The 144179-nt window shown below is 36.8% G+C and overlaps 1 protein-coding gene across 4 annotated transcripts; it reads right to left on the bottom strand.

Moving 5' to 3' along the window:
* Positions 1–46335: 46335 nt before the first annotated feature.
* On the bottom strand, positions 46336–139014 carry LOC131063575 (pterin-4-alpha-carbinolamine dehydratase 2, mitochondrial). Of its 4 annotated transcripts, none has more exons than XM_057997432.2 (5): positions 138871–139014; positions 119212–119303; positions 118952–119075; positions 75480–75548; positions 46336–46693 (listed from the first exon to the last, which is right to left on the bottom strand). In XM_057997432.2, exons 1-5 carry the CDS (start codon positions 138893–138895, stop codon positions 46668–46670), a joined length of 336 nt encoding a protein of 111 aa, XP_057853415.1. In that variant the 5' UTR covers positions 138896–139014; the 3' UTR covers positions 46336–46667. The 4 variants fall into 4 exon arrangements, with proteins under 4 accessions (XP_057853415.1, XP_057853414.1, XP_057853412.1 ...); XM_057997431.2 differs by lacking the exon at positions 46336–46693 and adding an exon at positions 46949–47445; XM_057997429.2 differs by lacking the exon at positions 46336–46693 and adding an exon at positions 46949–47478 and having other exon boundaries at positions 138871–139013.
* Between the last annotated feature and the right edge of the window lie 5165 nt (positions 139015–144179).

The raw sequence follows: 144179 nt of genomic DNA, 5'->3' as shown, positions 1-144179 counted from the left end.
GGCATCACCAGTGCAATAGATAAAGGGGATAAGGGAGAGAAGAAAGATGCTGAGACAACAGAGGTTAAGGTTGTTGAGGCTGATAAAGGCAAAGGCATAATTGATATGACAATTGCCACTCCTCCAGTCATAGGGACCTCGACTCAAATTCTGATTAATCTTGATGGTTCTATTGATCTTGGGAAGATGTCCCCTACTAAGAAGCTTATGCTCGCAGCTTCTGTGCAAGCCCAAGCTAGCCAAGTTCTGGTGAAATCATAGATGGAAGATAAAAAGATAATTTTGATGTCTATAGATGTTTTGCAGAAGGTGGCTCCTAGTGTACAAATAGATTCAAATAGCAGCCCCTTCGGTATATTATTGCAATTAATTAACTGTGTAAATACCAGTTTTGATCCTTTGGAGAAGACGACTACACAAAAAGTTTTGGATAAGTTTAACGAGGTTAAAAAACAAACATTCTGGAAGATGATTGAAAATGATAGGGTGACACTGAATAAGAGATTACCAATTATTTCTGACACATTGTCAGAAGCCAGTAAATTCTATAAATCTTGTCTCATTTTGCCTAAGTTCATTGTTGGTATTGATAAGCAGATAGGTGTTTGCCAGGGAAAGCTTGTTGGCATCTCTCAGTCCTTTGATCCTAATGTAACATTAACCAGAAGTACTGAAAGATAGATTATAGCCTTAAATTATTAGATCTCAAGCCTTCAAGCAGATATGGAGCAAATTTTGAGGAAAGTAGGTGAACTCTAGAACCTGATTGCCACCCGGTTAGACACTATGCTAAGTAATAAGGTGGATTGTATGAAGGAGATGGCTTGACCTATATCATCATATTTGAGAGAACTAGAAATTCATGCTACTGTATTTAATGCATTTATCACAATTTTGGACAACTTGAAGGGTGGGTGAGATACTCACCTAGGATTTTTTAAGTCTATTTATGCTGACCTCTTCAAGTATTTGTCATTTGTATATAAATTTCGGACTGCACCCCATCTTTGGCATTGCTGTCAAAGGGGGAGAGGAAAGGTGAATAATGTATAATATTAGAGAGTGGAATTCTTTGTCTAAGGGGGGGCCTTAGAGATTCTTATGATTCTTTTGAACCGGTGTTCAATTCTCAACACTTAGTCATTTTTTCATGAGTGTTGCCATCAATGCCAAGGGGGGAGATTGTTGGAAATTGACACTCATCTGATGATTTATGGTGGTTTTTGTTGACTGATTTTTGGTTTAGGGTTGTCATTGATGGAAACTCTTCATGGAGATTCATTTCGATGGTCGTGATTCTTCCTATCCACAAGTATGTGTTAACCGGTATTCTAGGAAGAATAGAGCATTTTTGGGTCCCGATGCTTTCCGGTGATTGTGGTGCATTGAATCATGTTCTTGTTAATTGGGTCAATTTAGATACATCATTTTATCATCATTTTGGTGATCCACATTTATCTTTTTGGATTTGGTCAAGCCGACATGTATCTACATGTTACACCTTTAGGCCGATATGATGTATGAGCTATTTTTGGGTGCTGGTATATAAGTTTGGTGTGGGTGATCTTTTTGGTGTATAATGCAAATATATGCGAGCAAGAGGTGATACAGAGTCGGTTTTGGTAGCTGACTAAGACAATGTACAGGGCATTACAGAGCATAACAAAGAAGGTGATCCAGTTTGTCAAATTGTGCTTAACCAGAACTCATCCAAGATTAATAGTTGCTATTTCAGAGTTCATACATTGTAATTCATCATTGTAACAACTATGTAAGTCAATGATACTTCCCTGAGGGTTGTAGCCTTGCGAGTTATTGTAATTGAGCAGTGAGCTCTAAGCAGTGTGCCTGAATGCCTGTGCATTCCCATTTGTAATATTGTTTTGCTACTGGCCATAGTGAAATAATATTGTGGGTTCAAATCCCACTATGGTTTTTCCCATTTGGGTTTCCATGTAAAAATACCAAAGTTATGATCTTGTAGTTGTTTGTTATTTGTTTCTACATTTTAGTTTTAAGTGTATGCTTCTGGTGGTTAAAAGTTAAGTTTGAAAATCTGTCAACCGATAGATCATTGATTCACCCCCCCTCTCAGTGATCCTTGATTCCAACAGCTCAAACCCTAGCAATAGCTTGGTTTGACTATTGTACTTTTTCATTGCTAACATGATCACACATATTCCCATTGATTATTCATAGAAGCCCCACCCTAAATACAAGTTCCCTTATAAAGAAATGGAGGTCAATTTGGGTAATGCATTCACTAAGGTACCCAAAGACATTATATACATAGATGATATCAAGGGGTATATTCATGCTCAAGTTGAATTGATCACACAAAGTTTTAAGAGCTCCAATTACCTTGTTGCAGCTTAGCGCATGCCACTATTTACCACAACACAAACAAATAACAGAGAGGAAGTTGGACATATAAAGGGAGTTTGCAAACTTTGTATCACATGAGGACTGGGTCTACATGGTCTTGATTTGGCTCCATGATGAATATCTATACCTAGGAAAACCCTACAGGATCAACAAGAAATCCTTTCAAGGGGTCACCCGACTATAGACATAAGGGGAGGTACCACCAAACAAAATGAAAAATTCACAAATCTTACTAAAGCAATGTATGATGGGAGAAGTCTTGATGTGCCTAAAATCATGAATTTGACAGTGAACTATACAATGATGGGGATATCATATTTGGTTTATTACACTAACAGAGAGGGTTCTACAAGGTCACTTCTATACACACTCCATACCAAATTATGATAGTAGGGGAAGGCATAGGCCTTTGCAAGGTCTCACAAATGGAGTTTTTAGATAGCACAACTTGCACCAAACAATCACACTATCACTTCTGGTATGGAACCCTAATTATTTGTTTAACATTCTACTTTATTAAAAATTACTAGATGTTGCAGGAAAAGTATGGGACACCACTAGGTTGATTGCGACACAAATCCAAGACCATGTGAAGAATTTCAAAGATGCCACCTCCTTTATAGGCACATATTGAGGGTTATTTAAATATTTTAAAAAGAAAATGCAAAAAAGGGAGAGAATTTTCAAATGATATAGTATAGAAGTATATAGATAACTTAATATTTCTCTTGTGGACAAGGTCTGTACTATGATGGAGGCAATAGAACCCTGAACATCACAAATAGCACAATTGCCATATGAGGTAACTGATATAGAAATAGAGTCCTATACAACCACCCTACTAATCCTCACTGAGGACTCCACAACAGAGAGACAACCCATATACCATGAATTCATGGATTCAATAAGAAGGAGAAAATGAAGGAGCACATGGATAAAAAATAAGATAAACACATGCAAAATGGGGCTTTCCTAAGAAATATCTAGAAGAAGAAAGTGAATATACCCCCAAAGGTTTCGAAGACATATGGGTGTTGGGAAAATGGTGTCTCAACCTTGCATTTATATGAGGTTACTATTTGTATTAAGTTTTCGTTTGAGGATGAAATGGTGTGAAATTGTCCTCGAAGCTTTTGGTTTGCTAGGTAAGCATGTTGGTAAATTTTCGTTGCAAGATCATAGCTAGCTTTGAAGATATTAAAGTTTCAAGTTTTGGAGGGTACGATGAAAAGTTTAAATTTAATTTTGAGGAATTTAGAGGCTCCAAAATGCCCTAAAAAGTGGGCGTAAATGGCATAGGGTTTACGAGGTTATAAAGAACTTTGTGAGCTTTTCGACGCTTCAGACGGTTCATCAATTGAACATACGGTTCACAAGTTATGGCCTTCAAAAGTTTGGACTTTTGAAATAGGAAATATAAAATGCATCAGACACATAAATGAGCTTTAAAAGGGAGGAACACATGTTGATGTGTGTTTTGACATGTCATAGGGCATCTAGAATGAAGATAAGGTTAGCTCTACTTTATTGGGTTGTTTTAGCCCATGGTTTTGTAATATTGTTTGACGGTTTCTTGTGTTGTATCTCATATATATGAGGTGTGTGAGATAGAGGTTATGTGTAAGAGCCTTATGGTGACTGAGTTACCTCTAAGTCTCTAATTAGTGGTACTCCTATGAAGATGTTTTTTTGCAAGTATATTGTAATTCGTTATTGATTGCTAAATAATATATTGAGCTTCTTTTGGAGTGTGGGTTTTTTTCTCACGAAAGGGTTTTCCCCACGTAAATCACCGTGTTATTGTGTTGTGGTATACATGATATTTGTTTCTTTTTGTTAGGTTTCTGTAACTGCTGTAATGATGTGTAAAAGTTTTTGCATTACCCTCCTCTCAAGGTTAGTCTAGGAAGTTCTTCCGCTACTTAACTTCCTTACAAGTGGTATCAGAGCCTAATCACCTTTTGTTTTAGTTGTGGGTTGTTGGTTTTTTTGAACTAATCCAATTTTGAGTGCGAGCTTGTGCAGAAGACACTTTTTGATCTTTTTGAAGGAATTTTCAGATGGCAAGTTCGTCAAGGAGAATAGAGGTGGATAAATTTAATGAAAGTAATTTTGAGATGCGGAAGTTGAAGATGGAAGATTTGCTAATAGATCGAGACCTCTGTGATGTTGTTGATGTGAATGTCTTAAAACCTACAGATCCTACTTTGGCTGCTCAGTATGATGTTATGGACTTAAAAGCTAAGGGTCTAATTAGATTGTTCTTGGAAGACCCTGTTTTGATCAATGTTCATGAAAAGAACACTACAAAGAAGTTATGGACTAAGCTTGGTGAGAAGTATCAAGCCAAATCTTTATTAAATTAGATTTTCTTGAGGAATAAGTTGTATTCCTTGAAAATGGAAGAGGGTGGATGAATTGTAGAACACCTGGAAGAATTTAATATGTTGGTGGCTTGATTGGTATCTATTGGTGTTAAAATGGACAAAGTGGAGAAATGCGAGATCTTGCTTTGTTCTTTTCCTGATTTGTGGGATTCTCTTGTTATGACTATTGGTAGTAATTTTATTATTTTGAAATATGAAGATGTGGTGGGTGCCCTGCTTGGTGAAGAGATGCGAATGAAGGTATCCATCAGTTTGAAGGAAGCCCTAACTATTTGTGGAAGACCTAAGGAAAAAGGCAAGAAGAATGAGAAGTGCAATAAGTCCAAATCCAAAGGGAGATCAAAATCTTCTAGAAAGCCCAAAGTCATTTGTTGGAATTGTGGTAATTCAGGTCACATTCATAAGGATTGCAAAGAACAAAAGAAGAAGAAAAATAAGAAGTTTGACTCTAATTCTGAGTCCGAGAAGGAAGGTGGTGATGCAGTTATTGCAACTTTGGCTACTCATGCAGGTAATGATGTATGGTTAATTGTCTCAGGTACATCTTTTCATATGAATTCCAATTAAGATTAGTTTTCTGAATATGAATAATTTAATGGAGGTAAGGTGTAGTTGGGTGATGATTCACATTTAGACATTGTTGGTTGAGGTAAAGTTAGAATCAAGTTTCTTAATGGTAGAATAAAAAGGATTAGTGGTGTGTTGCATATCCCTGATTTACAATGACATTTATTATCTATGAGCAAACTAATAGATGTAGGTGTGTAGGTAATCTTTTCTGATGCAAGATGTAAGATGATTAAGGGTGCTATGGTGATTTCTACAGGTGTTAGGTTTGGCACTTTGTATAAGCTAGAGGTATATAATATCGAGTGTAATAGAACTTCTGTAAAATGTAAATTTGTGGATACTCTGTCAGAAGATTTGAGGGTTTCACCTTCAGCAAATGGACATAGCTTTTGGGTACTTAAGGGTGCTCTTTCTTCTGAAGAAAATTTACCTATAGAGAAGACCATGTTATGGTACCAGAGGCTTGGCCACATTGGAGAAAAGGATCTAAGGACGTTGAAAAATAAAAACCTTGTTGAAGGTTTGAATGATTGTAATCTTGACTTTGATTTTTGTGAGCATTGCATTCATGGAAAACAAAACCGCATTTAGTTTTACTCGATTTCTCATAAATCTTGTGGTGTTTTGGATCTTATTCATTCTGATGTGTTTGGTCTTGTAGATGTTCCTTCAATTGGAAAATCCACATATAATGTTTCATTTATTGATGACTTTAGTAGAAGGACATGGGTATACTTTGTAAAAAGTAAATATGAAATTTTTAGTCATTTTAAAGAATTTAAAGCAATGGTTGAATTGCAGATTGGAAAAAAAATTAAATGTTTGAGGACTAATAATGGTGGTGAATTTTGCTCTAATTATTTTGATAGATTTTGTAAAGACTTTGGCATTAACAGACAAAAGACAACTTTGTATTCTCCACAATAGAATGGAGTTGCAAAAATAATGAACAAGGTACTGATGGAGAAGGCTAGGAGTATGCTGAGTAGTGCTAGTCTAGAAAAAAACTTTTGGGTTGAAGCTATTGCCACTACTTGCTACCTGGTTAATAGGTCTCCTACATCAACTCTTGTTGATAAAATGCCTATGGAAGCATGGTCAGGCCACAAGCCTTCATTTATACATCTTAGAGTTTTTGGTTGTGAGGCATATGAACATGTGCCAAAGGAGAAGCGAACAAAGTTGGAGAACAAGGTTGTGAAATGTATCTTCATCGGTTACAATTTTTGTGTGGAATAATACAATATTTGAGACCCTGTTGCACAAAAGGTAATTCATAGTAAAAGTGTTATTTTTAAAGAAATTGAGTCTCCTTCTATTACATTGCAACTATAATGAACCAAATAGGAAGATATGATTCAATTCCGTTCTATGCCTGAAAGAGTTGAATGGAGACCACTTGATAGGCAAGAAATTGAGGAGAGCTCATCTAGCTCTGAATCTCTAGAAGAGGAGGAAGAACCTCCAACTCAGCTTGTTTGAAGCTCTACAAGACATAGACGACCACTTGAAAGGTATTCACCTGATGATTGGAGATGTATTTTTTCTTTGAATACTAATATGGATGGACCTAGATCTATAGAAGATGCATTAGGTATGAATGATGTAGAATCCCGGAAGATTGCTATGGAAGAAGAAATGACATCTTTGAAAAACAATGATACATGGGATCTTGTACCTTTGTTTGAAAGACGAAAGCATGTAGGTTGTAAATGGGTGTTCAAGAAAAATATTGGTTCAGATGGAAGCATTGATAAGTATAAAGCAAGGTTTATTGCGAAAGGCTACTCTTAGGTTGAGGGTGTTGATTATGGTAAGATATTTTCTCTTGTTGCAAAAATGAAATCCATTAGATTTTTGTTTTCTATTGTTGCTACTTATGATTTAGAGGTTGAGCAAATAGATGTGAAAACTACTTTCCTTCATGGTGATTCAGAGGAGGATATTTATAAAATACAACCAAAGAACTATGTGGTGAAAGGTAAAAGTAATTTGGTTTGTAAATTGAAGAAATCTTTGTATGACCTCAAACAGAGTCCTAAGATGTGGCACTAGAAATTTGATACATATGTGTTGAGTTTGGGATTTGAACGTTCGGAATCAGATCACTATGTTTATTATAAATTTGATGGTGATCATTTCATGTACATTGAATTATATGTTGATGATATGTTATTCATTGGTAAAGAAAAAGGTATGGTTTCAGAACTAAAGTCTCAGTTTGCTACTAAATTTGAAATGAAAGATCTTGGTGCATCGAAACACATTCTTGGATGGAAATTAGAAGAGATGGAGTGAATAGAAAGTTATGGCTAGGCCAAAGTAAGTATGTGAATTTAGTATTATAAAGGTTCAACATGCAGGATTGTAGACCATTATGTGTTCTTTTCATAGTTGGAACAAAATTATATGTTTCATATCGTCCTGCATCTCTATCAGAGATGAAAGACATGAGTAGAGTGCTTTACCAGAGTATGGTTGGAAGTTTGATGTATGCTATGGTGTGTATTAGACCAAACATTTCCTAAGCAGTGGGAGTTCTTTCCAGATATATGTCTAATCCTGGTAGAGTTCGTTGGGACGTAGCCAAAAGAGTCTTTAGATATTTGAAGGGTACCTCAGAGTATTATTTGTGTTATCATGGTAATTTGGTTGGATACATGACTTCCCTTGATATTCATTGTTATGTGGATTCAGATTGGGGAGGTGAAAATGATAGCACAAGATCCACCAATGCTTATGTGTTTACTTTATTTGGTGGTGCAATTAGTTGGATGAGTAAGTGGCAGGTTGTGGTTGCTTTGTCTATTATAGAAGTAGGGTATATGGAAGATACTCATTCTTATAAAGAATCCATTTGGCTTAAGATACTGTGTTCAGATATTGGAATAAAACAATGTGTAGTGACAGTTAGAGTGTGATCTGCCTAGCTAAGAACCCAACATTTCATGTCCGGACCAAGTACATTGATGTTCAGTATCATTTTTTCAGAGATATGGTTGAAGATGACATGGTGAAGCTGGTTAAGGTGGAGACTTTGATGAATATTCTAGATTATTTAACTAAGGCTATGAGCACAGAGAAGTTCATATGTTGTTTGGAGTCTATGGGCGTCATGGCCCCTAGAAATTAATTTATAGTGTTGATACTCCCTTTTCTCTTGCAAGGTGTTTGACAAGTGGGAGAATGTTGGGAAAATGGTGTCTGAACATTGCATTTATATGAGGTTACTATTTATAGTAATTTTTCTTTTGAGCACAAAATGGTGCAAAATTCCCCTTGAAGCTTCTGTTGGCTAGATAAGCATGCCGGTAAATTTTTTGTCACAAGATCATAGCTAGTTTTGAAGATATTGAAGTTTCTATTTTTGAAGGGTGCGATGAAAGGTTTAAATTTAATTTTGAGGACTTTATAGGCTCCAAATTACCATGAAAAGTGGGTATAGATGATGTAGCATTTACGAGGTGATAAAACACTTCACGATCTTTCCGACACTTCAAATGATTCGTCAATCGGACACACGGTTCACACGTTATGACCTCTAAAAGTTTATACTCTTGAAATAGGAAATATAAAATACATCAAACACATAAATGAGTTGTAAAAGGGAGGAACATGTGTTGATGTGTGTTTCGACACATCATAAGGCATCCAAAATGGAGATAAGGTTGACTCTACTTTATTAAGTGGTTTTAGCCCATGGTTTTATAATACTGTTTGACAGTTTCTTGTATTGTATCTCCTATATATGAGGTGCATGAGATAGAGGTTGTGTGTAAGAGTCTTATGGAGATTGAGTTACCTCTGAGTCTTTGATTAGTGGTACTCATATGAAGAGATTGCTTTGCAAGTATATTGTAATCTATTATTGATTGTTGAATAATATATTGAGCTGCTTTTAGAGATGGGTTTTTCTCTTGAAAGGGTTTTCCCCATGTAAATTACTGTGTTGTTGCGTTGTAGTATGCAAGATATTTTTCTTATAAATCTATTAAGTTTTTGTAACTGTTGTAACGATCGGTAAATTTTTTTGCATTACCCTCCTCTCAAGGTTAGTGTAGGAAGTTGTTCTGCGACTTAACTTCCTTACAATGGGAATAACTTCTGGAGAAACTACACAAGATAAAAGTAGCCAACATAGAGAGATCTCACTTCCTACTACACTTTCATGAAGGATCCCATTGAGGAGGAAGATTTGGAGGCTCTCTTAAATATTAGTGCAAAAAAGAGGCACAAAAGTAGAGAAAATAAATCACAAAGAAAGGTCTCTTTGCAAACAATTGAAATTAGGGAAGATGTAGAACAAGGCCCAAAGAATACCTTTGCCTCAAAGTAAACATAAGCATCAAAATAACCCAAATTGATTGATGAGGAGAACTTATAAAATGGACTATTCAATTGAGATACCATGGAGAAAACAATAAAAATATACCCAAAGTTAACATTAGAAAATAATTTCCTCACTAAGAGACCACTAATTAGATATATGGTTGCTTTGATCAAAACTTCAGAAAATTCAATGAAACAGTACCTGGAGTCCCTAAACACTACACTCAAGTTGCAAAGAAAAAAGTAGTAGAGGAAGAAAATTTGAAGGCGTTAGCAATTGGACAGGTGGCACTTGACATTACACCACCGCAAAAGAAAGGAGTAATATAAATACATACAAAAGACTATGATCCAAGCAAACATTGAAAAAAATGGTGTTGCAAAAGTCAAAGGTTACATAGGCAATTAAGGTAGACATACAGGAATCAACTACTAAAGCTTATCAAAATTTGCACAAGGAAGAAGAAAAATATATAGAAACATCTTTAGAATAAACCTCTAAGTAACCATGGTCTGACACACCCTCATCCTCTACAACATCTCCTATGCACTCCATTAAGGACTTTTTGGCCAAGCAAAAGTAGATACAATTAGTGGCCTCTCTGTAATTCTTCTAGTTACCTCTAGTTGGCTCACAAGTTGATTTAGGTAGCATCTCACAATTGCACAAATTTTAGTTGGGACACCAAACAACCTAGGAGGAAATCTTAAAGCAACATGGAGAGAGCTTAGATCAACTAGAAGATTTGGTGAAGGAAATATAGAACAAGTTCCCTCACATCAAAGGGGAATCATAACAACCACTACTAGTCTAGTTGATAAATTTTGAAGGATGAAGTAGCTAAAGACACCATACTATAGAAAGCTATTATGAGACGACAAATTGCCACAAAGCTTCAAAAAGAAAAAATAGATGAAGAAAGCAAGAAATTTGTTGTTGCCCACTCTACGTTAAAGAACCAATTCAATATGATGAAGAGTGTCGAGAGATATTTGAACACCATGTATCAATTTTTCTTACAATGGTTGATTATAGTTGCACCATAAAAAGCCGAGATGGATCAATTGGAACTTCAGATAATCCAACGATCAACTAACTATAATGAATTACAAGATTTAGATGGCCAAGATCAAGTAGGCATAGAAGCATTACATGGCTAATAATAGTAGCTACAAGATCAAAGGGACATAAATCGACATTGATTTTATTAGTTGAGAGAAGTTGTCTATCCAAGGCTGGTCCATATTATTGGCATCCTTCATCAGGCACAATACTTAACTCAAAATATCCAACTACCCACTACAATTAGAAAACAAAAATATTGTCGTTGTTGATCAAAGTCCACATACAAAAACATATGTTGGCAAAAAATCAATAGGAAAACAATTTTGAGGTCCTTAAAGAGATATATAAGGACATCCGTCCAACACAATAGAATTGAAATGAGGATAAGTCAAGGTTATGAAGGGGGGATGATGTTGGCAGGGAAAAGAGTAGGCAAATAGAGTTCTAGAAAATGTAGCACATCTTGCAGCATCAAGCCATCAAAGCCTCATTTAAAAAAAATAGCATATAGACTAGGGATACAATGTATGAGTCACATCCCATCTCCTACATATAGATATATTGTAAGATGTAATCACCAGTATGAGGATGTATAGAGAGAGATAGAATAGAATAATAATGCAATAGAAAATTGATTTGATATGAATTTATAAAAGGATATAAGGATCTATAAGGATGTATATGATGTATTAAATAAATAAAAATGCTACAAATACTTTTGGGTTCTAATATAATGTGTTATGTATATTCCTGATATTTTTTTGAGTTAATCTCTCTTCTAAATTCAATTCCCTATTCCCTTAATAGGACTAAGTCCAGGGTATAAACTACAACACTAAGAAATTCATTGATGTTTAGAACTTTGATTTGTGTCCCCCAAATTTCTTGCTAACACAACTAATGATAGGTCTTCATCTATATCGACCAGCTCATAATTTATTAGTTTTCTAAGTGAGGAAATTAATGAAAAATGTTTTGAGTGATGAACTTTATTTATCCTCCTTTTCACATAATATTGTTATGAAACATTATTCCATGATGGATTTTGATTTAGCACCATAAGCAATTTACTTGAATAATAGTTATGCATACACGTATAGTCACAATAAAAACATCTAATCACAACATATAGGATTAAAAAACATTTAAATTATAATTAGTCTCCTAAATAAAACATTGGTTTCACATGAAATTAGTTGAAGTAGGTTCTTTCCTATTAGAGGCATCATCTTTTATAGAATGATAAAATATTTAACGAGAAAAGAGCATGGATTCTCATTGATAGCCCAAAATGGTAACAAGTAAAAGCTTAGATAGAAAAAAGAGCACATTATTGAAACATAATACTAATAACAGATAAGTAAATGGGACATTAGCATGGAAGAATATATAAATGCTAATGAGGAAATCAAAACATATGTGAGAGAAAGGGATAAGACAACCATGTGGACATAGTAACTTAGGTGAAAGAGAGAACAATATGTTTGACAATTCAATCCAACTTTGAGATCACAAGAAAAAACATATATGAGAGAATGAATAAGATGGAAAGTAAAAAATGTTGAAAACTTGGTAAGGATTAGCACAATTTTTTTTAGGTGTAAGATTGCAAACTAGACAAAGAGTAAACAATTTTTATTTTTGAGAATATTAAATATGCCATTTTATATTTAATAATTATGGAAGTGAATTTACAACACATAATGTAAATTTATTATGAGAGTTCATCTAAATCAAATACAATGGTATCTTAAAGGTTTCCTCCTTGATTACCCTATTTCAATAGAAGAGATTAACAAAAGTAACATTTTTTAAATCAAGATTCATAGCAAAAGATTCAAGACTAAAAATAAAATGGATATCATTCAAGCATGATTTGGGAAGCATGCATCAAGGATTTTTCATGCAAAGAAATTTATTATCGTTGAGCCCCATAGATTTTTTGGTCTTTTGGATATTATCAAAAGCATCATCCATTCATTCAATATAATCATATTTATTAGGATTAATAGAGTGAATTATTGTTGATGAGAGAAACACATCCTTGATATTCAAATATATGTTTTCAAAAGTCAGAGCAACTAAAATAATTATTATCCTCAAAATTTTGATTGACAAAGTGGGGTAGATTGCACGTGGGATATTTTCTTCAATATATGGCCATTTTTTTACTTATTTTTTTCATTTTTTAATTGAAAGACACATATCTATTAATAAGATATTATTTCTCTTTTTCTAAAAAGATTATAAATAAAATATTTATTAAAATATATAGTCATAATCCTTTAAACGCACACAAAAGGTGAATATGCATGCTCAAATTCTTGCAAGAACCACTAGTTTTTATGGATCTTATGGCAATATTATTTTAGTCTCTAAATTTTTATTTTTGCATACACGTTTGAGTGCTACATACATTGTGGGGACAAACTTCAATGGTAAAATTTTGCATATCCATGACATGTTCTATTTAATTTTGTGTCTATTTTGAGGTAATATCTTAATGCATATATAATATTAAATAACATGATATTGTGTGAAGTTGGGCTTGTTCCGCTAGCCTCATTATTCAATTACACATATGCATATATCCCTATATAATTAGACCTATCATATGATTTGCACACAAACTCTTATACATTCTTCTCATTTTCTTACGTATCACATTTATCTATGCACCTACCTCTATTTAGTAATTCACATCTAGATCTTACCATTATTCCATTCCATAACAAGTCTATACATGTAGGGGTAACCTTGTGGTCATAGACTTGTCCTTTTTCAATTTAAAATGAAGTTCAAATTTGGATAATCAGACCCATTTACACTTCTCCCTTAGATGAGATAAACACACTTTTGGTGTGATTTGGCTTATGTGCTAGAAATTATAGAACTAAATGCATTAATTCTAATCATAGACAAATCATCCAATAGTACAAATATTTCTAGAAATAAAATCAATAGAGACACTTTATTTAGGTGTGACCAAAGAGTAAATTTTCAGCATCATATGTGCTCGGATATTGTTTTCAATATTATTCAATTTTAAGGGGTTGATCAAGGTGCATTTGCCTCATAAAATAGTTGTTCAACAACCTTACCAAGGTATCTACAATCTTTTTAAAAAGGTAAAGCAAAAGACTGTATCAAGTGAAACTTTACAACATAGAATCTTGTAAATCACTATGACAAATTAAGAGCATACTTATTATTTACTCCAACTATAACTCATCACTTCCATCAATAAGTTGAAGGTGGAGAGCATATGTATTAAGCACATGTGGCTATGCATAAAGAAAGTGGAAGACTACCTTCCTCATGAGGGAAATGTGCCTTGAATGTGGTAATGATATTTGTTGGAGGGACTGTTATTACATTTGGTATTATGTGGACTCCTATAATGGTGGCTTGTATGGTGGTAAGTTCTTGACTAGCATTCTTTAGGAAGTTATTAAGGCAAATATATTTTATCTCAAATAAATGCTCTAAGATATGCTAGTTTAATATCAAGTAAATGGTCATTCTATTTGCTGTCCTAATGTATAGATCATGCTTGTTCCTCCTCATTAAGTTCAAGGAAGACTTATTCTCTTAATTCCTCCAATATTCCTTGTGTGCTTAGAGATAAGGTGTGAAATGCTAGGTGTAAGAATGAGATAAGAGATGTGAATACTTGAATACTCTAGAGGTTATTTTTTTCAATGTTTCATATTAATTTAAATGCATGATTGACCTTTCAATTAAATATTTGCTTGTGTTTGTTTTGATTTGGTTGATTGTTGTATAGTTGGTGGAAATCTATGTTTTAGATCATTTGGCTCAAATTAAAAGGACTTAAAATTCACATATTCCTTTGAATGAATTGAATGCTCATGAAGTGGAATGTATAAACTTGGCTAAATTCCAAACAAAAAAAGTTGAAGTAAAGAGATTGCAACTAATTATGTTATTTTATTTTATAGATTCCTATACCTTAAAATAAATCCTCCAAAAACCCAACAAAATACTATTTTTTAAGTTTATTTTAGTTTTCTTTATTCTAAATGCCTTTGATGCAACTACAAAAATTTATGTCTAACTCATGTATAAATTAATCTTAAAAAAGAAGAAGATAAATTTGAGGATGAAACAAAATAAGATTACATTGATTTCTAATTTGAGCTCTTGAGAGGCAATTTTTTTTCAAAACAACAAGAAATGAAATAAGATTAAATTGATTTCTAATTTCTCATTCGAAATCGACAAATATTTTAATAAAATTGTAGTTGGTAGCATACATTTATAGTAAATTAGTTGCGAGTACTACACTAGGATTCTCCAATATGATGCAACCCTTGGAATAGATACAATATGGCAATAACCCCATTGCTCATACTATTCCTCTAGCTCACCTTAACCATCTTGTTAATATTCTCATTCTCTGTTGCAGTTGTTTGTTCATAAGTGTTTTTAGGAGTCACACACAACATTCAAATACGAGTGATACATCTTTATGCAGTTGATAAAAATACATTTCATAAGCTAAGATGGTTGTTGGATGAATGTAATGAGTATATTCAAGAGGATGAGCTTGAAGAAGTCACCCAATTGAGTGTGTGAATGTGCAAGAATCCAAACATAGTAAAGAGAAAAAAATATCTTTCCATGGTGATAGTGTATATTTGACAATTAATTCTCACACACTATAAGATGGTATTATTTGTCCCCTAGGTAATAAATAAATTATGGGAAGGTTGATTCTTTGTGGCAGTTGGTTGCCTTTATTTAAGGAAAGGAAGAACAATAGATAAATTACCAAATTATTGCTAAATATAACATCAACTTTTTCTCATGACATAACACCACATATTTTACTTCATTATGGAATTATATGAGGACCCTAATAACAACGAAATCATGAAGGTCTTAAAATATGACTTTGGAGCAACATGATTGATGCAGAGCCACGCAACAACTAGGTGAAAAACTTCTCTCACCCACAACTACTATGTCCAAACCAAGTAATGTTATTTGTTCAAGGTGTAAACAACACACCTATCAAATAATCAACTCACACAACAATTTGTGTGACCGAATCCATACCGGTTTAGTATCTTTCGATACTGGTAGGATGAAAACACTCTACCCTTGTGTGAATGATATACAATCTTCCGATACTCGTGGGATGGAAACCTATTGGATTTGTCTATTGGTGGTCCAACAAACGCAAAACACCCATAAGATCTGACTATCAAATGTGTTAGGGGATACTTGTCTCACAACTGTCCTATTTGTCTAGTAGCCCTACTGGTAGCTTAGTAGCCCTACCAGTTGAGTTCTCCAAATACAACTTAACAAAATTCCAAAGGACAATACAAACTAATGGTAGATTCAGACACCCTTTATCAAGTTACACAATTCCCCAAAGGCTTAGACTCTAACCACAAGTTGAAAGGTCTATACCCTTACTGTCCTTTCCGAACTAATTAAGCCACTTAGGCCTAATTCACAAAGCAAGTACCCCTTGTATTAGTCTCCCGACTAAACCAACACTTCTGTAAGGTGGGGTAAGGTGTAAAACCACCAAATATGAGGTTTCAGGACTTGATCACATCTTCTTTGTTTTCTGCAAGTGATTTCCACTTCTTCAATTCAGGTGGTCACATAGAGATGCCCGCCTAGGGTCAATTCAATCTCTTCGGTCTTGGAGCCTCCTTGCAAACAAAAACCAAAATTTTATGGAACAATGACGACTCTAAAATTTTCCCATAGGTTATTTGGTTCTCTAGTAAAAATGTCAGATTAAGGACATCTTTACGGTGATTTACCCTAGGTATTGGTAGGGTTTGTGACTAGTTCGGTTAGTTTTTGATGGATCTCTACAACCTGATTGTTACAAGACCTAAAAATTGATTCAAATAAAAGGTAAGAGACTTTCCTAACTCATCCAATTTGTTTTAGGCATCCACCAATCCATACTGGTAAAAAATGAATAGCAAAAACACAGGATTTCAAAAAACTCCAAATATATTGTATTGCTCCAAACTCCAAAACATCATCAATTTCAACAACTTTAACAACAACATCAACAAAAAACTTGGAATTGATCCAAGTGGGCATAATATAGCCTTGCTAACGGTTTCCAACCACTTTTCAAACTTTGGAATTGTTGGAGGATTAGTTATCCCTTTTTACAACATTTTGCAATGACAACAAAAGTTGTCAACTTGCACTTTTCAAATTTGGCGACTCCAAGGTGTATTAGACCTATTCCAAGGATTGTTCTGATGTTTCTAAGACCAATATTTATTTTCCTGACTCATTCCTAGAATCCTACTGACCCACATGGTCATTTGTCCATGGTGGCTTATAAAATGCAACCATGACAATGCCTTACATCAATTGGGTCTTATTGACTCACAAACCTATAAACCTATTACAAATGATCATTTTCCCCTCATGGGTAATATTAGGCTCTTTTAGGCTTCATTTTGTGTCTTCATTTATGTCTTTGGGTGCTCCTGCACTATACTCCCGGGTGATTGAATCTCAAGTCCATTTGAAATGAGTTCCTATAATGTAGTCCCATGTTTATTCATTTGGTCTTCATCCATCCATACTGCATCTGCCTCAGGGTGTCCTTGCCACTTGACAAGGTGTTGTTTGTAGACCTTATTCCTATTTTTCTTCACAATCTTGGTTTCCAATATCATTTCAAGTTTTGGTGGCCCTTGACTTGGAAAGTCTTTCAATATGTCTACAACATCTTCCACTGGGAATGTACCATCTTCTTGCACTATACCTTTGAATGATGTTAGATCTGCAACATGAAAGATTGGGGATATACCTATATCTAAAGGAAATTGGATTTCATATGCATTATTCCCAAACTTCTTGAGTATTTGACAAGGTCCAGCCTTTCTCATCATGAGCTTTGCGTGTTTCCCTTTTGGCGATCTCTCCTTTTTCAGATTTGTCCATACCATGTCTCCAACTTGGAACTGCACACCTCTCTTTCTTCTGTCAACCTGCTCCTTGTACTTCTCTATACTTCAATTGCATCGTGAATTGGTCATGAATCTCCTTTATCCCTCCAGCAGATTCTTCTCCACAAGCATTGATATGTTCATTTGAGGGTAGATATCTCAATTCCAGCACCCCTCTTGGATTCAATCCATAGACAATTTGGAAAGGGCTTCTTCCAGTACTCCTATTGACAGAATCATTATAAGTATATCCTGCTTGGGAGATGATGGAACCCACTTTTCACCATGCTTCTTGGTGAGGCACCTTAACAACTTTCCGAGTGACTTATTGACCACTTCTATTTGGCCATCCATTTGGGGATGATAAGTTGAACTAAAAGACAAGTTTGTGCCTAACTTCCTCGATAAAGTCCTCCAAAAATTTCCTACAAATTTCACATCTCTGTCGGACACAATGTTCAAGGGTAAACCATGTATTCTCACAACTTCATTAAAGAAAAGGTTTGTAACATATGTAGCATCACTTGTGCTCTTGCATGGAAAGAAATGTGCCATCTTGCTAAACCTATCAACAACGAGAAAAACAATGTCAAAACCTTTTTGAGTTCTTGGAAAACCCATCACAAAGTCCATGCTCACACTTTCTCAAGGTCTTGAAGGAATGGGCAATGGCTGGTATAGTCATGCGTTTGTTGTTGTCCCTTTGGCCTTTTGACACACCACACATGAATCCACAAATTTTCTAACATCTGTTTGCAATTTAGGCCAGTGATATAATCTTCTCACCAACTCAAGAGTTTTGTCTAATCCAAATCCAAAGTGTCCCCCCATACAACCACTATGCTTCTCCTTAATTGTGTTATCCCTCATTGAACAATTAGGAATGCATAATTGGCATCCTTTGAAAAGATGACCATCTTGAATCAAATAATCAGAATACTCTAAATGACACTGGCTACCAAACTCAGTGCATACCTTGTAGATGTCTTTGAAATCTTCATTTGCAACATACATACCATTGAGGGAATCAACTCCTACACTCTCCAACTGGGTTTCTAAAATTATTAGTGCCCTCCTGCTAAGAGCATCTGCAACTTTGTTTGAGAGACCTTTCTTGTTTTTTATTGTAAAGCTGTAGGCCTGAATGAACTCAACCCACTTCATATGCCTATGGTTCAATTTCTCCTGACTATTTAGGAAGCTTAGTGCCTAATTATCTGTATACACAACAAACTCTTTGGGAAGAAAATAATTCCTCCACTTCTTTAGTGCTTGAACTAATGCATACATCTCCAAATCATAGGAAGAATATTTTTTTTTAGCATCATTCAATTTTTCACTAAAAAATGCAATTGGTCTACCTTCCTGGCTAAGTACTGCACCTATTGCCGAATGACTTGCATCACATTCAATCTAAAAGATTTTGTCAAAATTAGGTAAGGTAATAATCGGTTGATGTGATACCTTTTTCTTCAACATTTTAAATGCTTCATTCGCCTCCTTAGTCCATGAAAATTTGCACTTCTGTCCACCCCTGATGGTCTCTAACATGGGAGCACAAATCTGGCTAAAATTCCTAATAAAATTCCTATAAAAGGTAGCTAGGCCATGAAAACTCCTTACATCACCAATTGTTCTAGGAGTTGGCCATGTGAGAATGACATTCACTTTATTAGCATCCATTTTTCAGATTTCCTCTAGAAATCACAAACCCAAGGTAAGTCAGTTCTTCTTGCAAAAACACACACTTTTCCATGTTTATCATTAGTTTCTCTTCATTCAACCTTCTCAAAACCATATCCAAATTTTTTAGGTGCTCCTTTGTCTTGCTAAACACTAGGATGCCATCTAGATACACTATGACAAACTTACCAATGAACTCCTTCAACACCTCATTCATGAGTCTCATGAAAGTGCTAGGGGCATTTGACAACCCAAATGGCATCACCCTCCATTCATACAATCCTTTGTTTGTTTTAAAAGCAATTTTCCATTCATCACTAGCTCTAATCCTTATTTGGTGATAACCACTTTTTAAATCAATCTTGGAATAATATCTTGCATCTCCTAAACAATTAAGCAAATCTTCTATTCTAGGCATAGAGAATATATGCCCGATGGTTATCTTGTTAATGGCTTGGGAATCAGTGCATAATCTCCATGTTCCCTCCTTATTTGGTGCTAAGACAACTGGGACTGCACAAGGGCTCAAGCTCTTCCCTATCAAACATTTATCAAGCAACTCTTGGATCTGCCTTGCAACTTCCTCATTTTGTTGGGGAGTCATTTTGTAGGCTAGCTTGTTTGGTAAGGTAGCACTACCAGGAATGAAGTCAATGCAATGACTTATCTCCCTTATTGGTGGTAGGGTTCTTGGAAACTCTTCAACAACTCTGTCCTTGTATTTGCTCAACATTTCCTTCACCTCCTCAGGGACTATCACCCTTTTCTTTTCTACCTTGCCATATGCAATGGGCTCTTCTTCTGGCCTTGGTACTGACATCACTACAAAACAAGGTGTTCCCTCTTCCTTGATTGCCTTGAGGAACTCTTTTCCTTTCATGATCATGATCTTGGCTTCCTTCTCCTTCTGATCCTCACTGTTATTAGGAAGGGGTATCAATTCAATCACCTTTTCATCTTTGGTGATGGAGTAGGTGTTCTTGTGTCCATCATGACGGGCCTTGAGGTCATATTGCCATGGTCTCCCAAAAAGAAGATGTCAGGCATCCATCTCAATAATATCAAACAATATTTTACTCCCATGTCTATTCAAACTAGGATTGCTCATATTTGTAGATTCCAGATTGGTACTCTTCATCTGGTGTATCTTGGTATCCTTATTTCTATGGCACTTTACCAAGAAGGTTTTGGTAGGAATTCTTAGATAAATTTCATACAAAGGTCACTCATTGGACCTACAGGTGGCTTTCCGCTATTGGAAGGAAGATTCTTCTTAAGTCAGTGATCCAGGCTCTTCCTTTATACAAGTGTTTTGTGGAGGTGGCTCCTTCTAACTTCATTCAAGAGTTTATAAAGGAATTTAAATCTACATTAAATAGTTTATATTTTGATCATTGCTTTAGATTTTATTTCAATACATATATTTTTTTTATTTAAGGGGTAAACACTTTTGACTTGGAGCTATGAATCAGTGAGGCCACAATCGGGGGACCTCATCCCCACACTTCACTTGTTCAAATCCGTGAGCACAACGGCCCAGCGAAGGCACAAGGCCTTGCAAGTACAAAGACCTAACAGGGATTTGAACCTTGGTGGTCGCTTCACCAAGGAAGTGTTTTAACTGCAACACTACATGTCTGAAGACTATTTCAATACATATATTAATTCTTTAATCATAATTTATTAATTTGATTCTTGATTTCAATATAGAGTATAATTAAAATTAATTTTTAATTTTCTAATTAATATCTTTTGATTATTAAAATATAATATTATTTAATTTTATATAAGATTTTAAAATTAAATACAAGAGAGTTTCTGATAAATACATAACACTTGCACAAAATCAACTTAAATCTATTTCATTAATCTTTTGAGTTACAAATTTACAAGAAGGCTTTTAAATAAAATTATAATTTTATAATATTGGAAAATTAAAATGTTATTTAGAAATAAGGTACTTAACTTTTAGAATTATATTCAACTCGCATAATTAATGAGTATAAAAACTATAATAATAAGATAATACTAGCAAGGCTCGTTAATAGGCTATCAAGGGTTAATCCTTTACCAATAAAAGATAAGATAATTTGGTCTCCTCTTGAACCAAATTGAATCAAGATAAATTTTGATGATGCAGCGCGTGGTAACCCTGGACCTGAAGTGCGGGTTGCATTGCACAGGATGAGAAAGACGACATATTGGCTTTAAAAACATCGACCAAAATACAAACAATATGGCAGAGGTAAAAGCCGCACTCTTCGCACTCTATTGACAGTGGGTTACCATTGAACTGGTTCCCACCTGGAGGATCTCAGCGTGGCTAGTAAGGACAAACAATTTATCTGTTTTCTTTGAAAAAGTTGTTTTAGGATGGCTCAACTCACTACTGAAGAAGTCGTCCACAGAGTGACTCAGGTGGTTAAGACTCACGAAGACCTCTAGCAGGCCCATCAGCAGTTATGCATTCAACTTGCAGAGATCACATCTGATATAGACTTGTAGGTACAAGCAAGGTAGCATGCAAAAAATGAGCTAGAGATGGTTAGGGTTCATCTGGAGAATCTTTAGCCTTAATTGAAGTAGGTTGATTCAGAGCTAGCAGATTTTGCCCATGCTTATCTACCTACCACAACATTAGACACCATCTACTTGGGTTGGAGATAGCTGCACTAGCATGCCATTTCATAGCAATTAGAGTTGGATTCGGGGTACAGTCAGGAAGAGAAACATCTGAAGGAGCTCATGGATAATGTCCATGTTGTCCTGGTTCAAGGTCGGGATATTCGAGCATGATTGAAGAAGGCTGTGGAGGAGAGCCAACTAATCTATACTATGGTCTAGGATTGGATGGGGCTTCTGAATAAGTGCGAGTGACCAATTAAAGAGTGGTGGGATAAGATTCAACAAATTAATGTTGAGGCACGTGCAATCCCCAACCCTCTTGATCGGATAAGTTTAAGGAGATCCTGGTTGCAGATGATAAGCTTGCTGCTATGCATGATGAGACACTCGTGGATAAAATGACCTTCAAGCACTTTCAGCCTACTAAAGAAAAACATATTTTTAGTTCATGCAGTTGGAATATTTTTCAGATGCGGAATGGTAATTAGTATCAAAATGTAGCCCCCCAAACCAGACAATGATCAGGCACAAACCTTCCTTTCCTAGGCATCAATTTTTTTTAGGGAAATGGACTAAGGAGCTTTACACCTTCAGTCAATTTAACACTCATGCATTGGCGTTAGTTCTAGATTTGGCCTCTTCATTTTCGGGGTAGGAAGAGAGAAAGATGCTACAAAGTAGCGGAGTTTACTCGAAGGTGAGTCAACAGCTGTGGTCGGGGCTTGTTGGCCCCTTCATTTTTGGGATTACGCATAAGGATGATAACACGACACATGGATAGCATGCTCCGGTAACATCAGCTTGTCCTCTCGAGAAGTTGCAATGCTCAAAGAACTATAATCGAGCTATTATTTGGTAAGTAAGGAGTGAAACCGGTGGGGTGGTAACGGAACAACCCTGCAACACGGAAAGGAGTTCAACCCTGCCTGCTTCAAGAACAATGCTCGTTAACAAAAACAAGGCTCCCAACTTCGTTATAGGGTTCTATAATGCCGAGTGACAGAAGGAACTTCTCGCTGCTGGTCGGAGGGAGGATCAATCCTTTGTTTCTGGTGTCTGGAAGGTCTTACCGAGGGATTGAAGCTGTAAGGTACAAAGGATGGAGGCCCCGGTTGGAAAAGAATATGGAGACAGAGTAGAGATTCACCCCCGGTTCGTGGTCGCATGAGGAGAGTGATGCCATGCATTTGACAAACTGCTTCAACTGAGAAACTGAATACAGTTTGAGCGAGAAATCGTAACTACTTTAGCTCACTATCTTCTATTTTGTTTGGACCTTCCGACCGATTGAAACAACTATTATAATTGTATGGGAACTCGAGGACGAAGCAGTTGATTCCGTTGAGCACCCGCTGGAACTAGGCAACCTGAACGTTTCTTTGGCCCCCCGGATAGCCTAACGTTGGGCCCCTACTATGCTAAAATTACTATGGGGTCGGTTTTCCAGTCATACGTTCAGAATGTTTTCAGCATGGGAGGCAATAAGCTGTTGTGGGAAGGTACCCCTCTAGCATATGTTGTATTGCTCCTCGTCGGGGAAGGAAGGGAGTTAAAGAAAGTCGACATTAGGAAGGTTAACTGAAAATCCGAGGGTGGGTGTATTAGCTGGCCATCCAATGAAATGTAGTTGCCTTTTTGCTTTGTTTGATACTGAGGTTAGCATGCCCTGGAGCATAGTGGCTCAACATGGAGGTTTCAGGGTAGAGAGGCCTAACCCGGTATAGTGATTTAACAGCTTAAACCTGGAAGATTTTCGTTATCGAAAACTTATCGCAGCTTGCCAAGCAAAGGCTAATAAAAAAAAGAACAGAGGGATAACTGGCATTACATTAACAATTAGATCGAAAATCGCATAAGCTTCAGGCAATTTGGCAAAAAGGGATTATTCAAATGAAAAGCGGCATCTTCTAGACAAATATGGAGGTTGAGGATAACTGACTAACGGGTTAAATGTTGTTAATCTTCATTTGCAAGGTGACTCCCAAATCATTGTTCACTCACTAGCTAAGGGTAGTGCAGACAATTGGAAAATAGAACAAGATATCCAAATCATTAGGTGGCTTCTCTCGTCCTTTCAAAACTTCAAAGTATCTCACATCAAAAGAGAGGGAAACAAAGAAGCAGATGAATGTGCCAATTATGCCTTCGGTCTACAAGTAGGAATTACACAAGTTCAAATTTTTGGCTCCAACGGTCAGTAGATAGATCAAATTGTCAACTATATAGAAAGAAGGAGATGTAATTGGACTAACAAGTTAAACGGTTCACTCTTTGAAATGACAATTGGGGATGGAAAGGGACGGCTTCATAAATGCAGAGTAGGTGGCAGACGTTTTTTAAGAAGAGTATATCTCCTCCAAACTGACGATATACGTGCAAAGAAGAGGAGCTTCATTTGGCTACGGTTATTTTGGCTTCAAAAAGGGTTTTTCGTATAGCGCGATACCGATGTGTTAGTCAATTGTAATCGTTTATTACAAAATGAACAGTGTAAAACGCGCATGCATGTTAGTCAATCCGTACTACCGTTTTGAAGGTAAAATAAACGGGTCCACCTCATTTTTCAAGCAACCAGAGTGGTACAATCTTCGGGCATGGTACTGAGTAGCTAGTGTCATGGATACATGGAAGTCCAGCGTGAAGAATGAATGCCATGGGATGTCATTTTAATTTATTAGACTTGGCAAGCTGGAATTTTGGAGAAACACCAAGATGGATTTTAATCGTAACACGCTTGGCATTGAATGCCTTAATAGGTGAGTAGGCGAAACTTGGCATACTCAAGAAGCGGACTTCAATGTCGGCTTCCGTTTGTAACACCAAACAATCTGGGTTGCACTTGAGAGCAGGTGCAGCTCATCACAAGGGAACATGGAGGCGAACTTCTCATTAATTATCGCGAAGCCAATGATGTCTTTTTGGGGTGGGATTTCAGACGAGAGGTTGGCCAACGTTTTCAACTTTGAAACAAAAGATTTCTTGACCCGCGTCAACATAGTTCTTGGCGAAGAGTTTATGAACGTTCCCTTCAAATACAGATGCAATGCAGATATTGCATCTATGTTCACCGCATGGTGTTTTGAGCTCGAGACAAAGGTGAACATCAGATGGTTGGTGGAAAGCTATATCAAGGAGAAATGGCGAGGTGGTTTCGAATCCCTCATGGCTGTGGCCCTAGAAATGAAAGGCTTTGTAAGCCCGGGTGGTGCATGGCTCCAAGTGAGCGAATTCACACCCCCATTACGCCCCATTCTCATTTGGAACGCAACAAGAGATAAGGAGGCCCACAAGATTTTAGCTCGGATTGGAATGACAAGAGTTAAGTTCTATCTGAAGAGTTTGGAGGCACGGTCTCTTCGTTGGGAGGTGCAGAGGTGGGGGCCATACAGAGAACACTCTCCAATGGCACTAGAGGCATCTACTTCTCGACGGGAACTTGGAAGACCAAAGGGTTCGAAGAAAAAGGCTAGGATCTTGTGGATTTGCTTCCCCCAGGATCACCATGCGGCTGCTGGAAATTCTCAAGCTGGCGAGCAAGCTACCTCTTTTCAGAACAGACGCAAGGAGATGGTGATAGCGGAAAGACAAATAGTTGGATTTCTTGTTTATCATCTTTTAATGTCAACTGTGTAGATATTTTCTTTTGATACATATTATGTACATAGGTATGGGGTGGCAAGATAGATAAAATGGACGGGGAAGCTAGGTTTAGAAACTTCCTTTTAAGGTCGTTTGAATTTCAAACTTTAATCTTTTGCAGTAATATGTAATACTTGTTTTGATGAATCAATATAATAGAACATTTATCGAACAAAAAAAAAGAAAAGATAATACTAGCAACTGCACCTTAGTGTGTAATGAGTATGCTGATAAGGCATGGATAAGGAAATTTTTTGGTCTATTTCTTGCATACATTTGTGTAGTACATGAGATAAATCAATAGGGCATTTAGTAAGTGATGTTGTCTATGCAACAAAGGTCGAAATGGATAAGTGATGTTGTCAACTATGCATTCATGTATAGGAGTCCAAACATGATTGAAAGAAAACCTCTAAATTGGGAAGATAATAAGCCTCCATTACCAATAGGAATAGAAAACCTCTAAATTAGGAAGATAATAAGCCTCATTAACAATAGGAATAGGGAGAGAGAGAGGGGCGGGAGTGGGGGGAGAGGATCAAGAGTTTGAGAAGAAATATGGAGAGAGGAAGATATATAGAGAGAGAAAGGAAGAAATAGATAGAGAGAGGTATTGGGAGAGATAAATCTAGGGAGATAGGGAGAGAAGTAGAGAAGGCAAATAGAGATTGAGAGAGGGAAAGATAGAAAGAGAGAAAAATAGGGAGATAGAAAGAGAGAGAAATAGGGAGAGATAGAGAGGGAGAGAGAAATAGGAAGAGATAGAGATATATGGGAAAAGAGGGAGAGAGATAAAGATATATTAGAAAAGAGAGATTGAGAGAGGAATAGATGTGGAGAGAGAGAGAGAGAGAGAGAGAGAGAGAGAGAGAGAGATAAATAATTAATTTATTTAAAAATTAAAATTATATGTATAAATTTCATATCAATTATTTTGTAGATATTGATGTGATCCAATGGAAACATTAATATCAAGTTTCATTAACTGGCTAAGTTTAATGAAAAATTATTCAATTAAAAAAATTGAAATAATTATTAATTAAGACAATAATATAATAATTGATTAAAATATTTATAAGTAGATAAGTAGGAGGTATTTTTCACAGCAAGTCAAACTATTATATTGCTATCAGGGTTCAACTGTGTAGTTTTTGAGTCAAACTCATTGACCCATGTTTCATGAGTAGTGGTTCACAAGAACCCATCTCTCATGAGAATGAATGGTCCACTTAGCACTCATTGCATCTAGGTGATGATGCTCATAGGGGTGAAGCATTGGGACTTCCCGGGAGGTCACTCATCCCAGTACTACTCCAACTCAAGCACACTTAACCACAAAGTTCCCTCCAAGGTTAAACCCACTTAGCTTGCTACCCCATTTTTAGCAAATGTTTTGAATTATTTTGTAATTATTTTGAATTTAGAAATAAAAACTGATAAAATTAAATCTTACTTAAAGTAATTAGACATATTCTAAAATTAATTCTTGCTTAAAGTAATTAAACATATTCTAATTAATTCTAATCTAACTAAAAAATTATACAAAAATAACTTAATCTACATATTCTAATGTATTTTTTTGGATGGGAAAAAAATACACACAATCGAATCCAGAAAAATACATTAGAATACAAAATAGATTAGGGAAATCTCATAGCTTTAATCTACATAATTAAAATTTTAGTAATAAAATATAATGAAAATTTAATTTTAAATCTAATTCTTTACTATTATTATCTTTAAATTATATTATTTTAATTAAATTTATATGATATTAGTTATAACTCACCATTAAATTTATTGTAAATATAATATTATTTTAAACTTAAATTAAATTTATCAATTTTAAACAAAATAATTATAATAATATAAATAATTATAATTTATTTTATTTTAATATTTTTTATAAATATTTAATTAATTATAATTTTAATTATATAAAATATTAATATAAAATAAAATTTAAAAAATAAACTTGAATTTTGATATAATTCTAATAAATGGAGACAAGATGAAAGGGTGAACTGAAGTAATTAATAACGACAAAATGACACATATACATTCCAAACTAAACAATCATTTGATTGTTATTCTTCTGGATTCGACCGTGTGCGTATTTTTACAAATCCAAAAGAATAACAATCGTATCATTATGGACTATGGAAACTTCATGAATTCAATTAAACAATTATTTTTACAAATCTTTAATTAATAGCAGGCCATTCCATTTGTGGTGCTTGAAAAAGAGGCAAACATGACTTAAACTTGAAATGCATTTGTTAATGGAACACAATTGTCATTCATTTAAAATCATATTTCAAACGATGCCATAGTATTATTTCTATTAAATGCAATTATCGCGAATCATGAATCATGGCAAGAAGAAAAATCGAAAGTGGGAAATGATGGGAAATACTATGAAGAGAAACAACAAAATTGATCGATGGTTGCAGTCTTCTCAATCGTCTTGCATTGACAAAGGTGTCCTGTCAGCGGTGGATGCGTTTTTAAAGGTCGTCCATTTCATATAAGAGACACCTTCGACGTAATTAGCTATAATAAAATTATCTCATCATCATAATACTATAAAAAAAATATTAATAATATATCATGATATAATAATAATGTAATATAAATTAAAATATAATAATATCATAACAATAATATAATAGTACTGTTCAAATATAATATGTAATTGGTAGATATGCATTATAATATTTTTAATTGTCTTGCTATTTGTTGTAATTCTATTGTAATGAACTTTGTCTAATTTTAAATTTTGATTCAATTATATTTTGTAAGATATTATATTATTTGTTGTCAATTTAGAAAAAAATATATTTAATAATATTATCATATTATAATAATTATCAAAGCCTTTAAATTTTTTGAAAATTTAAATGATATTTATAAAATTATTTTTATTACAAATGTAGATTACCATCTTTTGTGATTTGAATTACAATCGTTAATCTAATGTAAATATTAAATAATATATACCAAAATTAAATAATGTATACCATCTTTTAGTTGTAGTTAGGGCTAAGGTTAACCTTAGCTTAAGGTCACAGTTAGAGGTTGGTTAAAATTAAGGTTTCCATTCAAAGATAAAGCTTGGGTTAGAGTTAGTATTATGGTTCGATTTGAGTTAGAGTTAGTGTTGTTCAAATTTAAATTAACTAATATAATTAAAATATAAAAAACAATAATTTTTTAGTTTTCATTATTATAACAATGGCTTACTAATTTTCCATCTAAAATTAATAATAATGTACAAATATTTTATATTTTAAAAATATATAATGTTTTTTTTCAATACAATTATTTTATGTTCATCTTTACGATATTTGAATTGTCTTACTATTTTATTTTTTATAAATAATGATTTAGATTATTTCCTCTTGACATAAACAACAAAATTCAATTAAAATAAATAAATATAAATAGTAGTTACAATTCTATTGTGTATTTAATAATATTATAACATTAAAAATGAATTATTACAAATTTTTAAAATATTGAAAATTTAATTGATTAAAAAAATTATTTTGCAATACAAATTGATGAAAAAAACTATGAAATCATTTTATTACAATATGTAGACTACTATCTTTTATGAAATGAATTACAATCCTCAATCTAATGTCAATATTAAGTAATATATACCAAAATTAAATAATATGTATCATCTTTTAATTTTAGTTAGGTTTAGGATTAAGGTTAGTTTAAAGTTAGTGTTAAGGGTTGTTAAAAATTAAGTTTCCATTTTAAAATAAAACTTAGGTTAGAGTTATAGTTGAATTTGGGTTAGGGTAGCATTAGGGATCAATTAAGATTGGAGTTGGTGTTCCTATGATTTTAATTAGGGTCAGAGATAGTATTAGGGTTAGTATTATGATTAGAGTTAATGTGTATTACATTAGAGTTAAGATGTAATTATTTTATGTATAGCTTACTTTTAGTGTAGCCATTGCACCTCCTTTTGGTGGAAGTGCAATTCTCACTTGTTAACCATTTTCACTTCCCTCCAACAAGAGGAAATTGAAATGTACGTCACATAATCGAAAATGTTGTTTGCATCCAATGTTTATTTTTGGTCTAGATAAGGATTGTCATGTGCAATTTTGATTTACAACTCATCAAAAATTTGCAACTTTGGATTGAATGGCATGAAAATTTATAGCTTTGGTGTGCATGGCGTGAAAATTTACAGGTTCTATTTACATAATGCATACAGTTATCCAAATTTTTAACAATTATCTATAGTCTTTTAGTGCTCTCAATTGTGTGCAACGTTGAATTAGATTGCAAGAGGAAGTGTATACATTAATAATTAAGGTATGTTTCTCCAATCTCTACCACATCAACTCATTGCCCTAAATTTGTTATTAGGGATTCTATTGAAGCAACTAACAAGCAAGGCAATGAATTATAGTTATTATAGTTATGCATCATGGGGCATCATGGATGGATGGGTGCATCTTGGGTGTTGGATAGCCAGTTCCATCTTAAAGTGATGCATCATGTAGCATCATGAATAGATGGGTTAATCTTGGGTATTAGATAGCAAGTTCCATCTTGAAGTGAGAACTAAAGCATGCTTTGAAGCATACCTTGTGTTGCATATATGTTTTTTGTTTACTTGTTAGTTAAAGAATGTTTTATTTAATTATAATATTTTAATGTTTTTTAAAAGGGGCATCCCTGAAAAAACCAACCATCTAGCATTTTTAAAAATTTGGAAATATATCTCTACTAAAATCACCATTTGTTATCATTGTACAAATAAATACCTTTTGAATTATATGCCTTTCCATGTTTGTAAGTTGAATCCCAAACCTTGTTAGGTTAAATTGTCATTGATGTCAAAGGTTTTCTATTTGGACCAACTTCCTTAAGCAATCAAATAAACTATTTAAGAGTAGATATTTTTGTCAATGAATGTCAACCTCCTTAAAAAGACTTACAATTGGTAAATGAAAATTTATATTAATGCATTTATTTTGGTGACCCTCCTTGGTTCCAGCACCCACTTTGGACAAGGAAATTAATTAATAAAAACGAAGGTTTATTACTACAAGGGCTGACCTCATGAATTATAGTGCCCATTTTGGGAGGAATAATTTTAAATTAAATATTTATCATATGCTCTTTTGGCTGACCTCGTTAAAGGGATATGTCTTTTGGTTGAAGAGGCAAATTGAAGGTATAAATAAGAGATATTGGAGGACTTGTAAAACAACCATTCATTTTCTATTAAGAGCGCATCATAAGAGCAGAGAATTAGAATTTTAAGAGCAGATTAAAGAGCAGAAAATTAGAAAGATGAGATCTATGAGTAAAAATCAGATATTTTGAGACTAGAAATAAGAGATAATTGGAATAGACATTGTGCGGATTTGTGAGCACAATTTGAAGACCATATAGCAGATTTGAGTGGAGTTTCAAGATAAAAATTTCAAGGCAGATTTGTGGGCAGATCTAGTTGAAGTCTTTAAAGGGATCTAGATAAAATCCAACAATATAACAATCATTTTTATTTTCAGAAGTCGGTGCCTTCTAATTTACATGTTCAAGAGGTTGGAGCCTCTCACTCAAAAACATCAGTGTCTCTTGCTGAATTGGTGCTCATTCTCCTATTATTTAGTTCCTAGAAAGCTAAAAGCTGAATTGGTGCTCATTCTCCTATTATTTAGTTCCTAGAAAGCTAAAAGGAGTTTTCCATAAAAGCAATATTTTGCAGTGGTTTTCTTCCATACAGGTTTCCACATGAAATCATGTGTGCATCTTGTATTCTCTACTGTTAAGATCTTACTTGTGTCGGTGCTTTGATTATTTCTTGTTGATTGCCAAAGTTATAAATTGAAAAAGCTGATCTTATACTGATTCACCACCCGCATGAGTTATGGTGACCATTTTGGAAGAAATAACTTTAAATTAAATATTTATCATATCCTCCTTTGGCTGACCTTGTTGAAGGGATGTCTTTTGGTTGAAGAGGCACATTGAAAGTATAAATAAGAGTTTTATGACTTAAGACAACCATTCATTGAATATCATTTTCTATTAAGAGCAGAGAATCAGCTTTTTAAGAGCAGAAAATAAAAAATATGCAAACAGATCTATGAGTAAAAATCAGGTATTTTGAGAGTAGAAATCAGAGATAATTGGGGCAGACATTGTGCAAATTTATGAGCACATTTTGAAGATTATATAGCAGATTTGAGTGGGAATTCGAGAGAAAAAGTTCAAGGTAGATTTGAGGGCAGATCTTGTTGAAGTCCTTAAAGGGATTTAAGGAAAATTCAAGAACATTACAATCACTTTTCTTTTCAAAGGTCGGTGCCTTCTATTTTGCAAGTTCAAGAGGTTGGAGCTTCTCACTCAAAGAGATCGGTGGCTCTTGCTAAATTGGTGCGCAATAGAGGGGATTGGTGTCTCCTATGGTTGGTGCCAACAAAGTTATAAGGAGTTTTCTATAAAAGCAATATTTTGTTGTTGTTTTCTCCTGCAAGGGTTTCCACATTAAATTCTGTGTGCATCTTGTACTCTCTATTGTTAAGATCTTACTTGTGTCGATGCTTTGATTTTTTTTTGTTTATTACTAAAGTTATAAATTGAAAAAGTTGATCTTATATTGATTCACCACCAACATCCTCTTCCTCCCACCTCGCAACCCCTGCCCTCCCTCAGTATGTGTGTGTGTGTTTTCTTCAAATTTAATCCTCTCAAACTCCACAACAAACATCTCTTTACCCATCTTGTCATAATCTACTAATGTGAAGGGTTTATGCTCCCTTTGAATAAGTAAAACATGAATACATGAGATTTAGAATGAGGTTCTCACTTCATGATAAAATTTCAATCAACATCCAACACTCTTAGAGATCAAATTTTGTATCTTCACTCATCTTTTGTGAACATTTCATTTTAGCAGTAATTATCATGTTGGTAATATACTATTAATTAATCATGTGTGAACTTTTTAGTACCTCGGGGCTTCTCAATATATAACCTCGTCTAAAAACTAATGCAAATCAATAACGAAATATTGTGTGGTCCAAGGCGTGGTATGCCAAGGACATTTGCTCAGTTGGCAATATAGGAAGAAGGTAGAAAGTAAGGTGAGATCACAACCATGTTCGCTTCCACTCTATCACCAGGAAATTGCATAAATAAGATAAGAATACTCTAACATAATCGTTGTCTAAAACAAAGGAACACAACCTACATTAGTCAACTAACTAATGATGAGTTAGGTTGTACGGACGAGGCACGAATGAGCAGTTATTGTAAGGGTTGTGGAAAGAGACACCACCGCTCACCTCATACCCCATCACAGCATATTTAAAGGTTGTCACACACTCTTTCAAAGGCATCGGAGTGAGTTTATTTTATACACCTCACATTGGTAGCGCTCAAGGAGCCTCAATGCCGAGTAAGCAGGGGGTATCTACCCACCCATTACAAGGTGAAAACGCAGGAGATAAGAGCAGATATATCAAACATAGCGTTTAAGATTGCATATTCCAAAAGAATGAAAATAGAGACAACAATCAAAATTCTGATGTCAGATCAGAACTTTAGTATATATCGCTGTAACCAAGAATATTTGAAGCACAAAAACATTTTGAATAACAGATCAAAGACATCATACATACATACATTTATATTCAGGCCTTTATGTCCCCAGATTATATTTGAATCCATAACTGAATTTCCTTTGAACATTATATTATAATTTACATTAGATCATCGCTATAATTGTCTCATTGAATTGCACAATTAGGAAAGATCTTACAAGGGAAATTACAAGTGTTATCAAAGCTAGTAAAACCTACCAGCCTGTAGGAAATTTATGAGTGAGAGAGAAAGCAGATACTACAATGCGGAGATAAGAAGACATGGGCAGTGGCAGCTTGACCAAGTACCGGAGGGTGACTCAATCTCATATATTTTGGGTATCCACCAAGCATCAACATTGAACAACAGCCCAGAACATTCAACATACAAACAAAGAAGCTTAAACATGGAAGAATGAGGAGATATCACCAACCGTATGGGTCAATTCATGGCTGAACAAAGAACAACTCAACAAAGAATGGCACAATTAATAGGCATGTTAACTCAAACCATGATTAATACCAATAACAATCACAATAACTACCAAGGTGGTAACAAAGGGGGCAATGATGGACATGAAGAAAACTCAATCTGCAATAGAACTCCAACCCACGGGTGCCTAAAACAAGTTCTAGACCAATGATACCTACTTTCCCTCCAAGAGTAGAGCACCAAGAAAGCAATGAACCTACGTTGGTAGACTTATAAGAACAATTCCATCAAGATTGGATAGATGGGGGATTGCAAACTGATATGTCCCTTAGGGACTATATGGACTTAAGAATGAAAAATTTGCCCAACAGGGGTGATAGAGACAATCATTTGATTTAAGGAGAAAGATCAGCAAGCTTAATTTGCCATACAATGACGGTTCAGGGAAGACTACGGCTTGTGCTTGGGTTCAAAAGGTTGACACATACTTCCAACTCAATCCAATTGCAGAGGAAGATGCAATCAAGTATGGTGCCCTACACCTCGATGAGGTAGCTTGTGAATGGTGGCGCCATGGCATGATCACTATGGGCCATGCACAAATCACTTGATATGTGGAATTCATAGAGAAGCTAATAGAACGATTCGACAACAAGGATCCCAAGCTCCATTTCAAGGACTTAGTATAACTAAAGCAAGGAGGATCAATTGATGACTATATCATGGAATTCCAAAGAATTTCCATATTGGTAACCGACATTTCGAAGAGAAGGTTGGTTGTCTTGTTTATGGATGGCTTAATGGAGCCGTTAAGAGGTTGGGTCAAAGCTCTCAACCCAAGTACTCTTCAAGAAGCAATTAAGAAAGCAAGGGATATGGGCTCAAGTGCAACCAAGAACAAAGGACACTCAAAGGAGCCATCATTTCAAAAGGAAAAAAACAAAATTGCATTCCCAAAATTGTGGCCAAAAAGGAACAAAACAGATGAAGAAACTAGGGAAGAATTAAAAATGAAGAATCTTTGCTTTATATGCAAAGAACCTTGGGAGCCAAGGCAAAGGGAAGGTCTATTATATTGAGGTAGTACCCGACAATGATGAAGAAGATAAATCTGATCAAGGGAGTGAGCAAAATGAAACCAACGAAGAACCATTGTTAGAAAAGAAATCTCCACATCAAGAAAAGAAGGGTGGTGTAATTCCAATCATGTTTGGAACTCCAAGATTCAATTCTCTTTAAGGTCTGAGGTATATTGCAAGACAAAAGATAATGATACTAATCAATAGCGGAGCCACTCAAAACTTCATTGATTCAGCCTTCGTCGCCAAAAAGGGACTCCAAACAATGGAGCATGAAGGATTTAGTGTGATGGTGGCAGATGGCTACCAAATGGCTTGTTCAACCAAGGTGCCAAACTTGAAAATCACAATCGGTGATTACATGGTTATCGATTACTTCTATGTTGTGGAGTTGGGTGAAACCATTACTATACTTGGTATCCAATATATGATGTCCATTGGTAAGTACTCACAAAGTTTTCAAACTATGGAATTCAAGTGCAAAGCAGATGTCAAGAAAGTGATATTTAGGGGACTATCCAATGGAGCTCTTCAAGTTGTATCGGCCAAAAGGATGGAGAGCATATTTAGACATGCAGACATTGCTTAGGTCCCTCAAAGTCTTTCTCTCCACAAAATATTCAAGCCACATGACCAAGAACTATCATGATGACTTACAACCAATTTTTGAAAAAACATAGTCTAATATTTAAGGACATACCACTGAGAAGGCCACCAAATAGAGGATTTGGACATACCATTGAATTGGAAGGTGGTGCAAAGCTAGTTATCACAACAACATATAGGCATCCTAAAAGATTTAAGGATGAAAGTGATAAGGCTATTAAAGAGCTGCTTGGAATGGGACACATAAGACCTAGCTCAAAGTCCATTCGTGTCATCTGTGGTGTTAGTGAAGAAAAAGGATGGGACTCTCCAAATGTGTATTGACTATTGATCATTAAACTAAAAAAAACAATTAAGAATAGATATCCAATTCCTAGGATCAATGAACTTTTGGATGAGTTACATGTTATCTAAGGTCAGGATACTACCAAATTAGAGTTTGAGAATAGGATATTCACAAAACCACTTTCAGATGTCATTTCGGTCATTATGAGTTTTTGGTTATGCCCTTCAGCTTAACCAATGCACCAACCACATTTCAAACATGTATGAATAATATATTCACAATTGAGGAAATTTTTGCTTGTATTATTTGATAATATTCTCATATATAGTAAGACATGGGAAGAGCATTTAAGGCAAACAAAGTCTTGGGAATCCTAGAAGCACGATCCCTATATGCAAAAGCATCTACATGTGAATTTGGCATGACCGAAGTTCTATACTTGGGCCACATCATTAGTGCACAAGGAGTTCAAGTACATTATGAAAATATTTAAGCCATTCTAGATTATCCCCCACCAAAGAGCCTTACCGAATTACGTGGTTTCTATGGTTTGTGTAGCTACTATAGAAGGCTTAAGGACTTTCCCAACTTGGGGCTCCCTTAACAAGTCTAACCAAGAAAGGATCATTCAAATGGACAAGATAAGCACAACGGGTATTTAACAAGATGAAAGAGACCATGAGTACTTGTCCAATTTGGCCCTACCAAATTTCAATAAGCTCTTTGTACTAGAATATGATGCATCAAGAGAAGGAATTTGGGGCAATTTTGATGCAAAATGGGCACCCTATCACTTAGGAAAGTAGGAAGCTGAAAGAAAATGAAAGATTGTACTCCACATATGACAAGGGGATGCTTGCTACAATGCATGCTTTGATCAAATTTCGACAATATCTAGTTGGAGTGAAGTTTGCAGTAAGAATGAACCACAATAATTTGAAATACTTCTTGGAACAAAAGTACCTTAATGCAAGACATCAAAAATGGGTTAGTAAGATTCAAGCATACGATTTTGTTATTGAATATATAAAAGAAAAGTGGAATGTGGTAGCTGATGCCCTATCCCAGAAACCAACTATTTGATCATTATCAACTATCTCAACCAATTGGAAGGTACGCCTTTGCAAGTGAACTAATGGAAGGTCTAGTGCAAGATGGTCAATACAAAGTAGTGGAAGAAATCATTTATTACAAAGACTAGATCTACTTAGTACCTAAATCAAAACTCAAGGAAAAAATCTTGAGAGTTGTTCATGAGACACCATTGGTGGGGCACCCAGGGTACTTTAAGACATGAAAAAACAAGTTAGAGAGAGGTTCTCTTGGAAGGGCTTCAAAGATGACGTCCTTCACTTTGTTAAGGAATGCTCTACTTGTCAACAAAATAAAGAGGATCATACTTTTCCAGCAGGTCTATTACAACCTCTTCCCATTCTAGGGCAAGAATGGGAAAGTATCTCAATGGACTTTATCACCAAACTTCACAAGGTCCATGGTAAAAATTGTATGTTTGTGGTTGTTGACCAAATAACCAACTATGCTCACTTGTTTGCAATCTCCTCCGAGTACAATGTAATATCCTCAAATTATTTATACTTTAAATTAACCTAAATTTGCCCAAATCTAAAATAGGTAATTAAGTTTTATGGGAGTACCTCTTACTGTTTTTCTGCAACGAAAAATTAAAAAACACATATGAAGTAATACTTAGAAATTAAAACATATACTAATGAATTAGACTGAGTGATACAATTCCTTAATGTATTAATTACCATTAGTATTATATTTGTTAGATAAAATCAGATTGTGGGTTAGTTGCTTTCCTTAATTATCCAATTCCTTAATACACTAGGGTAGGCTAGTTGGATAGGGCGTCCAAGAGATCCTCCATCCTAGGCCCAAGAGCAGATGATATGTCCCTCTTGGCTCCATATGGCGGGTGTTAAGCATCCATCATGGAGTGGCTTACCCAATGAGGCATCCTATCACCATTCCCCCCTCATCACAACCACCTCCTCTCTCAAGCCCAAGAGAAGATGCTACATACCCCTTGGCTCCATGTGGCAGGTGTTAGGCATCCATGATGGAGTGGCGTACTTAAGAGAGAATCCCTCATATGCGATGAACCATTTGTGATATTCTAATGAAGTTAAACTTGTTATTTCAATTCAACTCATTATGATAATCAATTATACTTGACATAGTTATTACAATTCTATCATATTAGATTCTTATCAATGCTTTCTGTTAGTACTACTTCGTATCAGAATTATTCATTATTTGTCCTTGCTACATATTAGATTCTTATCAATGCTTTCTGTTAGTACTACTTCGTATCAGAATTATTCATTATTTGTCCTTGCTACATATTAGATTCTTATCAATGCTTTCTGTTAGTACTACTTCGTATCAGAATTATTCATTATTTGTCCTTGCTACTTCTTACATTGTTAGCATTGTACAGATAAACTGAATTTTATTTGCCTTATCTCTTCTGGATTCATTAAAAAGTATATGTACATGTATTATGTCTGACAGTGGCTATGTATAATCATTTCAATGTTGTTTGAATAATTATATATTATTTGCCTTTTCAATTTTATATCATGTTAATTGCCATCAATTTGATTAAGATTATCTACAATTGTTTATATTTGATAATGTACATATAAAACATTATATATATATACAAAATAATCTGTTACATTTTAATATTAATTCACAATACGTGCCTGCCACTAATCTTACCTGTTCCTTGGTATCCTTGCTGACAGTCTGGTGATCTATCTTTCTTCCCCCCGTGTTTTCTTTTCCTCCTCTCTTATTTCTCCTCCTCCCCTCCCCGTGAGAGATATCGGGCTCCCCTTAAATACGATAAGAGGGTCCCTTGGGAAGAGACGTGGCTGTAATGAAAGTCACGTCCTCCCCTCCTTAACCGCTGCTTATCCCTTTTTGTTATTGTGACTTCATACTGTCTTTTGATTATCATTCATTTTGTTTTGGTTAATATTCTTTTATCATAAGAGAACCATATAAATGTTTATTTATTATCTTTAAATTAGTGTGTGATGTAATCAACTACTCATCAGTTATTAGTATATATAATCATGAATTAGTAATTAGTACACAACCAGTAATTAGTAATTAGCAATTGGTAATTAGTAAATAGTAATCAGTAATTAGTACTGATAAATTATGAATGACCAAACATGGATGTACACAAAAAGGATTATGGATTTGAACAATTATATTTACAATTTATGATTTTATTATATTTGGTTTTAATTATACTGGGGACATGACATACAAAGCACCACAAGTTGCAGAATTGTTCTTCAAAGAAATATTCAAGTTGAGTGGACTAACAAGGAACATAGCAAGTGACTGAGATAGCTGATTTCTTAGCATCTTCTAGACTGAATTATTCAAATTATCCGACACGGAGTTAACACATAGTACCAGTTACCATCCGCAAACGGATGGTCAAACCGAAATTGTAAACAAATGGGTTGAAGGCTACTTGCGGAACTACGTGGCAGGACAACAAAAGACATGGCTTAAATGGCTTCATTTAGGGGAATATTGGTATAACACTACTTATCACATGTCAATTGGAATGACACCTTTCAAAGCACTATATGGATAAGATGTGTCCTCCTTCTTAGATATAGCCTTTGGAGAAAGTAAAGCCCCCAAAGCCAAAGAATGAGTCCAAGAGTGTCAAGATATTTTTATGCCCTTATAATTTACAACATACCCAAAATCAACAAAGAATTTATGCGGGTAAGCATTGGATTGAATGAAGTTTTGAAGTTGGAGATTTGGTCTATCTTCGATTACAACCATATAGACAATCATCCCTAAGGAAGAGCGGAGCCAAGAAATTGAAGCCCCAATTCTATGGGCTTTACAAGGTAATCAAGCGAATTGGGGAAGTAGCATACAAATTAGAGCTTCCAGAGAGTGGAAAAATACATAATGTATTTCATTTGTCATGCCTCAAAAAGGCTTTAGGACAACAAGTTACAACCTCCACTAATCTTCCACCCTTGGACGAAGAAGGAAAGTTGGTTTTGGTTACTGATGAGGTTATAGACATGAGGGAGAAAAAGTTGAGAAGTAGAATCATCAAAGTGGAAGGATCTTGTAATGTCCCCATTTTCGTGAGTATCAGAGTTCGAGGGATTAGCCTATTATTTTGACTCTTGTAGGCTAACATGTTTGGATAGAGAGTCTCAATGGTAGTTCCACTTCTTCAATTCAGTCTTGGGTTCAGTTCCAGGGCCTTTGCAGTCAGTATGTGGACTTAGTTGAGGGACTTACTATTTATAGTAAGTTAATTAGGCAGTAGTGATATCTTTACTCGGGACAAGAATATCAAAACTCGCTGCGAATCATGTGAGTTTGCCGAGTTGGCGAGTCGAGCCAAGCTCGGCGAGTTTTGACAACTCGTGACTAGGACTCGACGAGTTTTGCTCATAACTTGCCTGACTCGGGCGAGTCATGCGAGTTCTGGTAAAGCTCGCCGAGTCCGAGCTCCAAGACTCGCGTCGCGACATGTCAAACAGAGAGGCTGAGGTTGTGGCTATAGTAGAGAGGGAGGATAGAGCACGATCCGACATAGGAACAACTGATATTCATCATTGTGGCACCTCATAGGTGGAGACTATGGCTATTCAATCATCCAGGACCTACCTTAGATGCCTTTGTAGGAGGCAGACAAACTACTCTGAGGCTGAGGCTGAGGATGAGCTAGAGCTTCTATTTGATGATGATATAGTGTTTTTAAGCTTTATTCAATAATGGGTGCATGAAACAAGTTTTAGATCGTTAAAAATCTCTAAATTTCAAGGGCTTTTTTATTTTGCCGAGTCATTGTCGAGTCAAGTCGACCTTGCCGAGTCCGAGTCTAGGAACTTTGATCTAGACACATGGGGGTTATTCAATATTGACCCCAACTTCTAATAGCACATCAAAAGACTGAATATTGAGGGAGATATTAATATTTTAGTGGTTAAGTTATTTAATTAACTTATATGAATATTATAAAGTCAAAGTGACTATTAAAATTATCAGCCACTTAAATATTATAAAGTGACTTTTAAAATCACTTAAATGAATTTGGACGCCCAAAAGGTTAATTAAACTATACGAATTGAATTAAATATATTTAAATGTATTTAATGTGAAGTTGGGTGTACTTTTCTTAGAATTCATGCTTTTGGGGGATATAAGGGAAAAAGAGCAATTCAAACTCTATTATTATTGATTATTGATTATTGATTATTTGACATTGCTTTATTTTTCTTTGTGGATTGTCTGAGACAAGGGTTTCAGAGGGTTTTTTATTGAAGAACGTGCATTCTTCATGGATCTATGAATCTGAGGCTGTGAAAGATCAGCTGAATTATTGCAAACTAAGAGGGCTTCATTCAGGAGTCTTTATGTGCTTCATCAGAGGTTAATTTATTCAATTCATTGTAGATTTTGAATAAGAAGGGCATTTAGGTTTAGACGTCCCATTTGCAGCATTTTGAATTCAATACAAGCAGTCGTACACTTCTCCTTTGTTGGCCACACACTTTTAGCTTGCCACGTGGGGGTTTCAGGAAGGACATTTTTTTACTGAAGGCTGAACACCTCCCTAATTTGCATTCTAAGTGTACAGTTCCCAATGCCTAGCTTATTCAAGCTATTCCATCAACTTTTTGGCTCAGAGAAATCACATTCTAGATTTGTACTCTCATTTTGGTTAGTTTCCCACTTTTGGCTGGCAAACTCCAGAATTCTTCATTTAAAATAAACTGAGGACCTACGGGTATGCTATTAGTAGTAGAAATTATTGTACCTGTTATCTTATTCATAATTTAGTTGCAGTTGCTCTCAATTATGTTTCTATTCAGTTTTATGTGCAATTCTTGCCTAGCACACTTGTTATTTTTTGCTTTAAAATTGTTCAAAAACCTTAAAAATCCAAAAACACAACAAGAATAGTATTTTTAGGAGAGTTAGAATCAACAGGGTTCCTACAGTGGTATTAGAGCTCTGATCTTGCCTTCCTGGAGGGTTAGTAGTTCTTAGGCATCAACATCAGTTTAGGCCTCATAGGTTTTACACACGCAGGAGGCCTAGTTTATATTAATTTGAAGAGATACCATTTGGATTCATGGAGCTCACATAGTTGATTTTTGGGTAACCAACACTCATAAGTTCTAGTTATGGGTTACTAAAGTGTTGTAAGGAAATTCAGGGAAGAGATTGAACATGATGCCATCAAGTTGAGGGAAAGATGTGAATGAGAAGCTCTTTGATTCTTTGAGGGCTATCAGAGTTTACCAGGTTAATTTAAAGAACAATACTCTCTTCATGATTATCTGAACTTGTTTGTCACTTGGAGGCCTGAAGAGATTGGGTTGGTAAAGTATATTAGGAGGGTGTATAAGGAGAAAATTTCATCTAAAAGGACACGATTCAATCATGGGCATAGTGTGAGCAGGTATGGTTGAACTACTAAATCAGCTTATGGGGATGGTTCTACATCTTAACTCAATGACCAGGTTATAGGAACTCCCATAATGAGCAAGAATGAAATGAGAAGACAAGGTCTATGCTTCACTTGCAAAGGTTGTTGGGAGACTAACCACCAATGCACAGATAATGAGGTAAAGGATCTTGAGGAAGACCTCAGATGCATTGAACAGGAAGCCATGAAGGAGGTAGATTTGGAGATGCACTTGTTGCATACAAATGATGGGATTCACGAGTCACATCATTTGGAAGGACAAAGAAGATCCCATGATGAAGCAAATGAGATTAAGGAGACTTATACACATGTTGATTTACATTGCAGCCAAACTATTGAGCTTAATCATGATGTAGATGTGTTAGTAAATGACGAAAATGTTGCGGAAGAATCTACCAATGTTGGCACATGAGTTGGAAGTGTCAAAGATGAGGAATGTGCAAAGGATACAAACTTTAACAGTTTTGATTTTTGTAGTAGCACTTACAATTCTTTGCACTATCATAAGGTAATAGTCATTCCACGTGTGGAAAAGGGTTCTATGAAGATTCCTAGCAATGACACTCAAGATTTGGGTGTTAAAAATGATTTATGCGTGAAAAATTCAAGTCACAACAAGTCTGATTTTGTATATCAGACCTTGGAAGATGTCAACAAGACACAGGTCATGTGTGATGGATGGTTGAAAAAAACTAAAGAGGCAAGGTTATTGGCTGCCCAAGCGAAAAAACGTTTGCAAGAAATCGAAGAACGTTGCAACCAGCTAGATCAAGCAAAGAAGCAAGGGGAGACACACCTTAGATCTCTAATTCTTCCAAGGGAAGAACATATTAAAGTTGAGCATGCAAAAGAGGAGCTTTTTGAGGTAAGCAAGCATGAAGAATATGCAATTATGTTTGAACAAGAGAAGTATGAATTAGAAAAATTTATTGGTACACATAACTTGCATCTTGAGATCCATGAGTTATCTTTGGTTGAGAGGCAATTAAAAGGTCAAGCCTTAGATATGTGTGACCACATTGAATACACACTTAGTGGATCAGCCACTAATGTCATTGTTACACATGAGGCTGGGAAAGAGTTAGATCATTTCCTCGTCATGCGAGAGCAGCATGGGGATGATACTCTATCATCCTATGTACATGTTGGTATCCTTAGCATCCCCTCAAGTCGGTCTTGCAGTTTTGAGGATGTTGTTTGGTTTCACATCAGCAACATAAGAGGGAAGATTACATGTTATTCAGCACCTATGGGGGGGATTCAACACATCCAAGACAATTCAGCAGAGGATGGAGATTGTTGTTGTGTTGTGGGTACTCTCAGTTATTCCTATCTCCACAGAGCAGATGGATGTGTGTATTGTTTGCATTGGGACTTGGGTGTTGACAAGGTTGGCACTACGGTTTGGATGGGTTCCATTGGTTGGCTTCACCACTTCTGACATGGTGAAGTTGAGACCAGATTTGAGCAACGAAGGTCTGGGAGTGTTTCTCACGGCAGACTTCCATACTGGCTATGAGATCCAAGGATTGTTCCAGTTGGTGGATTGCTTCTGCCTTCTGTTGGGGTTGACTTAGTTGCACTATACAATGGTATCATGTTGATGCCACATGGTTTGGAAGGAGTACTCTACAGAGTGATAAAGTCATAAAGTGACTTTATTAAAATTATAAACCACTTAAATATTATAAAGTGACTTTTAAAATCACTTAAATGAATTTGGACACCCAAAGGGATGATTAAAATATAGGAATTGAATTAAATACATTTAAATGTATTTAATATGAAGTTGGGTGTACTTTTCTTGGAATCCGTGCTTTTTGGGGATATAATGGAAAAAGAGCAATTCAAACTCTATTATTATTGATTATTGATTATTTGACATTGCTTGATTTTTCTTTGTAGATTGTTTGAGGCAAGGGTTTCAAAGGGTTTTCTATTGAAGAACGTGCATTCTTCATGGATCTATGATTCTGAGGCTGTGAAAGATCAACTGAATTATTGCAAACTGAGAAGGCTTCATTCAAGAGTCTTTATGTGCTTCATCAGAGGTTAATTTATTCAGTTATTTGCAGATTTTGAATACGAAGAGGGGCATTCTGGTTTAGACATCTCATTTGCAGCATTTGGAATTCAATAAAAGCAGTCATACTCTTCTCCTTTGCTGGTCGTACACTTTCAGCTTGCCACATGGGGTTCCAAGAAGGACATTTTTTTACTGGACGCTGAAACACCTCCCTAATTTGCATTCTAAGTGCACAGTTCCATCAACTTTCTGGCTCAGAAAAATCACATTTTGGATTTGTACGTACTCTCATTTTGGTTAGTTTCCTAGTTTTGGCTAGCAAACTCTAGAATTCTTCATTTAAAATATGCTGAAGACCTACGGGTATGCTATTAGCAGTAGAATTTATTGTATCTGTTATCTTATTCATAATTTAGTTGTAGTTGCTCTCAATTCTGTTTCTATTCAATTTTCTGTGCAATTCTTTCCTGGCACACTTGTTTTTTTTTGCTTTAAAATTGTTCAAAAACCTTAAAAATCCAAAAACACGACAATAGCATTTTCAAGAGAGCTAGAACCAGCAGGGTTCCTAAAAATCTACCTATGGAAGACACTACATGGGAGAAGGAACAAATCCTCCAACATCTAAATCTACGATTGCTCGTGGGCAAGCAATTTCAAGGAGGGGAAACTGTAATAACCTCGTCTAAAAACTAATGCAAATCAGTAACCGATCATTGTATGGTCCAAGGCGTGGCAGGCCAAGGACGTTTGCTCAATTGGCAATATAGGAAGAAGGTAGAAAGTAAGGTCAGATCACAACCATGTTCGCTTCCACTCTATCAACAGGCAGATCACATAAATAAGATAAGAATACTCTGACATAATCGCTGTCTAAAAGAAAGGAACATGACTTGCATTAGTCAACTAACTAATGACAATTTAGGTTTAAGGAAGAGGCGTGAATGAGTAGTTATTGCAAGGGTTGTGGAAAGAGACACCACTTCTCACCTCATACCCCATCACAGCATATTTAAAGGTGGTCACACACTCTTTCAAAGGCATCGGAGTTTGTTTATTTTATATACCTTACATTGGTAGTGCTCAAGGAGCCTCAAAGCCAAGTAAGTAGGGGGCTGTCTACCTGCGCATTAGCCGAGTAGAGGGCTGTCTACCCACACATTACAAGGTGAATACATAGGAGATAAGAGCAGATATATCAAACACGGTGTTTAAGATTGCATAATCCAAAAGAAAGACAATAAAGACAGCAATCTGGATTTTGATCTCAGGTCAGAACTTTAGAATATACCGCATGTAACCAAGGATATTTCAGGCACAGCGACATCTTGAATAAAAGATCAAAGACATCATACATACGTATATTTATATTGAAGCCTTTATATGCCTGGATTATATTTGAATTCATAACTGAATTGAACTTTATACTATAATTTACATCAGATTATCGCTATAATTGTCTCATTGAATTGCACAACTAGGAAAGATCTTACAAGGGGCATTACACTCTAAGATTTCTTTCAAAAGTCCCCCCATTTTTGTCCCATTCATGTAAACCAATCTATGTAACAAAACGTATTGGGCATAAATCTATTTACTACAAAACAATATTTGAGTGCAAGTCAAAACCAAAACTCCAACAGTGTGAATTGTGTGAGATATTATAAACCAGCTAATCTCAGAGATAGAAAGATGTTAAAAAACAATTTAACAAATAGTGCCACATTTTGAATACTTATGGTTGTAATGTATATAAATATGATCAAGTAACACTATATCATTGACCTATTCAAAATATTATTTTATTTTATTTTGCAAGGAATGCATGAAAGATGAGGTTAAATGGGGAAAGGTCCTATTCTAATGAAGGATGCTGCAGAAGAATACCCAAAATAAGCAAGGAGATAGATTAATAATCAAATGTATATGTAGCCTACTTTCAGATTAGGAGTCACTCATTGAATTGCCTTTTGGTGCTCAAAATAAAAACACATCAATCATTAGACGTTGGAAAAAGAGACAATTACAGTGTTGATGTTTTCAACTTTTCATATTACCATTCAACAAGAAAATGAAAAAAAATCTTTATGCATTTCAAGGCAGTATACATGTTAAGAAAAAAATCCCACATAAATAACCCTTGGATGTGTTGCAACAGACATCTTATCAAGATGGAAAACAATAAGCAAAAATTAGCATCTGCAGAACAAGTGATAAAGAATCAATTACCCTCTGATTTATTTGTCAGACACTTGAACAGTAATACTTGTTCTTAATGGTAATTTTGAGATGCCAAAATATATTCAATTATGTAAGGAAGTTTTCCATATTTGTTAACATGGGTCAAATGTGCACGCAATATGGTGGCTAAGATATTGATCACCAGAGATGGGCCACACATTAAAAAAATTTATGCTAAAGATGTACAACTGCAGCATAGTAGTCAACATAACGGACAAATAGATAAATCTGTTCAATTTAACACGCATTGGATATCAGTGAACTATGTTCCAAACAACTTGAAAACAAATCATAATTGACGTCTAATTTATTATTTGCTAGAAATAGGACGGGCTGTGTTAGGTTATATATTCTCATATATTTCCTGTAATATGGCGTAGTGTTCACTGTTAACATCGACTCATTGCATCTTTTGAGACATGACAGAAAGAAAGACTATAGAGAAAACCATAAAAATCTTTAAAAAAGGAAAATGAACATGTCTGGATAAATTTGTTGGATGCTTCCATAAGCACTAGAAGCTCATAAGTATTATATTTGCACAAAAAAGGTTGACTGCATCAGCATTATCATTCATTATAAGTTATCAATGCATAACAGTATGATAAACCTCTACCACAGAAGAAGATACATCGACATGCCTCATAGCAAGTTAAAGTTTAATGCTGGTATGTTCTAGGAATCTAGAATAAGGTAATTTTTTGAGGTTACCCAAGCACAAACATTCAATCCAGTAATTCAGAAAACAAATGAGTGTTCTCTAATAAACCATATAAAATCTACAAATAACAAATGAAAAGTTCACACAACATATTATTACAGAATTAGTTCATATAACCCTTTAACACATGATATAGTTAGCTCTCCAGAGGGCGTTCAAACTTCAAATTATACAGATGCCATTTTAGGCTTTGTATATCACTACTTTGTGACAGGTTTTTTCCTTAGAAACGGTTCTAAGTCAAGGGTATTTATTTTTGCTGCAAGTATGAAGTCATTCTCAGATAGATAGCCTGTATATAAAACATTTAAAGAAGAAAAATGAAAATATATAATACATTATACCAAATATATTGCATTGTGATAGATACAGCTATGCATGACACAAAATAACAATCAAATTCAATCAGAATGATGACCATATTGAGGGCATAGTATCTTGTTTTAGTATTTTTGGTTGTATTTTCTACAATATACAGTTCCAAAAATTATCTACACAGAAAACCTTAATTTTTCCACTAATCATGTCATTTGATAGGTTATAGAGGATGAACGAGTAGCAAGAACCATACCAGAAGAAGAAAAAAAAGAAAATGATTGGAGGGGATAAAAAGGCCTTTGAGGGCAGACTAAATGTGCCTGGATAACATAAACATCATTGAATTACATTATTAAGATATGTTGGTAGTGATTCATTAAGAGGAATGAGCGGTATGTATTGGCTTGGGAGAGACATATATACCTTATTACCTTATCATACCTTCTCTTTTCACAATTGTTTTTGGATTGTGAAAATGCGGGAACAGAATACTAGCTCTGCTACTCTTAGATTAGTATGTTTCATTGTTTTCAAACATCTTTAAGAAAACCAAGCTGTCTTGGAAGGACAAATTCTGAAATACGTTAACAGAATTTATTTATCGAATGCACTACAGTTTTAAATGTCAAGACTCAAAACATTGAACAGCCATATGTTTCTTCAACAGAAGTTAAAGTATCCCACATATTAATTTGTAGTGCCACAAGATACTTCATGTCATAAATGGTGAAATTGTGCAATTTTCATCACTGTTGCATGGAACAGCTTGAGCCAACAATACATGCATTTTTCTAAAATTTCCTTAACCATGTCAAAGATATTTCTTAGCCTATTGTTGATTATATGGTTATGTATACTCTAAAAGCTTGGTTGGTTGTACTAAGATTAAATGCTTTGGCAGAAACTGCATTGAAGATCAATGCGACAATTTTCTACTCAAGTCATGAAAATAATAATTAATGATATCTTTTTCATCGTTTTTGATTAAATATTATTAATTATTTAATTAATACATCAATTTATTCTTTCATTTTTTTATCAATAAGGGGCTGAAGCCGTAAATGCTTTTGATTGGAGCTATGTGTGATATTCCCTTTAATTTTTTATTTTATTTTTGCAATAAGATTTACAGAACAAAACACAATAACCTGTTAAGGTTAGAGAAATATAATCACAATACAGCTGAAAGTAACCCTTCCACTTTCTGATCACCGAGAGCCCAAACTGGGAGGGTGAGAGCATACGGTAGCAGGGGATCGTTAGTGATAATCTGCCAAAGTGCTGAATACAATAATGGGCAGCAAGCCAGCCCCTTCCGCTTAACTAGCAAGTAAGCAAGAAACTTGGCGGTAAACCAGCCAAGTGAACAATAATCCAAAACACGAATCACTCTACCACAATATTTTAGTGGGAGGACTGAACACACCAAATAAGCTCAACTCAACCGCTTATGCAGTGGGATGATTATTACAACAAATATCACTCAACCGCTTATGCAATGGGAGGACTATTACAAACAGATATCACTCGACTGCTTATGCAACAAGAGGACTGAGCAACAAATACCAAAATGTAGGTGGCAAGCCAGCCTCTTCCACTTTTCAGTGGAAAAGCTTATGATCCAAAAATGGTTAGTAGTACTACTACTTAACCTTACAATATAGAAATAGAGAGATAGAATAGAGAAGTAATGCTGTCCAATGCTGATAGATATCTTCAAACAATTACTAACTCCCAAAGGTCCTTCAACATGTAATTATGAAATTCTAGGATCAATAACACGCAGACCACCAGCTTCAAGAAACTATGAAATGCTCATATCTCTCTTCAAACTTACCCAAATCACCCCAAATCAACTAATCTACTCACACTTCGAAATGCACACCCAAACGCTAACTTCTGGAAATCTGCAATTTATGACAGCGAGCTGGAAATGCACAACCAGCAACACCAAGACACACTAAAATGCATAAAACTCACTCACAACTCACACCAACATCCCCAAAAAACTCCCAAACTGCTAATATATCATAAATGACCAAATACAATCAGCAAAATGACACCTATATATACCAACCACCACAACTTGCTTCCAAATGTCCACACGAAGAATGACACCTAGGCTGGGAAGTTTGATTTGCATAATAAAATTGAAAACTCAAGATTAGAGCTGGAAACTTACAAATAACATCGCCTAGGACATAGAAAACCAAGGAGCCGATACCTAGAAGCAACGGGAGATCACATGGAGACTTACGAACGAAAGTATGCTTCAGCCATGACATCCCCAGCAAATTGGAAACACACCAAAACTCGAACTACAACAAAACCAGCAATCCCACACTTCAACAAACTCCCTAATATCATTGAAAGATCATGGAAAACAGCTAGGTACTGTCTTGCAGGTACGAAACTGCACTTAGCTAGGAAGGCTCACTTCGAAGCTCAGGTTTCATTCGCTAAACCGGCAGCATAATAGTGTAATTTCTTCAAGATAACAAATGAGAGGCCAAGCACCTATATTTATAGATTTATCCCTCTAAAATTCAAATGCAAATGGCACCCAAACTCAATTGAAACTCATTTCATGTCCTCTACTAGACATGGCATCCACTTTCCCCATCTCCCTAGGCAAAGTTCGAACTTTTTCCTAGGTGACAACTTGCAACATAAAAATAATATAAACATGAAATGTTTTATCATCCTCAATGCCACCATTTACACCACTGACTTAGGAAAAGGGCAATATTGATGGTAGATAGATATTTTTTCCTAAGTCGCCCACAACACAATTAATCAGTAATAAAAATAATTAAATATTAAACCTTAGGATAAGGAGTTAATATTTAATTAAATAACTTATAACTCCAATAATGATCAATACCAAAATCAAGGATGAAGCTGTGCGATGAAGACCACTGAACTGTGTTGAGTCGAGACCCTGTCCGAGACTGCTAAAAATATAAATGCTCAACACAGCCACTTACTAAAAATAGTAAGTCAAGAAATACTGCTCTGAAAAACATGATCTTCGCACCCAGAGAAAGAGCTTGGAAAGCTCAGTAGAATTGCATCATCCAAACAGCCAAACCGTAACCTACTAAAAATAGTAAGTTCTGACTTCACCAAAGAATCAAATGCATGTTATGCCACCTTGGAGTTCATGGAAAACCCAGAAGGAAACCATAAGCAGAACTGAAGAATTCCCTCCTGACAAACCCTAAAAAGCTTGTGCAGAACTCCACAGAAATTGGAAACCCTAATTCTCCTCTCCAAATAGCCTACGGGTCTCCGGAATAGGCCAATGGACCACTGAATACACCTCACTAAGAAGGGGGCATTACAGTCCGCCCTCCCCAAAATTGCTTGTCCTCAAGCAATCGCAAACCGGGGTGTTGTAATATCTCCTCATTCTCCTACGTAGCATCCTCCACCAGTAAGTCTTTCCACTTAACCAAATACTCTCTAATGGTCCTTCTCCTCAAAATCCATTCCCTGACATCAAGGATTGCTACAGGAACCAGTACTAATTTTCCCTCTCCATCCAAAGGAGGCATATCAGATGAGACTATCACGTTGTGCCCAAGCGCCTTTTTGAGGCGTGACACATGGAAGACATTGTGTACTCGGCTACTCGCTAGTAGCTCCAACTCATAAACCACAACTCCCAGTCTCCTGATGACCCTGAATGGTCCATAAAAACATGGCTTAAGCTTTTCCGCTCCACTCTTCTTAAGAGTAGACTGTCTGAAGGGCTGGAGTCTCAAGTAGACCATATCACCAACCTCAAATGAACACTCAACTCGCTGCTGATCAGCATACATCTTCTGCTGATTCTGTGCAATTTGGAGGTTGTCCTTCAATGCCTTCAGAATATCCTGACACTGTTGAACCATATCCCTAGCTTGAGGTGCTCTACTATCTCCAAACACCAAGACAGTAAAGCTAGGGGCCTCGTAACCGTAGAGTGCCATGAAAGGAGACATTCGGATGGACATGTGATAAGTGGAATTATAGCAGCATTCACCAAGGTGTAACCATCTTACCCACGCCTTCTGCTGTTTTGAAAAATAATTTCTCAAATAACCTTCCAACCACTTATTAACTATCTCCGTTTGTCCATCTGTCTGAGGATGGTAACTCGTGCTTGGGGTGAGCACAGTACCACACAATCTGAAAATCTCCTACCAGAAAGAGCTTATTAGGAACTTGTTGTTCCTATCACTCACAATGTTTTTAGGCAGCCCATGTAGCCTAAACACCTCACGGAAGAACAAATCAGCAACCTGAGTTGCTGTAAATGAGCAAATTTCATTAATCTATCTACCATCACATAGATACAATCCTTCCCACTAGCTCTCAGCAACCCAGTGATGAAATCCATAGAGATGCTTTCCAATTTTTGATTGGGAATCGACAGTGGTTGCAACAATCCGGCGGGTGCACTGTGCTCATCCTTGTTCTTCTGACAAACATGGCATTCCCTGATATACTTCAGAACATCCTTTTTCAACCCTTTCCAAGAGAATCTCTCTCAGATCTGCCTATAAGTTTTGAAAAAACCCTGATGACCAGCAAGAGGAATGTCATGAAAAGTCTATAATACCTTCTCCTTCAACTTAAATTCAGGTAGAATAAGGATCCTACCCTTCTACATAATCAATCCATCAACCAATCTGTACTTTTCATCATGAAAGATGCCCTCAATAATGCTGGTTGCAAACTGATTTTTGGCATAATCAGCAAGCAACAAGTCCCTCCAATCAGCTGTAAGCTCACTCATAGAGCTCAAATGGGGTCTCTAGGAAAGAGCGTCCGCCACTATGTTGTTCTTCCCTTTGACATACTCAATGTCCAAGTCATAAGCCTAAAGCTTACTAACCCACTTCTGCTGCCTTTCGTTCAAGTCTTTCTAGTGCATGAAGTGCTTAAGACTGTCATGATCAGTCTTAACAACGAACTTACTCCCCACAAGATACTGCTTGAACTTCGCAAGAGCATGCATGATGGCAAGCATCTCTGTCATAGATGGAGTACAATCTTTCCGCTCCTCTTAATTTTCTGCTCTCAAAGACAATAGTGTGCTTGTCTTGCATGAGGACTGCACCAACGCCTTCACCAGAAGCATCACACTGTAGCTCGAAAGGCTTAGTGAAATCAAGTAGAGCTAAAACAGGGCATGAGCTCATGATCTCTTTAAACCGATCAAATACTGCCTGTGCCTTGTTTGACCACTCAAAAGCTCTTTTCTTTGTAAGATATGTGAGGGGGGCAGCCAATTGAGAGTATCCCTTGACAAACCTACGGTAAAAACCACAAAGACCCAAGAATCCCTTCAAGCGTGTTATGTTCTCGGGAGGAGGCCAATCAATGATAGCTCTAATCTTTTCGGGATCTACCTTCACACCCCCTGCATTGACAATGTGACCAAGGTAGAGCACTTCATCCATTCCAAATTCACATTTGGACTCCTTTGCAAATAGGGATTCGGATTTGTACCTAGGTAAGATGGGTCCGGATTGCCTTAAGGCAACATCTGAACCCATATAGGACTGGGTCCTATCCTAAAGGGGTAACGTGCCCCCAAGTTGAGCCCAGCCCTATACCATCATGCCACCCTAAATACTCCACGCCACAATAAATAAATTGGCACCAAAAGAAGGAAGGCCGACTTGGACTTAAGGTTAAGGTCTCATATAAATAAAGACAACTTGCAAATACAATTCAATCATTCATGAAATCAGCGAACTAGCTCTGCAAATAAAAAGCACGAACTTGTCAAGGATAGTGCGAACTTGTCCAAGAGGACATAGGCCTTTTTTGGTGCAGACTTGTAGAGCTTAGAAGTGCAGATCTGTCATACAAAAGGGATCAGATCTAGAGAAGCAAGCTAAGTATTGTATTTGTGCAATTAAGAGAGAATATATAATCTGACCTGTGGGTCTTTAATGTTGGGTTTTTCCTCCTTGGAGGTTTTCCCAGGGTATTTGTGTTTGTCTCTTGTTTACTTGTTTCATTTATGAGCTTACTGAATTATGGTTTACTAAAAATGTTACAAATTTGATTAACAAACTAGGGCAAAATTAAAAGACATAAATCTGATTACTGATCTAGGGCACAAAATTAACATGGTATCAGAGCTAAGGTGTCACTAACTTCAGATTTTAGTAAATCATTTGTTGCATATAGTTGTTGTTTGTTTTCAGTTTAAAATGTCAAGTTTGAGGGCTAAAGATAGACTTGATGGAGCCCTTGATTTTGCTGCTTGGAAAGTCCATATTCTATTGATCTTTGAAGAGAATGATTTGCTAAAATTTGTAGAAGAAGAAAGGCTGTCCCCTCCACAAGATGCTAAAGAGCTGAAGCAGTTCAAGAAAGACTCCCTCAAGGCTAGGAAGATCATAATTGAATCTGTCAAGAATCACCTTGTCACTATCATATCAAAATTTGCGTCTGCCAGGGAAATGATCAAACACTTGGAGGGGATGTATGAAGTCAACAACCTCAGCAGGGCCCTTGCTCTAAGACAGCAGCTTCTTCACATGAAAATGAAAGAAGAAGACTCAATCATAGCCAGCTTCATGAAGATCAATGAACTAAAGGACAAGCTAAGTACTCTTGATTGCCAAATTTCGGATAAAGATCTTGTTAAGATTGCATTAAATGGTCTACCTGATGAATGGGAACCATTCATTCGTAGCATTGGTGGAAGAGCTGACCGTCCCAACTTTGAGCGTCTTCAATCTGATTGCATTGAAGAGGAATCTCGAATTGAGGTAAGAGGAAAACTCGAGAACTCTCACAAAGATAATCATGTTCTCTTAGCTAAATCTAGGAAAGGTGGACATTGGAAGAAAGAAAAGAGAAGCAAAGACTTTAGATCCTCCTCCTATGATCCAAGGAAGAAGTCAAGAGATTCCTCCCACATTCGTTGCTTCAGATGCGATAAGTATGGTCACTATGCCAGAGATTGTCAAAATGATCCCAAGAAAAGGAAAGTCAATTTAAATGAAGTTGCCGAACAAAGTGAGGATTATCTTCTTATCTCTGCTCTATCCAGCAATGTTCCTACGGACAGTAATACGTGGATACTTGATAGTGGTGCCTCCAGACACATCTCAGGTTTTCGTGAGCTTCTTTCAGATCTGATTGAAAAAGACACCAACCTTCATGTGGTAATCGGTGATAATGCTCGATACTCGGTAAAAGGTTCTGGTACTACCTCTTTAAAACTAGATTTTGGTATTTCCTTACAACTCTGTGATATTCTTTTTGTACTTGGTATTAAAAGAAATCTTATTTCCATTTCTGCCTTAGAAGATAAGGGTTTGCGAATAGCATTTTCTGAAGGGAAAGTACTTGCTTGGTCTAAGAAATCTAATTTCAAAACTGCTCGTGTTATTGGAAATAGATGTGATAGTTTATATAAGCTTGCAGCTAATCCAATTCAAGCTCTTATCCATGAGGCCCCTGAATCATGCGAGCTCTGGCATAGAAGACTTGGACATCTACACTTTCAAGCCTAAAATGGTTAAAGGTATGCCTAAATTTAGTTTATCTCATGATGATGCTTGTAAAGGTTGTGCAATGGGTAAAAATGTAAAGAATCCTTTTCATAAAAGCGATAGTAGGGCTAAAGAAAAGTTAGAACTTATTCATTCAGATTTATGTGGTCCTATGTATGTAGCATCTCCTAGCGGTTTCTTGTATTATGTTATCTTCATAGATGATTTCTCTAGGAAAACATGGATCTACTTTCTTAAATCTAAAGAGTCTGAAGAACTCCTAAACGGATTTAAAGAATTCAAAGCCTTAGTTGAAAACACTACAGGAAATCGAATTAAATGTTTAAGGTTTGACAATGGAGGTGCATACACCTCAGGTAGTTTCTATGACTTTTGTGTTAAGGCAGGAATTAAGAGGGAGTTCTGTGTTCCCTACAATCCTTAGCAAAATGGAGTTGCTGAAAGAAAGAACAGGACCATTGTTGAAGCTGCAAGAGCTATGATCCATGATCAAGACCTGCAACCTTTTCTATGGGCGGAAGCATCCAAAACAGCAGTTTATATTCAGATAGATGTCCTCATCGTGCTCTAAAGGATGTAACTCCTGAAGAAGCCTTTACAGGAATCAAACCTGACATCAGCCACCTAAGGATATTCGGGAGCTCGATGTATGTTCATGTGCGTAAGGAAAAACGAACCAAGTTGGATCCATCTGGAAAGAAAGGCATCTTAGTAGGATACAACGAATCTTCCAAAGCCTTCAGGATCTACATTTCAGGTCAAAGGTATGTTGAGGTAAGTAGGGATGTAACTTTTGAAGAAGATATTGCTTTCAAAAGATCTAAAGGTTCATTATCTGACAATAATGATATGGTGATTGAAAATCAAGATTCAATAGTTGATGCTAACCCTGAGATACAGGAGGAGTCCACTGACCTTCCGGATCAGGAAGTTCAGAATGACCCAACAGAACCCATGGACTCTACCAATATACCTCAAGATATTGTGGTCTGCAAGAAGAGACCACTTTGGGTTAGAAACACGATTCAAGATGCTGAAGGATTTGCTACTCCCAAAGGAACCTTTAGAGATAGCAAGAGATTCCAAAATCACACCAACTACATTTTTGTGATGTATAATATCATTGAGTTTGAACCTCACAATGTCGAAGAAGCTATGTCCCATCATGCTTGGAAATCAGCCATGGATGAAGAGTATGGGTCTATCATCAAGAATGATGTCTGGGACATTGTACTCAGACCCAAAGGTAAGTCTGTTGTTTCCTCTAAATGGTTGTTTAAAATTAAGCATAATGCTGACGGTAGTATTGAAAAATACAAAGCTAGGTTTGTAGCTTGTGGTTTTTCCCAAAAGGAAGGAATAGATTATGAATAAACTTTTGCTCCTGTTGTTAGATATACTTCTATTAGATCTATAATAGATATTGTTGCAGCCAAAGGTTGGGAACTGCATCAAATGGACGTTAAGACAGCCTTCCTCAATGGTGTTATTGAGAAGGAAGTCTATATTGAGCAACCAGAAGGTTATGTAATTCATAAGAGAGATTCTCATGTTTGCAGGTTGAAGAAAGCCTTATATGGGTTCAAACAGGCTCCTTGTGCTTGGTATGAAAGAATTGATAAGTACTTACTAAGCTTAGGATTTCGTAAGAATGATGCTGATGCTAACATTTACTTAAAGATTTATGCTGATGATATGCTTATTTTGGTTTTGTATGTGGATGATTTATTTCTCACTGGTGAAAATAAATTAATCATAAGATGTAAGAAAGAATTAGCCTCAGAATTTGAAATGAAGGATTTAGGACTAATGCATTACTTCCTAGGGTTAGAAGTATGGCAAAAATCCAATGAAATTTTTCTAAGTCAAGGAAAATATACTATTGATATTCTAAAAAGATTTAGAATGATGGATTGTAAACCCATGCATACTCCTATGGAATCTAACTTAAAGAAGTTAAGTGTTTCTGCAGCTAATTCTGATTTTGCATGTCCATCCGAGTACAGGCAGCTGATTGGATCATTAATGTATCTAGTCAATACAAGGCCAGATATGTGTTGTGTTGTGAATGCCCTCAGTCAGTTCGTGGGCTTGCCTAAACTTGTTCACCTTGTGGCTGCCAAGCACATCCTAAGATACCTGTGTGGCACTATTGGTTATGAGCTGAAGTATTCGCTTAACACTTCAATCTTCTTGGAAGGCTATTTAGATTCAAATTGGGCAGGAAGTGTCAAGGACAGGAAAAGTACTTCGGGTATCTGCTTCAACTTGGGCTCTGCAGTGATCTCTTGGGCATGTAGAAAGCAATCTTCCGTAGCATTGAGCACTGCAGAAGCTGAGTACATTGCAGCATCTGTTACATCCAGAGAAGCAGTGTGGCTTCGCAAACTCCTCGTTGGATTATTTGGTCAAGCTAGTGGTCCTACCACCATTCATTGTGATAATCAAAGATGTATAAAAATGTCAGTAAATCCTGTGTTCCATGACCACCGGTCCAAACATGTGGAAACGCACTATCACTTCATTCGGGATATGGTGCAAAGAGGCGCCATTCAACTAAAGTACATCAGCACGGATGAACTAGTTGTGGACATCCTTACCAAACCCTTATCCAGAGTGAAGTTCGAATACTTCAACGACAGACTTGGTATTGTGGAAAACGAAACCCTGATTGAGAGGGAGCTTCAATCTCAGTGAATCTATCTGCAGCACTTTGATCATTCTTTGCTTGTGTGCAAGAATGAATTGTGTCCAATCTATGCTTGTGTGCTAGATGGAAAATTGGAATTATGTAAAGACCCACTTGTGTATTACACTTTCTATGCTTGTGTGCTAGAACCATCCTATGCTTGTGTGCTAAGTGGAAGATGCAATTCTATGCTTGTGTGCTAGATGGAACTCTAAAGGTTCAGATTATGTATTATCTTCTTCCCTAGTTAAGAGGGAGTGTTATTTGTAACTAGGTAAGATGGGTTCGGATTGCCTTAAGGCAACATCCAAACCCATATAGGACTGGGTCCTATCCTAAAGGGGTAATGTGCCCCCAAGTTGAGCCCAACCCTATACCATCACGCCACCCTAAATACTCCATGCCACAATAAATAAATTGGCGCCAAAAGAAGGAAGGCCGACTTGGACTTAATAAAGGATAAGGTCTCATATAAATAAAGACAACTTGCAAATACAATTCAATCATTCATGAAATCAAGGAACTAGCTCTGCAAATAAAAGGTGCGAATTTACTCAAGGATTGTGCGAACTTGTCCAAGAGGACATAGGCCTTTTTTGGTGCAAACTTGTAGTGCTTAGAAGTGCAGATCTATCATACAAAAGGGATCAGATCTGGAGAAGCAAGCTAAGTATTGTATTTGAGCAATTAAGAGAGAATATATAATCTGACCTATGGGTCTTTAATGTTCCTTGGAGGTTTTCCCAGGGTATTTGTGTTTGTCTCTTGTTTACTTGTTTCATTTCTGAGCTTACTGAATTATGGTTTACTAAAATGTTACAAATCTGATTAACAAACTAGGGCATAATTAAAAGACATAAATCTGATTATTGATCTAGGGCACAAAATTAACACTTCACACCCCCTGCACTGATAATGTGACCAAGGTAGAGCAGTTCATCCATTCCAAATACACATTTGGACTCCTTTGCAAATAGGGATTCGGATTCCAGTATGCTCAACACTTCATCCAAGTGTTGTAAATGCTCCTTCCAAGACTTGTTGAATATGAGTATATCATCAAAGAATATGAGCATAGACTTCCTCGACTGTTTCTGGAAGATTTTGTTCATGCATGACTGGAATGTGGCCGGGACGTTAGTCAAGTCAAAGGGCATGACTAGGAACTCAAAATGCCCAAAGTGGCATCTGAAAGCAGTCTTCTCCACATCTGATGCCCTCATCCTGATTTGGTGGTAGCCCGATTTGAGATCTATCTTTGAAAATAACACGGCTCCATGTAGCTCATCAATTCTCGGAATTGGGTACCAATTCTTGATGGTTTTCTGATTCAGAGCTCGGTAGTCCACGCACATGCACATGGTCCCATCCTTCTTCTTCACCAAAACTCCAACCGAAGCAAAAGCGCTTTTGCTTGGCCGAATATATCCCATGTCAAGAAGCTCCTTAATAGATTTTTCTATTCCATCCTTCTGCTTCTTGGGGTACCGATAGGAAGTAGTCATAATAGGCTTGGCTCCCTCTTCTAGCTCAATGATGTGTTTTGCACCTCTTTCAGGAGGTCTACTAGGAGATGGATTTTCAAACACCTTACTCCTCTTGGATATCTTCAAGATAACTCTTCTTCTCTTCAAGTGGATTGGATGGCATAAGCATGAACTTTGTAGGTTTACCAAGGAGTGGATCCCCAAGAGTCTTACCCCTCTCCGTGATCAAAGCTTGAATATCTGTAGAGTAGCCCCTCTTATCTTCAAGTGTATCTAAAGGCAATATCAAACACTCCACTGCCCACTCCACTTGGTTATGGCGGATCAACCTCTCCATCCGCTTCAAAGATACTACTCTAAGTCCACCATTGGACATTCCTCTCAAGACTACCTTCTTCCCATCTGCCATAAATTTCAGCTCCATGGTTTGCAGATTTAGAGTAATCTCTCCAAGCGATCTCAGCCACTAAATTCCAAGGACTACATCATCAGTCCCTCCAATGCTAACCACAAAGAAGTCATCTCGAATCTCATGGTTTCCCAACTTCAGATACATGTTGGAAATCATTCGGTTGCAAGATATAGTGGAGCAATCAGCTACCATGACTTTGAAGCCTTCTACTTCCTCTGCCACTAGCCCCTTCTTTGCAACAATTCTCTCATCAATGAAATTATGAGTAGCTCCAGTGTTCCAGTGTCAATGAGAGCAATGACACGATATTCTCCTATCACACCTTGAACTCTAAAAGACTCATTCTTGTGAATACTCGAGAGTTGAGCAACCACTCCTCTGTCTTCTAGTTCAGTTTCAGTCCCTTCAGGAGCCTCTTCATACTCGCTGTCCTCAATTTCAGTCTGCTGTACTGAAATTTCAGAATCTGATCCATCCGCAGAATAGCACTCCATTTGATGTAAATTGCCCTTCCCATGACATTTATGTCCTGGGGCCCAAAGTTCTCTGCAAAAGTAGAAAAGATTCTTCCTCCGGAGCTCATCATCCACCCGCGAAGGAAACTTCTTGGTCTGATTTGTAAACTTCTTCTTATCCTTCCGGAAAGGAAAAGGCTCAGACTGAAATTTGTTCTTAGGGGCAGCCGACTCCATGCTCCTAGATTTCTTAATGGCTTCTGGCAAGGTGGGCGGATCAAAAGCTTTAACCCAACCTTTCAAAGGTTCTTCAAGTCCTTTAGTGAAAAGGACCACTAACCGCTTCTCAAAAATACTACTTACCATAACTGAGAGATTTTGGAATTCAGTTATGTAAGAGTCCAATGAACCTTGATGTTTGAGTTGAGCAATTTCCCTAAAATTTCACCTCTGGATCCTTGGTATAAAACCTTTCTATCAACTTGTTGGTGAAATCAGCATAAGTGGTTATCAAGTTATGACCAAGGGTGACCAACCCATGGTCCCACCATTCGTGAGCAACACCATCCAAATGCAAAGTGGCGAACTTGATGGTGTCTTCTTCGGGCATAGGCCTCACGGACAAATAATTGTCCAACTTTTGCACTCATGCTCTAGCTGTGCTCTTATTGCTTCCATCAAAATATGCTAAAGTCACCCTTCCAAGAGGTTGTTGATAATCTCTTGGGGCAGGAAATCGGTAGTCATTCCTCCTTCCTCGCTTCATTTTCTGATTAATGTATTGATCCAAGGTGAGAATATCTCAGATCCCTGTAGGGAGAGAAGCATACTCCATATAGCTACTCCTTATCTCATCAGTTGTAGGTATCTCAACTTCATCTTGTGGTGCTTCTCTAGGCAGGAAGACAGGTTGCAGAGGTCTTGGAGCTGAACCTCCATTGTTGCTCCCATTGTTACTCTCGTTTCCATTTCCTCCAGGAGTATTAGAAGTGCTAGCTTCCGGGCCATTGTTGGGTTGATTAGGGGTCCCAACAACATTTTGGTTAAGTTTGGCCAGCAACTAAGACATCATATCCATCATGGCATTGAGCTACCTCTCGGCCTTTTTGTCAGGTGCCTCATTCTGTTTTGCAGCCTTCTCTGCCATTGAATCTACTGAATCTGCAGAATCCACTTCCTTCCCTCTGTTTCTCAATACCTCTGAAAAGTTATCTTCTTTTGGAACTCATGGAACCTGAAACTGCTATCTTATTTGTTACCAGTTGTAGTATCTGATATCTCTGTCACTCATGGAACTCTTCAGTCACACAGGCTAACAGGATGTGTGGCTCTAATACCAGTGTGATATTCCCCTTAATTTTTTTTTAATTTTTGAAATAAGATTTACAGAACAAAACACAATAACCCGTTAAGGTTAGAGAAATATAATCACAATACTGCTGAAAGTAACCCTTCCACTTTCTAATCACTGAGAGCCCAAACTAGGAGGGTGAGAGCATACAGTAGTAGGGAATCGTTAGTGATAATCTGTTGAAGTGCTGAATACAATAATGGGCAGCAAGCCAACCCCTTCCTCTTAACCAACGGGTAAGCAAGAAACTTGGCGGTAAACCAGCCAAGTGAACAATACTCCAAAACATGAATCACTCTACTGCAATATTTCAGTGAGAGGACTGAACACACCAAACAAGCTCAACTCAACTGCTTATGTAGCGGGAGGATCATTACAACAAATATCACTCAACCGCTTATGTAGCGTGAGGATCATTACAACAAATATCACTCAACCGCTTATGCAGCGGGAGGACTATTACAAACAGATATCACTCGACTGCTTATGCAACGGGAGGACTGAGCAACAAATACCAAAATATAGGTGGCAAGCCAGCCTCATCCACTTTTCAGCGGGAAAGCTTACGATCCAGAAATGGTTAGTAGTACTACTACTTAACCTTACAATATAGAAATAGAGAGATAGAATAGAGAAGTAATGCTGTCCAATGTTGATAAATATCTCCAAACAAATACTAACTCCCAAAGGTCCTTCAACATGTAATTATGAAATTCTAGGATCAATAACACATAGACCACCAGCTTCAAGAAACTATGAAATGTTCATATCTCTCTCCAAACTCACCCAAATCACCCCAAATCACACCCTAATCAACTAGTCTACTCACACTTCGAAATGCACACCCAAACGCTAACTTCTGGAAATCTGCAATTTATGACAGCAAACTGGAAATGCATAACCAGCAACACCAAGACACACTAAAATGCATAAAACTCACTCAACTCACACCAACATCCCCAAAAAACTCCCAAACTGCTAATATATCATAAATGACTAAGTACAATCAACAAAATGACCTCTATATATACCAACCACCACAACTTACTTCCAAATGTCCACACTAAGAATGACGCCGAGGCTGGGAAGTTCAATATGCATAATAAAATTGAAAACTCAAAAATTAGAGCTAGAAACTTACAAATAATATCGCCTAGGACATAGAAAACCAAGGAGCCGATACCCAGAAGCAACGGGTGATCACATGGAGACTTGTGAACAAAAGTATGCTTCAGCCATGACGTCCCTAGCAGCCTGGAAACACACCAAAACTCGAACTACAGCAATCCCACACTTCAACAAACTCCCTAATATCACTGAAAGATCATGGAAAATAGCTAGGTACTGTCTTGCAAGTACGAAAGTGCACTTAGCTAGGAAGGTTCACTTCGAAGCTCAGATTTCATTCGCCAAACCGGCAACATAATGGGGTAATTTCTTCAAGATAACAAATGAGAGGCCAAGCACCTGTATTTATAGATTTATCCCTCTGAAATTCAAATGCAAATGGCACCCAAACTCAATTGAGACTCATTTCATGTCCTCTCCTAGACATGGCATTCACTTTCCCCATCTCCCTAGGCAAAGTTCGAACTTTTTCCTAGGGAACAACTTGCAACATTAAAATAATATAAACATGAAATATTTTATCATCCTCAACGCCACCTTTTACGCCACTGACTTAGGAAAAGAGCAATATTGATGGCAGATACATATTTTTTCCTAAGTCGCCCACAACACAATTAATCCGTAATAAAAATAATTAAATATTAAACCTTAGGATAAGGAATTAATATTTAATTAAATAACTTATAACTCCAATACTGATCAATACCAAAATCAAGGATGAAGTTGTGCGATGAAGACAACTAAACCGTGCTGAGTCAAGACCCTGTCCAAGACTGCTATAAAATAGAAATGCTCAACACAGCCACTTACTAAAATAGTAAGTCAAGAAATATTGCTCCGAAAAACATGATCTTTGAACCTAGAGAAAGAGCTTGGAAAGCTCAGTAGAATTGCATCATCCAAATAGCCAAACCCTAACTTACTAAAAATAGTAAGTTCTGACTTCACCAAAGAATCAAATGCATGTTATGCCACCCTGGAGTTCATGGAAAACCTAGAAGGAAACCATAAGCAGAATTGAAGAATTCCCTCCTGACAAACCCTAAAAGCTCGTGCAAAACTCCACAAAAATTGGAAACCTTAATTCTCCTCTCCAAATAGCCTACGGGTCTTCGGAATAGGCCAATGGACCACCGAATACACCTCAATGAGAAGGGGACATTACACTATGAACTAGTGAGGCCACATTTTTAAGGGACCTCATCCTCAAAGTTGTTTGGCATTAACATCCTTATATCTCCTTTTGCCATCCTCCTCTCCTTATCTTTCCGCTCTGTTCCCTATCTCTCAACTCTGCTCCAACCTGCATCCATAGGGCTTGACTGGACGGGATTCGAACCTAAATCATAGCATTAACGCTACTTGCAACTAACCATTGCACTATGCGGTCAACCCATTAATTATTTTTTTTCCACATTAATTAAATAATTTTATTTATCTAATTAGCTAATATTTTCTCCATAATTAAATAAATTAATTTAGCTTACTTAATTGCTTTTTCTAAATTTATTTTCCCATCATGCACATGACTTATATAATTATATGCTATTATTTAATCTTCATGCACCTCCATTTTATTAGTCCAAAGTTACAGGACTTTGCGAGTCCAGAGGTGGGTTGACTTTGTAGAGTCCAATGGACCCTGGACTCGGACTTGACTGAGTCTGCTCTGACTTGCCAAGTCTGTCAAACTCGCCGAGTCCCGAGCCTAGGACTTTGTTGCGCCCAACAACTCCCAAAAAGCAAAAAAAAAAAAAAATTCTTTGTTTTCACTTGGACACAAGGGTAATATGTTTGCCTTACCTTGAAAAGTCATTTTTATTGTTTGCAAACATGAGGAGAGAAAAAGAGGCATTTGAGAAAAAAAATAGAGGCATTGCAAACCAGCAGATAGATTGAAGAGGAGATTGGGCGTGTTCATTGTTTGTGCAAGTTAGTAGCTTACATTCAAGCATTTAAAGGAATCAAAGAAATTTGGAAAAGGTCTCTACAAATTTGAAGATGCATTTCTTCAATTTTAGAGCAAATTTAAAGAGGTAAGTTACATTTTTTTTATTGTTTTTTTATTTTTTTACTTTCATATTTTCATTTTATGTACATTTGTTTTGTTTTTGTTTCATTTTATATTGATGGAAATAATATGAAACCCTAGTTTATTTTTTATTTCTATTATTTATTTTTTTAGTTTTAACTTAATTAGAATAAGAGACATTTTGCTGATTTTTTTCAGTTATAATATATTGCAGCATAATATCTCAACCTACCAGTAGTAGAAGTGGTGCCCCAAAGGCAGCCCCATTTAGAAAGGATAAGGCTTGGAAACATGGCATCCCCGGATCAAAAAAAGGAGAAGTAAGATGTATTCATTGCAAAACAAAATATAATGGGGGAGGTATTAATTGGGTGAAATATCACATTGCACAAATAGAATGCCATGATGCCAAACCATGCAAATTAGCACCCCCTGAGGCTATATGAAGTGCAAGCTCAAATAGAGGAATTTGAAAAGAAAAAAAAATTAAAAAGTAAGCAAATGAAAGAAATGGCAAACATTGGTGGAAAGGCTTCTTCAAATCCCCAGCCTCCATTTCCTGCATCTGGAAGTGGTGGTAGTGCGAGTGTGAGCATTGTGCCTCAGATTCGTAAAAATAAATCCACATTAGATTCACTTTTTGTTCCACACATGACTTCGGGTGCCCAACCATCGCTTGAGAGCATGGGTTGGAATAAGGAGAAGCATGATGCTGCGAAAATTGCAATTGGAAATTTTTGGTTCTACAACAACGTTCCATTTCATGCAGCGAGCTATTCATTATTATTTTGATTTCACTGTGTTAATTTTTTGGCTTTTAAGAAATTAAGAATTTAAGAGTATGCTACATTGATTATTTTAATTTTTGAAGTTACAAGTAAAACTTAATAGTTAATAGTAAATACTTATTCCATTTATTTAATTTGTTTTAGGTCTCCATATTGGCAAATTATGGTAGATGCCATTACTGTTTGTGGTCAGGGGTTCAAAGCCCCTAATGATGAGGAGATAAAAGGCCCTGTTTTGAGTCAAAAGGTGGCTGATGTTACAGCCAAAATTGCCAGGCAACGTGACATATGGAGGAGGGATTGCACCATCATGATTGATGGTTGGGCCGACAAAGAAATAGAACACTGCTGAATTTTCTTGTCTCCTCATCGAGTAATTGTACTTTGTATTTTGTAAAGTATATTTATTATTGATTCAGTGATTAAGTTTCTTGATTTTTTAATTTTTTTTTCTTTCTTAGGTAGCACAGTGTTTTTGAAGTCAATTGATGCTTCAGGGAATATAAAAAACGTTGAGTATTGTTTGTTGGTACAACTGGTAAATCATTTATAGAAAATAACAATGTACATGACAATGCATGCCAGACATGGCACTAAAATATATCTTTATTCGCACATGCAATCTTTACAGAAAAGAGGACCAGAGATGGTCGGCCAAGGATTACACGGATCCGACAATACCATACTACCTTCCTTGGCGGTACACAATATATTTAAAGAACCCGACGGTTGTCAAGAGGTACAAAACCATCAACCAACCGACACATAACTACCGAGAGTGACAACCACTTAATACCATTAATTAATACAATGTTAGGTGACCAAAATTATCGTATGCATTTTATGCCAACTACATCATCCCCCCCAAAGAAAAAGTCGTCTTCCAGACGACAAGTTAATATCAGGAAATATCTGGAAAGACTAGTGAGACTAAAGGCAAGAGTGTAGGCAATGACTTGTACTGGACAGCCCCAACATGTAGCGTACCCGTCAAATCAAAAGGGGGTTTGGGGGCAATGCCTTGAACGGGGTCGAGAGGCAGCGCCCCTCGTAGGGTCCCGCCGCCAACACCAAATTTCAACCTTCAAAACCCCATGAAACTCCATGGCGCACATGATTTTCATGATTTTTTAAGATGCCAAAAACAATACTGATGAAGCCAAAAAAGAGCTTTATCCAACGTTTGCAACATGTCATGAAGAAACCACTTTGTTGTACGGAACAATGGAATTGAGAGGATTGTACCATATATGACACGATGAGAACTCCACATGCAAGCCGAGGTTGATGATGTACGGCTGATTGGTGTTCCCATACAGGATACAACCACTAACGTACAATGCGAAAGAAATGCTCTGGCCGTACTGTGTCGACAATAGGCTTTGTCCGTACGAGATGAAGTATCCTCCATACGGTGTGGGCAATATGATCTATCTGTACATGACAGAATTGACGTACGGCAATAACTCCTTGGAACTTCAAAATGTGCATTGGCAGTAGGGAACGATGCACTAGGTGTCGTGCGGAAGGAATGCACCTGTGATACCGTACGAGATGAATGAACTTGCCATGTCGTACGGAATGAGCTAAAAGTCGTACAATACAAAGCAATGACCGTCGTGAAGTCCGTACGATTATTCCACAATTATGTCATATAGTTGGACATACGGTTTTGAGGTGATGTACGTGGCAATGAGAAGGTGGTTGTACGGTGGTGATTCCCTCATGGAGGTTTGATGTCCGTACGGTGGTGATTCCCTTATGGCGGTTTGATGTCCGTACGGTGGTGATTCCCTCATGGTGGTTTGATGTCCGTACGATGATTCCCTACTGGCAGTTTGATGTGATGTCATCTTGGTCTTTACTTGCCTTCATGTCTCCTTCCGTACGGACTCCTTTGTAAGGGTTGAGCCTTATTCCCTCCATCCAACCCCGAACCCTGCCAATGTACGGTTTGCCTGTGTGGCTTTTCTGAATTTCACCTCTGTACGGATTTGTGGTATGAAACTCTTCTGACCCCAAGTCTTTACTCCTTGTTTGGGTAGTATTCCGCAAGGCATACGAATCCTTTTGAGGTAAATGGTGTGCTTCCAAATTCCGTACGGATTTGTTGTACGGATGATGTGCTTTCAACTTGTACAGCCTTCTCTCATACAACCCCCCTATAGCATATAGATGTCGTGCTTCATTTTTCCTACAACTTTTTTTCTCCTTCTCATACGGGCTAACCCTATACAATTCCTCTGAGCCTATTGGACTTTGCACTTCCTCAATTTCACCAATCTGTAGCATGTTACAGTCAGGGTGGAAGACTTCATAATCCTCCATCTGCTAGTGAAATAATCCATTTCAGAGATCTCGTCTCATCCTCAAAGCAATCTTCCAGTTCGAGCACTGCTTCATCGTTGGGTTTCATGCCTTTCCTCCCTCCGTCCATACCTAACTCTCCACCCTCAGACTCAGAGTCTGAGGGTGCTAATTCTTCACTCACCACCTGGTTCCTCAAGTCAATGACATGCTTCCTCCCATCACTCTCGATCGAGTGTGTTTCGCTTCCAGTTATGATTCGCCTTGATAGTAACCAACCATCCCCTCTCAAGGAGTGCATCATACGCCTTCTTCTGTAACCGGATGACTACAAAGTCCAAGAAATTTTTTTGTCCCAAACATTACTTTTTGTGCCATCAATGTTCCCAACGGCTGGATGTCGTGCTGGTCAGCACCTACCAAGTGGAAGCTTGGCAGCCAAAGATTCAGCTTCCCCAGACATTTCCACGTGTCTTCTGGTAGTATGTTTACTCCCGAGCCTCCATCGACAATGGTGTTTGTCAACTTCTTCCCCATTATTTCCATCTGGACAAGTGTCGGCTTCCTCCTGATGCTCACCGTCAGCAACATTGGATCACTGGACTCATTCCCTTCGGGTGATGGTTTTCCCGTCAGTTCCTCCTCGTGTGGCTTACATTGTTTTTGGATGACTATGTCGTCACTGACTGTATTGGCAATTGCCATTCTCAGTTGCGGCATAGTTTGAAGAAGGTTTGCCACCTTGATGGATAGGTTGTTTGTAGCACCTGTTGGACTATGTTCTTCTCTGACTCTTGCAATGACATCCTTGCAATTCCATTGGAAGTTACTCGTTCCTTTGCCAACACTTGTTCTACTTTGTCTTGTTCCTTTTCCGTACCAGAGTTTGAATACATTGCCTTCTTTGTTTGGGCTCTTGTGATTGCTAAAACTGCGTCCTCTTGTTCCTCCACATCCAGCATATTAACACCCTTCTGATTCAGGTAGTTGGTGTCTTCATGGTCACCTGGTCCACATCATTTGCACAATAATTGTATGTTGTCTTTCTTGTTATGGCAATCTCTCGCAGAGTGTCCCCATTCACTACATTGTCGGCATTGTATGATAGGATGTCCTCTGGAGTCGTACTGTATTTGGTTTCGCCCTCGTCGATTTCCATAACCACTTGGCGATACATTCTGTGATTTCGATGGGCTGGACTCTCCCTATGTGAAGAGTAATTGTGTACTTCTCATCTTCAAATTGTACGGGCATTCCTTGATTGAATGCCCCAGCACTTGGCAAATTTCACAAAACATATTTCTAGGACAATTACCTTTCGTGTGCCCCTCCCTTTTGCACTCAATGCACCATAGTTCATTACCTTCTTTGTTGGTTCCTTTCTCAGCCTTCAATTCTTTCATCATTCTCAACATATCCTGTCGAAGGGCTCGTAAGGTTTTGGATTCTTCGTCACTACTACCTTCAGTGCTCTCATCATCATCGGTCTTCCTCTTCTCTTGGGAGGAGGTTTTATTTTCACTCTCGATGTCCATCGCTTGATTGTACACATCGGCGTATGAGGACAGAGGCACTACTTTCATCTTCTTGCACAATGAGGGTATCAATCCCTCCGTGAACCACCTCTTCTTCAACCCGTCGGCTGGCTGGTTTTCCATCTTGTTCAACAGTTCTTTGAGCCTATGGTTATAAGCGCGTACACTCATTTTTCCCTTGCTTAGTATTATAGATTTCGGCCACGATCTCATTATCATCCCTCAAGAGTTTGAATTCCTCCTGGAACACCCTCTTCAAATCACTCTGTCTCATCTTGTGTTGGGCCTCGAGGTTTGTGTACCAGTCAATGGCGATCCCCTGAAGGGTCGCGGGAAATGCCTTCAACCAGTAGTCCCTATCATCTTGACCATTTGCCTCCCAAATTGATATGCATGTTCTACAATGCCGTACCGGGTCCTCTGACCTGTCTCCCGTGAACTTCGACAATTTCTGCTTCTCCTGGGTGTTCAACATTGTTTTCACTCGGAAGGTACGTCTGTATTCGCCTTGTGTGCTGAACCTGGGTGGACTGTTTCGGCCGCTACATTTCGGTGCTTTCCCTGCACTCTCGGCCACGCAAGCGCCCTCTACACGTACACCTTCAGCATCCTCAACACTTCGAGCACTTCCAAGTGTGTCGGACCTGAGTGAATTGTTCCGACTGCTACGTTTTGGTGCTTTCTTTTTGCACTCTCAAACACGTGCGCGTCCTCTACACGTCCACCTCCAGCGTCCCAAGTTCCCAACACTCGAGTACTGCCAGGCTTTGACTCATCTTTGTGCTCCCTCCGGCCGAGGGTCGGCGGATCACCTAATCGCTCGGTCTTGACCACCCTGTGGCCTCTTCTCACCTTTGATGGGATCTACGGACATGAATCACTCAAGGCTGATCCGATTTCTTTTAAGGCAACGACACCAAAATGTTTGCTGGTACAACTGGTAAATTATTTATAGAAAATAACAATGTACATGACAATGCATACCAGACACGATAGTAAAATATATCTTTATTCGCACATACAATCATTATAGAGAAGAAGACCAGAGATGGTCAGCCAAGGATTATATAGATCCGACAATACCGTACTACCTTCCTTGGCGGTACACAATATATTTAAAGAACCCGACAGTTGCCGAGAGGTACACAACTATCAACCAACCAACACATAACTACCGAGAGTGACAACCACTTAATACAATGTCAAGTGACCAAAATTATAAAAAATAACCATATGCATTTTATGCCAACTACAAGTATCTCTATGGGGTGTTGGAGGAAGTGTTGGAGGAGGTGGGTGAGGAGAATGTGGTGCAAATAGTGATAGATAATGCAGAAAATTATGTTGTTGTAGGTAAACTTCTTATGGAGAGGCACCCCACCTTGTTTTGGACCCCTTGCGTTGCTCATTGCATTGACCTCATATTGGAGGATCTTGGCAAAATTCCATGAATTAAAACACGTGTAGAAATTGGAAGGAATATTTGTAAATACATATATAATCATGCTCGTGTACTCAACCTTATGAGAAATTCCACAAATAAGAAAGACTTGGCTCATCCAGGAGTTACCCGATTTGCTTCAAAATTTATCACGTTGCGATCCTTGCTTCAGTACAAGGGCAGATTGAAACGCATGTTTGTAAGTGAGGAGTGGACCGCATCATCATATGCAAAGACCATTGCAAGGATTGAGATGACTGATCAAGTTTTTTGATGAGCATAGCTTTTGGCAACCGGCCAAGGAGATTGTGCGGGTAATTATTTGTTATATTTTTGTTCTCATTTCCATTTCATTTCCTAATTTTTTTTCACACTTGTTTATCTATAACTTGAAACTTAAAGCTTATTGTTTCAACTTGTGATCACAATTCATTCAGTCTGTTGTTGTTCTCCTATGAGTTTTTGATGGAGAGAAGCCCACAATGGGATACATTTATGAGGGCATGGACAGGGTGAAGGAGGCCACTAGAACCATTTATTCAGGGAATCAAGCTAAGTATGGTGCCATATGGGAGGTCATTGATTGACGATGGCACAATCTGCTTCATAGGCCTATACATGCAGCTGCCTACTACCTTAATCCGACATTCCAATTTCGCCCATATTTCAAGGCCGATGACGAGGTGTGGAGTGGGCTCTATTAAGTTGTAGAGCAAATGTCACCTAATTCATTAGTTGGAGCACATAGTTCATGAGATAGAGCTGTTTATGAATGCACAAGGAGACTTCTTCTCACGAGACATACGCAAGCATAACCGGACACAAATGATGCTAAGTAAAAATCTATTCAAGGCATAGTTTAAAATTTGAATCTTAAACTTTTCTATCTATGATTCTATTACCATTATCGTAAACTCAAAGTTAAAGAATAGAAATGATTTTTATTATTTTTTGTTTCAAATGCATGGTGGGAGATGTTTGGTAATAAGGTGCCAAAGCTACAAAAGATTGCAGTTCGTATCTTGAGCCAGCCATGTAGTGCTTCAGGATGTGAGCGCAATTGGAGCATGTTCGAGCATATTTACTCCAAAAAGCGCAATAGTTTGGCGGTGCAAAGGTTGAATGATCTTGTGTATGTTCATTACAACCTTCACCTCCATCACAAATAGCTCTTGGGCACTGACACATCCCCTATCACTTTAGAGGAGGTTGATCCATAGGCAGAGTGGAACACTGAGGTTGATGATCCTGTCTTCAACTATGAAGACTTGGAATAGGTTGATCAAGTGGATCAAGAGGCAGAGGTAGTAGCGATGGCAGAGGAGAAGGCCTGAGCATGAGGAGACCCATTGGAGGACCCCGAGTCCGAGGATGATGTGGATGAGGATGTTGATGTCACTAAGGTTGAGCCTGAGCCTAAGACATATGCAGATATCATGTTTGGAGAATGTTCTAGGACCTATCTTAGGCGCACAAGTAGGACAGTTGCGGGGTCAAGTGATCATTGATATTGGCTCCTTTGAGCCTTAGACTTCTAGGCTCTAGCTTTTATGCTGATATATGTTTTGAACTTTTGATGCCATGGATTTCATATTCCATGAATTTTGTAGATATTTGACACTATTTATGTTTCTAATGTGTTATTTAGTTTATAGCTTATTTCCTTCAACTCAAGCCTAAAATTTGCATTTATACTTATGTGATCAATGCAAACTTGTGTATGTGTTCAAAGTAGCTTCTATTTGATGAGATTATTGTGTCTTCAAGGTTTATTTATTAAAGGATGCATGAAACGAGTTTTAAATCCTTAAAAATCTTTAAATTTCTTGGGTTTTTCAATTTGCTGAGTCTTGTCCGAGTCCGAGCGCCAAGTCCAAGTCCGAGTCAAAAATCAGCTTGCCAAGTCCAAGTCAAGTCCGAGTCTTGTAACTATGATTTGTTAGACTCAAAGTCACTTCTAGTCTACTAATCAGTCACTTCTAGTCTACTCATCAATCAAATCCACTTAACTCACTCATGCAATCGGTTCACTCATCCATGCAGCCAGTTAACTCATCCATGCACTCAGTTAACTCCTAAATTTAGCCCTCTTGTCCTAAATTTAACCATCTTGTCCTCTCAATCATTCTCATCCATTGATTTGTCTAATCAATCTCAACCATTGATCAATATCATGCAAATCTATAAAACAATCCACTTCTCATCAATAAGGGGGCTCTCATAAACATTATCAAGCATTATCAATCATTACCAAGCATCAACCTAGTATCAATATCATATCCATCTGATACCCAGAGAATGCTACTGTCATGATGACGAATTGAGCAACCAACATATCAAAGAAAAAAAGAGCAATAGTAAGGTTTTTGTGAAGATATCATTGTGTTTATCTTGTTTTATCCATTGATCTTATGTCTCTATTGAGTGATTGATTGAATTCTTAGATTTTAGGTGCTTTCATTATGATTTTCCTATTTTGTTATCTCTCAAGTTTCATCATCCCCACGTGGCACTAGAAGACACTAAAGCAATTTCATATATGAGGCAAGGTGATGATAGAAGGTCTATGGCCATTTGTTGATACACCTTTTCACTTTCCTTCCTCCTTCCCTCCCTCCTGCATTCTTTTGAGGGGTAATGCATGTAGATAATTGTTTAGTGGCACATTAGATCTATGCTAAGTTAATAATTATGGTATGTTCACATACAATGCTAGTTCTAAAAGCAATTCAAGAGTAAACAAAGCAGAACAGATCTTGCAAACAGAATTCTTCCCATGTTGGGAACTCTAGATCTATAATATCAAGCCACCAATTGGAGTGTTCCTAATCTGTAATGGCTGCCCCCGCTGGTAATTTTTATTAATATATTTAATGTTATATTTTTTTTTCTTTTCGGTGTTCTTTCAGACTAGACAGAAGATACAGAAGGGATTTCAGTTTTGATTGAGATGCTTGTTGATATCAGCATATAAGAATTGATTTACAGAGATATAATTTCTGAAACTGTAGGAAAAATGCATAAAATACATAGCAGAAAATTCCAGATTTGAATACTGATCATAATAACTCTTTTTCCTATGAACTATCAACTACCCATAACATTAAAAACCCCATAATATCTAAAACCAAGGTACCCAGAAAAAGTTATTGAGTTATACCAACTTCTGTAGAAAAAATGGCTCTGCAAACCTCAAAATCTGAATGCTATATTTCAAGATGATAAGCAAATGCCAAGGGAATGATTGGTTAGTGGATTCCAGCCCTGGACGCCACCAAATGTCTCTAAAGAGCCACCAAAAAAACCAATCGCCAGCCTTAGAAAGTGGTACGGCCAGCCCTGGAATGGTATGGCCAGCTTGATGAAACCAATGCCACAGAAACCCTTCCTTACTCTCTTCAAAACTGCTCAAATGACTCGGAAACAATCTGCACTAGATTCTGAAATCTGAAAAACTAGTCTCCATGAAGCCCAACTGAGTTCCCTATATGAAAACTCCAAGAAATCTTCTAGACTGTGTCTTACAACAGCATAGAAGATGTTGCTTGTAAGGGTTTTTTGTCCTCACAAACCAAGAAGAAGCAGCTGCTCCAAAGAAACAAACAATATCCTCAAAAACATGCCCTCCAAAATGAGCTCCCAACCCTATTCATCTTTTCCTCGAGATGGGTGTTCACTTTTGCACTAAAACCCGCGTCCAAGTGTGGGAAAATAATATTTGAATTTCATTAATATTTATCTTCTTATGTCTCCCAAATTCAGCATTTTCTCCCAGGTGGCCCTCTTTTAAAACAACTTATGTTCCTTCATGGGCCTTTATAAAACATTAATTTATAATATTTTAATAACATAAGTTAAATATTTTAATTTAACTTTAATATGTTATTTTATTAAAATAAATATATGGAACCATATGTAATGTCGAAATATCATCACCAACTGCAACCACCGGCACTGCTAAAAATAGTAAGACTAATACTGACTCTGCTGGAGGCCCCCACCTGACTTACTAAAAATAGTAAGTGTTAGAAACTCACCAAATAAACTCCAGAAAGAAGCATTAAGCTCAAGGAGACTATCAGAACCCAACTGGACTAGAAGATATTACTCAATCATTGGACAAACAACCTCCAGAGTCCCCTAATCAACACACATTATCCTACGGGAACTCAACTGGATGGGCTAATGATCCTCCGAGTCAACTGGTTAGGAAGACAACATTACATTATCATTGCCTAGTTCCACATATAGCCAATAACCACATGGTGGAGGGACCTGTTGTAGGACCTAGTCAATGAATTGCAAATTTCTTAATGGCGACCTTAACAATCCAAAGATCCATGAATTCCTCAAAATTTGTACTTTGGATGATAATGGTTCCTTTTGCTATTAGCTATGACCTTATTTTCTTTAGAAGTTATTAATATCGTTAGTAAAGTCATAGGTCTTGTTATTAATGTCCTTGTTAGATGCTTACACTATCTCTTCATCCAATTTGATCTTTGTGCTTCAATGTAACATCATAGCCTCTGGCTTCTAGACAACTCAACATCTCTTTTCCGTGAATGAGATGTTTTTAATTTTATACAAATTTATTCATATTAATACAATGCCTTGCAACTTTTTCAGAGGTGATCAATAAATAAGTGATTAATCATTATACATAAGATATAACTCCTCTAGTATTTTTTTAGATTGGTGAAGAAAATAGTAAATCATATCTGGACTCTCATGTCAGTTTTCCTTCCTAGAAAAATTTCACTTTTAGATTCAATTCTATGATAACAAATTTTTTTTTATAGAAAATCTTTTTTACATCCTTACCTATTGAATGTGTCCATATGTCTATAGTGACATTATTCCACCCAACAAGATGAAGATCAGGATGGTGACCTGCACAAAAAAATCCAAATATCATTTTGCTCAAAAATGTAGCCAGTAATTAATGATGGTTAGACTATATATAATTAATTGAAGCTACATTAAAGAAAGAAAGTTTTCAATGATTTATGCTGAGGGCTACTTCAACATATGATAGGTTCTAAGTGTCATCTGACTTTTATTGAATGTTATTTAACTGATGCATTCAATAATATGATCTGAATATTATGTTCATAGAAAAAGTTCAAGTTAGCATTTATTAATTTAAACTTTGCAACTAGAAGAAATTAAAATAGTTGGAAAAACAAAACAAAAAATATTTGTCAATGAATTTGCTGGAAATTTTTAAAAGGAATATTTTAGTGGTATTGAGCCAATTTCTTGAAAAATGTGGGGAAACATTTTTTGTGAAAATATTCAGAATAAACTTAATGCAAGAAAGTGACAGAAGTGAGAGATATTAGCAAAGGGAAAGGAGGGGAGATTTGGACCAGCTGAAAATTATTACAGAGCAACAAGGAATGACAATTCCCAAGAAAGACAAAGAAGCAATGGGTCATAATAACAAGGACGTAGATGATGTTCGATGAGAAATATGTTCAATTCAAAGACAAGAATGGTTAGCTAATATGATATGATGCAACTTGTCTCTACCATGCAGGATAATAATGCATTGAGGCCACGCAATGGTGAAGGCAACTCATCAGGAGCAAATATTCACCAAAACACTCAGAGGACAGCTGTAGGTTCTACTACAAGACCTTTCCAACCCAGCTTCATTTGTAGGGAAGTAGTTGCTGAGCCAAAGATATAAAATTAAAAACATCTATTGCAAATGACCTAGCAGTCAGTTATGGGTACAAAAGCATACCAACTAAAATTAAGGTGGCAATATCGCTCACTAAATTTATGGGTTCGAAGAAAAACAAGGATGGTCAGATGGTTAAAATAAAACAACGAACAAATCCAAATCTCCAACATGCATTGGGGAAAAACACACATCCTACAAATGACAGAACCAATCAGTGTACAACACGTACTTAGATACAAAAATTGCACACATTTTTATAATTGAAACCTATGATTGAGGATGAAGCCATCAAATTCACTACCCTTCACCTCATAGGTGCAGCACATTAGTGGTGCTATCACAGGTTGATCACCCAAGAACACAATCATATACATAAATATGTTGAATTCAACGATAGGTTGATTGAGAGATTTGATAAAGCTGATCCAAAAATTCATTTTCGTGAATTATCTCAAGTCAAGCAAACCCATACAATTGAGGCTTATGTGTCTAATTTTCAGAGCCTTTCAAAAAAGAGACTTGTGGTATTGTTCATGGAAGGCTTAATTGAACAACTTGGAAGTTTAGTGAAGGCTTTCAACCTCACCTCTCTACCAAAAACCATTAAAAAGGCTTTGGATCTTGAAACTTCAGCCACTAGGGGAAGATTTACATCTTTAGGATGACAAATATCAGCACCCTATGGGCAGCCTAAATCAGCTCCTTATGCATATCCAAAAACCACTACTTTTGGGAAGCAAAAGAAATCATTTCGATAGGGTTACCAAAATAAAGAATTATCAAAAACCACTAAGGAAATGGGATTAAGGAATGAATATTAGAGAAAGAAAAATTGATTATCATGCAAAGAGCATTGGGGACTAGGGCATAGGCATCTCCCAAAAGGACACGTGCATTGTATCGAGGTAATTTTTGAGGATGAGTAAGAAGGAGAAGCAGAAGTACCCAAGGGAGACAAGACTACTAGTAGCACTTTAGCTACGCTTTTAGGTGCACCTTGGTACCACCCACTCAAAGTTCGTGGAGTGTTGAAAGGACATAAGTTGACAGTATCGATGGACAATGGGGCAACCCATAATTTTTTGATGAGAGCTTGATAAAATAGAGGTTACCCACAAAAGAATTTTGGGAATTTAATGTTTCTATGGCAAACGGACTTACCATACCAGGCACTAGGAGAGTCAAAGGATTGGACATTATGCTTGGTACACACAAAATTACTAATTACATCTATGTAGTTGGTATAGGGTAAACAAATCTAGTTTTAGGGGCACAATAGAGCCATTCCCTTGGAGAAATAAATTACAACAAACCATGGAACTGAAATTCAATCGTGATGATAAAAAGGTTGTGCTTTGTGGTATTGCCAATGGTGCTTCTACAGAGATTTTAGATGGGAGGATGGAGAGAGCTTTCTAAAAGGGATCAATAGAGTGGGTAGCACAATTTTTTGGCAAAGATACATTCATCTTCCTCTTGCCTTGACTTTGTTTCTTGCCCATGATTGGATATTCTCTGCATCTTCTTGCGTGTGGCAACCCAATATCTACCTTTGGACATTCTTCTTAACACGATATTTCTTCCACCATCTTAGAATTTCAGCTCCATGGATTTCAAATTCAAGTTGATCTCACCTAGAGAATGAAGCCATTGCATGCCAAGAACAACATCAATGTATCTTGTACTCACAACATAAAAATCATCATTGACTTCATAGTGGCCCAATAGTAGATTCAAACATGGAATCCTCCTTGAACAAGACAATGAACCCATTAGCAACCATGACTCTAAGACCTCCAAATTTTTTAATTTTGAGCCCTCTTCATGCTACAACTTCCTCATCAATGAAATTGTGTGTAGTACCTGTATCAATAAAAGTGACAATTAGCTGCCCTTTCACCATTCATCAAATCTTGAAGGAATCATTCTTTTGTAGACTTGAGATTCAGGCAAGGGTACCTTTACTTTCCTTTTCTTCATCCAACTCTTATGATGATTCTTCTTCCTCACTTTTCTCTATTTCCGCTTGCTGGTCTGAACTTTTTGATTCAAAATTCGTCAGCTGAATAAGACTCCAATTGATGAATTTTCCCTTTCTCAAAACATCTATGACCTGGGGCCAATGGCTCCTTGCATGTAAAATAGAGATTCTTCTTCCTTGACTATTTTAGGAGGTCTTCAACCATCTTTTTTGAAGAGAGATCCTTGGACTGATTTGACTCCTTTTTTTCATGCTTCTATCCTTTCTCCTGATGAAAGGTTTTAGATGGAAACTTACTTTTTGGAGCAGCAAGATCCATACTCCTTGCCTTCCTTATTGCAACCTGGAGAGTAGGTGGGTCAAAGGCTTTTACCCATCCTCTAATTGGCTCCATTAGCCCTTCACTAAAAAGGAATACTAGTCTTCTCTTTCTGATGTTTGGAACCATGGAGTCTTTGAAACTCTGAAATGTAGGCATCCATAGTACCATGTTGTCTTAACTGTGCAAGCTCTCTAAACTGCATCTTAGGCTCCCTGTCAAATCTTTCGATGAGCTTGTTTGTAAACTCATCATAGGTGGTGATCAAATTGTGACATAATGTCACCAAGCTATGATACCACCACTTATGAACTACTCCATCCAAATGCAATGTAACAAATTTAATTACATCCTCCTCTAGCATTGGTCTTAGAAACAAATAATTGTCTGACTTCTAAAACCAAGTGCAAGCTATGCACTTGTCACTCCCCTCAAAGTGTGCGATGAGTCACCTCAAAGCTTGTTGATATCCCTCTGCACAACAAGACCTATGTTTTCAATCCAACCACCGCCCCTCTTCTTCCTCTAATTTAGGAATTGATCCAGAGACAAATGTCCCAAATCTCAACAAGCAGTGTCCCATTCTCTGCATAGTTGGCCCTCACTTCATCAGCCAAAGGAATTTGCACCTCTAGAACAACTTGTGCCTCCTCCCTACATGAAAATGTAGGTTGGACTGATCTAGGAACAGAACCAGAAGCTGCACCAACAATGCATTCATAGTGTTTTGCTGATTGTTGGTGGTGGTGGAACTAGTTTCACCATTCTAACTTTAAGTAGTCTGGGGTATATATTAATTGAGTTTGGCTAACATCTGAAACATCATATCCAACATTGCATCAAGCTTCCTCTCTACTTTAAAATTGGTACTGTGTAAATGGCTTGCTCCCTTATCCCCGTTTGCCATAATTCTAGGTGGGTTGTGATTTGTGGATTCTAAAGAACAATAACTGTCACTAGTCCAACCCTACTGCACTTCCTAAACTTCTGAAAAAGGGATCTTCAACTGGGCTTTGTAGGTTTTCAGGAACTCTCTTTTTTTGTTCTCTAATGTAATATTTGAGCTCTCTGCCACTCATAGAGATAGTTACAGTTGCACAACTAATTTAGGCACAATTTGGCAAGATCTCTAACTCTATACCACTGTGATAACCACCCTCAAATTTTTTTTTGAAAATACGTGTTAGGTTTCAATTATAAATGCAATAACAATTGTCTTTCCACTTTTTGAACACCCAAATCGCGGAGAGGGCAACGTGAAAGCATATGGTGTTAGGATTACAATTCAACTAGAAATAAAATGTTGAAAAGGAAAAGCATCAAGAGGCAAGCCAGCCAAACCACTTATTTAGTGGGATGCACCATACGATACAAAAAAGCAAACATCTACTTATTTAGTGGGAATTACAATGGCACATCCACTATTGTGGGAAAGCTTATTTAAACTAAAAGTAAATAAAAAGCTCCTTTCACTTGTCTAGTGGTGGGCAATTACAAAACCACTTGTTCAATGGGGCAAGTACCAACAATAATTAAAATCAAATACTAGTGGTATGACCATCTAGTTTACAATGCAAATGCTTCGAAAGATAGAACTCCTCGGCAGTATAACCATCTGAAGCTTACAATAAAAGCTCATAAGCAAGAACGTTGAATAACCATTGTCATAGAATGTTGGTAAGAAAGGAAACACTATTGGGAATGCCACCAAATAATGCCCATCATGAAGCAAAACCCACCCAAATTGAGAATGACAATGGTATACCTTGTACTTATGTGCTGGTATGAATGGGGCAGATCTGGGAGTCACTTGGAAGCATAGTTTCAAGACACGCCCAACTCGCGAGCCCTTAGGGCAGCCGACGCAAGTTGACCAGAATTCCCGAGCTGAGTCTGACCGAGTTAGGCCAAGTATTCGGTCGAGTCATGCCCCAAGAGTCTCTTGAGTCTTAGGCTTGGACTCCCAAGTTCTAAGCCTGGACTCTTCTGGCACCTAAACATAACAGACAGTGACTCAAAATTCAAATTTTAAGAGTTTAAGGGTCATAGATTCATATGGCAGGTGTAATGTTTGAATTATAACAAATTGATAGTCAAATTTGACTTTTATGTTCTCTAAATGCATATTTCTTTTTAATGTGTAATTATGAGTTTTTTTGTCTTGTTTGGGTTGAGTTCTTTGCCAAGTTTGTGTTGAGTCCCTAGTCCAAACCAAAATTTTGGGCTGCTGAGTCAAGTCCAAGTTCGAGTTTTCAAACTATGCTTTGAACTATTGGTATCTTATTTGCAAGTCTGAAAATTACTGATATTGTTGGACATAATTGTTGCATGTCTGATATACCTATAAAAACGTGTTGTTGCAGACTTATGCAGCCAATGAAATTATTCAAATTTCCCTCTAATCACCAAAGTCCATCTCTAAGCTTCAAATAGCAGCAACAAGACCCTTCTATACCAAACAGCATTCTAAGACCAAGAAAAGGGAAGTGAATCATCCCCAAAACCTCATGCCAGGTCTGATAACAATGGTTTAAGTTGTTGGTTTGCCTGGAGCAACAACAACAAAGCACTAAAAACTCCATGTTATTTTCATCATTAAACTACTTGAAATTGAGAAATATGACCAAGGCGCCACCAATAAATATGATAAAGGTCCTTATTCAGCAGCGATTCTATCTCCAACTCAATAGTGGTATGGCCAGCATGCGTAAATGTACAGCTAGCCAATGACAACAACCTGTTTTAATGTTGATCAGTTTGAAGGGTAGAATGTGAGGATTCCCAAAATATCATAGATTAGAACTTAAATATTCAGAAATCATGCCACAACAAGCATCCCATCTTGTAGATGTACAGCTTGTACTAGGAGATGATACAGCCCAACCAACAATAACCTTTCAATTACCTCCTTTTCTCTGCAAAATTTACACATAGACTTCACCAAAAATTGATCAAATCAACATTAGAAAACACCAAACATCTCCTTGACTCAATCCAAAACTGAAAACTCTGTTGAATCCCAATGGTGATTCCTAAATGAGATCACACCCAATCCAGCTAGGGATTATCTTTCAAATCCGAAACCAAAAGATCTAGAGAGGTTTCTGGTCCTCTGAAGATCATGGAAGTCTCTCAGATTCAATCCGACAATATAACAGTATCAAATCAATAGCATAAGAAACAACGAGCCCCCTCAACCTCCTTTTATAGCTTTTGGAGGGGAATTAATCAATTTGAAATTACAAAATAATTCAATTTTCCACTCAAATGACCTTTTAAAATAGTAATAAACTTTTTTAATGTGCAAGACCCTTTATTTCTCTTAGGCATCCAATTGAGGGACATAAGCACCTTTTCAAAAATTTATTACACTTAAGTCGTTAATTTAACAATAAAACATTAGAAACTTAAGTAAATCATTAAAATATTTCACCCGGGTTGCAGAAAGTATTGCAATAATATTAGAATCCAATTTTGACCATGCCATGATGAAACTAAAGTAGCGGGATGATAAAGGGTGCCAACTCGGTGCCTTACTAAAAATAGGTGTGTTCTCCAAGAAGTTTGGAGAACACCCCAGGAGTCCAAAAACACTTCTGAAAGTGTCAATGCACCTTACAACTAATCGGAATCACTACAATAGTTAGAAATCCTGATATACTGAACCTGCTTCCTTCAAGAACTTTGGAGTACCCCTCTCTCTTACCAAGCAGCCTATGAGAACTCAAGAACTAAGACAAAAGCTCACAAATCAATTCGGCTCAAATTAGGGACATGACAAATTATCATATAGATAATAAGTGTTTTCACAAGGACTTCTGCCCCTTCCATCCAAACAACATTCCTACCAAGCATAAGAATTGGATGGGGCGACAAAGTTGTTCATCATTGCACTCCAATAATTTTCTCACAAGCAAGCCCTCTCCTCATAACTGTTTGATTTGGAGATTGCGCAGGGTGATCAAGCTCGACCAAGCAATGCTAAAGGTATAGGAAAGCATGTTCAGTAGAGGACTTGGTGTACGTTTTATCATTCACCGAACATTAGAATAAAATGTCAAGGACACTCTACCCTCTCTTGAACAAAATCACTACATGTGCCAATATTGCAAGAAAGACCACACGGCGACTCCAAGGTTTATATGTGCGAACGGGCGACTTTATGTTGGATAGCTTCCTTGGTTATGTATGCTGAAATACAAGGGGGACTTATGCTTGGCTTGTTCAATTCACAATGAAGGTCTAGACAATGAAGCTCTATCGTTTGGGTCTTGGATCATGGCCTTCAAGAAAACTGAAAAAGGAGATAAGGGTTTAGAAGTTCTAATCTATTCCTAATAATTCAAGAGACAGTATTGACTCGGTGAATCTAATAACCACGCTTTGCTTCGCCACGCTAGGTTAACTACACAAAGTGGGTGCAATCTTCAAGGGATGTGCTTATGATTTTCACATCATGAATAACTACCATCAAATTGAACAATATTTATCCCGACAGAAGTTAAGCATCCACAAAGTAAGCTCAGAATAACTTTACACAATGAACAAAAATCATTTGCTCATCAAAAGTATGAGTAGAAGATCCACCATAAATCAATACTTATCAAATCTTACATTCGTCTAACATACATGATATAAAATATAAACTATTATGAGGGATAAGAACCATGCAAACTCCAAAATAAGAGAAGTAATCACTATCAATTTGAACAATGCATTACTTATTACTTTGGTAGTCGTAAACAACAATTTACTTATCTCAACATGTTTTGCGGCATGCTCCCATGTTTTACAAATGAGTGGCAAGCTCAATTTATAGGCTCCCCAATTACAATTAGATGGCCAGGATTATCTCAAATCAACAGCTGAGATTACAAAATAATACCCTAATTAGGGTTTGTTACAACTACCACTTGACCAATGAGAAAATTACATTTTGGGACACTTGTCCTTCTTGCTAAATATAAACCAATAATAAAATAGAAGGTTGTTGCATTGTGGAATGTGCCTTCTAGAAGCCTTCGTGGATAAGTCAAGTTCATTGAACCTGAACATGTTGACTTGGAACAATCTAATTGGTTGGAAGATGACGTGGCACCACCTCAGCAAGTTGGATATCCTCCCTGAATTCTCCAATTTGTATCAAGAAATTGTCTAAGTATGGAAATTTATTTGGAATACTCCTCTTTGTCACCATCTGATTCTGATTGGGAGCTTGTCTTCAATTCCTCACGAGATGAAATCCTTCAAGAAGTTGTCTTGATTGCTTCAATAGGTCTGGGATTGTAAATCAAATCCTCCAAGAAGTCCAAAATTTCTTTCTATATTTTTGCCAAGTCTGAAGACTTTTCTTTCTTGATGCCTTGAAATTCTTTCAAGTGCCCTGAATTTGGAGAAGAATTCCTCTGTACCTTCACCACAATGGAGGAAATTGGAATTTTCTCTATGAATTATTTCCCATACTTAACCAAATTTTGGCTAATCAAATTCATTTTGTGAGGCCTTCATGCGAACCCTCCAACACCTAGCCAGGATTTTGGCCATCTCTATGCTCGGACGAACTTTGCCTGTGGATTTGCCTTTAATTCTGAATTTGGCTTGTGCTAAGTAGGACAAACTCTACCCTTGGACAAGGATTTTAATCATTTTCTCCTTACTTTTCCTCTTTATTCCTCTTCATTCTTCGTATTTCCTTTCCAACGCTTAGTCAAAATTTGACTCCTTTGTTGTGGAAAACTCCACACTTAGCCATTTTTTTGCCTTCATCTTGGCCATGCAGGTGAATGTGTTGGCAAAGAATCTTTGGAAATTCATGTGTTTTAAGAAATTTCTCGAAGTGTTGGATAAATCTTTGAAAAATACTTCTAAGTGTTGAGTGAAATTTTCCCTCAACCCTTTCAAACTTGATCATCCCTTTGGCAATGGCGGAATTTATCCATGTGTCAAGATACTTTCTCATGTTCTTGGTGGACTTGGCACATCATTATGCCAGTTTGATCTAAGCGAACCTCATAATTTGCAAGCCATTTTCTTCCTTATCATGGTGGAGTTGGCACATAATCATGTTATACTAGCCTTGGGCGAACTTCTACCCTTGCATGCAATTCTTCTATGTGCTGGGCGGAGTTTGAGCTTGGCCAACCAAACTTGGGCGGACTTCATGCTTCGCAAGACATCTTGCTAACTTCTCTTGGCAGACTTGGTTGCTGCTTGGACAATCCTTGGCGGACTTCATCATTTGCAAGCCAAGTGCTTTCTCATTGCTTGGGTGGACTTTGAGGTTGTCTTGCCATATGTAGGGCGAACTTTGTAGATGTCTTGCCACCTTCTTACATAGCTGGGCGGACTTTACACTTCACTCGCCATGTTCTCTTGCATCTTGACATGGCGGACTGTGTTTGGCCTTGGATACTTTGAGTTTAGCTTTTCTAACCTTGAGCGGATTTGATGTTTAATAAGACATACTATGCACTCCATTTTGGGCAGACTTCAGCATTGTTAGGCCATTGTGCATGATGAACCTTATTATCAGCAAGCCATCTTTGTGGCAGACTTCTTTAACTTTATGCCATGTTCTAAGTGTCTAGAGGAACTTTACCAACCCAATGCCATATCCTACCTTGGGCGGACTTTACTTGGCATAGGACATTCTTCACTTTGGAGGACGGACTTTGAGGTTGTCTTGGACATTGTTTTTCATGCTTAGGTGGACTTCATAGCTTCTTCAACAATATAGGGCGGACTTCGCACATGATCTGCCATCTCCTCTTGCTTCCTTCCTTGGCGGACTTTGCCCTTGGGTAGCTATTTTGTCATCAAAGTGCTGGGTGAGCTTTGCAGCCTGCATGCCAAGTGGAGGGCGGACTTGGCAGCTCCTTTGCCATGTTCCTTGTAGCTGTTAGAACATTGTTGGGAGGGCGTACTTCAAGGTTGGCAAGGCAATATGCATGGTGGACCTCATGTTTGACTAGCCATCTTCACATTTCTTCTATTGTCATCTCCATAGACTTTCTTGCTCAACCATGCATGCTTATTTCGATCATCTACAACAAAACCTCGTCTGGAGATTTCACCCTGCTTTTTACACTTGGAAACACAAATTTTTGATTTTGAAGATAGGAACGTCGATGCCATGACCCGAGGGACCCAATCCTAGGTCAACTTTCAAACAAGCAGAAAAAAGAAAAAAACAGGCCAAAAAAGTTGCTTCTCGAATTGGTCCCAAGGTGCCAAAAATAAAAAAAGCAAAAAAAGCAAAAAATCAAAAAAAACATAATCTCACAAAAATAGGAAAGCAATTGCGTTTTTTGTCCTCCAGGCCTTTTGAGCACTTTGAAGATGTCCAGACACTATTCTGAGCATGAATTCCCTATATGACTTGGATGATTTCTCAAAAAAAACTCTAACTCCTCATTGTAAAAAGATTGGTGATTAGTAGTTGCGATGCCAAGGGAAAACCCTAAAAAGCAAAAAAAACAGGGGGTCCCCATTTGCAATGTGGCGATGTGTGAAAAGGTCACAACAGGACTCTACTATGGACCTATTGACGTGTATTTTGTACACAATCATACACAGAATAAAATACCTAAAGGCATCTTATCCTCTCTTGAATAAAGTCTCTAACTGCTGAAGATTCGCATGAAGGATCAGTTAGGATGACTCCAATGTTCTGGTTAGTAGGGTCTCTACGTGTGGATAAGCTCCAGCGGTATGATGTGATTTGTTGTATCCTTAAGGGGCCTTACACTCAGAAAGTCTTACTAAACTAAAGAAGCTTTTCAAAAAATAACAAAAGGATAGGGTTTGCAAGAGGTCTAATCTAATCTAACCCTAAGAATGACTTCATGTGGACAGGACTTGGCAAGATTCTACCAACTTCAATTTCGCCATAAAATAACAACTCAATTGAAATTGATGCGATCTTCTAAGGTAACAAATGATTTTCAACGCATCAAAGATCAAAGACACTACCACGAAGGTACATATCCAAGATACAATAATGATTGAAGGTTAAGTGATTCAAATATCTCCAGTCGACCACGCAAGGCGTTCCTACAATCAGCAAGAAGCTAGTGGTTTGGATTACGAATCCTACCAAAGATCAAGTCTCACACTATGTCCTTCAAATTAACACACTACTTTGATTGAGCATGATTCAAATGAATTGAACAACCATGAAGATAACCAAGAAAGTTGCAACAAAACACCATAACTTCAATATTTCATTGATTTCAAAGTCATCATGTACAACAATTGCTTGAATTCCTTTCCTCAAACTCAATCTTGCTACAAAAATAAATTGCTTCTAAACTCTAATCTCTCTAATACATCAAAACTCTCTCTCTAATCTCTTAACTATCTCTATTCCTCTATTATTTTTCAAATGAAATGAAAATGAGGGTATAAAAAGCATCCTCAATTACAATGAATGGTCCAGATTGAAAGCAGATCAACGGTCAAGATCATGACACCTAAACCCTAATTAGGGTTTGTTACAAATGGCCTCCTTTTTACTGAACAATATTAAATGCATAGCCAAATATTAAATTCGGCACAAAAACCTAGGAGACATAAACCAATGACAATTAAGGTGCCATGTCATCTATAACAACCTCTCATCTAGAATCTTATTCCCTTTCCAATGTTCCTTTTTAGCATATGCAATGAATCTTGATACGATTCCTTCAATCTCAGCAATTGGAATCTCGGGAAGATTCTTCATACTTTCTTCCAAGTGGATGACCTGATCGAATGCATCTAGAAGAGCTGCGTCCCATGAAGATTCAAGTTCCTTTGTTCTTTCAATCAAGAGCATGGTGGCAAACATCTGATCATATTGCTCGTCTGTGATATTAGTGTCCTTACAAAAGATGACCTTGATTCTATCCTCTAATTCCTGCATATCCACATCTGTCTCGACCTCGATCCTCCTGCCAAGAATGGTACGTAGTACCTCAAATACTCTGTCCTGGATCGGGTTGATCACCTCCTCAACATGACTGCATCTAGTACTGATGTCCTCGAAGAGAACTTCCTTCATCTGGAGTAAGGTGGACCACTGAAGCAAACTGTGAGATCCTCCATCCATGATCTTCTCTTGCGCTAAGACCTTCCTTGATGTGTGTCTAATTACTTTCAAGACAGGAATGATAACATCTTTGGTATGAGCAAATGCGGCTACTGTTATCATCAAATTGTGGATTATCTCAAGAACCTGGATAGCTTGATGAATAGTCTTCATCATCCTTGTTACAAATTCTACGGCAACTGTATGAGATTTATCCATCCAAGTACTCGTACGCTGGACCATATTCCTGAATCTTTCTGCCTCATTAATTGATTGAAGGGGAAGTGCCTGCACTGGTGATCTAGCTGGATCCTGACGTCCCAAAGGTTCATTGAGATGACTGAAATATGTCCTCCATGCACCGACCTCTCTCTCAAGCTTTCTATTCTTCTCCATTTCTTCTCTAAGTTTGTCTTTCAATGCCTCAAAGGAATCTGTGGCATCATCTAGTGTCTGCTCAGCTGTGGATGGACCTAGCTCAAATGTCTCTACGTCATATTCCTCTGCTAGGATCTCACCTTCGTACTTGTCTACTGCCGGTGTAGCTATCTGTAATTTTCTGGATCCAGTCTCATCTCTAATCATCTTGGACATCTTGGTAGCCTTTCTCTTCTCTGTCACTTCCTGGGAATGTCCAACAAGGCTCTCTAAATCAATCACATTGTCTTCGTCCTCGATCACAATCACTTTGGTTAATCTTTCCTTCAACCAATCTGGGATGGCCGATCTTGTCTCTTGAACCTGAATTTCCTTATGCACTACTTCTTCTTCTCTGGGAGGAGATGTTACTTCGTTATCTTCTTTATCTTCATCTAGCTCATAATCCTGAAGAGATCCACTTGGTGACCTTTGCGGTGCCTGTCCTTCTTCCTGCCTATCGTTTTGTACCATCGACTCCATGGATTCTTCCACTTGAAGTGTTCTCTTCTCTGGTCTAGAAGAAGTACCGGATGAACGATCTCGGTTGGCCTCTTGCTTCTTCTTGGAAGATTCCCTCTTTCCAGGTCTCTCTTTCCTCTTCGAACCTCTTGGATGGAGATTGCCTTCACTTGCACTTCGAAGGTTACCTTCACCTGAATTTCTAGGATTAGGATTGCCTTCGCTTACACTAGCTCCACCTTCGGCTGGTTTCTCTTCCAAAGTGAAAGTCATAGTTATGCCTTGCTCTCTCAACTTCTGATGCTGTACGTCAACCCATCTGCGAGTACAAGACAAGACTGGAGCCATCAAAGCATCTAAATCCACGACCTCGGGCTCATTCCAATCTAACCTTACTGATTTACTCTCTCGATCATAGGATGACTGGATATGTCTGCCACTGTCCTGAGCTTGGTCGGCCACTCTGTAAATCCTGCATTTCCTGATGAAATCCAAAGGCAATCTAGAATGCATTTTTCGTTTCACTTCAAGATCATCTAAGAGATTCATCATAAAATCTTCAATTTGGTACTCATGCTTAAACTTCCTACCGACTGTCTCCTCTAAATGTCCATGTGGATCAAAGCTTTCTCTCAAAGCAAAGGATGAAAAAGAATACAAGGCTAACTCCTTTTCTGCGTCATCCATGGCTAAAGCATTAGGACATACCTCAACTGAATTGCCCAATATGATAGGTACCGGAACTCCATTTCCATGTCTGTGTCTGAATGCCTTCGCATAAGCTGCCAACTGTCTTGTTACCTCAAGTAACACTATTCTGTCTGTCGGATATCTTGGCAACATGTATGGAGGTAAAGGACATCCATGAACTCTGATATAAGTGAACTTCGGAAATTGGATAAACCAAGCACCGTACCTCTTTACTAATTTCTGTGCATCCTGAGATAATCTGTTGTGAATCCCACCTTGCAACGTCCTTGTGATGTTCATCGTGAAGGTATCATTAACTAGCTTGTAGTTGCTTCCTGGCGGATGATGCAAGTGGACATAGGAATCACAAACCCTGACCTCGCCGGGTCCTCTTCCAATCACTCCTCTGTGAGGTAGTCCTGCATACTCGAAGCTCCTGATCAAGGCATAGATGACGTATGAACTCATGTGGAAGGACTTGGTAGCTTTTAGTCTCCTCAGCTGAACGTCCAAGCAATGGCTAATCATTCTAGCCCAATGAATTGTTCCTTTCCCTTGAACGATCACCTGGATGAAGTAGAACATCCACTTCTCAAAATAGAAGGCATGAGGGGCTCTTGTAACTCGGTTGAGCATTGTAATCAAATCTCTGTACTCCTCCTGGAAATCAATCCTGTGTGGTGTGTTCGGTACCTTACTCAGGCGAGGACGACTCTTGAGTAACCAGTTCTTGTTGATGATGCTTAGGCAAGCATCTGGATCATCTTCGTACATTGACCTGGCTCCTTCTATGCTCTTGTAGACCATATCTCTGTGATCTGGAAGATGGAAAGCCTCACTTATAGCTTCCTCTGAAAGGTACGCCAAAGTGTTTCCTTCATTGGACACGATCGTTCTGGACTGAGGATCATAATGACGAGCGCACTCGATCATCAACTCATGACATTGTACTGCTGGAGGGAAGCCGGCCGCCTTAATGATGCCACTTTCAATTATCCTCCAGGCGACAGGTGATGGCTTGCCAATGTAAGGGACATCTCGAAACTTCTTCGTGCTGAAGTTGCCCAAGTTAGTATCTCCAATGTTGCTCCATTTAGACACGATCTTCGTCTCCACTTCTTCGGTCTTCTGATCTTCTTTCATGAGAGCTGGACGACTGGTGGATGCTCCCGCCTTCGGGGTCGCCATACCTACACAACATTTCATAATGAGAAACTAGATCTTGCAATATATATCATAAATTAGAGAGTAAATTTTAGGAAACATCATGATAAGTCTTTGAGTTATCATTTCCTAAAAAAAAAAACGATTGAGCTAGGGGAATTCAAAACTTCAAAATTCAAAATTTGAAGCTATGACGATCAACATTCAAAATTAAAACAATAAAACCATATCGCCATACCTCACTAGAGAGCTAACTCTAGAATGCAAAATAGAGGAATTCGCCTAGGCAAATTTAACGTTAGATAGCCCTTTGCACGTGATCTTCAAGTGAACGTCCTTCTTATCAATCTCGCCACCTTTGGAGATGTCTTTGACGTCTTTGGCAAGTTCGCTCAAATGGAAACTAAGGTTCGCACCCCTTTGCCAACACTTCGCACACCTTGCTTTAAATGGGAATTCGCACTCCTCAAACACAATTCGCACCTCTCCTTTGTATTCTCCAAATCGCATATAAGAGATGATAAATGATGATGTGAAAATGAAAGTTTCACTCTCCCTTTATAAGCGCTCATCCCATATTCACCTTAAGGCCGACTTTGGTAATTAAAAGCAAATTTTAAATAAAATAAAGAGGCCGACCTTTGTAAAATGAAACAAATTTTAAATCAAGCGCCCCATTTTATTTATAATTAATTAATTTAATGCCTATAATTTTAAATAAACTCGATTTTTAAAGGGCAAAAATTAATTAATAAAGACCCATGCGCTAATGTTAAATGCTAACTTTAATTGGATTTCAAATTTATCGATTTTTTCCTAGCATTTAATAAAATCTAAAGAATGTTTTAGCGCCAAATTTGGAAGAGGTAAGGACACAAACCTATCGCTCTGGTCCCTGACTAAGGGAGAGGAGCGAATTTGATGTTTAGTCTTGATTCTCTTGCCTTTTATGTTCAAAACCTCCATCCTCACGTTGAGACTGGCATGTTTGCCAAAAAACTCGAGCTTGATCGTCTTGATTTGGTGGATGAATGCCCTCTAAGGTGGATATCGCCCTGGTCCCTGACTGAGGGACAGGAGCGAACTTCATGCTCTGGCCAACATTTGCTATCTCTCAAGCTTTACTCCTTGTTCATCACCTTGCAAATGATATCCTTGATCTTGCGAACCTTGACTTTGACGTGATCTTGAAGGAAAACGAATGATTTAATGAAAATCGCCCTGGTCCCTTGATGAGGGACAGGAGCGATATAGCTTCCTTGTTCAAATTGATAGTCTTTTGACGTTTGAAACCTTTGCATATCATCATCTTAAGACGCCTTAGACCCTGTGCAACCATGTACAATCTTGACTTGGCATGAATTTTGAATGAATTGGCAAATATGGTGGATATCGCCCTGGTCCCTGACTGAGGGACAGGAGCGAACTTCAATGTCCTGGGCTCATGCTTGCTTTCATCAACTTGCCATTACTTTCATCGTGTAAAATGAAGTCCTTTGATCCCTCTTGGCCACTTGATACTTGTTAAACTTTCAAAATCTAGGTCTTTATAGGAATTTCGCTCTGGTCCCTGCCTGAGGGACAAGAGCGAACTAGGGTATTTAGTGCAAAATCTTCATCATACTAACTTGCAATTATCTTCAAAGTGCAAAACAATATCCTTTACTCCCTTTCAAACACTCAAAATGTGAATAGCAACCCAAATTTAACCTCATTTGAACACTTTCGCTCTGGTCCCTGACTGAGGGACAGGAGCGAACTGGGTGTCTTGGTGTAATTCCTTCAACATTGGCGACCTTGGATACTTCGTTCTTCATTGAGACGCTTTAAAACGTCCTCACCACCTTGTACTTCGTCTTGGAGTGTCTTGAACTTGGAGGAAAGGCAATATAACCATCATATCGCCCTGGTCCCTGACTGGGGGACAGGAGCGATCTTGCTCTTGTAGGCTTCATCTCACTTTGCTAACTTCAAAAATTATCTTCAATGGTCTTGTTATGCTCCGTTTCATTCATCCATGCCTTGGAGTTTGCTTTTACTTGGCAAGAAATTTGTCTAAGGCAAAAATCGCTCTGGTCCCTGACTGAGGGACAGGAGCAAACTTAGGCATTTGGGTCCCTTGTAGATGCTTTGTAATCTTCAATTTGTCTTCAACGGGTTCAATTCACCTCCTTTCTTGTCATCAAACATAAAACTTGCTTGATCTTTGCCTAAGACATGCCTTATGAAGAATTTCGCTCTGGTCCCTGGGAGAGGGACAGGAGCTACAATGGGTTTCGCCCTGGTCCCTGACTGAGGGACAGGAGCGATCTTGGCATTCTGGTCCACTTTTCTTCATGTTTGTGCCTTCAAATTATATTCATCTGGTAAAATGCACTCCCTTGGATCTCTCCAAATCGTCAAGTTGTTAAAATCCTGCAAGGACGAGCTGATGTTTGATTTTAAGCTCCGGTCCTTCACTGAGGGACAGGAGCGATTTTGCTCCTGAGGCATTTTTGTGTTCGTGAAATTCTTCAATTTATATTCAACGGAAAGATCACACCTTTCTTTACTACTTCCATTCGAAAAATCATCTTGATCCTGCAAAGATAGTAAGATTTTTGAAAACGAGCTCCGGTCCTTCACTGAGGGACAGGAGCGATTTTGCTCCTACAGGCCAAAATATCATGATTTCACAAGTTTAATCACTTCACAAGGCAAAAACAAATCATTCCCCATGCCCAGGATCAAATATCAAAAAACTCAAAATTTAGGTCAAAATTACTCAATTGAATAAAATTCACATTTTCATCATCAACACTTAGACAAATTAAGACTCTGCACTCAAAATTCCAATTGAAAATAGACCATTCTGGCGAATTTATTCCATTCAAAATTGCATCCTACAAAAGGAAGCTTAAAAAGCTCTCAAGACTGACTGGACTCTGGCCTGAAAAGATCAAAACGGAAACCCTAAGGCTTGACCCTAATCCAGACAACTGACAAACTACCAAAACCCTAAAAAGCAAAGCGAAAGGCGAGCAAAAACGAGCAAAAAGAGAGGGTCCCCATTTTAAATGGGGCGATGTTGTGAAATGGTCACAACAGGACCCTAAGAATAATAAGATCTTATCTTAGTTATCTTTCCTCAATGTTTTTCAATAACATTAAACTATGTTACCAGGTCCTTCCTGTTGTAACCTATTCACACATCACCCCATCCCAGATCAGGACCTCCTACTTTTTAGGCCCTCTTGGTCGTCTAGTTTTGTTTTTTAGGGTCTTTTGGTGGCAATCTCATCAGTCTCCCTGCTTTGCAAGTGTTCGAGGGTCAAATTGATTAAATCCGCTTTTCGTTTGAGTGAATTTGGTGAAGTCTAGGACCTATTCTATCAATTTAGGGTTTCTACCTTTAGTCCTAGATTTTAGGGGTTTCTGTTAGGGTTTTGGAAAAACTGAACGTTGCATTGGAATCAAGACCCTTCGAGGAACCTCATTGTAAAATTTGAGCCAAAGCGGAGCAACTTTCTATTTTTAGAAAGTTCCTATTTTTTAGGGATTTTACTGAGTTTCGGAATGTCCTCATTTTGCCAAAAATCAAACTTACTATTTATAGTAATTTCTATTTATAGTAAGTTTCTATTTATAGTAAGTCATTTTGGTGCCCTGTTTAGGGGTCTAACGCTGACATTTTGAGAAGTTTCTATTTTTGGAAAGTTTATTTTTGATAGGACCATTCAGGCAAGATGATGAAGATCAAGCATTCACGACTACTCCTAAATCTGGAGAGTCAGAAAGTAAATAGAGAAAATAAAAAATGGCTGTGTTGGAAATCTATTCCTGAAAAGGAAAGCTCAAAAATTCACCTAAGTCTGGAAGAAGCAAGATTGAAATTCCCTCACCCAGAGGAATTCACACCCAATTGCCAAACAAGGCGCTAAACTGGAGGTGCCATGGAGGATTCAAAAAATCACAAAATTCCATGACATGCAAAAATCCGCCCAAAAGGTTGAAAGGGCGCCAAAGTGTATTATGCATGGAAGGATGGAAAAAATAGTGAAATCCATGCCAGAGGTGAAATAGCGCCCAAAGGTGATGAAGGGCGCCAAAATCGATGCCCCTTGGAATTCATAGCAAGGCAGTGAATTCCATGCCAAGTCCAAAATTCCACCCCAAGGCAACATAGGGCGCCAAAATGGAATGCTCAGGGAAGATGGACAAGGAAACAAGGAATGGAATTCCTTCCATAGGGAGAAATAGCACCTAGACATGAGGGAGGGCGCTAAAATGGATGACTCATGGAAAACTTTGAAAATCATGAATTCCTTGGCTATGGTCAAAATCCGCCCTACTCCTCAGGAGGGCGCCAAATAGGAGGGTGTATGGAAAATACACAAAACAATTAATTCCTCCTTCATGAAGAAATTCCGCCCAAGAAGGTCAAATGGCGCTAGAATGAAGTCAACGTGGAAAGTGTGGAAGATGTTGAATTCCTTGACAAAGGCTAAAATGCGCCCTAGGTTGGAGGAAGGCGCCAGACTCAAGGTGTCGTGGAATTCATAGAAAATCATCAAATCCTCCCTCATGGCATTTTAGCGCCCAACAAAGTTCGAGGGCAGCAAACTTAGGTGGTCATGGAAAAGACAAATTTGAGGGAATTCCTTGCCTAGGAGTAAATAGCGCCTAAGGCATGAGGAAGGCGCCAACCCAAGGTAGTCATGGAAAACATGAAAGGCATGAATTTCCCTCTCCAAGTGAAATCCATGCCCATACACAGAGATGAGCTTCAAAATGATTACAACATGAAAATGAGGAGATTCCATGGCAAAGTGAATTCCACGCCCAGGATTGAAAACTCAAAAAAAGAAAAATTATCTAAGGCATGAAAATCCAAGGGTCAAGGAGGAATGAAAAGCAAAAATCCCCTCGGGAAATTTTTTATCAGAATCTGGAAATTTTTATAGATTTGGAATCGTGAGAGATATTTCTCTCTAATGGACACAAGTCCTAAATTATAGGGAGATCCCTGTAAAATAGGATATGTTGGAGAAGCATGGGAAATTCCCTCCAGAGCAAGAAAAGTCAAGCTAAGACGATGAATTAGGTGGATCTTGAAGAATGTTCCAATTTCCGTCCAAAATTTGAAAGAATGGAAAGTTAATGAGTTGGTAGAGGGAATATTCTAAGTATGATGCTTGACTTAGTGGATTAAGTGAAATTTCCAAATTCGAATTCAACTACAAGAGAAGTTCCATTTGTATGGCGCAGTGATTGGGAAAGTATGATGCATAATAAATTCAATTGCCAAATTAATGCCTCCCAACTTAGCAGCACAATTTGAAGAATTCTATATAAGCATGGAGAAGCATTTCATTTCTCACATGCAGGATTTAAGAAAGAAGAATTGGAGAAGTGAAGAAAGGTCATAATTAGTGGATTTTTCATCGTTTTCAAGGTGCTTTTCAAGATGGCGGAATCAAACAAGGCAGCTACCATCACCAGGCAAGCACTGATCAAGGCAAAGATGAGCTTCCTTCCTATTTCCCAGATGAATTCCAGGTGGAAAGAAATCAGCGATACATATTTGGGCACATTCAACCCGGCTGCCTTCAAGATCAGAATGTTTGGAACAGCAGGATATAATCCATCACCAATAGTTGTCAAGTTTGTCAAGAGCAAAATTGTTGTGGCAGCTGGTTTTCCTTCTGCTATTTCCAAATTTGATTCCAGAATGTGCAAAGCATTACAATCCGGAGCGGAAGACAATTTCAACGTCAGATGATAGGTTGTTGGCGAAGTTGACTCCAAAGTCAATTGGTGAAGCTTTCGAAATTCCTTCACATCATTCCATGACATATAGGACTATCAGCGGAGCTCAAGCAATGTATGACGCGGGTCCTACTAGGTGTGCTGACATGATCAACAAACAGTGGCTGCTGAAGCCTAGGCCACATATTTCCAAAATGCCAAAGACTCTCACTATCTTTGAATTCAAACAGGAATATGTGGACCTGATAAAGATGTTGAGCAGGGTAATGGGATGTTCACATACTGTGAATTTTGAAACATGGATGTTCTTCTACATCGACGAGATCGTGAATGCAAACAGGCTAGTCGATTGGGCCAGATTGATTAGCCATTACTTGCACAAACAACTGAGGAACTTGAAAGAAAGAAAGTCTCAATCCTTCTTCATGAGCTCCTATGTAATTTATATGCTTGCACGAAGGGGAGGATTTGATGGCTTGCCAACAAGTGGAATCATGGGTTGCGGACCAACATAGCTGAAAGTACATGAGTGTTATCCTCAGCTGCATCTTCACAGTGTTAGTTCTTACAAGCTAGCGAACGACACCTTCACTATGTACTTGACGTGACTTATGCAGAAACAATTGCACGTAAGGGTGTCACCACAAGCAAGGGCCCTAGTTCAGAAGTATGGAGCCACTTCTTACAGTTTCCAAAATTCAACTACATCAGGACGCAAGGATTCTCATTCCAGTCATACAAATTGCCAAGGTATCCATCCGACAAATTCATACTACTAGAACTCATGAGGCAGTTAACAGCCTATGATCAACTACAAAAGAAGAAGTAGTGTATTGAATTCCAAGTTGTCCTAGGTGATTTCATGAAAGTGTGCCTAGGTTTGGAAGTAGCTGAGAATGCAGTGGAGCAGTTAGCATTCTATCGCCTGCCATTTTATGCATCCAGAGCTCAGTATGATCCTTACTGCCAAATCAGAAAGGTTGCTGGTATGAAATTCATACACAAATTTCACTTAGAAGATTATTGAGCAAGTGTCGAGGATGACCTTGAAGTCCAGAGGAAAATGTATTCCAAACTACCCCTTGACACCATCAAGATAAGTGAAATTTACCAAGTGTCATATCAAGTGAAAGAGGATTTAGACCTAATGCAACTTGAATTTGAGAAAGTGAAAGATTAGCTCATTCAGCTGCCAAACTGGTCGGAGCCCGAAATTGGTGATTTGAATATCCTCGCTAGACCAGTGCTAAATTTCACTAAACACTACGTTGATCGGTAGATAAGGAAGTTGACGGAAGGAAATGTTCATTTGACATATCAGCTGATGGGAAGTCTAGATTCCCATAGTGAAACAACTAAAGGACCTTCATAGGGCCAGGCAAAAGGAGAAGTCTGACTTGATAAAGGAAAAAGTGCTCCGAAAAGGTCAAGGATGGCAATGAAGAAAGATATCTAGTAGGAAGTTCATCATGAAGCCCAACATGAAATCCATCAAGAAATTCCTCAAGAAGTTCAACAAGAAATGAAACGGGAAGAACCACTGCAAAAGAGGGCAAGGGTAGAAAGGGTGCAGTCACCGGCAAGTTCTTCCAGTGTACAGGAGGTAGAGATGTTCGCACGGAAAAATCCAGTGGATCCACCTCCAAGCAATACTCCAGCACCAGATATACTCAGTATTGGTGCTTCACACAGACCCAATCAGCCAAGAGGTCAAAGAGAAGAAAGTCCTCCACACCAGGAAGAAACTTGTTAGGATAGTTTCGTAGAAGTCATCCTTGGTGAAATGGAGGAAGAATCACAGGAGCAAGAGCACATAGAAATCCATAGTCACTCCATTCCCGCTCCTGATTGGTCGATAGATAGATTGAGTAGGGAGCCGGAAAACGAAATTGATCCAACTTGGGAATTAGAAGAGTTGTCGAGGAGGACGGATCAGCCAGCAAAAAAGAAGGCTCCCTGGAAATTTTCCAAAGTCGCGAGGGATGAATCCAGATCCCGGACCTTGCACATAGCTGAGCCTACAATGGATAAGGACAGGAATGAAGTTTGGCAGGAAGATTATGTTATCAGACAAGTTGATCTTGGTCCTGCTTCCACGGGACAAGTAATTGGAGACTTTGAAGAATCTTCCTTAGCCATGAAGGAAAAGATGCTAAAGACGAAGGCAAAATGTAAAAGGCTGAGGGAAGAAAATAGAGCTTTATGCGAGTACATTAAAAGTTTTAAACGGCCACTCAGGGAAGCAAGTCCTTCATTCATTCCTCCTTCTTCCCTTCCTAAGGAAGTTGTTGATGATGCAGAGGTAATTAGAGCAATGGAACAGAATTCCAAGGAGTGGGTAGAGGATGTTTACACTGAAGCAAGAAAATTCAGCGAGGACTTGGCTCATCTTCATTCAAGGTTCATAGCCCTTCTGAACAGATTGTAGGTAGCGGAAGGATTGTGGGAAGATCTTCACATATATCAAGACTCAACCATTTCGCGGCTCAGGGCTCTAACAAAGCTTCTAAGGCAAACACTAATTGATGGGAAAGTAATTCAAGAGAACGAGGTTTATGACTTTCCCCGATGGTTCTGCGTTGTTTGCTCAGGAAAGAACACTTTTGACAAATTGAGCATGGAGTTTTTAACCTTGAAAGACTCAATCAAAAGGGTGCAGGAAGAAGTCATCAATGCAATTGAAGCACTATTCGCAAAGAAGCTCAATGAGAATGGAGTAACAGTGAACTTCCTAAAATCGCAGTTGCATGAGTTTTTCTTCGTACGTTCATTCACTAAGGAACATTTTGCAAATGTTTCTTCATTTTCCAGTACAATGAAGAGGACACCGGAAATCATGATGGAATGGCAAAGCTTCTATTCCAAGAACGAGGAGGAAATTACCTTGAAGGAGTTTGATATTGAAAATGTGCCAAGTATCTCCATCGGAGAGCTAGAAGTCGTCATCAGTAAATTCATTGCATATGCAATAAATGAATGGGATAATGGTCGTCCATTCTTGGATGAGAATCTTTTGATTGAGTAGTGACGGCACATTTACTGCTGGAATATTTTTTACTTAATGGCGGGCCGATCAATCCATGTTGAACACATGAGGAATCTTTTTGCATGCAGCCATCTTATCAATTGTTTTATGGCAGATTCTCTACGCATGTAGCCGTCACCTGAGGAATGATGGGCATTTATTTCTTGCATGGGAATATTTGTTGTATTTTGGGGCAAGTTTGATGTAATGGAGTGCATTTAATGCACAAATGAATGCCATCTTTGGGCTTATTGAATTAATTGTATATAGGCTTAGTGGGCATTAATAGTTGATTCCCACCTTGTTGCATCTTGAGTGGGGAATCTTTTAGGGAAACCCTAATTAGGGTTTTGCATGTAATCATGGCTTGAGGCCTATATAAGGGGTAACCCCTATTGCTGTGTAGCTAGGTCAGATCCCTTCTAGGGCCAACCTAGTGCACAAAATGTCAAGTGACCTGTCGGCCTTGACATTTAGAAATCTTAGTTGTAATATCCGATTAAGGGCAGGCCCTAAATAGGGCAAATTGATTAAAATATAACTTGTAAATTGTAAATAGGTCAAGAACTATTCGATGTAACTCGTAAATAAAAGTATTCAAATTATTGTGACTTGGCCCCAAAATGAATAAGGTCGACCAAGGTTTGTAGTGGGCTTGAACTCATATATAAGTAAGATCATTTGAGGATCAAAAATACAATCAACCAAGTGAATATTCCTACTTTTGCTATGCGAACTTCCTAAACAGCGAATTAATCATCTAAGGCATCGAACTATTCAATGAATCATCTTCTAACTGGGCGAACTTATTCTCAGGCCTGTCAAATCTGCTCTTAAGTCTACCAAGCCTGCTCCTAGGGTGTCGAACCTGATTCAAGGTTGCTGAATTTGCTCCAGACCTGAAGACATTCATCCTAGGGCATGCAAATATCACCATATGGTCTGAAATCTGAATTTTGGGCAAGTTGATCAAGTCTAATCTGAGTTGTGAATCAAATAAGTTACTTGTATGCCCTAGAGGGGCTATGTTGTAATTTGTTGTTATATTTAACCTAATTGGATCTGAGATTTCTTGTTGGGTTTTTCATCTCTAAGAGGGAGATTTTCCCAGGATAGCATTGTGTTATGTGTTGCATTTATTTTCTTTGTTATTTTCTTTCAGTCTTATTACAAATATTAACATGGTATAAGAGCTTGGTTCGTAATACTTGTAATCAGATTTAACAGGCATATTCACTCTCAACCTATCTTGCTATTCCGATCAACATGACGTCCTAACTTAGAGCTGAAGATAGGTTGGAAGGTGCTGCCAACTTCACATCATGGAAGGTCAAAGTAATGATGGCCTTGAATGACCTTGCTGAATATGTCAGTAAGGATGCTGCTGAGCCTAATAGTGAAGAAGAAAAGGAAGCTTGGAAAAAGGACTTCCAAGCACAAAGAGTGATAATTGACTCTTTCAAGGATCATATTGTGTCATCCATCTCCAAGAAAAAGACTGCTAGAGAGATGTTCAGCACCTTGGAGAAGATGTATGAAGTCAACAACACTGGCTGCATTCTTGCCTTGAGGACTCAGCTCACTCACATCCGATTGGAGAAAGGGGAATCCATCACCTCCTACTTCATGAGGATGCCTGATCTAAAGGATCAACTCTCAGCAGTTGAGAAAGAAGTTGAGGACAGCGATCTTACCTTGACTGCCCTAAATGGTCTTCCTCCAGCTCGGGAACCATTCATTCAAGGAATCAGTGCTAGGATCGAGCTTCCCAAGTTTGAACGATTGAGGGGAGATTGCATCCAAGAAGAATCTCAGCTGGCTGCCAAGGGAGCAATTAGAAGCTCTTATGGAGGATATCATCACATGCTTTCAGCCCAATCAGTCAAGAAGAAAGGTGGGAGTTGGAAGAAAGGCAACTTCAAAAGGAATAGAGATTTCAGACCTTCTGCAAGTCATGATTCAAGGAAGAATCCAAGAGATCTCTCACGTATTCGTTGCTTTAGATGTGACAAGTTTGGTCACTATGCGAAGGAATGTCAAAACCAGCCTAAGCAAGGAGAAGCAAACCTGAATGAAGTTGCAAAACCAAAGGATCATGGAGAATTCCTCTTCATTTCTGCCTTATCAAGCAATGTGCCGACTGACAACAACACTTGGTTAATAGATAGTGGCGCATCTAGGCATATCTCGGGATACTGGAAACACCTCTCAGATTTGATAGAGAAAGAGTCTAACCTTCATGTGGTAATTGGTGATGATGCTCGGTAGTTCGTAAGAGGTTTCGGTAATACTTCTTTAAATTTAGATTTTGGCTTCTCTATACATCTCAGTGATATCTTATTTGTACTTGGAATTAAAAGGAATCTTATCTCCATTTCTGCATTAAAAGATAAGGGTTATCAAGTAGCATTTTCTGAGGGTAGAGTACTTGCATGGCATAAGAAAGCTAGTTTTAAATCTGCTCGTATCATTGGTAATAGATATGATAGTTTATATAAGCTTTCCACTCGTCCAGTTCAAGCCTTCATTCATGAGGCTTCTGAGTCCAGCGAACTATGGCACAGAAGGCTTGGTCATCTACACTTCCAAGCACTTCCCTCACTTGAGAAGATGGTCAAAGGTATGCCTAAACTTAGTCACCTTCATGATGATACTTGCAAAGGCTGTGCTTTAGGTAAGAATACTAAAAGTCCATTTCATAAAAGTGAAAGTAGAGCTAAAGAAAAGTTAGCACTTGTTCATTCTGATTTATGTGGACCTATGTCTATTGCTTCACCTAGTGGATTCTTAAATTATGTAATCTTCATATATGATTTCTCTAGAAAGACTTAGATTTACATTCCGAAAACTAAAGAATATGATAAAGTATTAAGTAGGTTCAAAGAATTTAAGGCTTTAGTTGAAAATCTATCTAGAAAAAGAATTAAAATGTTAAGATCTGATAATGGAGGTGAATACACCTCAAGTAGTTTTCATGACTTTTGTGTAGAGACGGTAATTAAGAGGGAGTTTTGTGTTCCCTACAATCCTCAACAAAATGGGGTGGCTGAAAGGAAGAATAGATCCATTGTTGAAGCAGCTAAAGCAATGATTCATGATCAGGATCTGCAAACCTTCTTGTGGGTTGAGGCATCTAAAACTGCAGTATATATTCAAAATAGATGCCCTCATTGAGTGTTGAAGAACATGACTCCTAAAGAAGCCCTCACTGGAGTCAAACCTGACATCAGTGACCTAAGGATTTTTGGAAGTCCTGTCTATGTTCATGTGCCAAAGGAAAAGAGAACTAAGCTAGAGCCATCTGGGAAGAAAGGTATTCTTGTTGGATACAATGAGTCTTTCAAAGCATTATGAGTCTACATTCCAGGGCAAAGGTATATTGAGGTAAGTAGAGATGTTACTTTTGAGGAAAATATTGTTCTTAAGAAATCTAAAGGTTCCCTTACTAATAATGATAACGAAGTTAATGGTAATCAAGATATGGATGTTGATACTAACCTTGAGATTCAAAGGGAGTCTATTGAGCTTCATGAACCTATTGAGCATGGTGATCCTTTTGAACCTCTGGATCCAACTGATGGACCTAGAGATATTGCAGTTAGCAAGAAGAGACCACTTTGGGTTAGAAACACAATTCAAGAAGCTGAAAAGTTTGCAGCTCCCCAAGGAACATTTAGAGAAAGCAGGAGACCTCAAAAGTTCTCCAACTATGTTACAATGATGTGCAACATTATTGAGACCAAACCATCAAATGTAGAAGAAGCTATGAACCAACAAGCGTGGAAGTTAGCCATGGACGAAGAATATCAATCTATCATCAAGAATGATGTCTGGGATATTGTGCCTAGACCTAAAGGTAAGTCTGTTGTATCCTCTACATGGTTGTTTAAAATTAAACATATTGCTGATGGAAGTATTGAGAAATATAAAACCAGATTTGTAGCTCGTGGTTTTTCTCAAAAGGAAGGCATAGATTATGAGGAAACATTTGCTCCTGTTACTAGATATACTTCTATTAGAACCATTATAGCTATTGTTGCAGCTAAGGGCTAGAAATTACATCAGATGGATGTAAAGATTGCTTTTCTTAATGGTGTCATTGAGGAAGAAGTCTATATTGAACAACCAGAAGGATATGAAATTCATGATAGAGAATCTCACGTGTGCAGATTAAAGAAAGCTCTTTACGGCCTCAAGCAGGCCCCTCGAGCTTGGTATGAAAGAATTGATAAGTATTTGGTTAGTTTAGGATTTTGAAAGAATGATGTTGATTCTAACCTTTACTTTAAAGTATTTGATGGTGAAATACTAATTCTAGTTTTATATATGGATGATTTATTTCTAACTAATGAAGATAGTCTTATCATTAGATGTAAGAAAAAATTAGCCACTGAATTTGAAATGAAGGATCTAGGCCTAATGCATTACTTTCTAGGTTTAGAAGTATGGCAAAGATCTAATGAAATTATCCTTAGTCAAGGAAAATATACTATTGATATATTGAAAAAATTTGGAATGATGGATTGCAAACCTATGTTTACTCCAATGGAAACTAACTTGAAGAAATTGAGTTTATCTGCAACTAACTCTGATTTTGCAGATCCATCGGAGTACAAGCAATTGATTGGATCCTTGATGTATCTAGTTAACACTAGACCGGATATTTGTTACGCAATAAGTGCCCTTAGCCAGTTCATGAACAAACCAAAGCATGTTCATCTTGTTGCAACCAAGCATATCTTGAGATATTTGCGAGGCACAGTTGGCTACGGGCTGAAGTATCCAATCAACACTATCATCACCCTGGAAGGCTACTCTGATTCTGATTGGGCAGGAAGTGTAACTGATAGGAAGAGCACTTCAGGGATTTGCTTCAGTTTGGGTTCTAGCGTGATCTCTTGGGCCAGCAGGAAGCAGTCCTCAGTTGCTTTGAGTACTACAGAAGCTGAGTACATTGTGTCAAGTGTGGCATCAAGAGAAGCAGTATGGCTTCGCAAGCTTCTTGCTGGGTTGTTTGGACAACCTTGGGAACACACAGTCGTTCATTGTGACAATCAAAGTTGTATTAAGATGTCTATTAATCCTGTGTTTCATGACAGGTCAAAACATGTGGAAACTCGTTACCACTATGTTCGTGATATGGTACAGAGAGGTGCCATTCAACTGAAATATGTCAGCACTGATGAGCAAATTGCAGATGTTCTCACCAAGCCTCTTGTTCGAGTGAAGTTTAAGTACTTCAGAGAGAGACTTGGAGTTGTTGAGAACATAGCTTTGGCTGAGAGGGAGTCTCAATCCCAGTGATGCACTAAGTTGCATCTTCCACCCTCTGCGGGCAATGCGAGGTGGAGTCACCCTTTGCAGGCAATGCAAGGTGACATTGAATCCTTCTCGGGGAGAAGGTTGAGGTGAAAAACCTCTTCCACCCTCTGCGAGTAGGCATGGTGGATCCACCCTCTGCGAATAGGTATGGTGGATTTCATGGAAGAAATTCCATGATGTGCTTGTTCACCTTCTGGGAGTGGTGAACGTCATGTTGGGATGACAATAAGCACTTATGTCTTTCATCCATGGGAGTAGCCATGGTGGTAGTCACTATGTGACTTGGTCATTCAAAAGGAATCCTCCCTAGCTAAGAGGGAGTGTTGTTGTGTAGCTAGGTCGGATCCCTTCTAGGGCTGACCTAGTGCACAAAATGTCAAGTGGCCTGTCAGCCTTGACATTTAGAAATCTTAGTTGTAATATCCGATTAAGGGTAGGCCCTAAATAGGGCAAATTGATTAATATATAACTTGTAAATTGTAAATAGGTCAAGACCTATTCGATGTAACTTGTAAATAAAGTATTCAAATTATTGTGACTTGGCGCCAAAATGAATAAGGCCAACCAAGGTTTGTAGTGGGCTTGAACTCATGTATAAGTAAGATCATTTGAGGATCAAAAATACAATCAACCAAGCAAATACTCCTACTTCTGTTGTGCAAACTTCCTAAACAGCGAATTAATCATCTAAGGCAGCAAACTATTCAGTGAATCATCTTCTAATTGGGCAAACTTATTCTTAGGCCTGCTGAATCTGCTCTTAAGTCTACCAAGCTTGCTCCTAGGGTGCCGAACCTGATTCAAGGTTGCTAAATCTGCTCCAGACCTGAAGACATTCATCCTAGGGCATGCAAATATCACCATATGGTCTGAAATCTGAATTCTAGGCAAGTTGATCAAGTCTAATCTGAGTTGTGAATCAGATAAGTTACTTGTATGCCCTAGAGGGGCTATGTTGTAATTTGTTGTTATATTTAACCTAATTGGATCTGAGATTTCTTGTTGGGTTTTTCACCTCTAAGAGGGAGGTTTTCCCAGGATAGCATTGTGTTATGTGTTGCATTTATTTTCTTTGTGTTGGTTTTTCGTGATCAGATTATCCACAATAAACAGAAAACTAAAGTTGCACAGTAAAGCATACAAATAGAGGATCACACAACACAAGACTACCCTGGGAAAACCTCCCTCTTGGAGGAAAAACCCAGCAATAAATCAGATCTAGATCCTTTTATTAATTGTAGAATACAATGGCAATAAAGATCAGATTACTTATCTGATATAACTGTCAACCTAGGGCAGAATTAGAGTTACAGTCGTAACCCAGCTAGGGCACAATGTAACAGCAGAAGATAACAGACTTATCAGCATACAACTTCTAGCTCTTCGTAGTTCTTCACTGAAGATTGCAGACCTAATGATGTTTGTGGACCTCCAAGAAGAACTCGCTATCCTCTGCAATGTATTCACTGTCCAAGATCGCATGTATGGCAAATGCTGATGGCAGAAGTAATTCGCTGATCTTCAGAGGTGGTTCACTTGCCTTCAATGAATATTCGCTAACCTCCAGATCTTGCAGAGCTAACTTCACTTTTATGATGATTAAAACTGAATGATGAATACATACAAATGAATCTCTATTTGTATGTGGCGTGGGGACCAATTCAAGTCGGCTTTACCTTAAGTTTTGTGCCAAGATTTAATTGCAATTATAAGGCTTACACGTTGCCTTAAGTCTTGCCCTATTTTGGCATCTTAATAATGATTAAGTTATATTGCAAGGGGAGCGCACCTATTTAGGACCACACATTACATGAAGTGATATAGGGTCGGCCCTATAATATGATGAACATGTTTCATGTTGCTTGGCATGTAGGAGATAAAGGGCCCAGCCCTATTCGAGTTTGTGCACATAGAGATAGGGCCCAACCCTAGTTACACGCTTCCTTAATGAAGCAAGGCCCAGCCCATATAAGGATTCGGATGATGCCTTAAGGCAATCCGAATCCTATTTATTTTCCTAACCTAGTTACAAAATCAACACTTTGTTATTTTCTTTCAGTCTGATTACTAAACTTAACTACCCCCCTCATTTATAAGGGAGGAGAGATTATTGTCTGAGATTCTTGCTAAGAGTTTTTGAAGCAAACACTTAATACATTGTTCCATTGTTGGTGTGTTCTTGTGTTGTTTTTGAAGCTCGCATGGTCTTACTCTCTTCATAGATTAGATTTGCTTTCATGTTGTTAGATGAACTGGATTTGATAGGATTACTTCTTGTGAAGTTTGTGCTCATACTTTTGGTGTGCAGCTAATTGTTGCATACTGTGCAAAGTTAGCCTGAGCCTCTGTTATATGTGTATGTTTAACTTCAATTATTAGTGGAGATTGTTCTATTTGATGGTTTCTATTGGTGAATTGAAAATCCTTACCCTCTGAAGATTGCACCGCCTTTGTGTAGTTGTGTTGTGCTGGCGAAGCGAAGTGTGGTTAGACTTTGCATAAGTGACCTGTCTCCTTGTTCGTAGGATTATATTAGTCTTAGCCTAGTTTTCTAAACCCTATCCCATTTACTTTTCTGCATATTTTAAATCCAAAAAATAGAGGTTTCATTGCAAATCATTCGCGTAGAAACCCTTGAACTTGCATAAATTTGTTATCCTCTTCAAGTGAATGCGTAAGGCCCCTTGGGTTAACAGCAAACCCATCAACTAACTGAGTCACGTCCACACGCATAAGGAACCTTGGAGTTGGCCGTTTGAACTTTCTTGCAACCTTAGCATACAGTATAACTTTGATCAAGAGAGAATAGAGTGATAGTTGGTAAACTTGTTCGGCGTAGTCCTAAAAAACATGTCAACACTTCCCCTTCCCCCTTCGAGACCCAATGCAGTTCAAATAGGATTTAGGATCCTGGTCTAGTCCTTTATGGGTTCAACCAAGGTCCTACCTGTTGTGATGTTTTCACACATCGCCCTATTGCAAATGGGGACCCCCCTTTTTGCTTTTTAGGGTAGTAGTTTTGCTTGGTTTGTTTAGTTTGGCAATAGTTTTGTAAGTCTTTTAGCCTTTTCTCATGAGAAAGGGCAGTATGTGTTTTGAGTCTAGGATTTGAATTGAAGGCATGATTGTGAGGAATGCAAAGTATGGTTAAAATCTGGTCAATGTTACAGAATCTTGTCGATATGTTGTCAATGTTGTCAAGGTTGTCAAAATGCAAGAAATGTTGTCAAATTCTTAAGAGTGTAAAAATGCACATTGAAATATTACACCCAAGTGGAAAGTTACTTGCAATTTCGTTAGGAATTGCAAGAGTTACATGCAACCTTGATATTAATTGTTTGAAATTTGTTTGAAATCATGAAGGCAAGTTGTTGCAATGTTGTCACAAAATGTTGAAATATTGCATTCAGTGTTGAAATCTTATAATTTGCAAATTGAAATGTTGAACAAGGTTAAAATTCGCACTAAGGCACAAAATAGCAAAACCTCACTTGAACTCTGCCATCAAGGTTGTGAAAATTGTCGGACTTCATGCAATGTCCACCATTGAACGTAGACCAATGCAGGAAATGATCTAAACTTCACCATTAACCTTTGCAAACAATGTGGGAGTTTGCACAAAGTCTGCCACAAGTTTAAATTGCAAAATGTTGAGGAATTGAAGTTTGGCATTAAGCATTGAGAGTTTGCCAAGATGAACTGTTGATAACTCCTTAGATTCCACCATTTAATGTTGTTGAAGGTCTGATCTCTGCCCTAAAATGTTGATACCCCCTAGATTTACCAAGGTTCTGCCTGGAAAATGTTGGTAAATTTGCAAATTGCGCTAAGTTAAAACAATGTCAGACTTACTCTTCCCCCACTCAAGCAATAAAATGTTGGACTTCCTTGAACTCCAACACTTTTGAGTGGAAAATGGGGAAATTGATCAAAGCCCAACAATGAGAAAGTGGGGAAATGATCTAATCTCCGCCAAGGTGTAGGTAAAAAATGTTCAAAGTCAAAGCAGAAAAAATGTTAAAATGGAACAAAGTCCGCTTATGGAATAGTGTGGAAATTGCACAAAATCTGCGAAGAGAAAAATAAAATAATGTTAAACTACACACAACTCCGCCACTGAAGTGAGATGAATGTCGGACTTACCTTAGAGTCTGCCAACAACACAAGAAAATTGCAAAAATCATCTAAAGTCCGCCATTCAAGAACATTGGCCAGCTTGTCATGTTATGAAATGAAACGTTTTAAATTGGAAAGGAAGTTATGAGGTCGGCCAAAGGTGAAGGGTTGTGTCTCAAGGCTCAAGCGCTTATAAAGGGGGGTGAATTGCAAGTCTTTACCATTCTCAACATCATTTCACCAGCATGGCTATGCAAATAAGGAGCACAGATGTGGTTTGACTTGCAGATCTGAGACAAGGGGTGGAATTTCATCAACTTATAAGGCAAATTTCTGATTGAACATAGAGCGAACTTACCAAGGTCTAATTTAGTGCAAGTTAATGATTGACTTGATCAAAATCAGAAGATAATTAAAGGAAATCAAATCTGGAAGGGTGGAATCAGACTTGTGGAGTTATCATGTTCAGATTAGGAAAGGTTTTGGAAGCTTGATAATTGTGATGTTAAGTGTCAGGTTGAATTCTATTTCGTTACTCTTGATTCCTAAATATATTCTTTTCAGGTTTGACATGTGAAGAAGGAAAATGGAGTGCAAAGGTGGACTTATCAACATGAAGAATGAAATCTACAAGTTCAAGGAAAGCGAATATCTCAATCAACATCATGAAGGGGTTCAGAGCATTCAAATCTTTCATTACATCCGAAGTGAAGGAGGTATCAAGATTCAAGGCTAAAAAGGAAGTCAACATATGCCCCTTGCACCTTCATGACTTTCAAAATCAAAGCATTCAAGGAGATAGCAAGGAAACATTTCACAACTTGAGTTAGACATCAAGTGATACAAGGAGTTGAATCAAATGAAGAACTCAACCAAGAACACTTCAAAGGCATGAGTAGGTGATCAAGACAATGTTACATCAAGAAGGGACTTCACAACATGGAAGTCTTTGCAACAGCAACAATGATCGTGACTAAGGACTTTACTTCATGAAGGAAAGGGACATCATGACATTAAGGACATCAAGGTATTCAACATGTGCGAGACAAGGAATTTAGTGAAGACTCGGCAATGCAACATGAAGAAGAATTGACATAAGGAGAAGACTTCACCACAATCTTGGATTTCCCAAGATTCAAAGCCATTATAGAGTGGTGATCAAGATCAAGGAGATCGTTGTCAAGAAGAAGTTAGGATGTTCAAGATCAAAGCAAGCATCACATAGGGACTTGCTGACGTGTATTTTATACACAATCATACACAGAATAAAATACCAATAGGCATCTTATCCTCTCTTGAGAAAATAGTCTCTAACTGCTGAAGATTCGCATAAAGGATCAGTTAGGTAGACTCCAAGGTTCTTTGATGTAGGGTCTCTACGTGTGGACAAGCTCCAGTGGTATGATGTGATTTGCTGGAATCACAAGGGGACTTACATTGAACTTCCGATCTGCTTTGCTGGACACAGGCTCTGACTAACTTAGATTAAAAAAAAATGGAAAAAGGATAAGGGCGAAGAGAGGATCTAATCCTAATACTAAGAATGTAGGAGCAATGATTGATTTTTGATGAAACTCTAACTAGATCTTGTTTTGACATCAATGGAACATCTACACAAGACTAGTGCAATCTTCTAAGGGGAGCTTTATGATGTTCAAATTATCACCGCAGGCGTAGATACCATCCAAGTTGATGCATATCAATGAAGAGGCAACAAATTGAAATTGAGCTTAGGCTGAATGATTCCAGTTGACTACGCAAGGCAAGTCTGCAATCAACAAACTGCTAGTAGTATGGATGTACGAATTCCACCATCAATCAATCACATTTCCTCCATTCATCTAATTATCTACCATCTAAGATTGAAGACTTCAACAAGAAACCATGCAAATTGCAAGAAAACGACATATTTCACCATTACTTCAATGAAAATGGAGTTTGTTTACAATCAATGGCAACAATTTCTTGCCTTGTCCTCCTATTCTACTCTAATTGCTATTCTATCAACTATATTCTAACTCTTCCAACTATTTACAACTCTCTCTAATCATCTAAAAATTAATTCTTACAAAATGAAATGCCTGGGCTTATATAGTGCCCACAATACAATTTGATGGCTTAGATCAATTCAAGATCAATGGCCAAGATTTTACAATGAAAACCCTAATTAGGGTTTGTTACAACCATTACATAACATTTAATGCTTGACCAATGATAAAATTGTATTGCTTGGACACATGTCCCTTTTAGAAAAATCGACCAATGGATAGCCGGGGTAGGTACATCGGAGTTTGTGCCACCTTCCATGAGTTAAGTACATTGAATCTGGACATGCTGAGATGGACTTCACTGATTGGAGAAATGATGACTAGGACGCCACCTCATCTGACACTTGAAGCTTGCTAGATATTCAATTTGATGTCGTTGAGAGGCTATCTTTAATTAACTCTTGTTCTAACTCCTTTTGTCCTTGATGTGCAGGATGACGATGTACCTCGCCTTGGAACGCTGGATTGAAAGAGGTCGCCCATGTCTTGGCTTGATCGTCCTGGCGAAGACCGTCCTTGATCCGGCTTGATTTTCCTTGAAGAGACCTCCATTTGACGCCTACACAACATTTCAAAATTAGTAACATGATTTTGCAATACATAACATAAATTAGAGAGCAATTTTTTAGGAAACTTAATGATAAGTCCTTTATTAATCATTTCCTAAAAACGACTCTTGAGCTAGGAATTCAAAATTTCAAAATTTCAAAATCTAAGCTATGACGATTAACAATCAAAATCAAAACAATAAATCCATATCACCATACCTCACTAGAGAGCTAACTCTAGAATGCAAAATGAGGAATTTGCCTAGGCAAAAATCAAAATTCGATAGTCTTGATGTGATCTTCAAAAGAACGTTCCTCTTATCAACTTCGCCACCCTTCAAGTCTTGGACGTGATCTCCTCTTCAAGTTAGCAAATTTCGCCATCTTTGATATGTCTTTGACGTCCTAGGCAACTTCGCTCAAATAGAAACTTCAAGTTCGCCTCTCCTTTGGATAGTAGTTTTGCACCACCTTTGATTGAATTCGCTCCTCTTCTTGAATGATAATTTCGCCCTTCCTTTGTATGAAATTCGCTCCTCTTTTGCCTTCTCCAAGTTGCATATGAGAGATGATAAATGATGATGTGAAAATGAAATAAACACCTTCCTTTATAGGCGCTCACCTTCATATTGACCTTAGGCCGACTTTTTGCAAAATATAGCAATTAAAACGATTTTTAAATAAATAATAAAGGCCGACCTTGACAAAATAAACCCAAGCGCTCCCTTTTGATTTTTATTAAATTAATAATTAATTATTAAATGCCTTTATTTTTAATTAATAAATTTCGATTTTTTTACAAAGGCAAAAAATAATTAATAAATACATACCATGCGCTATTTAAATGCTTTTAATTAAATATCGATTTTTTTTCTAGCATTTAAATAAATTTAAAAAATGTGTTTTAAGCGCCAAAATGAAAAAGTGAGAAGATACGTACCTCATCGCCCTGGTCCCTGACTGAGGGACAGGAGCGATCCATCAATTTGGTCATGATTCTTGCAATTTTTACGTCCAAGGTCTTCATCCTTACGTCCAAATCGCCATTTTAGCTGGGTCCTTTGAGTTAGATTGACTTGCATGTGTGAATGAGTGCCTTTGGATGTAATATCGCCCTGGTCCCTTCCTGAGGGACAGGAGCGATCCTAGTGTCCTGGCTCAAATTTGCAAACTTTTGATCTTTGTTCTTCATTCATTGTCTTCCAAAGGACGTCCTTGACCATGCCTATCTTTGCCTTGTCTTGGTTTTGACGGAACATGAGTGTTTTAGTAAAAATCGCTTTGGTCCTTGTCCAAAGGACAGGAGCGATATAGGCTCTTTGTGCAAATTGGTAGCATTTTAACGTTCAACACTTTGGTATATCACCTTCAAAAGACGCCTTAGACCTTTTACCATCTTGCAAAACCTTGGCTTGACGTAAATTTTGAGAGACTTGGCCAATATAATCAATATCGCTCTGGTCCCTTCCTGAGGGACAGGAGCGAACTTCAAGTTTTTAAGCTTGTCCTTGCGTTCTTCAACTTGCCATTACCTTCAATGCGTGAAATGACGTCCCTTGATTCCTCTTGGTGGCTTGATACTTGTTAAACTTTCAAAATCTTGGTCTTTATGGAAATTTCGCTCTGGTCCCTTCCTGAGGGACAGGAGCGAATTAGGATATTTTAGAGCAAATCCCTCAATGTGGCGATCCTTGTAACTTTGTGCTTGATGGAGATGCTTCGAAACGTCCTTGGTACCTTGTTCTTCGCCTTGGAGTGTCCTGATCTTGGAGGGACGGCAATATAATCATCATATCGCCCTGGTCCCTTGGAGAGGGACAGGAGCGATCTTGGCTTTGTATGCTTCACTTCACTTTGCTAGCTTCCAGATTTATATTCAACGGGTTCATAATGCGTCCTTCCATTCATCCATGCCTTGGAATTGGTCGTAACTTGGCGAGAAAATCATCTATAACAAAAATCGCTCTGGTCCCTTCCTGAGGGACAGGAGCGAACTTAAGCATTTTATTGTTTTGATCAAGTCTGGATGCTCTATCATGCTCATTTCGTCCTTCACCATGCCTTTGATGTCTCGATTCGTCCGAACAAGGTCAGGAATGGCTCAACTAATCATTTTCGCTCTGGTCCCTTGGTGAGGGACACGAGCGATTCGCCTTGGTCCCTTGGAGAGGGACAGGAGCGCTTTTTCGCTGTGGACCCTTGGAGAAGGACACGAGCGAAATTTGACTTTTCGCACTCTCAATCAAGACAATTTTAATGGAATATAACATTTAAGTATAAGAACTTATACTTTAAGTTATATTCCATATATACTTTCAGGATGTTTGAGAGTGGTTTCAGACCTCCAGGAGTTATATTGCAAAATCTAGTTTTTGGAGGTTTTTTCAGTTTCCAGACTTAGTCAAATTCAGGATCAGGGCATTCCAGACTTAGCCAAATTTCAGAGTCAGGACCTCACTCAGGCCGGACTTGCTATCCTATGTGATCCCCTGGGCGACGCTTCAAGTTATATTCATTTGATAAAATGCACCTCTCTGGACCTTTTCACATCGTCAAGACGTTAAAATCTTGCAAGGACAAAGCAAAATTGGATTTGTAGCTCCGGTCCTTCACTGAGGGACAGGAGCGATTTTTCCCCTGGAGGCATTTCTGTGTTCATGAAAATCTTCAATTTATATTCAATGGAAAGATCTCGCCTTTCTCCATCACTTCAAACGTAAAATTTGTCTGGACTCTGCAAGAATAGTAAGATATTTGAAAACGAGCTCCCGTCCTTCACTGAGGGACAGGAGCGATTTTGCTCCTACAGGCCAAAATATCATGATTTTACACATTTTATCACTTCACAAGGCGAAAACAAATCATTTGAAATGCCTAGGATCAAAATTCAAAAAAGTCAAAATTTGGTCAAAAATATTCAATTGGACAAAAATTCACATTTCATCTTCAACACTTAGACAAATTTAAGCTCTGCATCAACATTCCAATTGAAAATTAGACCATTCTGGCGAATTCATTTCATTCAAAATTTGCATTCTAGAAAAGGAAACTCAAAAGCCCTCAAAAACGACTGGATTTTGGCTTGAAAAGGCAAAATTTAAAACCCTAAGGCTTGGCCCTAAATCCAGACAACTAACAAACTAACAAAACCCTAGAAAAAGCAAAGCGAAAACGAACAAAACGAGCAAAAAAACATGGGTCCCCATTTGCAATGGGGCGATGTGTGAAAACGTCACAACAGGACTCTGCAACAAGATCAAGGGATGGAACCCAACAAGGTGCACCAGACATTACAACATGAAGGATTGCATGAAGATGAGGAATTTTACAGTTACTACAAGAAGATCAAAACTATCATAGATATGATTTGCATTTCAAAGATGAACTCGAGTGGAAATGCATCACAAGAAGGATCAATTCCCAAGTATAAGTTTCAAATCATGCAAATGTGATCAAGGAAGCAGATAGTTTCAAAAGAATTAAGCAAAGTTCGAAACTTGATCACTTAGATGATACAATTTGGGAACATGCCCTATCTTTATCACATCGAGCAACTGGATAATGTTGACTATCAAGAGATATTGCTCAATCACAAACACTTCTTTGTGATGATCATCAATGTGTGAGCCAAGTTGGTGCTGAGTCATAATCAACCACTCAAGTTGTGCCACATCAGGACGTCCAAGTTCATTGGAGTTGACTCATTCAAGGATGGAGCAAGTGACACATGGCACTTTATCAAATATTGTTTCACATACTTAACCTATTTTCTCTTTGGTTAAAATGCAAAGGACATGTGTCCATCATATTGTAATTTTATCCTTGGCCAAAATGGAGTTAGTTATGACTAACCCTAATTAGGGTTTAATCATGTAATCTCGATCATTGATCTACATCGATTTGAGCCATTCATGGTAATAGGGATGTCTATATAAGACATTACCTTCTCATTTGTAAAGGTAAATAGTTAATAGACAATAGTTAGCAATTAGAAGTAGAATAGAGTAGGAGAAGGAAGCTTGAAATTGTTGCCAAGTTATGTTGAAATCAATTCAATACTTTCATTGAAGTTGTGGTGGATGTATGTGTTGTGTTTCTACATTTTGCATGGTTCCTTGTTACTTCTCAAATTTAGTTGAAGTTCATTGATCATGGTGGAAGCTTATGAAGTTATTGTGATGAATTCCTTGGTTCATACTTTTTTTGGTTTGCTGATTGTAAGCTACAGTGTAAACTTAGCCTAAGCCTAATCATTGTGCTAAGTTCAATTGTGGATACTTGTTCAAGTTGCACCAGTATTGGGTATTTGGATGATGTATTCGCAGTGTGAAAATCTTCCATTTCCTTAGAAGATTGCATCAAGTTTGTGTAGTTGTTGTCATCATGGCAAAACAAAGCTTGATTTGAGGGAATTTGTCTATCTAAATATCATCCATCATCATCATTGTTCTTAGGAGTAGCTTAGATTTCCTCTCTCTTATCTCTTTTATCTTTATTTTCCCAATGAGTTAGTATAGAGTCCACATTCCAAGTGTTCATAAATGTAAGTCCCCTTGTGATTCCAACAAAATCACATCATACATCATTGAGTCTATCCCGAACATTAAATCGCATGGTGTGCATTGTAAACCTTGGAGTCATCTCATTTGATCACATTGTATAGCATATGGGGTTTCTTTGTTCAAGAGGACATAATACCTCGGTATTTTATTTTGTGTTCGAGGTGCATAAAAAACACATCAACACTACCCACAGCTATGGGTTCAGCCTGGACGAACCCAGGCGAACCTGAGCAAAATTTCACCTCCAGATGAGTCCAACTAGCAAATTTGAATGTTTTTTAAATTTCTTTGACTTTATAATTGTAACTGTAAGGTATCCATCTACAGCAGTGGTAAAAATATTGCCAAAACCATGGCATCAAGGAAAAATCATTGGGTTGCTATGATAGAAACAAAATGGAAGGTCTCGTATAAATCATAAACCCTTGCATATTCAATTATCAAATTTATAACTATGCATGAATCATGTTTATCATTGTTAAGGACAATGGATTGTGTTTGTGAGAGTATCAAATGACTACCTTCAGCACTCTATCAAGTGTGTAGAGGCAATGATATGTAGATAATAGTAACCAACGGTTAAAAACCATGTTAAAATCTCAGGGCCAGTTCATTACTTTAAGGATACCTTAAGCCTTATCCAAATTCTTGACACACTTCAGGGTCCTATAAACTCAAAAAGAAGCAATATTAATATGGGACCTTGTGATACATCATCAAACAAAGACAGTGTACAAATAAGTGATCATGAGAGTCATAGTAAACTTCAAATGATAGTGGTAACAAAAGAGAGATCATAGTGTTCTATGAAGAGTATCCTCTGTATCACAGTTTTCTAAGAAGAGCCATGGATATGATAGTCATCAAGTTGTTATCTATGAAATGTCGTCCATACTCTATAAAGCTCATCATCACAAACGATTGTCATGTCAATAAAACCCAAGTCAAATGACCTACAAGAAGATACTCATCTAATATGGATGATCATGATGATATTTTTTATGATCCATATGATATTTGATCAATGATGGCTGATTGTTGACACTCGACATTATTATTTTTTTAAGTTTAAAGTTTAATATGTATCATGACATTCAAGTTTGACTAATATTTGACTATTAATATGGTGGTGTATTTTGCTATGTTATTTGACTATTAATATGGTGATGTATTTTGAACTTAAAAACTACTGCAAATATGTATATATATCTGATTTTTATAATTTTTGTATGGACAAACCCTGTCATAACCCCATATTTTTTGTAAATTATAAAAAAAATAATAAAACATTTATATTTTTGAAAATGATTCCTTATTTTATATTAATATAATAATAATGTTAATTACTTCTCGATTTAACTTCACCATAAAATGTTGATTAATTAATAATTATTTATACATATAAATTGTCACTAAATGAATATAAACTTAATATATTATAAAACATTTAAAAATACAACTAAATAAATATAAACTTAATATATTATAAAACATTTAAAAATACAACTAAATAAATATAAACTTAATGTATTATAAGACATTTAAAAATACATTATAAAAACAAATAAAACTCATGCAAAGTATATTTTCGATACCTAACAAAAGACTTTAACTAAGTATCGGGTAAATTGCACCCCGAAATTGGCATGGCTTAAAGGAAGGACTTCGGGCGAAAACGAGGCGTCGTTTTAAACAAAACGCCGAAAGACGTAGCACCCCTCCCGTAAGAGCCACGTCCCCTGGTTTGGTCCACGCAAACCCCTCCATAAGTATTAAAGCAGAACGCTTAGCGGGGGAGGAAGAACAGGCGAAAAGAAAGGAAGAAAAAAAGAGGTAGAGCACACAGCCGAGGGAAATCGGGCGGAAAGACGGAGCGCAGGAACCGCGGGGTCCAGGTAAGTTCGATGGCCACTAAGTTTATTTCATAGTAAAAGTAAAGTTAAAAATAGAAATTCAGATAGTAAGTATATAGAGGGTTAATGTTAAATAATAGTATAAGGTTTTTCATTAAATACATTATATGTTATATAAAAGGTAGACAAATGTTATAGTTAATATAAAAATAATAAATATATATATATATATATATATATATATATATATATATATATATATATATATATATATATATATATATATATATATATATATATATATATATATATATATATATATATATATATGTTTGCATAATATGAATAAGTCATCATGAATGAACAAGTTAGTAAATAGTTTAATAAATGAACTAATTAATAAACCACAACTCCTGACTAAGGAAATAACATCATTATGTAATTAAGGGTTAATAGATATAATATGAATAAAGCAATTACATATTTAAACCTAGTGGGGTAGATGAGGAATTAGGCAACAGGGATAGCAGGAACTAGGCCTCTGCCAGGTAGCCCACCCACTGCAGTTGACAAAGGGCTTCTGGCAGGAGGGCCAAGGGGGTATGTACCGTCCTTGGGCCTGATAAGCGCTACGGGCATCCTAAGGTAGCTTATCCCTTTTATCCCACTAGGAATTAAATATGGAGTTGACTTATTGATAACTAATAAACTCAAATGAATTTAGACAAATTATACCCTAGATGAGTTAATCAATCATTAAAAATCATTGTTTACGTGTTTTCTTAGATTTGCGAAGTTGGGACATTACAAACCCAAAACAACCTGAACCCCCTGAAATAATTTTGCCCGAACCCGCAAACCCAAACCCGAGCCCGAACCGGAACTGGCAAATTAGACATTAAACATAAATTTTGTATGTTTTACAAGGCAGTCAAAAGAAAAGATGCAGTTTATAATATTATGCTGCTTAGCAAAAAGTAGTAACTATAGAAGCTTTCTTGGATCCTGTTTCTTATTTCCAGTCTTAGTGGCTTAGGCAGCTATTAGAATGGCTTCTCATAATCAGAAAATCTGATGCTCTTGTACCGTCTTTCTCTTATCATCTGCCTCATTTTTGAATGCATGAGAAGTGGATGATTTATTATTACATGCTATTTTTTAATAAAAGCTGACTTAATTCAAAAACAGTACAGGTAGCCACATCAAAATCTAGAACTCAAAAGCTTAAGAATATCTGAGCCCATATCAGAGAAACTAAAAAATGAAATTACTTCTAAATTACCTTCAGACTCAGCAAGATCAGCAACACACTCAAAAAATTCCAATCCTTTCTTAAAGCTTTTCACTTTCCATGATCTACGCAACTTTGATTTTCCATCTTCATTTAGTATACCCCAGTCTGGTATCTGAATCAATTGTTGTCACTTTATAAGCATTATGAGCAAAAAAATTGCAGCAAAAAACCAATGTTTAGAACACTAACAGATAAACTATCAAACAGTGCCATTTGTACTGAACTAAGAATTAATCTCCAAGATTCACCTGCTGTAGTAATTCCTTTGCTTCTTCTTCAGATATGGGTTTAATGTCCTTTGATTGACATGGTATACACTTTTTCTTTGCTAGTTCCGTTTCTTCACAAGCATATAAAATATGAAGTTAAGTGTAATAACAGATCTTGTGCACTGTCTTATGAAAGACTCATCCTTGGACTCAACTGAATATCCTAAGTCATAACGTCTACTTTTTAGCAGCTTGTCAATCATTCAATATTGTATAAAATTGCACATACAGAACCAGAAAAGCTGTATAATAAATTACAATACAATAAACATAGAGCTTATGTCTTTGTGTTCACTGCTCAATATCACCTTAGAAAAATCCAAAGCATGACCTTGCACAAGGCATTCAACCATACTGATTCAAAACTAAGTTAAAGAATAAGACTAGTTGAATCACTAGTAGCTTATTACAAATTCAAAACTACAGGCAAGTACTACCTTTGCAGTATTTAAGATAAAGTTTGTCAAATTTGAGAACACACAAGGAAGTGAATTAGACAGAATAGATGGACATGATATTATTAAACAAAATGGAATCTCCCTTTTATGAACTTATTTATGTGTATATCAAGAAAGCATGATTTTAAAGAAATGATTTATCATGACATTTACTAGTGTTGGTTGCCCTACCTCATAAAACAAAACAAACAAAGTGTGGTTTTTTATCTTATTCTTAGGACATCAAGTTGTGGTACTTAAGGAAAGCTTTAAGGAGTGCAAAAACACTTACAACCTGAACAAGTATCATAATGTTGAGTTTGATACTTATATTTGTCTTCAGGCACTAAAATGCAGTACTTCAGGGAAAACTTTAAAGTAGGAAATTGTCTACAAGTATAAAAATAGTTGTTTTATTGCACCAAAAACAGGAAACAGATACTTGGGAACTTCAGTAATATGAGTACTGGAGGCAGAATGGATGGATTGGAACTTATGGAAAATTTGGGATGGACTTATTATGGAAATGGCAGCAATCAAAGGAGCAGCAAGAAATAACATCAGAATCAGAAAAACTCTCAAAGTTCTTGGAAACTGTAATAAAAAACTTTTTCAAAGAACATTGTTAATTTCCTATAAAAGTTTGAAAAGCTGAATTCCAACATCAGAAACTTGTAGAATCCTACAGAATGGCTATACTCTTCCAGAAACATTAAGTTTACTGACACCTCTCTAGGAGTTTTTGGCTGTTTTCAGGGCAAGGCAATATATCGAAATTCCTGAAACAAATTCTAGTCCTATAGGAAACCATTTTTGGTATTCAGGAAAAATATTGAAATATTTGAATAATTCCAATTGCATGTTAATATTTGCATAAATTTATACACTCCAATTGGTACTCATCCTTTCCAATTGAACTCCATTTGAACAACACAGTTTTTGGACTTACATAATAGAACATGTGAATGGCTATATTTGTTTTACAATAGCAATGTATCTCCAAAAGCCTCAGGGCATGCCCTTTGAACTTGAGCCAATTTACCACTAGCCCGCAGCTTGGTGGAAAGGATAACCCTCCTGCAGCTCTTTGGAGAATCACCTTAGCACATTCTCATCGTCAAGTGCTATTTACAAACATGTCATCTCATCATAGGAACTAGCATTAGTGTATTTCAGGTTAGCTTGGCCATGAAAATCATAAAAATATAAATTTCTATCTTCCTCTAAGTCTAAAAAATCCACAAAATCCAGAAGGCCTATGTGTTGATAAGGAAGTTTGCACTTTCTAACAACACGGAATAAAATATACCAAGTATATCCTATCCTCTCTTGAATAAGGAAATCGTGTATGCCTTAGACTATCCAAACAAAATAACCTCAAGGTTCTAAATGTCAAGACTTGACAACACTTAGGATAACTCAGTGGATGATGTGATTTTCCGGTAATCACAAAGGGACTTACGCAGCTGTTTTTCCCGGAATTAATTTTTTGCAGACAAAACTATAAATAGCTTCCTAGATCTGGAACTCTTTAGACATCAGATATTCAATATGATTGATGCTTTCAAATGTTTTTATGGCTAATTTTAAAGAAATATCAAAAAGATTTAGGGTTTAGAGAGCTAATCTAATCCTAATGAAACAATTCTGAAACTAATAGACAAAACCCTTAAACCAGATTCAGCTTTGTCAAAATAACCCAACTAAGCATAAATCGGTGCAATCTTCAATGGAAGTAATAGATTTTCAGATTACTAACACATATTGAACCCATAATATAATAGAATCCAACATATAATCAGCAATTGAACTAAAACTCAGAAAATGTTCAGACCTATGCACAGAAATTAACAATCAGCTAATTCCCAATGGTATGAAGTTATGAACAAGGGCTCTTCAAATATTAATTTCAGAAATCATTCCATGATAACTTGCATTGAAAGGAAATAACTAATTTAGAGAAGTATGAACCATGGACTCACAGAAAATAACACATAAATCACCACATCAATGACTTTTGCATTTATTCCACTAGAGTTCTTGCAACAATGTTGGAAAAATTCAAAACTTCTTATGAGCAATGAAAGAGAGCTTGCCCTTTTATAGTTTTCTCATTCTAAATCAAGGGCTAGGATTAAATCCTTTCAATGGACCAGATTTGCCTTCTAGAAACTATAACAGCCTTTATTAAATAGTCTCTAACTACTTTTTAACTACTCCCACTAAAAGACGAAATTTAAATGTCTCTCAACACAAAAAGACAAACAAGTTTGTTAGAAAAATAACTAACTTTTGGCTTTATAATATTATATTAAATTTAGCCAAAAATTAATATTTCTTTTACAAAATAATTACTTTAATTTCAAATGGATAAATCTTTCCATTTATCCCTCCCAGTAGCCTTTTCAGCTTTAACAAATTCTGCAGATTTTGAAGTGACCATGTCTAACTCTTCCTGTGGTGGCATTGGAATGGTCTTGACCCAAACTCAAATTGATGTTGTTTCTTCACCTAATTCTTCCATTTGGGCATCCCAATCTGTCTTAGCCTCCTCATATTGATCCATCAATGCAGACAACTTACTAGCTTTTTCAAGATTTTCCTTAGAAAGTGAAGATTGATGCTTGAGTATGAAGATTTTATCTCACACTGACTCATATGCATCAAGGTCCATTTTGTCCTTTTTATCTCCTATCATGGTGTTTAGGAATGTCAAACAACCATTCCTTACTCAACTTACCATCACCTCCAGTCTGTGCATGTCTCCTTTAATTGTGCTGATGGTGTCTTTCCGAAAGCACAAGGTGTTGTACCATTTGTTAACTGTTTAAATTTTGCCTCTCTCCACTATCCCTGCAACTATTAAAATCTGTGGGTCTGTTTTGATCAAAGAAATGCATGTGAATCAGAACCTTATTGGATATTAGAATATTAGATCAAACTCCTTGCAGCAAGTATCTATCTTCCACATTCTCTTCACATATAGTTCTGTAGCTTGGTATTCAAAACGTAATTCTTGCAACATATGATTTCCTTTCTCATATAGATCATCCAGCCAATCTTTAGTTACTCTAGATGTGGCCCTTATTTCATCAAACTTGGTGACTGACTGCCTAACAAGAATAGCTGGGGGTACATAGGATTCATCTGCTTGGTGTAGTGGACTTAGTAAATGTTATGTATACTTTTCTGCTTGTTCTACCCTGGACTTATATTTTTCTTTTTCCTTTGTTTCTTTTTGTAACCTTCTGAGTATAGCCTTTGAAGAGTCACGGAACACCTCTGCTTCTTGTTCCTTAGTGACATGTCCCATATGCTTAACAATACAACCTCACAATCAATGGGGGTGATTTCCTTTCTTGTCTTATCCACAGCTGGAACTGCTATATGCACAGCTCTATTCTGCTTTTCATCTCTTGTTATTTTTTAATATGTTCTGGACCTTTTCTTTTCTTTAGGTTGTCCAATTCTTGTGAACAAATCATCCAGGCTTGTAGAGGTTCTCCCTTCAGTTATCTTGACCTTCCTTATTTGTTGTAACCACATAGGAGCAGCTACTTATTAAATTCTATCATTGCCTTCTTGTTCTTGTTCTTGTTCTTGTTCTTGTTCTTTTAGAATTACAGCTTGTTTATTTGTGACACTCTGTTCACTACTATTAGGAAGCGGTAACTGGTTCTCTTCTATGACTTGTTCCTTTTCCTTTTCCACATTCCTATCCCCAACATTGCCCATTGTATCCTCTCGAGTCTCTATATCCTCAACATGTAAGTATTTATTTTGGGACTGATCTGTATTGTGTTGTTCTTCCAGTAGAGGTGGCTCATTAGAATATGTTTCTTCTACTGAGAGGAGAGAGGGGGGCTAGGAGGCGGGAGGGGTGAGCGAGGGGGTGAATCAGTAGAAGATCTAAATTTCAGATCCTTAAAAAATTTAAATATCTTTGAAAAACTGATCAGTATAAAACTAGAATTGAAAAGAATGCAACCACACAAAAAAGCCAAAATAAATGAAGTGCATGGAAAACCCAGGATGAGTGCAAAACCACGTTGAGAAATACTGCTAGGATCTACTGTCCTAATCCAACCTCACGAAGAAGTAGTGTGTACAATTCTTTAAGGGCACCAACCCTAAGGAATCACCAAATTCCTTGCTTGAGAGCACCAACTCAGCATCCTTGAGACATCAACCTTCTTGATATTACAAAACTCTTTTCTAACTAAGACTTCTCTAATTTGCAGACTTATTACATTACATTTATCTCAACTTGGTGGCTGTCAAAAGATTAGACAGAATAAGTTCACACTCAGATTTTACAATGTCACTCTCAGATTTCACAATGTTGATATCTCCATATGACTTGATACAGACTAATCAAACGAGCCTATGTATACATGTTAATCTTGTCATCAACAATTTCGTGTACTACTCATTTCACATCAGGCCTTAATACTACTTATCAATGATACACCCTCTCACACTTATTTTTATTATTGGGCCTTTACATTCTTTAAACAGAAAACTATCTCCTATTGGGTGAGTAGTTAGACGGAAGTTAAAAACTGCTCCAACTGCTTATGCACTTATTAACTGAAGTTTTAACCAAATGACTTAACACTCAGATATTCCTTTTGTATTGCTAAGTAAGATACATAAAACTACATCTCAAATGGCAACAACAATAATGAAGTGGTTTGTAGACCTTAATTGAATACAGGCGGCACATAGTTATAACTGAACCAATTAAAACTGATTTGTGAAAGACTTGATATACATCATGCAGATCGAAACTCCCAATAGACAATCCAATATTTAATACGCAAATCCAACTCGACCTAATGCTTGATCATTAAATTTATACCAAAATCACGATGAATCCAAATGCAACATAACTCTAATCAAAATACTACAGAATCAAATACACAGATTTGCAGGTAAAAGTCTTCGATTTGCAAATGTTATCTTCAGAAATGATATTTTGGCTGATATTCTTAATTACCACCATTCCAACTTCTGTATATGAGATCTGATACATACTTGTGCATAAACAATAGATATTTTTGTTTCCAATTTTGATAGAACAATTCATCAATGCAGAAGAAAACAAGATGGTCATATCCATCAAACATAACAACAATATTTCATTGTCTGAAGATGCATCACCAACTTAATCTGTAACAGTAAGTGTTTGTTTTGCAAGTCAGCATCAATAAATCTGTTTGGTTTTGTTTGATTTTATCAATGACAAATTTTCTAACAATCTCCCCCTTTGTTATTGATGGAAAAACTCCAAGCTGAAAACCGCCTCATTCTGCGAAAAACAAAATTGCAATTTGCAATAGCAAAATCATCTACAACAGCAGAACAAACTCCAAAACCAACTCAAAACAATCTCATTCTGAAAAAACAAAATTTTAGTCTGCAATCTGCATCTGCGGCAATATCTCTTTCTCCCTCTTTGACATCAATGACAAAGAGCGAAAAATAAAAAAAACTTCACCATCCAGGGATAGAAAAATAAAACAGTGAAATACTCCCCCTGAGCAGATGCTTGCCCTTGAAAGGAACCAGGGAGAAGGAGAAGTGTAATGTCCCCATTTTGAAATATAATTTAATAATAAATAATAATAATATTAAAATACAAAAGAATAAAAAAAAAAATTAAACTAAAATATGAAAGAATATGATTAAATATAATTAAAATTTGATTAGAGTTAATAAATGATCAAAAGGCATGAAATAATAAGTTGTGACTTCCCCAAATATGAGGTATAAAAGGGAGAAGAGAACTCATTTGAAGGGGGACATTACAGGATATCTACAAGAAACTCCAATAAAGAAGAAGATCCAACAAAATAACTAAAATTCATTCTGCTGATGAGCAACTTTTTGAACCATTGCAATCATTCTCAACAGCTATATCAGGAAGAGGGAAAAGATTGTGAAGTCCCCATCAAAACAAGCTCTGAGATATTAAATCGGTCAGTTGAAAACAGCAAACCATATTCAGCAAGACAAAATAATATTTATGAATACATCCAGCAAGAAGTATTCTTACGTTAAGAACGAGCACTATAGTTGATACCAATATCATACCAAGGCAGAAGAACCTCATCGTGATGAAAGGTTATAATGGTTAGCAGTGCATCAGATGATAAACAGTGATTGAATAGACTTGGAATTGGTGTATGAATAGCCAGCAATCATCTAAGCATATCAATCATATATGAAGACCAAACAAAGATACAAGTGATTATGCCTTGCTTGGAATCGATCAAGATATTTGATCAATGCATAAGGAGGATCGGTAAGGGTAAAGAAACTAATGGAATAAAGATTAGTCTAGTATGGTGTAATTTGTTCGTACGAACCATAATTAGACAGAACAAATAAGGAAATGAGCGATTGTTATATTCATTATCAGCTAGTCCGGTTGAGGGAAGCGATCATACTAACATCCATTATTTGCCACGAGATGATTGTAGTCCACATCGATGAGGAATATGTCTCTTGATCAAATACAATAATAATATCGATGGTCACATCTCACTCCGGATAATCAATATAATATAATATATATTCCAACATGATTACATCTATATGCAGCAATGTAACAGAGATTATCATGTGGCTAGCGATTCATTAACAAATAGTGATATTAGAGTATTAAGAGCAGCATTTGGGTTCTAGAGATAACAGATGACTTTTGAGGATGAAAGGTGCGATTTGCATACTAAACTGATCTGTTTAGATTGGTAAAACTTAAGAAAGTAATTACTACAGTAATTATGGGTGGCAGCAATTAAGAGATAACAAACAATCATTAACAAATCAATTGTTATGAAGAGGAGCAAGTTGGAAGAGACAATGTCTCTTTAACAATCAAGAGGTGCAATCCCTTTGGTATTGCAAGGCATATAAGGAGGTTTGTCATGTCCCCTTTCTAGAGTGGACATCAGAGACGGAGGAGTTGGCCTATCATTGGAGTCTTGTAGGCTAGCAGAGGTTGATTGGGACTCATTCAGTGCATATAGTGACTGGATTTTGGTTTTACAGGCAGTTTGGAGCAGTTCCTAGATTTTAGGGGATATCCCTAAATTTTAGGAGGTCGTGACAGTTGCCAGTCGTGAGGTTATTCATGACCTTTCAAATGGTTTCAGTTTCAGGAGATTTGGGTGTGTTTCCTAGTTTCTAGGAGCATCCCTAGATTTTAGGGATGAGACTGCCAGTTGATCCATGATTTCTGACATCAATCACAGACAGGTGACAGGTTCAGTTTCAGGCTTTAGGTGTGTTTCGAGCTTTCTGTAGCTATTTGGGTTATATTTTTAATATATTTAAATATTTCCTAAGTTAGCGTTTTAATATTTTAAATAAGGCTATGTCTATAGCCATTTCGGAGTAATAAGGGGTTTTTGGCTTCATCTTGATTCGTATGCCCATGTGTTATAGCTCGTTGGAAAGGTCTTGAACTTTTCTAAATGATTTTCACTTGCCAGGGTCCTTTTGGTGCTTGGAGTTATTTTATATTGAAAAAGTGGTGTTTTTTCTATACTTGGGCGCCCAATATTCGGAAATATGACTATATTAAAGTGCACTTTTCATATATCTTTAGGGTTCGATTTGGAAGGAAAGAGATATAAGGAGAAGGAAACCTATTTTCTCATTATCTTTTACATATTGAAAACTTGTTTGGTGCGATATTGCTCTGGTAGAGCAATTCTTCAATCTGGGACGCAAACCCCATGATTTGTACTGGCTGGGACATAGCCCTCAGCTATTGATTGGCAGTGGATTCTTTTGGCATTGGCATTATTGGTCAGAGTGTATGCGCTATTCCTTGTGGAGATTCAAATTGCTTGGTGAGGGTTTCAACAGGGTGGTTGAATTTCCCAGCTAGGGCGTGATTGTTTCAGCTTGATGCCACTATTACAACAGGTAGACTTTACGCTAGAAGTGGTGAAGACTTTCATTCAGCCATAGCTGGTGTTCTTGGTTTGTGTTCATCATCTACCCTTCAGTTGGCGCCATTATTGGATGTAAGCACATCCCCAGTGAGTAGGGAATAATCTAGATATTAAGAATAAGATATCTGCCTGGTACGATTTGTATCAATTCTGATTTAATTGAAAGTTCTTACTTGTTTCAGCTTCCTTCCTTATTTGTTGTTCTTTATTCATTACTTGCTTATATATTCAAAAAAATACAAAAAGAAACCAAACATTCTGCAACTTCTCTCTATTTTGTAAGACCATTAGCAAAATCACAGGAAAAATATAGTTTATAATTTTAAAAATTACAGCGGACCAGCAAGGGGATCCATCAGGGATCTTTCAGAGGTCAAACTCATTCAAGCAAGGCAGTATTTGGTATTCGACTTCTATCTGTATCCTTAACAAATCTGCTTGATTTGTTCTAAAAGAAAATAATAAATATTATCTTGCAAGTGGTGATAAAGACAAGGATGTGTCTCTTCCCAAGCAAGCGTTGCATCCATTCAATCTCACAAGATATTTAACAAGAAACAAATTCATTCCATGGAAGCATCGATTGTGGTATTGGTCTTCTACTTGTAATCTTAGCAGATTGGCTCTCTTGAGCATTATTTGCCAGTAGCATAAGAGGTTGCATGCTAAAAGGATTTGTATCAGGAATAGCACCACCATTATTGCAGGCTTCTATGGTCAAATCGGTAATAGAAATCAACCCTCTTCATTAAAGGATTGAAGAAGATTATCAACATAAATCCATTGTCAAATCAGGGAAAGCTATCAAGATAAGTTCTATCTTACGAACTAGTCTTCGGATTTTAAGTTAAATATTATAATAAAATATCTTCAGTTTTGATAGAATTATATTTATTAATGGATTACAATTCTCACTTTAAGTTGGAATTGTTGCTTCAAGACCAAATTAGGTAAACCCCAAAAGGGGGACATTACAAGAAACCAAAATTCCGAGCTTCTGACGAAGGGTCTCAAAAAGTCTCCTTAGGAAGGAGTTTGGTAAAGATATCTGCCAATTGATCCTTAGTTGCAACATATTCAAGAATTACATCATGATCTGCGACTTTTTCTCTCAAAAAATGATATATATGTTTAGTGAGAGAATGTAGAACTCGATTTTTAGAGATATCAATGGCACTAAAATTGTCACAAAGAATTGAAATAGGTTTGTCATAGATCACCTTGATATCCTTGAGTAAAGATATCTTCAGCTTCAATAGTGGGTAAAGATATCGATTCATGTTTCTTGCTTAACCAAGAAACCAATTTATCTCCTAAAAAGAATGCTCCACCACTAGTGCTACGTCTATCATCTATACATCCTGCCCAATCTGCATCTATATAGGTTGTCAAAGTGAAGTCATTAGTCCTTGGATACCATGAACCATACTTCATAGTGCCTTTCAAATATCTAAAGATTCTTTTTATAGCATTAACATGAGAAACTTTAGGAGCAGATTGAAATCTAGCAACCATACAGACTGTTTGCATGATATCTGGTGTTGATGCAGTAAGATACAAAAGACTGCCTATCATAGACCTATACATTGTCTAATTTGCATCATGTGATTCATCATATTTACTCAGTTTGCAACCAGTTACCATTGGTTGCTCACAGTCTTACAATCTTCCATTTGAAACTTTTTGAGCATTTCTTTTGCTTACTTTGTTTGAGATAAAAATATGCTTTTATCTAACTGAGAAACTTGTAACCCAAGAAAGAACGAAAGTTCTCCAATCATAGACATTTCAAACTCTATTTGCATTTGAGTAGCAAAATCTTTGCATATGTTGTCATCATTACCACCAAAAACAATATCATCAACATAAATAACTACTACAAACATATGCTCACCTTTTGATTTGAGATATAAATTGCTACCAGTACTACCTTTGTTAAACCCTTATTACTAAAGATATCAATCAAGCCTAGAACACCAAGCCCTTAGTTCCTATTTCAATCCTTAAAAAGATTTCTTCAATATACAAACATAGCCTTCTTTATTTGGTTACTGAAAACCTTCTAGTTGTTCTATATACACTTCCTCTTCTAGATTTCTATTCAAAAATGTTGATTTTACGTCCATTTGCCAAACTTTGAAGTTCTTATAGACAAAGAATGCTAAGAACATTCTAATAGCTTCCAATCTAGCCACGGGAGCAAATGTCTCTTCAAAATTAATGCCCTCAACTTATGCATACCCCTTGCAAACAAGTCTTGCCTTACTTCTGACAATTTTGCCATCCTCGTTAAGTTTGTTCCTAAACACCCATTTAGTGCCAATCACATTCTTATTCGTAGGTCTAGGAACTAACTTCCATGTTTTATTTTTCTCAATTTGGCTCAACTCTTCTTCCATTACCTTAATCCAACTTTCATCCTTGCTGGTTTCATTGTAGGTATTAGGCTCAATTTTGGACAAACGAGAAAGATTAACTCCATCATTTGTCTTTGCAACACACCTTCTTGTTTGAACTCCATCATCTTTGTGCCCTATAATCTCTTGTTCAAGATAATTCTTTTGCACAAACTTAGGAGTCTTTTCATCACCACTTTCAGAATCTTTTTCACTAATATTTTCAGATTCTTCTTTTCATTGATAGGTTTTGATTCAGGTTCTTCTATGTTATCTTTCTGCACAATTTCATCAATCTTTACATTAACACTTTCTACAATCTTTTGTAGCCTTTTGTTATAGCATTTATAGGCTCTACTATGAGTGGATTATCCAAGGAATATTCCATCATCACACCTAGAATCAAAACAGCCCAAACCATCTTCATCCTTTTTTATAAAACATCTACTGCCAAATACCTTGAAGTATTTAAAAGAAGCAGGTCTGCCATAACATAATTCATAGGGAGTTTTCTTGTTGTTTGGCCTTAATTGTACTCTATAGAGTATATACTCTTGTATGGACTACTTCAACCCAGAACATATCAGATATCTTGGCCTCATTAAGAAAAGTTCTTGCCATTTCTTTGACTGTCCTATTTCTTCTCTCAACTACACCATTTTGGTGCAGTGTTCTTGTTGTAGAGTAATGTCTTTTGATACCATGTTTTTCACATTATTCATCAAATTCATTAGAGGTAAACTCATCACCTCTATCCGATCTAATACACTTAAGTTTTAGACCACTTTCCTTCTCAACCATAGCTCTAAAAATTTTAAGTCATTCAAAGGCTTCAAGGTTCTCTTAAAAATGTTACCCATGTCATTCTAGAAAAATCATCCACAAACAACATAAAATATCTTTCGTTTTCCAAACCCTTAGTTCTGGTAGGACCACAAAGATCAATATGAACTAATTCTAAGGGTCTTGAACTTGAATATTCTTTAAGTTTGAAACTAAATCTTGTTTGCTTTCCTTGTTGACATTCTTTACAAATAGTGTTTTTAGGTTTTGTAATTTTAGGCATGTCTTACAGATTTCATAGAACTTACCTTGACAAGGTTATCAAATTTAACATGTCCTAATCGTCTATGCCAAAGCCAACTTTCAACAGCTTGTCCCAACAAACAACTTTTACATTTTACCTCTCTGAGATCATAGACATTGCTTTCTGTTTTTTCCCCTTCAGCAATCAACCTTCCTGATTTGATTTTTCTAATTTCACATCCTTGAGCATTAAAAATTACAACATATCCACTGTCACATAGTTGACGAACACTTAGCAAAAAATATTTTAATCCTTCAACATACCAAACATTATGTGTTTCTAATGTGCTATTTACACTCAAGGTACCTTTACCACAAATCTTGACTGATAATTTATCTCCAAATTTCACTGAGCCACAATTCCAATCAGTAAGCTTGATGAACTTACTCTTATCACCACTCATATGATTAGGGCAGCCACTAACTATTATCCCAAAATTTTGCCTTCTAGCATGAAAAGCAATCTGAACAATCATAGATTTTTCAAACTTCTTTCCTTCTTTCTTTTTCCATACATTCTTTGTTTCTTTCTTGAAACTGTCAGGACCACTCGAGAACTTGTTTCTATTCCTTCTTTGTTTTGAAAAACTCATGTTACACTGTCTTGCAATGTGACCAATATTTTGACAATTATAACTAATCATATTGAAATGTTTTAAAGAGTGTGAGACATGGACCAGCTCTGATACCATGTGAGTTTTGCCAAGATCAAGAGGCAATGGAAAGCACAAATAAGAGAGACAAAATAGATGATAGGAATAAACTATATTCTATCAAGATGCAGAATATGATCAACTGGATCATTACAAGATATAGATTGATTGCCCGTACAAACAATGTAGATGAGTCTACTTATATAGGCAAAGCCAATATGGATATGTGAGCACACAAACATGACATGTGGCTCAATAAGAAACAAGGGTAGGTAGGAAATAGGTGTGGGTAGGTAGGAGAAACAATATAATATTCCACATGAGGTGGATCACCCACTGAATGTGGAGTGTAACAACAAGATAAGATTAACACCATAAAAGGTGGAAATTCTCCTACACACACTATCCCAATGTGGCACAAACACCCAAGTGTCTCATACCCAAACTACTATGAAATGCATTTCCTAAGTAAACTTAAGTATAGTGTAATAATATCCATGATGAATAATTATTTACACCAACAAAGAGTCAAAATATTTTCTACTAATTTTCTACTAATAAAGTTAGTTCTCCTTCTTGATATAACTCTACAATCAATTGCTTTATGACCAAGATAATTGTAGAAGTTACAGTAACCATAAAAATAAGGATAAAACCTATTTACTGCAGCTCTTCTTGTAGGAGGAAACCATTGTGGATACCTTTTTTGCCTTCGTACTTTAACGAAACTATCATCATTATTTTTTTTACTGAAAAAATTACTTGAGCTAGGGGTTTGACCTTTGATAAAACCTAAACCAGATTTGTTTTTGTCTACCCTTTGACAAGCTAACATTTCATCCAACATATTAGAACTTTTCCCAAACTTTCTTTCAAACTAAAGTTCAAGTTTATTTCTTATAGTCACTACTTCACTTTCTAATTTCAAATATTCTCCAGATTTCAACAAAAGTTCAGAATTTATCACCTCTTCTCTTCTCTTGGCCTCTTCAACTTCAACTTTCAGATTGATGATCATTTGATTACTTTCTTCAAGTCCTTTCTTCAATGCTTCATTTTCCTTCAATGCAGAAATCTTTTGCTTGTTGTTCTCCTTCTTCAATCTTCTACACATAACAATTCACCTTCAAGATCTATCTTTTCTTCTTTAGCATCATGTGAAATATCATTACTTTGATCCTCAATAGTCGATCCAACAGCGATGAATAATGTCTCACATTTTTCAGCATCAAACTCATACTCATCATTGTCTTCTGAATTTGTGATATCTTCTTTTTTGAAATACAAGCTTTTCTTGTTCTTTGAAGAATTTCTTTGCTTGTAACGAAACTGATTTTTGTTTTTCATCTTGAAGTCTTCTTCATCATCTTTGCCATTTCTACCATAAGGACACTTAGCAGCAAAGTGCCCAATATTTGCACAATTGAAGCACTTAAAAAGCAACTTCCCTTTGTACTTATCTTCTTTGCTTTCTTTGCAGCCTTAAACACGGCTTCTCTTTTGAATTTATCTTCACCAACCATTCTAATCTCATATGCTGTGAAAATGCCATGTTGATCCAGGTGGATAATTGTTTCACCAAAATAGATAGTTCTAGATGCTCCACGTGGCACCTCTATGCAGCAGACGTTTTGGTGAAAAGATGGTTGGGGGAGTCGAACCCCCAACCTCACATCTGCTACAAACTTTCCTCACCACTACACCCCCGCTTTACGTTTACGCGCTACCACTTATGGGCGTCAGTTTGTTTTGACAAAAAAAAGAGCTGCATATTGGGGATTGGTGGGGGTCGAACCACCCAACTCCCGTTAGCATCTCCAAACCAATGGATCCCACGCGAATCTTGCAATTTAAGCAAGCAAGTCCATAAATAAAAGATTTTGAATGAGGTAAAACCCGTGAGTGGAAGGCTCGGGCCAATCCCAAGCCCCCCACTATAAACCATCAAAATAAAATTTAAACCTCAAATGCCTAACCCGATCAATAAGGGATTCAATAAAGACCCGAAGGCTATATTTTAAGGCTTAATTAATATAAGTCATACATTTTAAGAGGGTCTGGTTAAAATTTAAGAGTAATATGGATTTTGATGTTAATTAAAGGGGATTTTCAAGATTTAAGGTTGTAAATGGAAGATATAGGGAGATTTTCAAAATCATTTGGTTTTAAGCCAAATTGGTAAAAAATGGTGTACAAAAAGAGGGGTAAGTGGGGAGTTTGAGTTAGCGGTGATTTGTGAGAGAAGTTTTTAGAGAGCTTGAGTGTTCATCTCTATGCACTAGAGGGGTAATGTCTTACTATTGCATTTGAAGGAGAAGGACTTTGTACTCATTGTATTCAGGAGACTTGAAACTTGTTCAAGTTGAAGACCTTGTAACCGTTGTTGGAGCATAATCAAGGATCGGTCACTCTGTTGGAGAGGGGCCCGGAGGTGTAGCCATATTGGTGAACTCCGTTATCAACTTGTGTTCTTGTCTTCTCTCTTCTTTCTCTCTTTGTTAATTCATCGCTTTATTATTGTTGTATTCATTTAAGCATTTCAATTACATTTTTAAAACCTTCAATTTAATCATTGAAATAGTTAATCATACACGTGCAATAGTCATAGATCCTAACATTAGATCAAGTGGTATCTGAGCTTGTTGTGACTAGTGTTTGCAGAGGTGAATGATAGCGAGAGCCAAGAGCCAATGAGGTGAAGGCACACTCGTGGAATACAACCCTGAGATCGGAAAAAGAAGGATTTTCCCACACTCAGAGATGGCAATTGAAGAAGGCCAAACCGAGTTCGATGGGAAAGCCTTATAGAAGGCATTTCTTGATACAAAGTCATGGTTGAAGTTCTTTTCTAGGAAAGACAAGAACAACAGAAACAGGAGAAAGGAGGCACATCAAAACCGGAGGATAAAGGCAAAAGATCGGGAGGTGGTGATTCCCCACCAAAAACTCCTCCTTCTCCTCATTCTTCTCCTTCTCCCCCTTCTTCTCCGTCTTCTTCTGTTAATCCTTTTAAGGGCATACATAAGCCTATAATCAAACTTGATGTAAAATTTGAATTACCTAAATATAGTGGAGAACTAAGTGCTGAAAAACTTGATGACTGGATACAACAAGTAGAGGTTTATTGTAGGATACAAGGCCTACTAGAAGATGCCTCTAGGATACAGTTGGCTACTCTCCATTGAGGAGGTACTACTCTCACTTGGTGGGAGACTAGGAGCCAAGAGGAACTTGCCCGTCATGGTAGAGTTGGGATGTCCTGGATGGAGTTTGTTCCCGCTCTAAAGGACGCATGCAACAACTAACTATGAGTTGGCAAACCTTTAGGCAAGCAAAAGGCCAATCAGTGCAGGAGTACACCCACGAGTTTAGAAAACGGGCAATAGCATTGAATGTACCTTTGTATACCCAAGATACCTTGCTTAAATATATAGGTGGTTTACATTCCTACCTCTGACACACTATCCTCATGTTGAATCCTAGTAATCTGGATCAGGTATGTGTCCAAGCTACTCATATTGAGTCTAGGGGTAAGAACACTTTAAGTGAAAACTTTGCTAAGAAATCATCCAAGAAACCACCAGAGGGAAAATCAAAAGAGAAAGGTAACGGGAAGAAGACGGCTACAATAAAGAAAGAGGATGTTAAGCCTACGTGCTCTCATTGTAAGAAAGAAGGGCATGAAGATGCTAAGTGCTGGAAGTTACATCCGAAACTAAGGCCGAAGTGATACGGAGGTAACAAAGGTCCGAAGAAGACTATTACGGTGATCCAACAAGCTCTTGGATCTGATTTTGGAGATGAAACTCAGATAGTTGCTACCGGGATCCAAGGTATAGTGAAAGATAAAACTCTCTCATCAAATGCAATTGTTTCTAATGCAAGTACAAGTAAAGCAAATTCTCTTCCTAATATGGATAAACAAAGGAATGAACTTTTTCACATTTGTGTGGTAACTAAACACGCTAATAAGATTGATACTTTATTTGATACGGGTTCACAAGTCAACTTAATTTCTGAAGAGGTTGTGAAGAAATTAAATCTAACTACTACTCATCCTAAGCCCTATCCGCTTGGATGGGTATGTAATGATTCACAATTGCAGGTGACAAAACAGTGTAAACTACGTTTTGCCATTACTGCTAATTTCATTGATGAAGTAGAAATAGATGTTGTACCTCTAGATATTTGTGGGCTTGTGTTAGAAGTCCATATCTTTTTGATAGACAGGCAATCTTTTACAGGGGGATAATAAGTATCATTTGTTTAAAGATGGTAAAGAATACATAGTTAGATCGCATAAAGTCAAACGAGTAAGAACTTTGTACTAATGCTTGTAAAAGCCAAGGATGATGATAAATCCGAAGCATTTAAGGGGTGTAAACCAAAACATAAGTCTGAGTTGGTCAAAATTGTGGAAGGTGTTCTAGTTTGTTGTTTGATCTTGCAAGCTTGTGTTGCAAACTTTTGTTGCAAGATTCAACATTAAAATAATATAAAAAATCGGATACATCTTTCTTGGTAGAATTATGCCTTAGATCTACTTTTTTCTCTTTTCGAGGAGAGATCTTCAAACAAAGTGAGGGTGTAGAGATTGGCTCACCATTATCTCCAATAATTTATAATCTCTTCATGTTTTTTCTCTACCTTGGAATGAGTGGAGGACCAAATTTAATGACAAAAAGGATTACTATTTTCCCACATGACAGATTTTCATGGCCTTACCACATTGCATTTGTCTACATGTGGCAGCCAGTGGGAGAAAATGGAACAACTCATGCACTTATTATTATTGATTTATAGTAAAATAGCACTGTCAACCATAAGGCTATATTCCTCTAAACTGAGAACAAGACTTAGCCATTTTCTTCCATTGAGTAGTTTTCCCTCACTATATATTTCCATTTGTTTTCTTTTCTTTCTAAAAATTATTATAAATGTATCCTATCTTGGATATAATAAACCTCTAGTAACACCCTCTAAGAGTTAAATACATTAAGAAATGTTATGGCTACATCTATATGTGGGGTGTTTTTATACCTGTGAAATGGTTGGCTTGAACTAACATGATCTTTAGCATTTTGTATCAAATAATTGGTGGCATTACATACATGTAACAGTCTAGTCCATTTTTTCTCAAAATAAACAGGAATTTCAAGATTTGCTTGTTTGATTCAGCAACTAACTTTTTCTCTCTCTAACCCATCAACACTTTGCTAGCTAAATATTTCTAGTTTAAGCTGCCATATGTATATGGAGTAATGGAAACATATGTTAAAATGATTTGCACAACCTAATTGGTTCTACTACCATGTTAAGATTAGGATCTTAAAAGGCAACTAATCATTACATATAAAACTAAAAATAACTGATATAAAAACATATTACACAATGTGTACATGTGGAAACCTTTTTGGATAAAAAACTCCACAAAAACATCATTCATTCAGGAAATTTATAATAAGTCTAAATAAATGCAAAGATAACAAGAATCTAAATATTGGAGCATCTCCTACCTCCCTTCTTTTCATAATGCCTTGCATGTATAAGTACAATCTCAAATATAATTTATGATTGCCTATATATAAAACAATCTAAGGGATTGATGAATAGGTTACAACCTTTTACCATATAATCCTTTGGTTATAAATTTACTTAATGAATTAGTTAATTATTTATTAAGATAAACTTTATAAAATACCCCTTGTTTTATATTACAAAGATAAATATAAGTTAGAGTCTTATAAATATTATTTAGAAATTAGAAGTTCTTATATCAATTGCAATCCCCATATAAACATTATGGTTTAAACCAAAACTACCTTCCTTCAAATAGAAGCTTCTAGCTTAATGAATGATTAGTTGCAAGAAGGTGCAAAGCTCAATGCCAAATGTCATGTATAGCCAGCCAAACATGTTCAAGGAATCTCAACATAGTTCACGCTATAAGCTCTCCTAGGTCCAATAGAATCTGAAAATCTGTTCCCTCCTGGCCACACTTTTAAAAGGTGCCACAAGCCTCAAATAATGAAACTAGATGTTAGTTTGTTATGTCTAGAAGTAAATTAGAAACTAGAATATGTCTTTACAAAGATAAAGATATCCTTAAAATTTGACATGGTGTCGTAGTCTTAATGTAAAACATGTATTTTCAACCGCAAGGCAAAATATGCAAATGCAGCAGGATCTGCAACGCTTGGATGATGGTGGGAATGTTACTTAAAGCCTACAAACAAATAAACAAAGTAGGAGAAAATCATCTTGAGTGATACGAGATTACGCCTTACGATGCTCCCACATCACTATGATATGTATTGAACTTCTTTTTATTCTATAAATTATTCACGAGTTCTCTAAATTCAGTTTTATGCATGCTTTTGAAAAGTGTTTTACAAATTTATGTGTTTTTAAAGTATAAATTCCAAGTTTTAGAACTATGGGTTATGGGATTTGGAAACAATTGATCCTCATCCTATTGACGAAGCCATAAAAATTTTAAGCAGATAGAAGGCAAAAAGCACAATTACTATACATTCTAACAGAGTGGGGAGGGAATTCAAAATGGATAAACCATAAAAATGTCAGAAAGCAAGATATCATATATTACACGAAAAACAGCGTCTCCATTGCCAAGTAAGATAAATGTCATGGTCATATTCTAGGACCTCTGTTATTATTATTCAAAATTTCACCTCAGATTTGGAATAGGTTTACCCTAAAACAGTTGATTTTAGTCCCAACCAAATATTAGCAAAATTAAAATGTGCCCCTAAATTGACAAATAAAACAAAAAAACTGCAGCTTGAAGAAATACGAAATCTCAGATTATACCCAAGACTATAGTTTATAAAAAATCATAAGTCGTGAGAATGTCCTGAAATATTTGAATTTTACTTAAGAGCATTGACTAAACTGAGAACAATTGATCCTTTGTACATAAAATGGAATAGTCGTACCAAATAGATTAAAGCAATACATGTTAGATGTAAAGGATCCATTTTTGCATATTTGAATTGACTTCCTACATTCATACCTGCAAATTTAAGAAATTTTTGAGTAATTCATATAAAAAATAATAATAACTAAACTTGTTAACTACCTGAAGATGATGCAGGGACCGACATTTGGGTAAAATAAACAGAGAGGGAAACGAGCTGGCGATGCTGTAAAACAGAATCCACTTTACGGTCTTAGGTTGTCTAAATTTATATTTGAGCATTTTTTAATGTGGTTAATTTTTGTCCTTATACAATTTGATTTGCTTATAAGGAAAACTTTTGTCTAAGTTTACGGTGGTAAGGAACGTAAATGCCTCCTATTAAATATTCTTTATAAAAATAGTTTTTTTTGGCATAACCAATGAATATACTAGGTAGAGTCGGTGAGACAGTTAATATAACTAGTATATTTATATTTTAAATGTAATTTATGTAAATAGATATCTTATAATAGAAGAGAATCATCTTTAAAATAAATATTCTTCTAAGATACTAAACATCAAGAATACAAATCTATTAAAGTTTTGCATGCAAAAAACTATGAATCTGGAGACAAGTGGGGAGGGTTCTATTTTATTTGGAGTAACAAAATAATACCTCCACAAAAGCTGAAACATGGCATATTTCATGCATTTACCTGCCATTTGCATGTCAAATTGTTTCAAAAATGAATTTTTGTTTACGGACACTTTGATGTCATTGTAGATGCCTCTCGGCATAATGATGTCGTTGTAGATGCCTCTCGGCATAACTATCATAAACATCATGATTCAAGACTAGGCATTCTACATCGTTGCTTAGGGTCTCTTCCAACTTTATATATTAATTGTTAAATAAGATCGAATAGCTTGACCAAGGAGAAGATCTTTACAAAGTAAGCTCCAAAAGATGTTTAGCAATACTATGAGTGTTTTATTTTATGTCCAAACATTAAGATGAATAGATTCTAGACAACCATAGAGAAAAAAATACAAATCCATTAAAGTCCTCCATGCAAAAAACTATGAATCTAGAGACAAGTGGTGAGGGTTCTATTTTATTTGGAGTAATAAAATAACACCTCCACAAAAGTTGAAACATGGCATATTTCATGCATTTCCCTGTCATTTGCATGTCAAAATTGTTTCAAATTTTTATTTTTGTTTACGGACACTTTGATGTCATTGTAGATGCCTCTCGGCATAAATATATACTTTTATTTAATAAAAGATAAAATAAGAATTTGTTTTAATTGTAGCAATTAAATAGTGTTTTGTGACTGTATGTTTGATATATTGTTGATCATACTTAAAAAATGTTAATGCATAGATAAATTTGAATTTAATCTATAGATTTGATATTTAATTATAAATAATATTTTTTCTTTATGGTTGTCTAGAATCTATTCCTCTTAATGTTTGGACATAAAATGAAACACTCATAGTATTGCTAAACACCTTTTGGAGCTTACTTTGTAAAGATCTTCTCCTTGGTCAAGCTATTGGATCTTATGTTACAATTTTGATATATAGTTGGAAGAGACCCTAAGCAACCTTGTAGTATGCTTAGTCTTGAATCATGATGTTTATGCCAGTTGTTGGTGTGCTATGATTATTTCTAATTATGGTGCAAGAAGTCAAATACAAGTTAAATAGATGGATGTAGGATTAGCATTTGTCCTTTATGCAAACTAGCATACAAATAACACATTTCATGCTTAAGTTAGCAAGTAATAGCTTGAGGGAAGGGGATTGGCTTAGACCTAGATTTAAATTTGAATTTGGGAATTAGGTGTTCATTTTTGCGTCAATGATTAACCTAGGTAATAGAATGGATGATTATATAGATTGAGTTTGGAGTTTGGGAATGTGTGAAGATGGTATCAAGATAGGTTATGCTTAATTGTCAAGTTTTACATGAAAACAAGTCACTTATACACTAGCCATTACCTTACACAACCCAAATAAAGTGAGCAAAATTAAGGGCAACTTTTCAACTTTACATTTTCCATGCAATTTGACTTGCATGTGAACTATTATTAAAATGCATGTCAAGGTAATCAAGCAATCAACATGAAAGTAAATATAACAAGAACTCGCAAAAAGAATATACATATGGTGAAAATTCCATGCATGATCTTTGCAATGAGTGCTCCATCTTGAAAGTTGCAAGCATGATACTAAAGGCATTTGATAAAAATTAAAATAAGCATTTACAACTACTTGGTAATGTTAGAAGAAAAGGTAAAGGTAAAAAGAAATATATAGGAACTATGAAGGAGAATTCAATAATAGTGATATGGCTATGGAGGAGATTGGATGGAAGGCATGATATTGTTGAGAGAGAGCCATCATAAGTCATGAGACAATCATGTGGTCACAAAGGAAATGTTAGTGATATAACATGCCCCCTCTAATTAATTGCATACAAGGGATACATGGAATGTGAGCAAAAGAGAAAGATGTGTTATCATTTAAAGTTCAATTGGTATATAATATGTCATATATAACATGAGAAAAAATCATAAGATGAGATAAGGAGATATAAATATGAAAGGACATATAAGAGGGGGAAACAAGGTGCCTCCAAATGTTGTCAATAATGTTAGGGACACGATCAAAAGATAAAAGCCAAACTGCTAGATAAAATCATCTAAGTGTATATAAGTGTTATAATATATAAACATGGTAAATATAAGAATACATGACATAAGATGTAATCATGATAAGCTTGTAGACATCTAAATTTGATTAATTACATTAACTGAATTTATTCGCCTTAGTCGCATTCGTTAATTAAATAATTATGTATTATTTAATTAATTAATGCCATCCCCCTAGCTAAATTAATTTTATTAATTAAGATACACCCGATAAATTAAGTAATGAGTCCCCTTGCTAATTTAATTAGTTAATTTCCCCTTCTTCTGTTAAATAAAGCAAATAAATTAATTTGTTTTATTTAATTCATTGTTTTGTCCTTTTCCTCTTGGTTTTCTAATTTGAATTAAATAATTCAAATTAATCATAATTTGAGTACATTGCTCCTAACCTTAACCACCTTCTAACCTTCCTCTAACCCCAACCCATTAACTAACCCTTGGTTCTTAACCAACCTTATCCCTCTAGCCAATATTATCCTAATATGTGTAGAATCCCATCTTTATAAATTGGAAAAAGAATTTAAAATTTGGGTGTCTTACTCCCAAATTGACACATGGCCTATCTTCCACTTGTCAACATTTGCATTGACATGTGGCCTCAAAGAGGACAATTGTCACCATTTTCATTGCCACTTGGCCTCAAGGAGGATAAGTGTTGCATTTTCACACACCTATCTCTCCCTCCATTTGCATTTAATGCCTCAATTTTTCCTCACAAACCATAACTCTCATATCATAGAAGCGTTATCATGCCATTTTGCATCCATAATCCGTATACATTTTGCATCCACAATTATCGTAAGCCTTGCATTTGCATAACCATGGAGCTATTTCAATAACCCTTGGTATCGAAGTGAGCACACATCAAATCAAGAACAAATCTACATCAAAGAACGCTTGTTTGCATTTCTTCGCCTATCTCTTGTTTTCGTAGCTTCCCTTTTAACATCCTATCTTGAGTGTTTGCTTAGTATTTGTGTAGTTTAGGTTGTTAACATTTGCATTTTTAATCGTTATATTTTTTCTCACATTTATCTACACACAAAGCTTAAGCATGATAATTATGTAAGTGTAAGAATCATAGGATAAGCTCAAGTAATAGCCAAGATAAGTGGTCCCAAATGGGATGCTCCCAAGGGAAGAAATAATATAGAAGGTGAAATGAGAGTGAAAGCATAAGAATAAATAAACAAAGGAGGCTCACAATAATCACAACTCAATCAAAAAAGGCCAAAAGCATAATAACATAATAAAAGACATGAATAAACATGACTCAATAAAAAACAAATAAGATAATATAATACATGAAAAATGAGGAGTGCAAAAATCATGGCTTAATTAAATGAAGGTCAATTAAGTCAAAACATGAAGTGAAACAAACTATGTTTCTATCAACACAATGAAGGTAGTTGTCAATCAAACCACTATGTTTTTATCAACACAATGAAGGTAGTTGTCAATCAAACCATATTAGCATAGCCTAAATTGACAAAAAAGAAAAAAGAAAGAAAGAAAGAAAGAAAGAAAGAAAGAAAGAAACCACTTATACAATAAAAAAGAAGGATTGGCATGACCCACACAACATGTTCAATAGTCACTTGTAGTGTCAAAGTATACTACAAATTGTTTATTTGTATCATCTACTTGTCAAATAAGAACATAAAAATAACACAACATAAAATCAAAGAAAGATGTAGTAAGACTAAATATCAAAGAGCAATCCATGCACTTTTTAAACAATGAATTTTTTATATGCTAGATGTAAACCTTACTAAGATGGGTTCTAAAATATGTTAGTGAAGATCATGATAATCACTCACTTCCAACATTTGTTTGTCAATAAGATCCTGAACAATATATTTTAACACGATTCATCTATTTGTGATATTCCCATCAATCTTGTGATAATCAAAAAAATATTTAACCTCGTGTGGTGTGAATTAAACATGTGTATTGTCTTAACAAGAGAAAAAGAGATGGTTTTTTTTATCAAAATTTATTTAAAGTCTCATATTGTGAATTTATAAATGGATTTTATAGAACAATATTCATATGAGTTTGAACCTTAGGTGTATTAATAAGCATAGTGGCATGAGGTAATTGAGGAGTATAAACATTATCAATTAAATCAACATCATAAAGACATTTATGTTTTATATGGGAGAGAGAAACATCATGTGAAATAAATTAAGAACAAGTTGTATCATCATGCATTCTATTACTAGGATAATCATCATAAAGAGGTGGCACAAAAGAGAGGATATCATTGGGAATGTAATCAAGAGGAAAACCATCATCAAGCGCATCAAATTTCATGGAAGAAAGCACATTACCATCATATGTGAATGAAGATGAAATGAACACATCAATAGCCATAGTATTCTTATAAATTAATGAATATTCAAAAGCACCTAAACCTAGGTAATAAGATATAACAAGATGTAGAAAGAGTGTCATCATTAAATATTTAAAAAAAGTGAGTAGTTGATGGAACATCGCCATGACACAAATCCTCACCCCTAGATATATCATAAGAAGTGAGGTCATGTCCTCATTCTTATTTGTTACATAAAGGATGTAATTATCATAGATTTTGTAAATAAATGAAGAAATGTTCTTGAAAAGAGAAAAAAGATGCTAATAAACTATAGGAAAGATAAAAAAAGAGACATCATAAACCAATACATGTTGAAAATATGAAGCACCCTCCATGTGGTAAAAATAGGCAACATGTTGTTAAGGATATATGGGTGAGATGTAATAAATGAT

Source organism: Cryptomeria japonica, chromosome 4 (assembly GCF_030272615.1).
Source record: "Cryptomeria japonica chromosome 4, Sugi_1.0, whole genome shotgun sequence".
NCBI classification, from domain to species: domain Eukaryota; kingdom Viridiplantae; phylum Streptophyta; class Pinopsida; order Cupressales; family Cupressaceae; genus Cryptomeria; species Cryptomeria japonica.
This window is presented reverse-complemented; position numbering and strand designations above follow the sequence as displayed.

What these genes read in the sequence shown, in the direction of transcription:
- LOC131063575 (XM_057997429.2), bottom strand. Translation starts at nt 138,895, where the DNA reads ATGTCGGTCCCTGCATCATCTTCAG. An exon ending in CAAAGGAATTACTACAGCAG is followed by an intron (nt 119,076 to 119,211) that starts GTGAATCTTGGA and finishes CAATTGATTCAG; the next exon opens with ATACCAGACTGGGGTATACT. An exon ending in TGATCTTGCTGAGTCTGAAG is followed by an intron (nt 75,549 to 118,951) that starts GTAATTTAGAAG and finishes TTTTTTGTGCAG; the next exon opens with GTCACCATCCTGATCTTCAT.